A 121,896-nucleotide genomic window follows, 5' to 3' on the forward strand; every position below is an offset into this window, starting at 1 on the left:
AAACGCTGTTTTAACAAGCAACCAAGGCGCACTTAGCCCCTGTGTGATTCTTTAACAGAAACACACAGAGCCAGCACTATGTATGCGTCGAGACCCAAACACATCAATGGATAGTCTAGCAAGACACCAAACATTGTTCCTCCAAGTCGCCTGGGAGAACGACACGGAGCCGTCGTGCTTCATGTACCTTCCTCTTTTTATTCAAAAAAGAAAGAACACAGACTGACATGAATCCCACGTGACGCAGCTGAGGGTAAAATTGTTTTACATTTTTACATCCCACCATCCTCGCCATAGGGAGGAGACGGAAATCCCCAGAGAGACTTCCCATGCGAGCTGTATAGATTGAAAAGAATATATTGCAACATTGAGCTATGTAATATGTGGGTTAGGGCTCTCCGAGGAGGAGGCACTGAACCAATACACACTCAATAATCAAATTGAATCGAATACACACACAATAGAGCAGAACTCCTTTTTGAAGTTCTACTCACCTTGACAATCTGAGGAGGAGGCTCTGAACTCTGAGGAGGCTCCCTCACAGGGAAGGAGAGTCCTAACTCACAGAAGGCCCGAGGAGGAGCTTCGTGAGGAGGAGCTCTGACAACTCCCTGAAACAGATCCATAACATGGACCTGAACAACTCACGGAAGTCTTACCAACAGAGACACGCACAGTGACGTACTCTATGGTGGGGGAATTTCCGCGGTGCACACGCCCAATCTTCCAGGGTGTGGGACCAGAAAACTCCCCCCCCCCCCCCCTCTTACCCTGTAACGTGCCGAACAGCAACGTGACAGGAACCTTGAAGGACAGGAGGTTTTAACCCCTGACCAATCAAAAAGGGGAGGAAGGATTACCAGTTCACCCCTTTATGACCCCACACCCATGATATGATGTAATGACAAAAAAGAGCATGACACAGTCATAGTCAGCTACATGAAGTGTCTAACAGCTTCACACAGCTCATGTGCTAACCTGCTATCTGATTTTTACTAAGGAAAAAACACAGAATAGAGAGGGCCCCTTTAAGAACCCCGGTACCAGACTTACACATGTGCTTCTGTGGCCAAACCTAACCCAGTTGTAGATCACAAGACACACACAACCCTTTATCACAACAAAAAATGGCAAGTACACTCTTGCTACAGAGGAACGCCGTTTTTCATCCTCGATTATGTATTGGCCACAGGCCTTGCTAAGCACACACGATAAGTGACCAAACAATCTTTTCTTTAGGAAAATATAGTTTCTCAAGCGGTTAACACAACCCCAGCAATTAAGCCGAGGGTTACATCGTATCCCCACAAACACAGTGACACAATATATTGTAAACAACATGTCTGAGAGGAGGGTGGGGAAGCCCCAGGGAAACCGGGGGGATCACCCCTCCTTCCTTACCCTTGATACGGTCAAGTTGAACAGGTAACCCTGTTAATATGTGAACACTGTTCATTGTCATGACAGGTTGAGAAAATAATTCATTCCTCAATCACATGTCACTAAGCATAGCTTTATAGGTTAATTAACCCCCTTAGTTGTGAGTTCACGATACATGAACACACATGTTCTCATCACAACTAACCAGATCATTTTTACACATGTAAAACAACAACCCGATTTCTATGGAGAGAGAAGCTATACCAGTGACAAGACAATTCACACACAACACGCATCGTATCCTTAATGTATTGCAGCAACACACGTTTTGGAAAACATCGTTATTACAAAACATCTAGAAGGGAAGGAAAGAAGAAGTGTTTAAGGTCCGGTCGGGACCTTCCTACCCTGAACGCAGGCCAAGCGAACTGCAATCCGGCTAATGGGGCACCGCAGTTGAACACAGCATCCCTGTGTTGACGACGAGAGTAACGTCGTTGCGCCACCCAGCCGCTACGTTTCCATGTTCGCTGGCAGGGCTCCGGTGTAGGTTCGACTAACATCCTACTAACGTTACTAGCCTGGTACACAGCGGGCTAGCGCCGCAGCTAACAGCTGACTGGCTAACACAGTAGTCCACAACTAGCACGCAAGCTAAGCAGCCATCTGACTGATAGCAATGAGCCAACGTTACTAGCCTGGTAACACAGCGGGCTAGCGCCGCAGCTAACAGCTGACTGGCTAACACAGTAGTCCACAACTAGCACGCCAGCTAAGCAGCTATCACCTGAACTGTATACAATGACATAACAAGCCACACTTCAGACAGGCCGCTTGTCCAAGTCCCTCCCCTAAGAGGAAAAAGAAAAAGAACGTCAGAACACAGTTTTCAACGGTGATCCAGACATCAGCGGGGCCAGCACAGTTCCCATTCGGGCTGCAGCCGGCTTTGAGCATGGAACTCCCGATAAAGAAGATCCTATGCCCACATTTCCTCGTTAGGGTATACTTTCATTTGTATATGAAAGATGGGGCCTGCACGGGACAGAGAAGCATCCGCTCGAGAATCCTGGGATCACCAGGACCTAGTCGCGGCCCACTAGATTAACCATCATGGGCGTCAGACCAAGATCCTCCGACCGCCGTTTAAGCCGAGCAGAGGACCCTAGCCTGGAGTCTGCGTTTCGTAAATTGTTAGCTAACCCCCACAGCATCAACAACAACCAGAGCTCGCAAGCAAAACAGTACACTAACAGAGACACGCACAGTGACGTACTCTATGGTGGGGGAATTTCCGCGGTGCACACGCCCAATCTTCCAGGGTGTGGGACCAGAAAACTCCCCCCCCCCCCCCCCTCTTACCCTGTAACGTGCCGAACAGCAACGTGACAGGAACCTTGAAGGACAGGAGGTTTTAACCCCTGACCAATCAAAAAGGGGAGGAAGGATTACCAGTTCACCCCTTTACGACCCCACACCCATGATACGATGTAATGACAAAAAAGAGCATGACACAGTCATAGTCAGCTACATGAAGTGTCTAACAGCTTCACACAGCTCATGTGCTAACCTGCTATCTGATTTTTACTAAGGAAAAAACACAGAATAGAGAGGGCCCCTTTAAGAACCCCGGTACCAGACTTACACATGTGCTTCTGTGGCCAAACCTAACCCAGTTGTAGATCACAAGACACACACAACCCTTTATCACAACAAAAATGGCAAGTACACTCTTGCTACAGAGGAACGCCGTTTTTCATCCTCGATTATGTATTGGCCACAGGCCTTGCTAAGCACACACGATAAGTGACCAAACAATCTTTTCTTTAGGAAAATATAGTTTCTCAAGCGGTTAACACAACCCCAGCAATTAAGCCGAGGGTTACATCGTATCCCCACAAACACAGTGACACAATATATTGTAAACAACATGTCTGAGAGGAGGGTGGGGAAGCCCCAGGGAAACCGGGGGGATCACCCCTCCTTCCTTACCCTTGATACGGTCAAGTTGAACAGGTAACCCTGTTAATATGTGAACACTGTTCATTGTCATGACAGGTTGAGAAAAGAATTCATTCCTCAATCACATGTCACTAAGCATAGCTTTATAGGTTAATTAACCCCCTTAGTTGTGAGTTCACGATACATGAACACACATGTTCTCATCACAACTAACCAGATCATTTTTACACATGTAAAACAACAACCCGATTTCTATGGAGAAAGAAGCTATACCAGTGACAAGACAATTCACACACAACACGCATCGTATCCTTAATGTATTGCAGCAACACACGTTTTGGAAAACATCGTTATTACAAAACATCTAGAAGGGAAGGAAAGAAGAAGTGTTTAAGGTCCGGTCGGGACCTTCCTACCCTGAACGCAGGCCAAGCGAACTGCAATCCGGCTAATGGGGCACCGCAGTTGAACACAGCATCCCTGTGTTGACGACGAGAGTAACGTCGTTGCGCCACCCAGCCGCTACGTTTCCATGTTCGCTGGCAGGGCTCCGGTGTAGGTTCGACTAACATCCTACTAACGTTACTAGCCTGGTACACAGCGGGCTAGCGCCGCAGCTAACAGCTGACTGGCTAACACAGTAGTCCACAACTAGCACGCAAGCTAAGCAGCCATCTGACTGATAGCAACGAGCCAACGTTACTAGCCTGGTAACACAGCGGGCTAGCGCCGCAGCTAACAGCTGACTGGCTAACACAGTAGTCCACAACTAGCACGCCAGCTAAGCAGCTATCACCTGAACTGTATACAATGACATAACAAGCCACACTTCAGACAGGCCGCTTGTCCAAGTCCCTCCCCTAAGAGGAAAAAGAAAAAGAACGTCAGAACACAGTTTTCAATGGTGATCCAGACATCAGCGGGGCCAGCACAGTTCCCATTCGGGCTGCAGCCGGCTTTGAGCATGGAACTCCCGATAAAGAAGATCCTATGCCCACATTTCCTCGTTAGGGTATACTTTCATTTGTATATGAAAGATGGGGCCTGCACGGGACAGAGAAGCATCCGCTCGAGAATCCTGGGATCACCAGGACCTAGTCGCGGCCCACTAGATTAACCATCATGGGCGTCAGACCAAGATCCTCCGACCGCCGTTTAAGCCGAGCAGAGGACCCTAGCCTGGAGTCTGCATTTCGTAAATTGTTAGCTAACCCCCACAGCATCAACAACAACCAGAGCTCGCAAGCAAAACAGTACACTAACAGAGACACGCACAGTGACGTACTCTATGGTGGGGGAATTTCCGCGGTGCACACGCCCAATCTTCCAGGGTGTGGGACCAGAAAACCCCCCCCCCCCCCCCCCCCTCTTACCCTGTAACGTGCCGAACAGCAACGTGACAGGAACCTTGAAGGACAGGAGGTTTTAACCCCTGACCAATCAAAAAGGGGAGGAAGGATTACCAGTTCACCCCTTTACGACCCCACACCCATGATACGATGTAATGACAAAAAAGAGCATGACACAGTCATAGTCAGCTACATGAAGTGTCTAACAGCTTCACACAGCTCATGTGCTAACCTGCTATCTGATTTTTACTAAGGAAAAAACACAGAATAGAGAGGGCCCCTTTAAGAACCCCGGTACCAGACTTACACATGTGCTTCTGTGGCCAAACCTAACCCAGTTGTAGATCACAAGACACACACAACCCTTTATCACAACAAAAATGGCAAGTACACTCTTGCTACAGAGGAACGCCGTTTTTCATCCTCGATTATGTATTGGCCACAGGCCTTGCTAAGCACACACGATAAGTGACCAAACAATCTTTTCTTTAGGAAAATATAGTTTCTCAAGCGGTTAACACAACCCCAGCAATTAAGCCGAGGGTTACATCGTATCCCCACAAACACAGTGACACAATATATTGTAAACAACATGTCTGAGAGGAGGGTGGGGAAGCCCCAGGGAAACCGGGGGGATCACCCCTCCTTCCTTACCCTTGATACGGTCAAGTTGAACAGGTAACCCTGTTAATATGTGAACACTGTTCATTGTCATGACAGGTTGAGAAAAGAATTCATTCCTCAATCACATGTCACTAAGCATAGCTTTATAGGTTAATTAACCCCCTTAGTTGTGAGTTCACGATACATGAACACACATGTTCTCATCACAACTAACCAGATCATTTTTACACATGTAAAACAACAACCCGATTTCTATGGAGAAAGAAGCTATATCAGTGACAAGACAATTCACACACAACACGCATCGTATCCTTAATGTATTGCAGCAACACACGTTTTGGAAAACATCGTTATTACAAAACATCTAGAAGGGAAGGAAAGAAGAAGTGTTTAAGGTCCGGTCGGGACCTTCCTACCCTGAACGCAGGCCAAGCGAACTGCAATCCGGCTAATGGGGCACCGCAGTTGAACACAGCATCCCTGTGTTGACGACGAGAGTAACGTCGTTGCGCCACCCAGCCGCTACGTTTCCATGTTCGCTGGCAGGGCTCCGGTGTAGGTTCGACTAACATCCTACTAACGTTACTAGCCTGGTACACAGCGGGCTAGCGCCGCAGCTAACAGCTGACTGGCTAACACAGTAGTCCACAACTAGCACGCAAGCTAAGCAGCCATCTGACTGATAGCAACGAGCCAACGTTACTAGCCTGGTAACACAGCGGGCTAGCGCCGCAGCTAACAGCTGACTGGCTAACACAGTAGTCCACAACTAGCACGCCAGCTAAGCAGCTATCACCTGAACTGTATACAATGACATAACAAGCCACACTTCAGACAGGCCGCTTGTCCAAGTCCCTCCCCTAAGAGGAAAAAGAAAAAGAACGTCAGAACACAGTTTTCAACGGTGATCCAGACATCAGCGGGGCCAGCACAGTTCCCATTCGGGCTGCAGCCGGCTTTGAGCATGGAACTCCCGATAAAGAAGATCCTATGCCCACATTTCCTCGTTAGGGTATACTTTCATTTGTATATGAAAGATGGGGCCTGCACGGGACAGAGAAGCATCCGCTCGAGAATCCTGGGATCACCAGGACCTAGTCGCGGCCCACTAGATTAACCATCATGGGCGTCAGACCAAGATCCTCCGACCGCCGTTTAAGCCGAGCAGAGGACCCTAGCCTGGAGTCGGCGTTTCGTAAATTGTTAGCTAACCCCCACAGCATCAACAACAACCAGAGCTCGCAAGCAAAACAGTACGTACCCAACCTGGAAACCACCGCTTCTCACAACAGTTGGTGCTTCCTACAGTCCAGCCGTGTTGCCGGAGGGCAACCCCATCCAGCCGCAGCAAGGAGGACTGTAGCTGGGGAGCATGTCAGCGGCGTGAGCTCCTAATACGAAAAAGCCATTGAAGGTCGGAATGACCTCCAGTAATGAAGACAATATCGCCGTATTTTCTCGAAAATAGTGAGAGAGAAAATAAAGATATGATGTCAACGTATCTCTTTTGTTTTCCAACTTTCTTCTACTAACAACCTCGTCAAGTGGGGATCTACCGAAGGCACTTCCTTGTGGTGAAAGTGAAGAAGGAGGCGAGTAGGTGACCACACACCTGCTTATGAAGGTAAGCGGAAGGGGGTGTGGTCAGACGAATGTTGGGATGTAAAGGTACATGGTGGAATTTTTTATTCAGTGTTTATGCACGAAGTGAAGTACAGTGCAACTAGGTGCTGAGCAAGCCATAACGATACAGAACATTCTGTATCGTCACAGTGAAAGGGTTAACCATTTGGTAGTGTGGTAGTGAAAGGGTTAACGATGCAGCAGGTGAGGTACGTGTCCACATAATGGATAGCCTCTCCTTATAAGGAGCTGGCGGGCGTTTCTGTATGCAAATGAGGTGTATGAGAACGCGCTTCCAGTTTAAGAATGAGTGACGTTTTTAATTCATGGGAACCCAGCTGCGATGATTTTGGCCACTTACGAAGACGGAAGACCGTTTCACGTGTTCAGGAATCCGGAGGGGACTTTTGTTAATTTGTTAGTACAAACTTTTTACCAAGATAGTTACAAAGGTACTTACGAACATGTTCGAGAATGAGGACCAGTGTTTCTAGGCATTTTCTAGGTGAAATAAAATAAGTCAGAATTGGACATTTAAAAAGCATGAGAATGCAGTGGAGTGGAGTTTGTGTGTGTGTGTGTGTGTGTGTGTGTGTGTGTGTGTGTGTGTGTGTGTGTGTGTGTGTGTGTGTGTGTGTGTGTGTGTGTGTGTGTGTGTGTGTGTGTGTGTGTGTGTGTGATTGATTGATTGATTGATTGATTGATTGATTGATTTATTGATTGATTTTTATTGTGGAGTAAAAGACAGCATCCAAGGGATACAAACATGAGAAAGTGCAAGCACTTATTTCCATCATGGTCCCTGATTTTGGACATGGACAGACATCATAAAAACACAGAGCATCATAATAAAACAGAGCATCATAATAAAACATAGAGCATCATAATAAAACATATAGCAACCCCATAAAACACGCCCTACCCTCTCCTTCCTAGACGTGGCTATTTTGTATTTTATTTTTTTTATTATTTTTTAAACAAACACATAAACAAACATGACAACACACGATTAGATATACAAGCATTGTTAACAGTGCACATCAAATTAAATCACCGTTTAAATAAATGTCTTATACAAGATATGCCCCTAATACCTGCTATCTATTCCCCTACACACATATGCTCTTGCTCGCACCCCCCACCCTGGACCCCCCAATGGATAATCCATCCATTCTCATTTGCTCTTAACCAGACACTACCATTATATGCTAGCTTTTATTTCCTCCACCACTTCTAACCACATTGTCAATTTGGATTCATTGAGACCCAAAATTCTTGCTGTAGATATTTCTAGATAAATCACATCGAGATATGTAAGGATCCAGACCTTTCGGCACATTTTTTCCGGTTGAATCCATCGTGATGCTATCAGTTTTTTAGCCACTGTAATACCAGATAAAACCAATATCTTTAGCTGTGGATGTACTGCATACTCAAAAACATCATTCAGCAGTAATACAGAGGGGTGTACAGGTATATTCAGAGTTAAGAGATTTGATAATTGATGGGTCACTTCTTTCCAGAATATCTTAACTGGTGGGCAGTCCCAGTACATGTGCATAAATGTCCCCTCGTCCCCATTTGTACATAAGGAGCATTTGGAGTCTTGTTTAAGACCCATTCTGTTCAGTCTTATAGGAGTCAAGTATGTCCTATGGATATAGTTAAGATTGATTTGTTGATGGTCCGGGTTCCTTGATGCAAGTCGAACATTTGCCCAGGCTTCTTGCCACTCAAAATCTATTTCCAGGTCTGGTATATCCCTCCTCCAAATAGAGTCTATGTGGAGGGTTTCATACGAGGCCGTTAGTAATTGATGATAAAAATCTGATACAAAACCTCTCGATGTCTCTCTTTCATAGAAAAATTTGTGGTATCTGTGGTGTGCAATTGCATCCTTAATGGAACACAGTGAGACTTCAAACATAACAATAATTGTGCGTAAAAAAGATATGTGGAACCGGTGAGATTACATTTTTTTTCTATTTCATCATAGCTACAAATACCCTGTTTGTTGAAAACATCTCCTAATGTATGTATGCCTTGCTTTTCCCATCTAGGGAATCGTATAGGTCGTTTTCTAATCAGGAGTGCATTGTTATTGAATAAGGGAGTATGATTATGCCATTTATGTGGGTTAGAATATTTTTTTTGTGTTTCACGCCATATCCGGATCGCATGTGTAATTATGGGGCCAAATTTCAGTTTGCATTGCTTAATTGATATTTTGGTGTATACTATGTCCTGCAGTCTCTGTGGTGCTACTATATTTACTTCTAAATTTCTCCAGGATACTGATGCTTGGGGTTCAAACCAGGTTGTCAGTGGTCTTAAAGTGTACGCCTTAAAATAGTGGAAAAAATTTGGAAATGCCATCCCTCCGTCGGCTTTGTTTCTCTGTGCGGTGGATCTTTTTATACGTGGTGGTTTGTTATTCCAAATACATTTATATGCGGAAGAGTGTAATTTTTTCCAGTAACCATCTGGAGGGGGTAACGGAAGCATTGAGCTGATGAAGTTGATTCTAGGTAAGACATCCATCTTAACTATTGAAACTCGTGCCTGTACTGAGTTTTTAAGTTTTGACCACCTGTCATGGTCGTATTTTATTTTATTTTGGATTTCTATGTAATTGTGTTTCACCGTTTGGCTTATGGTAGGGAATACTTCAACTCCCAAGCATCTAAAGTGTTTAACCATTGGTATTTCTTCTGGAAGACTTGTATTCTTTGCAGGGGCGTTCAGTGGAAGGAAAGCTGACTTTGGCCAGTTTATTTTAAATCCCGATAGGTCGCCAAAGTCATTAATCAACTTGAGAAGATGAGGCATTGCGGTGTTAGGGTTTTGCATGAACAGTATTACGTCGTCCACATATAGACTAATTTTGTGTTGTGTGCCCTTGATTACGATTGGTTCTATGAGTTGGGATTGTCTTATATATTGTGCTAAAGGTTCTAGTGATAAATCGAATAGTCCGGGACTAAGAGGGCAACCCTGTCTAGAAGAGCGTGATACCGGAAATATTCCGGAGGTGATTATACCTGTTGTAATCATGGCCGATGGGTCTTTGTATAATACTTTAATCATATCAATGAATCCTTTTCCTAACCCCATCCTTTCTAATACTGCCCATAGATACGACCATTCCAGCCTATCAAAAGCTTTCATTGCATCCAGGGACAGCCTCGCCTTGGGTGTGGTGTCGTCCTTGCTGGCATCTAGTACGTATAGTAATCGTCTTATGTTGTCAGTGATCAAACGGTTTCTTATGAAGCCAGTTTGATCCAGATGAACTAAAGACGTCATATGCTTTTGAAGTCTGATGGCTAATACCTTAGAGAACAGTTTGATATCGGTTCCGAGGAGGCTTACGGGGTCTATAACTACCGCACTCTGTGGGGTCTTTGTCTTTTTTAAGGAGGACTGTTATGAGTGCAATATTGTCGTTCTTATGAAAGTTCCCCTCCTTGACTGTCTGAGTATAAAATCATATTAAGTAATGGGGGTCCAATTATGTCCCAACATGAGAGGTACATTTCTGGTGGGATACCGTCTCTTCCAGGAGCCTTACCACTTTGCATTTCGGATATGGCCTTCCTGAGTTCCTCTAGTGTGATTGGTGTTTCTAACTGTTTAGCATCATCCTCTGAAAGTTTGGGGAGGTTAATTTGATTAAGATATGTGTCCATTTTGTTTTGATCGAAGGTCGTTTCTGATTTATACAAGTTGGAGTAGAATTCTTTGAATGTCGCGTTTATTTCTTTGGTGTCTGTTACAAGTCCTTGTTGTGCTTTAATAGAGGTTATATCTGCAAATGTTGCGTTAACTCTTAATCGCGTAGCTAGTAGGTGACTTGGTTTGGAACCTTGAGAGTAATGCTGTTGTCTTGTGCTACGTATTTGTACTTCAGATTGTTGTCTGTAAATGGCATTCATCTCTATTTTTAGTAAATTAACTTGAGATTCCAGTCGAGCCGAGTCGTTATATCGTAAAGAAGTAAATAATGTAGAGTAGAGCGTTTCTAATTCCGCCAGTTTTGAGCATCGATTCTTCCGTATTTTGGATGAAAAGCTATCAGTGAAATCCTTGATCATTCCCTTTACCGACATCCATAATATTCTAGGGTCCGGCACCGATTTCACATTCTCTGGTAGGAATACTGAAAGAGCTTCTTTGAGTTGTGTAATGAATTCCTTGTTATTCAGCAGTGTCGTGTTAAAGCGCCATCTTGGGGCTCGGGATGATAGTACACCAAATTATCCTTTTAGGAGTAAATAACAGTGATCTGATAGTGCATTGGGTACCATCTCCACTTCATAGTTATCAAATAGTCTCTGTGTTGCGAAAACATAATCTATTCTGGAGAGTGTTTTATGTCTTGCTGATCGACAAGAGTACTTCCGGGTCGTGGGGTTGAGTGATCGCCATAGATCATTTACACCTGTATTCTTTGCCCAATCCTTTAACGCATTAGATGACTTTTTTTGTTCGTTGGAACAGTTGGGATAAGATTTATCCAACCCACGGTCCCAAATGGCATTAAAATCCGCACCAATTATAAATGAGTATTCTGGAAGGTTTAACATTTCCCTAGTGAGTGCAGTGTAGAAATTAGTTTCGTATAGATTTGGGGCATATACCGCTACCAACGCTATTTTCCTATTCTTGTGTATAATCTTAGCTATGGTTATCCGACCATCTGCATCTAGACGTGGCTATTTTATACTTCACTGGCTTGCCATTTCTTTGTGGCACGTCTAAAGCTTCCCCCCTCTTCGATGTTTTTCAGGGCCACTGGAAGCTTGTTCCACTCCAGTGCCGCAGAATATAAAAAAGTATTTGTGCCCATTAATGAGTTGAATTTTGGCAGAATAAAATCTGCTCCTTCTAGTGGAATATGAATGATTGTCACTGAATCGATTAAAGTAATTGGATAGATATTTCGGACCTGTATTTTGAACTATCTTGTGTGTGAGACCTAATTTGATGTGAATTACCCTTTTATTGACCGGAAGCCAATTGTGTGTTTATGGGTTCCATTCCCCTTTTTATTTGATAAATACCATTTACTTTGGAAAACGTTTTGGAGTTGCCTTTTCCTCCTGCCCGGGACTTGTGCTGCTACATGCACACACTGAACAACAACCCTTTCAGATATACATCTAAACATGTACGTGTGGACATTTGAAGTGTGTGCAGAGACTGACTGACTGCGGAGCGCGTATGGGGGTCTGGACGGTGGGGATCAGTGGGTTTTTTAGCGGCTCAGTGATGGAGAAAGACTGCCAGGTCGCCCCTGCTGATGAGAGGAGAGCTGTGATTGACAGGTGGGCTCCAGTCATGACCACCGCTCCTTCTCCCTTCACCTGCCCGCAGGGATGAAAGGACCTTTAAAACCCCAATACCCAATTCCCCCACTTTATTTTTTCCATAAAGGAGGGTGTGAAGTTGACCATTATTATTGTTGTATTTATAAATACCATGTTAAACAGCAGGTTAGTATAGATAAGTCATTTTGTATTTTTATATAGTATGGTGCTGTGTTCACTTGTTAGTAAACCCCTTTCTGTTTCCCCTCCTCAGGTGGCACCCGCTCCTTCCTGTGTAGAGTCTCCTGAATGCCCGGTGATGACTACAGCCATCACCAGAGGGCCATTACTCATTAAGGGGCGGGTGGATTGAGATTCCACAAACATTCAGGGCCTTATGCCACTATCCTAGGACTGTGTGAACTGTGGGTTCACACTCATATGCCTAGTAGCCTTATTTTGTTGTGCTGTTTCTTGCCACGTGAGTTTGATTGTGCCCTGTGACACTTGCGTTACCTGTATTTGATTCGTTTTCCCCTTGTATTTTCCCATTGAGTGGGGTTACTGCTTTAGTGTTTACCCCTTGCCTTGTGTTGATTGTCTTGTGGTATATTCCTCTTTTGTTCTCCCTTCCCTTATGCCTATTTGTGTGTTTATGGGTTCCATTCCCCTTTTTATTTGATAAATAATACCATTTACTTTGGAAAACGTTTTGGAGTTGCCTTTTCCTCCTGCCCCGGGACTTGTGCTGCTACATGCACACACTGAACAACAACCCTTTCAGATATACATCTAAACATGTACGTGTGTGATACATCGATATGATAAGTATCCACCTATGTGACAGAAGTCCACCACTTCGCTTGGTATTTTGACTTTATCTAGATAGCTCTGCAGCGAGGTGTGGTGGAATCAGATGTCAGCAATTATGTCCGTGGACAGATCTTCATGATCAATATAAATGTATTAGTAAACACACATGGATCAAGATACATGTAAGAGAGGTCAAATTAGCTTGGCTGGGAGGAGTGTGCTCTCATTGTAACCTCTGGAAACACACCGTGGTGGAGCTGGTTGTCTGGGCCTTTTGTGGCTCTTGAGGAGGGGTGGGGCCGTGGGGCCCCTGGCTCTGCCAAAGGTGTGAGATTTTAGGCTATTGTTTTGAACAGACAAAATAGGAAGTTGGATTCTTCCATAGAGGCTAGTAGAGTGAACAGTCAACGCGGTTTCATTGCTGGGTTAAGTACTTCTATTCTATTCACATAATATGCTTACTTCATATATCTACTCCATTCACATATACCACTTGTATCTATTGCTATGTCCGCCTACTACAATCACATGAGCTGTCTAACGCCTGTCCCGTCTCCCTGTCCCCCTATGACTTGCTGTCCTGGAGTGCTGACCGGAGTGTCAGACGTCCCGTGATGAAGGCCGGGAGGTTGCGACCCCCCCTGTGCGTGCCCCCCTGTCTCCGGAGGTCTCGTAGTGGTGACCGGAGTGCCGGACGTCCCCGCGATGATGTCGGGGAGTTCGCGACCCTCTCTGCGCCGCCCCCTATCTCCCTGTCTCCGGCTGTCCCTGAGCAATGACCGGAGTGTTGAATGTCCCGTGACTAAGACGGGGAGGACGTGACCCTCTTTGCGCCGCCCCTGTGCCTCAAATAGATCCGCTATCATCTCTATCTTTAATCTTTCAAAATGTTCAGTTGCTATCGCTATTAGCTCTATCTTTAATTTTTCAAAATGTTCAGTTGCTATTGCATGCACTCATCTGTGTTTCACTACACACTTGAGTGCATGCTTACCAACTGTCCGTCTGCAACACTACTATCACCAACATCTAAGAATGGAGATCCCCCCTTGAATGGCCCTTCTAAGGTTTCTCTCCTCCACACTGCCTGTGGAGCTTTTTTCCCTATTGTTAGGTTTTAGTGAGTTTTTCCTTACCTTCGCGTGGGGTATGTCTGGGAGTGCTTGCATTCTTTCATTTATTTGCATTCATCTAAACATTTTTGGACCTTATGGTGTTCTTGTTCTGTTCTTGACTTATTGTTATGTTTTCTTCTTGACTTGTTTAAAGAAGACCTGTACGACCCTTGGGGACATTAACGTGTGTTGTCGGGCCTTATAAATAAATTTGATTTGATTTGATTTGATTAGAGAGTCAGATGCAGAGGATGGACGCAGGAGAGAAGGTTCTGGTGGGATTCGATCCCAGGCCAGCGGGGGGGTATTTGCGTTTTCCACCATCTTGGGGAACAACACACACATTTTGTGAAATGGGTATGACCTTGTGGGTCGAAAAGAATCTCTTACTGTTACTCAACACAGAAGGTCCATGTTGTTCCAGTGTTGTGCATGCGATGTAAATGTAAACAAACCAGTTAAATCCCATGTTTTAGCACATCTTCACACACATACCACCACCACACGCTGTTGATCCTTCTCATCAATATACACATTTAAAGCTGATGTTTAGCTGTCGCATACTGTCGGCCCTGGTATCGATAGCTCAGTCAATCCAGCTGACGGTGGAAAGAAAATGTCTTCAAGCCAATAATCCTCACATGAAGCCAGCGGGGGATGGGGGTGTAGATGGGGGGGGGGGGGGGGGGGGGTTGACAGGTGGGTTGACAGGTGGGTTCCAGTCAGGCGGACCACCTCTCTTCACCTTCCCTCTGGGATGAAATTACCCCTTGAGAGCAGGAGACCCTGTGGCTAAAGGGTAAATCTTAATAAATTAATAAAAAAACATGTGTGTTTAATCTACGACAGCTTAATCAGCGCTTGAGTTTGTGAACAACTCTCTCACAAAGCTAGAAATGAATGGGTCTCGGTAGGTTTTATGGTAGAGAGAGCAAGTCACTAACACTGACAATGTGGTTATTTTGTCACCAATACTAAAACGGTATGCACTAGGGGGGGTGTGTAACGATGCATCGATTACTCAAAATGCATCGATTCTAATGTGACGATTCAACTGCATCGATTTGAATATGTTAGGATCGATTATAATCGAGAAAAAAATATAAAAATATTTTTTTTATGTTTTTTTGTGTGTGTATTGTTTTTATTGACCTATATAGTCCATTCATGCTGAGTGAATCAGTTTCCCCAGCCACATTTGTGTACCGTATTCAACATTTTTGGGGGAATTAACTGATGGAAAATTAATCGAATCGTGGTCAAATGAAGAGATTTCATGATGCATTGAATCGTTGCCTGAATAATCATAATCGAAATTAATCGTTGTGAGGTCGCATCGTTACACCCCCCTAGTATGCACTCAGTCACAGTACTGACTGACAGAAGAGCGGTACGTTTTGATTAGTAGTTCCTAATAGATATAAGGTCTTTGGACTACTTAAAATACACTCCCCCTTCCACCTGATGGACATATTATGTACCTGTACTACTATTATTTATTATTTATATACATACAGAACTGCTCCACATGGTTTTTAATATATCATGCTTTAAGTACTGTAGTTTTAATGTAGTTGGTGTTTTTTTTTATATAGTGGTCTTTTTATTGTAGTTTTAACTATTTTTTTTATATATAGTGGTGAGTGTCTATGTATTGTGACTGTATGTTTGTCTTTCAACCACTGCACAAATGAAGTTCCGAAAGGAAAATAAAGTATTTTTTTTAAGTTTGAAGTTGAAGTAGTAAGATATATCTGTATACTGCATATACCGGTATATTAGTATATTTTGACCACTTTATTTATTTAAAAATGTTTGAATCCTCTTTTTCTCCGCCTGATTTTCTGTGCTTTTCCTCCCATCCCAATTTAATCGTTATGCCAATTCCCCCCTCCCCTACCTCTACCTGGTCGTTGTGCACATGTGCCTCCTACTGGTCGGTAAAGGGAGGTCCACCACATGCTTCCTCCGACACGGAGACAGCCAGCGGCTCTCTTTTCACCTGACAGTGCAGACTCTCATTGGTGAAGTGTAACGCGTGGGAGGTCACGCTGCCTTCACCACTTCCTGTCTTTTGCTGTGCAGGCGCCCTGACCTGACCTGTAGGAGTCGCTGTCCACAACGCCAGATTACCACCCCATCGACTTCCCTCCCGCTAACTCAGCCAAACGAGTTAGTATGACGGCTGGCCCAAGCCGGAGGCAATGCTGACACCCGGATTCGAGACCGGAGTCTCTCGCATTGGTGACGAGCGCAATCTCCACTGCGCCACCCAGCCACCTTTGACCACTTTATTTGACCATGCTAATACCATTATTACGTTATGATGGTGTGCCTTTTTTATATTACAGTGCTACTATGATTTTCCTAGATTAGAGTAGCCCATATATTCCCATATTGAAGCCAAGGCTGCAGGACGTGCGTCTCAAATTGTGTTTATCATCCTTCTGTGTCTTTTGGCAATGATTCTCAAAATAGCTTCATTCTGTTACACACGGGGGAGGATTATGGTAATTGTGCCGGATGTTGTGTCGTTGGTGAATTCTTAAATCCTCCCTCCCCCTCCTCAGGAATCCGCTCATCAAATCATTCGCATCCTTCCTCGGGCATATGACATCATCTAAACCCAGAAGCACCACCCGCCACAAGTCACCAACGCCCCCCCCCATGATCCATGAGAGGGATCATGGGGAGGCGAAGTCATTAAGTGGGATGAAGATACAAAGGGATCAATGGTGGAATGGATGCTCCGCCATGCTTGATTCTCTCCAGTCCAGTGCACACGAGCGTCGGAGTGGCTGAAGCTTAGCTGCTTGTTGTTTCCAGGTGAGCTCGCCAGTCAGTCCAGAAGCAACTCCCCCTGGTTATTGAAGAAGGCGATCAATAAAGAGAGCAAATAGACTCCCTTTAGATTGCATGGAGACCGAGGAAGAGGCTGAAAGCTGGTTACCGCTTCAAGTACCGGTACATTCAGTAACACTATATTAAAGCCTTTATTTATCACTATTAACTATTTGACCACTATACTCTCACTATTTCCTTTTGCCATAGATAAGAGGTTTATTCACACATATTCTTGGATAGTCAAGTGTTCCTTTATTAATCCCCTTGTGGAAATTCAGGTGTCATAGCAGCATGGGGGGAGGGGTACAGGTAGTCAGGTAATAACAATAATAATAGAGCATAGAACAAAGAGCAATGTAATACTTGTGATGGGGATGGGGTGGTCATAGTGATAACAGTACAGTGAATGGCAGGATTCAATCAGACAGTAGTAATAGTGATGATAGTACTGTATACATGTTCCATAACAGTGACATGCTGTACCAGAGTCCGAGCAGTGTTTATAATTAACCCTTTCACTGCCACACGGCAGAAGGTTAACCCTGTGATAGAGTAAAGGGTTAACCGGCTGTCGTGTGGCAGTGAAAGGGTTAACCTTCTGTGTGTTGTCGGCAGTGAAAGGGTTAACCGTTTGGTAGTGCGGCAGTGAAAGGGTTAACAGTCAGATAGTCATAACAGTTAACTTTCCAGCAATTGGCAGCAGATTTATTTGTAGATGGGGAAAATAAACTTGAAATTAGTCATGTAAATCTTTTTAAAATGTTTATTCTTCACTAGGTACAATATGTGTAGGACGTTTTGAGTGCGTATATCCAGGAGGGATATAAATGGTAAATGGTGCATTTTATATAGCGCTTTTATCCAAAGCGCTTTACAATTTTGTTCCTCATTTGACCCATTCACTCACACATTCACACACGGACGGCGGAGGCGACCATGCAAGGTGCCGACCTGCTCATTGGGAGCAATTCAGTTTAATAGGTTTACAGTTTCCTTGTTGCAGGGTAATATCAAACATAGGAACAAGAGGACATGGGTCCGAGCTAGGGCTGCACGATTAATCGCTTTTTAATCGAAATCGCGATTTGGAATGATGCAATTATCAAATCGCCAAGCCTGCAATTAATTTTATTTTTATTTTTTTTAACCAGGAAGTCCCATTGAGATACAAGATCTCCTTTGCAAGGTAGACCTGGCCAAGATGACAGCAATAACATTTGCAATACATCACACAGCAATAAAATGTGCGATACATCACACAAGAACATAATAAATGTGCATGTATACAATACATCACATGTAAACACAAAGCAGAATAGTCTACATGATAGTAAAAGTGTATAATACAGGGTAATACAGTAATTTTGCAGTTGGGACCCGACTACAGAAAGCAGCAACATGCTTCTTGTTAAAAAAAAAAATGTTATAATCGCATCGCAAATCGCAATCGCAATATCTGTCAGAATAATCGCAATTAGATTATTTCCCAAAATCGTGCAGCCCTAGCTCCGAGCTCTTCCCTAGCAACATAGGTGGAGTGAAACTGTCTCTTAGCGACCACTGCAACGGGAAGTGAACGTGGGTCCGTTTAGAATGTTTATGTTGTCATGTTTGAAAAGGGCCATACTGTGACCCCCAGCCATTGTATGCATTTCAGTCAGGCTGATGGGTGGTGTACTCTCTCTGAATAGTGAACACATTTACATTTAGTCATTTAACTGATGCTTTTATCCAAAGCGACTTACAAATTGTCAGCAGAAGGGTTACACCTTCTTGGCTAAGGTACATGCCATGGCTCGTCTAGCAGTGCCGAGCTTGAGCGCTACACTTTGAGCGCTTACTGTAGTAGTATAAATATATTAGCATAGTAAATAGTAACATAGGTATAGTAGCATAGTACATAGTAGTAGTATAAACATAGTGGCATAGTACATAATAGTAGAAGTAAGAATGCATTTTTTTTTTCAGATATTGATTGAGGAAGTGTGTTTTTACTTTAGACAATGGTGGAAATTGAATATTGAAATTTGGAAAATTCATTAAACAGAATAAATTACATGTAAGCCTACACACTACAGCAGGGCTATTCAACTAAATTGTTCAGGGGGCCACATTGTCAGAAACCCAAGGGGCCAGGGGCCGGACTGCCACGGCGCCTCCCCGTGCTATGAATATATGTACACTTGACACAACACGCAACCACATTTTCACAACTTTTATTTAAAGGGGAACTATTTTACTATTTCTTTCACTATTTGGGCATTTTTACACAATTCCTGTGGGTTTATGGAACACCTCTGTAATTAATTCATTGTTTTGTATTTCTAATCAAGTACTCAAAAACAGCATTTTTCTACCTCAAGATCTTAAGCCGTTTTGAGCCTGGGCTCCAACCACAGTGGGAACTGTGTGGAAACTTAGCTGATTATCATGCAGCGGTGTCTCTCTGACATCACAAATCAGCACATTTTCAGATGACTCAGGCTACGTTTAGACGAGCGTTTTGGGATGGAAGTCTGAACAGAAACCGCAAAAGTCGTCTTGCGGTTTCACTTTTAATTTTGCGTTTAGACAAGCGTTTTGGGGTGGAATTCTCCGTGCAGACGAGGCTGTAACGACGGAGCCCCGCTGTCACACGATTGGCGCATATGTCACATGACGTGCTGTGAAGACCCGCCCTACTCTGCCTCTGATTCGCAGACTGTGGATGGGGAATGTGATTGGACCAAAGCAGAGTCACTCACAGACATTGGGTCCAGTCACGCCGCGGGACAGATTCTTGTGTATTTAACCCTTTCACTGCCACACGACAGCCGGTTGTGTGATAGTAAAGGGTTAACCTTCTGTCGTGTGGCAGTGAAAGGGTTAAAAGTACTGCCAGTGTAGCCTTCAGGTGATCGCCATGGATAGAATCAGACATGCTTTGTTTACGCTTCTAGGCTACTGGCGGCGCTGGCGCATGCCTGTGATGAAAGCAGTACGCGCGACCAGAGCCGTGACAACCCTTTCGTCATCGTTTTATGCGGTTTGACAGTTTAGATGAGAGCGCAAAGGTTTAGCGTTTCTAGGAATTCCACCCTGGAAGGTAGTCTCACTTTTTTGCGGTTTCACCCCGTAAAAACGCCGTTTCCGTATAAACGAAAGGCACATCCGAAAAAATATTTGTGCGGATTCACCTGCTAGCGTTTCCGTCTAAACGGGGCCTCAGTTCAGTGAGGGTGAATATTGTGAGAGGAGAATTGGAAGAATGCGCCAATATGAGAATTAGAGACATAGATCATATTAATATAAGTCCACATAGCTAGGAAACAATGCTAAACACTGAAAAAGGCAATTTATAAGATAGTTCCCCTTTAACTACATTGCAAAAGTAGTATACTTTTCAAAAAAAGTGCTTCATTTATGTGCCACATCTGCAACATCTCCTGCAAAAAGTGCTTCATTTATGACTGTGCAACAACTGCAACATCTCCTCTTCAACATTTCAATATAAAAATTAAATAAAAAACAAACAAGTGCATGATGTGCATCTGAACATTCTAACATCAACACTTGAACAAAAAAACACATTTATAGTGCAGCTGAGCTTATGAAAAAGTGCTTCATGTCTGTGCAACAACAGCAAATCACAGCATCTTATTAGCACTTATTGTCGACTCTTAACTCTCAAACATCAGGGGGGTGGGGGGCAGACAGGCCTAGCCTACATACACACATCTAATGAGAGCGATTGCACTTCTTTGACTGGGCAATGGCAGAGAAAGAGGGTTCATAGGAAGTGAGGGCTACCCGCAAACAGTGATGCAAATGCTCATTTGTCAAGGAGGCATGGTTGCTTGTTTTAATGGCATTCATGTGAGAGAAACTGGATTCACAGGTGTACGTTGAGCCAAACATTGTTAGCACAGATATTGCCAGGGTTTTTATTTTGGGGAATGGTCAATTATTTCAAGTTGCAGGAGACCTTCATCAATGTGAAGTGATGCAAGGAACTCTTGTCCTTTTGTGGAAATAGCAGCTACATTGGCAAATGGGTTGCTCACAAAATGCATCAATTCTCTGGACATGTCAAATTCATCAAATCGACTTGCAAAGTTTTCCCTCAATTTATCAATGAAATCTGTCATTAATTGAGTGACTTTTGGCTCAATTGTGCGTGTTAACGTTGACATAAAAAAAAAAAAAAAAAAAAATTGAATAGCCCTGCACTACAGTACCTACCTTCTCTTCTACTGTCTCACTATTGATTTTGTATGATCATACAAAAGCAGACGGCAAGGTGTATAGACCAGTGTGACCGAGGAGCAAATCCCATTAACTGAGAGACGGGAAACGTGTGCTCAAAGGCTGGTTTCATTACATTTTTAATAAAACTGATGTCATTTTGTTTGACTTTGATTTCCTTACATCACAGGAGGAAATATCACGCTAGCACTTCATCCACTCCGTCCCACGGTGCCGGGTGTGCCTCTTCCTCACCGCGGCGGCTAAGGAAGGAGGACCGCCGGGGGCTTTTGGGGGGCGGGGTCACCGCTTCAAGTAGTACATCCTGCCGAACATAACGGCGGCGGCAGGTTAAACGCATTTACTGAACACAGACGCACACAGAGGAGACAGCTGCATGAACGCCGCCACCAGCATTCTGAGAATTCATCAGAAACCCCCCACAAGTGACACCTACAGTATGGAATTCTAAAATTACAGGATGACCTTTTAATGGCCTTCATGTGTCTCAGGGTCGAGGAATTTCCTAAACCCCCATAGACTCTTATCAGTTCAGATCTCAAATTGAAAGTGTAAATGCCATAGTCTATATAGTGGTATATACTCTTAAATTCAAGGAAATAAAACCTTAAAAAAATATTTTTAAGAACACGTAGGGGAGAACGGGGGACGTTGTCACACGGGGTAGGTTGTCACATTCATTATATTTCATCACCAGAGGGTCCTGTCTCCCATACTTTGGTATTTAAATGTCGAGAATTGGGGTCAGAGTTCACCTACATTGTCATCGTTGGAGTGAAACAGCTGAACTTGAGGTGAGAGGACTTTTTGTGTTTTTCATGTCCATTTGTAAATATTCCGCTCCTCAGTATTTTTCTTCTATAGGCTTTTACACAATTGGTTTATAATAATACATAATACACTGCTTTGAGAGACAATTAACCACTTTAGAAAGTGGGAGACACTGTTTTCAAGAGTTATAAGATAGCACTATAAAGTTAACCCCCCCCCCCCCCCCCCAAATTCAAGGCAAAAGCCGCCAATCTTGGTTGCGTGTGGGCAGCTTTTTAAAGAGAGAGCCTTCGCCTGCCTTTAGCCTTTGCTTTTAATGGCTGTGGGGAAATGCTGGATGAATGAAATGGGCATCTCTTGTCAAAGGGATTACGCTGTTTTATTCTTTCCCTCAGAGAGGAGGATAAAATACATCTCTCTTCCCCCTTCGGTGACACAGAGATTGGAGTTTTCGCTCTTTTGATTCTGTGACCCACCTGTGGCCCCCAAGGTCTTTCCTCACGGTGACTAATAGTCAATTGAAGGTCCCAGACAAACCAATTGACCTATCTCAATCCCCTGCCCTCTTTTCTTGATCCTCCAATTGCAACTGTTGCTTCCGTCCAGGAAGATAGGTTTTTGAGATACGTCCATTGCAGCTGTCTGTGAAAAGTAAACGACGAAGGGTCAAGTGAATTTTAAAGGCATAAATAAAAGGCATTCCACGAAACATTCATATCCAGAGGTGTTATTTTCTGCCCAGTGGCACTGGGGACCATCACCTACTGTAGCCAGCACCAAGTTTGTATTGTTCCTAAACTTGGGTCGGCGACAATATGCAGCGAGCGTACACTCACTCACACCATCAGACTTGCCTATACTGTGTATTAAAACTAGTTTATCCCACTATTATTCTCAAATAATATGCTGACCAAAAAGACTAGAAAATAGCTTCTTTCTTGGAAAGATTATTTACACGGGATCATCCAGTACTTAGTGGCTAGAACATGACATCACAAGATGCCATTGCTGAGAAGCCAATAGTGAAAGCTCACGCCAAGAGGAAGCCATAGATTCTGTACCATGAGATCAAATGTGACATTTGTAATTTGGGCCATATCATTAATGGGGGGTGGGTGGTGGGTGGTGGTGGGGTTAGTAGATGATTTCCTCATCAGGCAGAGAGACAGCCCCGTCGCTCACAACAGAACATCTGTAAACGGGTCCGTAATCGAATGGATGCATATGCCCCCCCAGCATGTAGCATGTCATAGCATGTAATAGAACAGCGCCATGTGGTGTGTGTGACTGTGTACCAAGAGCAGTGTTGAGAAGTTAAATGTAAATGTAAAAAATGTAATCTCATTATGTGCTTAAACCTGAGAACACTGAGTTGACCCCCCCCCCCCCCCCCCCCCCCCCCTGACTAGGCACTAGCTTTTTTTTTTTTTTTTTTTTTTTTATACTGTTTGTAAACAACAAACAAACAAAACTCTGCCTCCGAAACCAAACATCTTGCGGGAGAGAGACTCCAGGGACAGTCTAAAGGCCTCTGCATGCTACAGCAAATTCAAAGCAACTTCAACACAACATCGGCGCGATTTCAGCGCGCTTGTTGCAGACAGTCTTGTAGACTGTGTTGCTTGGGCGTTGCGTACCTGTGTCCAAAATCTAATCTAAAGACCCGTTGCGTTGGTATTGCGTAGCAGTGATTGGTTGGTAGTGAATGGGGGCGGGGCTGTCATAGAATAATATTGGTCTGACTCCCGCAGCGAGGAATACCATCCGCCATTGTTGTAGGCAGCAAGCTATGCTATCAATATTAGCTAAATAATTAGCGTCATAACTGGCCTTTTTCTGAAAACCCAAGCACATATTGTTCCATAGCATACGCCTTCAGTTGATCATGACAAATCCTCTCTTACCTTGACGATTAAAAAGCCTCCATAATTTAGTAAATAAAGCTGTAGCCAGCCAGCTAGCATTGGTGATATTCAAAATGCTATCCACATTAGCTACATAGCTAACCAACTAAATACAATGGTATCCTGAGGTAATGTTAAATACAACGTTTGCTAGTCGAAATGACTGGACACACACAGGGACAAGTTAAACATCAATCAATTAATTTATTCCAACAGGTAGTTTGAGCTGCATGTGAGCCGCGGTCTTTCTCTCCTCTCCTTTGGAAACTAATGATGTTACGTTAGCTAGAAAAAGCACAGAACCGGCCGGCAAAAGTTAAGCTGCTAGCAACAGACACTATAATACTTCCGGTCGGGGGATTTCAAAATAAAAGAGCGAGTCTAAAAGCACCGTAAATACGTTTATTTTGTACATTATCTAACGTTAACACGAACCTAAACTAACTTTAGATTAGTTTAGGTTCGTGTAACGTTAGATATTGTAAGAAATAAACGTATTTACGGTGCTTTTAGACTCGCTCTTTTATTTTGAAACCCCCCGCCCGGAAGTAAAAATTATGCTTATTCTTCTGCCTGTTATCAATGGGTTGGTTGAGAAGGGAAGCGTCATCTATCTAGGGAACCTAGCTACGTACGGGGTACAATGTTACATAGGCTGCGCGTTGATTTTGCAGAAGCTTAAAGGTAGAGTGTCTGCAACACCGTTGCTTTGTGGATGTTGTGGTGCAGTTGCAAGTTTCTGTAGCATGCAGAGGCCTTAAGGCTACGTTTAGACAAGCGTTTTGTGAACAGAAACCGCAAAAGTCGTCTTGTGGTTTCACTTTTAATTTTACGTTTAGACGAGCGTTTTGGGGTGGAATTCTCCGTGCAGACGACGCTGTAACGACGGAGCCCCGCTGTCACACGATTGGCGCATATGTCACATGACGTGCTGTGAAGACCCGCCCTACTCTGCCTCTGATTCGCAGACTGTGGATGGGGAATGTGATTGGACCAAAGCAGAGTCACTCACAGACAGTGGGTCCACTCACGCCGCGGGACAGATTCTTGTGTATTTAACCCTTTCACTGCCACACGACAGCCGGTTGTGTGATAGTAAAGGGTTAACCTTCTGTCGTGTGGCAGTGAAAGGGTTAAAAGTACTGCGAATGTAGCCTTCAGGTGATCTCCGTTGATATTGTCAGACATACTTGCTTTGTTTACGTCTCGGCTACTGGCGCATACCTGCTACCTGTGACGTAAGCAGTACGCGCGACCAGAGCCGTGACAACCCTTTCGTCATCGTTTTACAGTTTTACAGTTTGACAGTTTCAGACGAGAGCGCAAAGCTTTTGCGTTTCTAGGAATTCCACCCTGGAAGGTAGTCTCACTTTTTTGCGGTTTCACCCCGTAAAAACGCAGTTTCCGTATAAACGAAAGGCACATCCGAAAAAATATTTTTGCGGATTCACCTGCTAGCGTTTCCGTCTAAACGGGGCTCATGTTGGACGACCTGTCACCCAGCCAGGTGACAGCCGCTTTCACCCAGCATCTCCCTGAAGTCTCTCCCTGAAAGAGGCACGGCTCGGTTTCAGAAGCAGAGTTCTGTATCGTTAGTGGCTTAGCTTGGCATCACTACTGCACTATCTCGCGTACGTGCACGCGCACTGAACAAACCACAAATGTACCTCTAATACCAGTATTAGTCTGACCACACCCCTCATCAGCCCACCCCCACAAGCAGGTGCGCGGTCACCCGCCCTCCTCCTTCTCGCTTTCACCACAAGGAAGAAGTGCCTCGGTAGATCCCCACACTTGACACCATGATGGAAGAAATTGGATTAGGAACAGCTTGGGAAACAAGGATACGTTGACATCATATCTTTATTTTCTCTCTCACTATTTTCGAGAAAATACGGCGATATTGTCTTCGTACTGGAGTGTCTAGAAGATGATGATCATTCTAAAAACCCTCCACCGGTTTTCGTATTGGGAGCACGCCGCTGCATGCTTCTCAACTGCAGTTCCTTGCTGTGTTTGTTGGGGTGAAACCTGTCAGGCCACAGCTGAACTGTCGGACATGCCGCTGTTGTGAGGAGCGGTGCGTTCCAGGTTGGGTGAGTAGTGTTTGCTGGCGGGCTCCACTTGTCTGTTAGTGCTATGGGGGCTACTTGACAAAGTTTATGGAAACCGGCCCCAGGCTAGGGTCCTTTGTTTAGCCGCCTAGGCGACAGAAGGCCTTGGTCTGGAGACCATTATAGTTTTAACTAGTGGGCCGCGACCATTGACACTGGTGATCCCTGTGTGTTCTGGACGAGTGGATTCTCTCTGTCACCGTGTTAAGACCCCATCTTTCATATCCAAATGAGAGTATTCCTTCACGAGGGGATATGTGCATGTAATGTGCGATAGCGGCAGATTCATGTTCGAAGTCAGCTACACAGGCCAGTTGGTACTGTGCTGATTCCGCCGGATGTTCACCGTTGTGAAGCGGTGTTGACGTCTTGTTTTCTCTTTTCTCTTAAAAAGTGAGGAGAGGTTCAGAACGGCGGCCTGTCTGGGTGAGTGTTATGTCATTGTTTACATGTTCATAGCTTACGGTTAGCCAGTCAGCTGTTAACTGCTGCGTTAGCCTGCTGGATCGCTGCATGGCCTGCTTAAGGCCTACTGTTAGCCAGTCAGCTGTTAGCTGCGGGGCTAGCATGTCGTGGTCGCTGGGTAAACGTTAGCTTGCTGCTAGGGCCATGGCTGGCGCGGGGTAGCTTAGCTTCTCGCGCGCCGCCGGAGCTCGCTTCTGATCGCCGTTGGCTTGATGCTGTTCTGTTGAACGTGCTTTGATTTTAACATGTTTTACACTCTTGACCGCGACGTCATCCTTGACAGGGGATGTTTCGTCGACCCTGCCCTGAGCCTGGACGGGGATTGCGTCAACAAAGAGGACTGTAGCGACTGGTTGGAGCGGCGACGCTGCCCGGATCGAACAACACAGGTCGGCTGTGTTCTACGGTGTCTTGTGACTGCACTTCGCTGATCTGCGTTCCGGGTAGGTACGGGGTTGGCCAGACCTCATAACACGTCTTCTGGTTTTACTTTGCTAAATGTATTGTGAATAACGGTGTTTTTTCCCAAAGCGTGTGTTGTCGCAATGCATTTAGGATACGTTGCGGGTTATGTGTGAGCTGTTTTTGTCACTGGCAGTTAGCTTCTCCGTGCAGATCGTGATGTATTGATCTGGTTGTTGTGTGAGAAACATCATGGTGTTTATGTGTACCGTGTACTCACTACTAAGGCAACTAACCTATGAAGCTATGCTTGGTGACAAGTGAGTAAAAGAATGTTCTTTCTCAGACTGTAATGACAATGAACAGTGTGTTCACACATTAACAGGTTTTCCTGTTTTAACTGGCCGTATTGAGGGTAAAATAGGAGGATTGTGTTTCCCCCCCCGGTTCCCTGGGGACTTTATCACCTCCTATCAGACATGTTGTGCATTAATTGTGTCTTTTGTGTGGTAGGGATACGATGTAACTCTTAGCTTGATTGCTGAGGTTGTGCTAAATCTGCTGGAGAAACTTATTTCCTAAAGGGAAATTGGTTTGGTTGCTGTCATGTGTGCTTAGCAAGGCCTGTGGTCGATACTAATCAAGAATGATGTATTCTCTCATTGTGAAAAAAACGGCGTTCCTCTGTTGAGTGTTTTTGCCATTTTTTGTAGGTGATGATGGGTTGTGTGTGTCATGTGACCTACAACTGGGTTGTACTGGCCACAGAAGCACATGTGTATGTTGGACCGGGGTTCTTAGAGCCCTCTCTATTCTGTGTTTTTCCTTAGTAAAAATCAGATAGCAGGTTAGCTCATGCGCTGTGTGGAGCTGTGAAACGCTTCATAGAGCTGACTATGACTGTGTCATATTCTCTTTTTGTCGTTACGTCGTATCATGGGTGTGGGGTCGTAAAGGGGTGAACTGGTAACCTTTCCTCTCCCCATTGTTCTGTCGGTCAGGGGTACACCCCCTGTCCTTCAAGGTTCCCGTCACGTGGCGGTTCGGAGTTCCTGGTCCCACGGCCTGGTATATTGGGCGTGTGCACCGCAGGAATTCCCCCGCCATAGAGTACGTCACCGTGCGCGTCTCTGTTGGTAGGACTTCCGTGTGCTGTTCAGGTCCATGTGATGGATCTGTTTTCAGGGGGGGTGGTCAGGGCTCCTCCTCACCAAGCGCCTATTCAGGCCTTCTGTGAGTTCGGACTCCTTCTTCCATGTGAGGAAGCCTCCATCAGAGTACAGAGCCTTCCTCCTCAGATTGTCAAAGTGAGTGGACCCTCTAGAAGGGTCCTTTTCTATTGTATGTATATTCGATTCAATTCGTTTGTTGAGTGTGTATGGGTTCAGTGCCTCTTCCCCGGAGGCCCTAAAACCAGTTTTTTACATGGCTCAAGGTGCAATATATTCTTTTCAATCTGTACAGCTCGCGTGGGAAGTCTCTCTGGGGATCCCCGTCTCTTTCCTATGGGAGGGTGGTGGGATGTAAAAATGTGAACATTTTTTACCCCGGCTGTGTAGACTGGGATACATACTGTTGATGCTTCCTTCTTTCTATTCCAGAAGTGTTGGAGTTAGGGAGTGTCACACCCCTCTTGTCGTTCCCCTGGGCGCCTTGGGGATTCAATGACAGGTCTAAATAGCCTGTTCATTGATGGGGGTGTGTCCCGACGCACGTATAGTGCTAGCTCGCTGTAAACAGGCGATTGACTGGCACGCCTTGGTTGCTTGTGGTTGAAACAGCGTTTTTATAAAGCAACTGAGATGGGGGTTTTTCCTCTTCCGACGACCACATCCCATGACCTGGGTGGGTTGTCGACGGATTCTCGTTCATGTCTGGGGGATGATGACGGGATGGATCTGAACATATGTAGTGGGGTCTCACGCCCTTGGGGTGGGCCACCAGGCGCGGTTCGTCCGAACGTCTGGGTGGCGCCTTCTTTTCATGTTAAGATCAACACGCATATCTGCCCTTCTCCTGGAGTAGGCATGTCGGCGTGGTTAGGGCACGGGACTGGTTCTGGTCACGCTGGTCCAGATCAGTTGAACCCGTTGTCCGCCGGGGCTGCAGATCTGCTGTTCTGGTACCCTGAGGGACTTGGGCTTTTTTCAGGGGGAAAAATGCCAGGTCGGTCTGGGTGTCACAGGGTTAAGCGCTATGGAGACCCTGGTTGGGTATGTTTTTACTCAGCACTGTCGTCATGGCTTACAGCCATGCCATTCTGTACGCGCTCGATCTCGTCGGATCTCGGCCGCTACACAGGTTGGTCCTGGTTAGTACTTGGTTGGGAGACCGCCGGGGAATACCAGGTACGGTGTGCTTAGGGGCTGGTTCTCCATTATTTTTCGCTCCTCTCTCACGCATGGCGAAGAGGGGCCTGTGGGGGTGGTTTTTTGACCTCCTCTGGTGACCCTGTGCTTCCCGTACCGCCAGGCCCGGTCCGAAGTGATGTTTGCGACCCGTAGGCCTGGGTTAACCCTTTTTGGAAACTGAAACACTTGTACTGCGGTATAGCCGGTGTATGCCCGCAGGTGTGTTTTGGAGTTTTTTCTTGGGGGGTTATAGGAACAACCACCGCATTGGGTAACACCGAGGTGGTTGATTCCCTGGTGTGTTGGAGCAGTGTCAACTCCCGGGTTCACCGTTTGAGGGTGCCCCTGCACGTTCATGACGTCTGCCAATCGTGTCAGCCTTCTCTGCCTCGACCCCTCTGGGTGGGGGTTTTTAAATGGAGGCTTGGTCATGCAACACCGCCAGCTTACGCTCCTTCCGCCGGGGCGGCTGTGTTCAGCTGTCCCCTCTGGCGCCTGTCTCGTCCGCAGTCTCCAGGCTAGGGTTAACAGCCTGTTGCCTGGTTTTTCCCCGGTGCGCTGCCTGCTTCCGTTGGTTAACCTTTTTGTGTGCTTACGGCCATGCTGACTGCCTGTTCTGCAGGGTCAGTGTGCCAGGCGGTGTACTATTGGGGGGACGGGGCCCGCTCGGCTTACGGCCATACCAACCTGGACACGCCCGATCTCGTCCGATCTCGGAAGCTAAGCAGGTTCTGGCCTGGTTAGTACTTGGATGGGATTCCGCCTGGGAATACCAGGTGCAGTAACTGAGGGGCCTTTGTCCGAATACGCTGGCGATGTGGGGGGCGGGGCACTGCGTGCCCACCTGGTGGGGTCTTGATGCTGGCGTCATGGACTTCTCCGGGCCCCCATTCCAGGGAGTCCAGTCCTTTTGGTGGGTCTGGGTCTTCCTTCGCGCTCCGCTGCTACGGCCTTGCCACGGGGTTGGGTTTGCCCTTGGCCCCGTGATTCTGGGGGCAGTAACGAGGTTGTTCCTCCGTTCGTTCCCGGGTGGCATGCGGGTTGTGCGTGTGTGTAGTCGTGGGGTCAAGCCACGGTCTGCTCACCCTGTGCGTTGAGTTGCTTGAGTGCCTCTTCGCACGGTCGGGTCCGTCGCCTTCCCGTGAAGCCTCTAATAGGGGGGATACCCTCCATTAGGGGGGGTCGGGGGGGCTCGGCCCTCCCTGTTCTGATGGTTTTGGGGGGCTGTCAGCGGGGTGTATTTGTCAGCCAAGTGGCTCCGCTTGGCCTCCCTTGTGCAGTAGTGATGCCAAGCTAAGCCACTAACGATACAGAACGTTAGGTTATGACTATAACCAAGTTCTGTTAGTTAGGGGCGATGCTTGGCATCAGACGGCCGCTGCAGCCCTTGTCCTCACCTTGTGGTGAAAGCTTGGGAAGGGGGAGGGCGGGTGACCGCGCACCTGCTTGTGGGGGTGGGCTGATGAGGGGTGTGGTCAGACTAATACTGGTATTAGAGGTACATTTGTGGTTTGTTCAGTGCGCGTGCACGTACGCGAGATAGTGCAGTAGTGATGCCAAGCATCGCCCCTAACTAACAGAACTTGGTTATAGTCATAACCTAACGTTTTGCCTACAAGATGGGCATTGAGGGTCTATACAACTAACCTAATCTGATATTACATGTATGGATTCCTTTGATTTCTATTATTTGTGATTTGTGCCGTTTGATACACTTGAATCTGATTGCTAAAGCTCATTGAGTTGTTTTGCATGAAATGTGCTATGTTAAAAATGATAATATGACTTATACTCAAATATATAATTCAACAACGAATCACCTTTTCTTTTTCAAAATCAACATTATAGGCTGTTTTCAGTGACTGCAACACATTACAGTTACCCGTTGTTTTTTTTGTTTTGTTTTGTTTTTTGATCATCAGATTACTGTAATCCACCGCCATGTAATCCCTTACTTCCCAACTCTGCCAGTCAATAACGTGCCACGTGTAGAACAGCACCCCCAGCACGCCAATGCATTCAGATATGGTTCACGAGAGTCATGTCCACAACCTAATGCCCTATGGTTGGCCTGGCCGTGAATGAAACGACTTTCTCACTGTCGCCGTTTTCTTCCAGACCACATGCCTGTGTGTCTCGGTGTGGAACCAGTGTCATCCGTGCCTATAGGGACAGCGAGGCTCCCGCAGCCCGCTGTCATGTCCACGGTCACTCACACTAACAATAAAAGGTTCTGCACACAACCAATGCAATGCCATGATTGAAGCTATCATGATGATGTTCAGTGATTGCAGCCCCCCCCCCCTCCCCTCCCTCGCCCACCCCCCACAGTCTGCATGTTATAGCACAACTATATGACCAGAGATATTCCTCTATGCCTCTCTGTCTGTGTTTGTGTCTGTCAGTCAGTCAGTCAGTCAGTCTGTCAGTCAGTCAGTCAGTCAGTCAGTCAGTCAGTCAGTCAGTCAGTCAGTCAGTCAGTCAGTCAGTCAGTCAGTCAGTCAGTCAGTCAGTCAGTCAGTCAGTCAGTCAGTCAGTCAGTCAGTCAGTCAGTCAGTCAGTCAGTCAGTCAGTCAGTCAGTCAGTCAGTCAGTCAGTCAGTCAGTCAGTCAGTCTGTCAGTCAGTCAGTCAGTCAGTCAGTCAGTCAGTCAGTCAGTCAGTCAGTCAGTCAGTCAGTCAGTCTGTCAGTCAGTCAGTCAGTCAGTCAGTCAGTCAGTCAGTCAGTCAGTCAGTCAGTCAGTCAGTCAGTCTGTCAGTCAGTCAGTCAGTCAGTCAGTCAGTCAGTCAGTCAGTCAGTCAGTCAGTCAGTCTGTCAGTCAGTCAGTCAGCTCTTCCCTGTCTCGCTCTGGGAGGCCAACCTTTCAGCATTTCCAATGATGTGCCTCTGAAATCTGTTTCCAGGGCAACCAGAGTACCAAATACATTCCCAGAGGCGTCTCTCGCTGGTGTGTCCTTTGTTTACACTATTCATATTTGAAGGAGGCTGTAGACCTTTTATTTATTTTTTTTAACAGACAAAAATATAGGTGAAGGAAAGGAAAAACGGCATAACAACGGAGAGAGAGAGGGGGGGGGGTAGAGATAGATAGATACAGTAGATAGGTTTGATTGATTGAAAACTTTATTAACAGATTGCAGAATGGGTACAATACAGTACAGCTCAATAATACACACAATTGTTAAGGGGATGCAGACCAGAGAAAGACTTTCATCTTGTTTACATCAGGGTAGATAGAGAGAAAGAGAGAGAACGACCCGGTGGATCTTAGGTCACATTAACAGTGTCATCTCTGCCGTCTTGCTTCAGTGGTCTTCAGAACAAAATGGAAATATTGCTATGTTTTTACCCTGTTGAATTGCACTCTTGAGTAAACCCCGTGATTGCACATTATTATTATGAATGCAAGTATACCGACTCATTTCATATTCACTAGAGCGTATAGACCTCCATTAGATGCTTGTAGTTTTCCTGCCAGTTCGTACACATCACACCATACTCTAGTCTAGAGATTCTATTGCTCCCCGACGTGAAAACGCATATTTCCAGCCCCTGGACAAGCCTAGAATTCATTCACCCGTTCTCGCTCATTCCACGATGCGCTGCCGGCGCGCACTGGGAGTTTCTGAAACAAGCAGGCTTCGAGAACATAAACCTCGCTATATTTAACACGCATATGCCAACTGATATGACAGAGATTGTTGGAACATATTTGACTGGCTTTGAGAGGATTGCCTTTCTCGTTTATTGGACTTATTAGAAAACCAACTCACGTACGTCGTCCCTCCAGTTTTTAAGGTTGCGCTTGCGCGTAAAGGAACCGGAGCTGTCCAAGTGCTGAATGGAAGGAGAGAGGGGAAGGGGGGGGGTGGTGGGGGGGGGGGGGGGGGCGGGGGCGTTCCACTCCCGTTCCTCAACAAACAGAGATGGTCCTCAACCTGAGACAGATTTCACTTCATGACTAATGAGACAGGTCCAAGATGTTTGCCTGATCGGAACGAGCGCGTTCCGGAGATTCTCTCCCTCTCGACGTTTTACCGTCACGACTGATGTTTATTCATATATTCTCCGCGAGACATTTGCAGCTGGGAATTTGAGTTTCCCGAAACTAAACTATGATCTTTGGCGACATACTGGAATGTCCGAGCTCGCGTTTTGTGTGCCACGAGAAAACCCAAACATCCACGACTTGGTCAGAAGGAAAGCCATTCCCGTTTGGATTATGTGTTTGACCGACGTAAACATATGGAAGAAATGAAAAAGTCAGCGTAAGAGAAAACCAAGAGGAATGAATCGCCCCTTTATAAAAGTCTTGACAGCTTTATTTGCATGTTTAATGGAGATCAGCGACTTCAGGTAGGCTTTGGTGTTTTTTTGTTTCTTTGGTTGTTGTTTTTTAATCCTCTGGTCAAAATAACTTCAATTGTTTAGACCTACTGTTGATTTGCCCAAAGTTTAAGAAATGCGCTTCTTTACCACCATAGAGATACCATGAATGAATGAACGAATGAAAACTTTATTTAACAGATTGCAGAATGGGTACAATACAGTACGGCTCAATACATACAATTGTTAAGGGGATGCAGACCTGAGAAAGACGTTTGTCTTGTTTCCATCAGGGTCCCCCATTTTCAATTCATATAGACATTTATGACATACACAACACACATGACATTTATGGCATAGGGACATACAGGTATTTAGTACTGATACATTTATGACATACACAACACACATGACATTTATGGCATAGGGACATATAGGTATTTGGTACTGATACATTTGTGACATAAGCGGTATTCAAATATACAGTACTGTTACCCCTAGATCCTGACAGAGTATATACATATGATGGGGAGGGGACTGTACATTAGGAGGGGGTGGGTGGGTGGGAGGGAAATATACATGCGGAATTAATATACATTAATTCAAATACGCACCTTTTTCAGCTTCAAAGTTGTTAAACTATTTCTCCAGTTATACACTTCAGATTAGGCCATATACATGAACTTGACCAATCGACCAAAAATCGCTTTTCATCAATGAATGTTGGCCTGCTTCTTTTATATGGATCATTTTCTTAGTGGGTGTCGTACTCGTATGAGAGAAGATCGCACCATACAGACATCGCAACCATGATACCAGTAGCCTACCTTTATCTCTAGCTCTAGGTGTTGGGTGCACTCAACGCTAAATCCAGAATTCCAAAGTGTGTCCATCACTCCACTCAGGCACTTGCACACATAGAGGCCAAGGGGTGCTTGAGCACCTGCCTTTTTTAGCCTCATCAAAAAAGTGCCCTTTTTGAAAGATTTTTTTTTTTTTTTTTTTTTTTACCGTTACACATATAGACTGCCCTTCCAACTGAAAAATTCAGGATAGAATCAAAATATTAGGTAAAGAGAGAGAGATGCCCCATATTCCATTGCAGTTTGCACGGCCTCCTCAGCGTGCCTCTTCGCGGACCTATATATTTTATGCATAGCGTGGGTGGTGATGATGATGATGATAGAAACCGCTGTGGCGCATACAGTTGAATGCTGGTATTACACTCATTGAGGGACACGAAGAAGTCAAGTCCGATGGGATTTGGGAATCTCAAATACAAATTGGGATTGGAATAAAAAATGCATTTATATTAAACAATACAGAATATACAGCACTTCTTGGGGTCTGTAGGGTAAGCACTTATTCCCTCCCCCCTGAACATTTATGGAGATGTATGGGCCTTTTAAGTCAGTGATAAAAGTGTCTTTCAAGGATAAGTGAGCTCCTGCACTGATTATTATAGTTCAATATTCAATATTTGATCACTAAAACCCCCCAAAAAGCATAAAAAGGGGGCCCCACGCCCGAAAAGGGCCCTTAAAAATCGCGCTTTCGCGCTATGCGCGCTCGGTTAATATATACACACAAGTGTAGTGCCTTTTTCAACCTTTGAGCACCTGCCCCTCTAAAGTCCTGTGCACGTCCCTGACTCCACTGGTGTATTTAATTGTCTCGTATATTTGCACACTACCAGGGCCAAACAAGTTTTTACTGTTTCATCTGTTAGAGATGCTATTTTTGATGGTGTCTGAACAGGTGATCTACAGTATATCTCTATCTCTCTCTCTCTCCCCCCTCTCTCTCTCTCGACGTGTCTGTTTCAGGGTTGTGGACGCCAAGGAGCAAGAGCCCATATCCTCCTCCATGTCTCCTTCAGACTTTCTGGACTCTCTAATGGGTCGGACATCTGGTTATGATGCACGAATAAGACCGAATTTTAAAGGTTTGTTTTTCTTTGATTCATCCCTCCCCATCCCTCCCCAGGGGGGGGGGGGGGGGGGCAGAACGTTACACCAGACATGCCTCAGGTAGATATTTGTTACACTATTGATCAATCAAGTGGTGATGTTCATCCATTCTCAACTCCATCACAGCACTTGTCAATAACATACGACTATGAGAAATGTATAGAACATTCACAAAAACAGCCACGGCTGCCATAAGCACGGTTATTATCAGTCATGGCTGTGGACAGTGATATGATCATCATCCGGAATCAATCAGATCAGGGACTAAGGCTAATCCTGAGAAAAATAGACCAGAAACACCCCCACCATCACAACCCCACACATCAAGTATTCCCCCGCTCTGTCGAATACAGTAAATTACCCCCCCACCACGATAACAATGTAACAAAAACAAAAACAAGAAAGAAAATACTTGGACATAATGACAACCAACTCTTAGTTTGCAGATTATAGCACTGGGAAAACAGACCAGGGTATCACCGTGACAGGCCGAATGATTGATGCCCCCCCCCCCCTAGCTAAGCTTCAGGCTGCCTCTGTTGTTGTGTTGTGATGCCGGGGAGAGAGACTCAGCATCTGTCACTGAGACGGAGCTGAGCGATGCACAGGAGAGCCACACTAGGGGGTCTTCTAGGCCCCCGGCTCCTTCCTGCTTCTGGGCTGAGGTCAGGTGGGTATAGGCTGGGACGCTGTGGGACTGGGGGCGTGCAGCAGGTATATACTGGGGATGGAGACACAAACATGCACACAGATTGATCAGCGTCTTCCATAGAACGGCAGGTCAGAGAGTGAATACCAGATAGAGAAGCATGACTAACCCTTTGAAGTGTGAGGCTTTCTATTTTTATATATTTCAAACATTTCCTTAGAATTCTATTCTAGGAATAACCCTAATTAAATTGTTACATCATCATTAGAATGTTGAATTCTCAAAATGATAAGCACACTGGTTTGATCGTACGTCTTTTTACTTCCGATTTTATTATTATTATTATTATTATTTTATTTTATTTGTATTTTCCTTTGTAGTTTACAGACCGGACATTCAACACAGATTCACAATACAATACAAACACATATACCAAACAAAGCAATACAAACACATAATAACAAACAATACAATACAAGCACATAATAACAAACAATACATTTACAAACACAAATGACATACAAAAGAACACAGAACAACAGATGTGCACAAAAGCAAACAGGAAGATGTATGGGGAAGGGGGTCAATAAATACTTAAAGTATGTTTTCGACAAGAGATCCAAAAAGAGCTTATTTGTTAGTTCATCATATTATACACAAGCAGGGCATAAAATTAACACCAGCCACCAGCTGAATGGTGGGAAAATATGCAAGTGGCTAGTAGGTTCGATCCACTCACTAGTCAATGACAATGTACAGAGTGACAAAATTGGAACATTCACCAGCGATTTGGTCGATGGACAAAAGGAGCTGGATCCTGTACACACGCATATTATACATTACACATAGTCTGGTAAGGAGTTCAAATAAGACCTTATTTTATCCCACAAGCCCTCTAGGCCTGGATCCAGGTGCCGTAGTGTGGCAGCAGCTCTTTCCATCACTATTAAGTCAATAAGCTCTTCCAACCAACTGCTCAGGCTAAAACAGGTTGGAGTTCTTATCTTCCAGTTCATACCAATTTTATGTCTAGCAGCAAGATGACCCAATGTTACAACAACTCTCATTTCCCTAGCTGATAACCCATCTAATGTATCTCCTAGTATACACAGAATAGGACATTTAGGGATATCAACCTGGGGGATCTGTCTGAGGGCCTCTGTAACCCCTGACCAGAGGGAGTTCACTGCAGGACATTTAGGAACATCAACCTGGAGGATCTCTGTGAGGGCCTCTGTCACCCCTGACCAGAGGGAGTTCACTGCAGGACATTTAGGAACATCAACCTGGAGGATCTCTGTGAGGGCCTCTGTCACCCCTGACCAGAGGGAGTTCACTGCAGGACATTTAGGAACATCAACCTGGAGGATCTCTGTGAGGGCCTCTGTCTGTCACCCCTGACCAGAGGGAGTTCACTGCAGGACATTTAGGAACATCAACCTGGAGGATCTCTGTGAGGGCCTCTGTCACCCCTGACTAGAGGGAGTTCACTGCAGGACATTTAGGAACATCAACCTGGAGGATCTCTGTGAGGGCCTCTGTCACCCCTGACCAGAGGGAGTTCACTGCAGGACATTTAGGAACATCAACCTGGAGGATCTCTGTGAGGGCCTCTGTCTGTCACCCCTGACCAGAGGGAGTTCACTGCAGGACATTTAGGAACATCAACCTGGAGGATCTCTGTGAGGGCCTCTGTCACCCCTGACTAGAGGGAGTTCACTGCAGGACATTTAGGAACATCAACCTGGAGGATCTCTGTGAGGGCCTCTGTCACCCCTGACCAGAGGGAGTTCACTGCAGGACGTTCCCACAGGCAATGCATCAGGGTGCCTCTTTTACCGCAGCCATGCTAACATTTGTCTGAGACATTATCATTAACATTTACCTTTAGTTATTTAGCTGACGCTTTTATCCAAAGCGACTTACAAATTGTGAACAACACTAGAACTACACCTTAAGTCTCTGCATTGAAATAATAATAGTATAATAATTAGTGCTGTCAGGCGATTAAAAAAAATTATCTAATTAATTACAGGATTTGTAATTAATTATTCTAATTAATCACATTTTAATCGCATAACCATTTTAGGCCTGATATTTTATATTCTATAATCATATTTCAAATTGCATGTGTCCGGATGGCAGAATTCAGTACTGTATCTACAAAACCTTCTGTTTAATCATCTTCCCTTTATTAATTTGCTTAGATTTTTCAGGTCTGGTCAATTTTAGCATTGTGTTTTTTTTTTTTAAGAATTGAATTGATATTCTCATTTGGTTCATTAGAATTGGCTCAAGCCTAGTAACAGACACAGTATTTCTGACACTGGGAATACATTCCCTGAGATCCATAGATGTCCCTAGAATCAGATACCAAGAACATGCAAATGGACCATTTAAAAAAAAATTATTCTAATTAATCTAATTAACGTGATAAACTGACAGCCCTAATAATAATACATTTTATTTGGAGGCGCCTTTCAAAGAACCCAAGGTCACCTTACAGGGCATAAAAACAAAACAAGACAGTCAAAGTAAAAAAAACAGTGAACTTGGCACGTCAGAGTTAAAAACAAAACAAACAACAGGAAGAATAAAAAACAGTGACGTTTTTAGTTGATATGGAGTTTAGTTGAATGTTGATAATATGGAGACAGACTGTTGGACATGTGGGGGCAGGGAGTTCCAGAGTCTGGGAACTGAGCAGCTGAAAGCTTGAGCACCCATGGTGCTGAGGCGTGAGCTGGGGATGGATAGAAGTTCAGTAGAGGATGAGCGGAGGGTGCGGGAGGGGGTGTACTCCTGGAGGAGGTCAGTGATGTAGATGGGGGGCTAGATTATGGAGGGCTTTGAAGGTGAGTAGAATGTTTTTTAATCAATCCGCTAGTGCACAGTGAGCCAGTGTAGTTGAATGAGAACGGGGGTGATGTGGTCGGATGAGTTGGTGCGGGTGATGATCCTGCCAGCAGAGTTCTGGATCATTTGGAGTCTGTTGAGGAATTTGATGTGAAGGCCAGTGAGGATAGCATTGCAGTAGACGATCCGGGATGTGACGAACGAGTGGACCAGGGTTTGAGTGCTAGATTGGGACAGAGATGGAGCGGAGTCTGGAGATGTTACAGAGGTGGAAAAAAAGCAGTCCGGGTGATGTTTTGTGTGGTACAAATGAGAGGGAACCGTCCAGAGTGACACCAAGGCTTTTAACTCTGGTAGAGGAGGGCACAGGGAAGCCGTCGATGGTGATGTTTGGAACTGGGTGAGGGTGGATTTGGAGCCGGTGAGCAGGGCCTCAGTTTTGCTGCCATTTAATTTCAGGACATTTCTGCTCATCCAGCTTCTGATGTCCTCAAGGCAGGTGGTGAGGGAGGCGGGGGGGAAGGGCAGTGGTGGGTTTGGAGGAGATGTAGACCTGTGTGTATCATCGGAATAGCAGTGGAAATGGACGCCATGGTGACGGAGGATTGTGCCCAGGGAAACTGTTGTCTGTCAGTGAGGTATGATGTGTGAACCAGGAGAATGTGACACCAGTGATCCCAATGCCAGCCAAGCGGTCCAGGAGTAGTGGATGGGAGATGGTGTAAAATGCAGTGGTGAGGTCAAGGAGGATGAGGCTGGTGAGAAGTCCAGAGTCAGCTGCACGTCAGTTGGTGATTTTAACCTGGGCTGTTTCAGTACTGTGCTATGGGCGGAAACCAGATTGAACGTTTTTTTTGAGAATGGGAGTGATTGCAGCCAGTTTGAGTGAGAGTGGGGGTACGGTTCCAGAGGTGAGGGAGGAATTACGTCTGTGATTATGGGTGAAATGGATGGCAGACGGGCTTTGACGAGGGTGGTGGGATGAGGATCAAGCTGGCAGGTGGTGGTTTTGGCTTTACGGATGAGCTCCGAGATGGTGTATTCCGATGCTGAAAGTTTCTTTAGGCTTATTTTAGGTTTCTTATTAGACCACAAAAATTATTTTAGCTCCTTAAACCAGCTTGATGGAAACTGTATGGGTATGGCTGAGGAATGATAATCATGGGAGAATATTTCAGCACCCCAGCCCTACTGCACATGTAACTGGTGTCGTATTGCTCTGCGTTGTGTTTTCGATTCAACCACTGTTAACACTAGCACAGCCATGGAGAAAATGCCACTGATTCCCGCCGGAGCGGGTCAGATGACCCGACAGCTTATATGAGAAATATGAGAAAAATAAACAGTGTAAACTATATAATTACCTCTGAATATAAGAATATGAGGTTTACCACCGGTTTGAGTGACAAAAAATATATATATGAAAAAAAAAATTATAATAAATAAAAATATTGTAATTTTTTATTTAAATTTTTTTGGATGGAAGAGCCACACATTGACGGGCAAAGAGCCACATGTGGCTCGCGAGCCATGGGTTGGCCACCCCTGCGCTATACGCTCGCAAAGTGATGTGACTTTCCACATATATTCCATATATATGTGGAATAACGTTCTAATAAAATTTTCCTGAAGTCATTTTGAAATTTCAGAAACCGTGCCAGATAAAATGGGTACTTTTAGGAAAAGTCATTGAGTGACAGAGCTGGAGCTCGACCGAGTGACGAGGATCCATTTATTGAAAATGCCTAGGGGTCATTTGACCCGTTGTCGGCTGTGCTAGTGTTAACACATTAACTGCCACGGAGTTTGCCCGTCTCATACCACTCTCTGCCACCACTCTAAGCCTATGGAGATGTTCACCTTCTTTGCAGGGCTATAACTTTTTAAATTGTATTGCTAAATTGACATTACTATGGCCCATTCAACATCGATTATCTATCGTTCAGGATGTAGGAACGTTATACTTTTCCATTCATAGATTCATACGAAAATACCGTCTAGAATATAAATATGTTTTTATCGTTTTCTGCAGTAATTCCTAGAACGTGAGTTATAGGCATAAACGCATATATAGATTATCAACTGCCGATTGTTGCCGATACACGCTATATTAAAAATGTCAACTGTACATGATCCTAAACGTTATGACTCATCATGCGCGGATGAACGGGGGGGGGGGGTCGTTTATAATTCCGTGATCGTCAGTAAATGCTTTATGTAGTATGGGTGATATATTGATCAGAGCAGTTTGCATTAATAATAATAAACAAACACGCTGAAAGTAACGTTACTGTCCTCTTACCGTTCGCCGATGAGACTGGAGGAAAAAGATCCCACTTATTTGACGGCGATCTACTAGATCCATTTCCGGTTTGTATAATAATAATAATAAACGCCCAAATCATATCGATTATTGAGTTATGGCAGCGATCCATATACACGGATGTGTGTCTAGAGTCCCGCAACAATATGTGAGTGCCGGACGCATTTCCTAGATGCACAGAGATCACCAGAGATCCATTTCCGGTGTGAGGGAATTATGAATACCATGGCGAAAAAATGAAATATGATCTCAATAACGTCGTACGCCGTGGTTTGGCAGAATTCGCATGACCTTGAAACACGTTGTACGACGTTTATGGCGCCTGATGTGTTAAGGGATCGCCCGGAGTGGGAGTTGAACTCCGGTCTCCCGCGCCGCGGACGGCATCACAGACCACTAGACCAAGAGGTGAATTCACTTCTTGGTAATGTGTCTGGACGCCTCTGGGGAGTGAGTTTACTTGCAGTACTGCTTAACGTCCACAGTCACTTCACTACACTGTCCATCGTGACTGTGGATAGACACGCGGTACCTCCGTTACACTCACCCCCCTAAACTCACTCCACCCAGGGCATCCGGGTCACGGCACCATGTGTAACCGGTGTCGTATTGCTCTGCGTTGTGTTTTCGATTCGACCCCTGTTAACACATCCTGCGCCAAAAACGAGTTTACTCGTATTGCCCGCCAATCTAATAACGCCAACAACGAGTTTACTCGTTTTTATGATCGTTATTGTGAGGTTTCTGTCCTTGCCTTCTCACTCGTTCTGTTCCTTTAACCACCCTCGCTTTGTTTTCATTCATTTTTTCTGTCTAGTATTTCAATTCCCTCGTTCACACGTTTCTCCCCGCTGACGTCATCTGAGACGTCGCTGATTGGTTCCCTCACTTCCCCACGCTTTTCAATCACATTCCCCAGCTGTCACTGCCTTTCAATCAATCGATCCCTCATTATTTATACCCCGTTTTCCCCACCCTAAGTTGTTGGTTCGTCTTGATTTGTCGCTGGATGTTTTTCCCCGTTGCTTCTGTTTCACTGTGCTAATCTCCAGGAAATTCCTAGAAGCCTTCGCTTGGTTACCTGCTCCGTGGCGCGCGCTCGCCTCCACTTTGTTCCTGTTCCTTTTACGCAGCTCGTCTGGGTGAGTTTTTCTAGATTGACTGTCTTGACCTATTTCCGATTTTCGTGTGTAACCTTTACACTGAAGTCTACCACCTTTTTGTCAGACAGTCACTCACCCAGCCTTTATCGTTTTGCCCTTTCCTTTATGGAATAATATTTTGGGATCTTCCACCTCCCACTGTGTATTTACACGAAGATATTATTTCACATTTGGACTGTGTTTGGATTTTTGCTCACTGTGTATTTACACGAAGATATTGTTTCACATTTGGACTGTGTTTGGATTTTTGCTCACTGTGTGTTTACACGAAGATAGTATTTCACATTTGGACGGTGTTTGGATTTTTGCTCACTGTGTGCTTACATGAAGATATTTCACTTGGGCTGTTTTTGGATGATTGCACATCACTGTGTTGTTTAACACGAAGAATATAACACCCTGTCCTCCAGCTCGTTTTCAAGTCTGCTCTGTCACTGACCCGTTCCCTCTCTCCCTCTCTCGGTCTTGCACAACATCTGAGAGGTCCGCCGTGAGAGTCTGCAGAGCGGTACAGAGGTCTGCTCCTGCTTCCCAAGACTACCCTTCCGGGAGAAGCTGCAGAGCAGCAGAACTTTGCCCCTTGTTCATTGTACCTGTTCTTGTTGACCTGCTTTCCCTGTTTCACTTATTCATATATCAAATAAACAAGCCCTCGTATTTGGCAACTCTGAATCCTACTCTCTTGTGTCGTTAGCGTTTGGGGTCGGTGTCAAACCATAACATTACGAACCAACCAATGACGACCCCAGCCGACACAGAGAGAGTAGTCACCTTGGGCATCGAGGGGGTGGTAAGGCGTGCCCTACGCTTCCATCGCGCTCCAGGCCATGTACCTGTTAACCGTCTCTTTGTCCCCAACTCAGTCCGGTCCCGGGTCCTCCAGTGGGGCCATACCAGCCGGTTCGCCTGCCACCCGGGCGTTCATCGCACGTTCTCCCTCCTGGCTCGTCGATTCTGGTGGCCCACCATGAGGAACGACGTCAAGGGGTTCGTACTGGCCTGCGCAGTCTGCGCCCGCAAGAGAGTCAGCACAGCAGCGGCAGTCCAGTTAGAGTCAGCCAAGGAACACGCCCTACAGCTGGATGCGGCTGCAGCTGCTGTACAGGGACTCCGAGAGCAGGTCCTGCTTGTTCAAGGTTCAATGGCCGCTTTGGCGGGACAACAGTCCGACATTCTCGCTCAGCTTCACTCGCTGGGCGACACCGTTAATGCCTTTCACCTCTCACACCCTTCAGGAACATTCCCCGCAGCCCCAGCAGATCTCGCATCTCGGGAACCCCTTCTCTCCGTCCCACGGCTGTTCGACGGTAATCCCGAGGAGTGTGCCACATTCATCATGCAATGTGAGTTGGTTTTCCGTCATCAACCAAGCCGTTTTTCTGCTCGTGGGTCCCAAGTGGCTTATATAACCAACCTACTTTCAGGCCATGCTGCCCAGTGGGTCACTTCCTCCTGGGCAATGGAGGCAGATTTTTTGTTCTCCTACCCAGACTTCGTGGCGGAGCTCCGCAGAGTGTTCCACCATCCAGCCCGAGGTCTGGACCCTGGAGCCCGGTTGGGGACCTTCCGACAGGGGAGCGGCAGGGTGACGGACTATGTCATGGAGTTTCGACTGGCGGCGGTGGAGAGTGGATGGAACGAACCTGCTCTTCGCCTAACCTTCATGAGGGGGCTCTGTGACGCAGTCAGGGACCAGCTCGCGACCCAGGAGGAACCTGGTTCCCTCGAGGACCTGTTCAGCCTCGCCATCCGCGTCGACGGACGCCTCCAGGAGAGAAGACGTGAGGGAACCCGACGGGGACCCCCAGACGCACCCCCCGAGGACCACGACCTCGAGGAGGATTTCGGTACCCCAGACGTACCCCCCGAGGACCACGACCTCGAGGAGGTTTTCTTTACCCCAGACGTACCCCCCGAGTACTACGACCCCGAGGGGGTGTTCAGGGAGTCCAGGGCTCAGGTCTTTCCGCCTCGCCGGCCTTACGACTGTGCCGTCGACCGCCGCTCAGGGGCTCCCTTTCCCAGCGGCCGCCTCTACAGTGCTGTCCGTCCTGCCCCCTCCGTGACTGATGGGTTTGTTCCCTCCCGAGCCGTGACCAAGGAGGAACCCATGCAGCTGGGACGCAACCGCCTTAGCCCGGCCGAGCGGGAGTCCAGGCTCTTCTCCGGCCGTTGCCTCTACTGTGGCCGGGATGGACACCGTGTCTCCAATTGCCGTGCCCGGCCAAGAGGACCAGGCTCGCCAAGACCCCGGGAGATCCTGGTGAGCCGTCTTTCCTGTCCCCCGCCCCGGAGGCCCGCTGGTGAGTCGCCTCCGGACCTCTCGTCCATACCCACCCGTGCACCACCCAACCGTCTGGCGGACGTCACCCTAGCCTGGGCGGACCAGCGGGCGACGGTGGGTGCACTCATGGACTCTGGTGCTGAGGGGAGTTTCATGGACGTTGGGTTTGCCACCCGGGCCGGCATTCCGCTTGAGGACCTCGAGAGGCCCTTGGAGGTCTTCGCAATGGATCATCGCCGCCTGGCTGACGTCACTCAACGCACCTGTCCAGTCCTTCTCACCGTTGCTGGTGACCACGTTGAGAGGCTCCAGTTTTTCGTCACCAGCTCTCCTCTTGTCCCTGTGGTCCTGGGCAGGCCCTGGCTCGCGCTGCACGAGCCCCACATCGCCTGGTCCTCCGGTGCCATCAAGGGGTGGAGCCCCTCCTGTCGTGCCCGGTGTCTTCGGGTGCCGTCCAGCCCCCTCACCGGGTCCCAGTCCTCGTCTCCGGCCTCCCTCGCCGGTTCTCTGTCCCTGTGCCCGGCCTCCGCTGTCGGGTCCCAGTCCCCGTCTCCGGCCTCCCTCGCCGGTCCTCTGTCCACGTCTCCGGTCCCCCTCTCCGGGCCTCTGTCTTTGTCCCCCTCTCCAGTGCCCCTGATCGCCGGCTTCCTTGGGTCCCGTCCGGGCAGGCCGGGGCCGTGTGGGTCGCCGGGTGCTGTAAGGTTTGGCTCTTTCCCCACCACGGGCTTCTTGAAGTACTGTGATGATTGGTCCGCTGCTCCAGACGTCTGAGCGCGCCTGTCGTGGTGCCGACCGGCGCCGGGTTCCTGCGCCGACTTACCGCCCTGGGCAGAGGGTGTGGCTCTCCGCAAGGGACCTCCCGCTACGGTCCTCGGCCAGGAGGCTCAAACCCCGTTTCGTCGGACCTTTCGAGGTCCTGAAGGTACTCAGTCCGGCGGCCCTGCGCCTGAAGCTTCCTGCATCCATGCACATCCGCCCCGTGTTCCATGTCTCCCGGGTTAAGCCCGTCTCCCTCAGTCCCCTTATGCCTCCGGCTCCTGATCCACCGCCTCCTGTGCTAGTGGATGGTCACCCCCAGTGGCAGGTCCGCCGGTTGATGGGCGTTCGTCGGCGGGGCCGGGGATTCCAATACCTGGTGGACTGGGAGGGTTACGGCCCTGAGGAGCGTAGCTGGGTCTCCCGGCAGCTCATCGTGGATCCCGGCTTAATCACCGACTTCCATCGGGCCCATCCTGACGAGCCGGGTCGGCCTGGTCGCCGGGCGGCTCCCGTTGAGGGGGGGGTACTGTGAGGTTTCTGTCCTTGCCTTCTCACTCGTTCTGTTCCTTTAACCACCCTCGCTTTGTTTTCATTCATTTTTTCTGTCTAGTATTTCAATTCCCTCGTTCACACGTTTCTCCCCGCTGACGTCATCTGAGACGTCGCTGATTGGTTCCCTCACTTCCCCACGCTTTTCAATCACATTCCCCAGCTGTCACTGCCTTTCAATCAATCGATCCCTCATTATTTATACCCCGTTTTCCCCACCCTAAGTTGTTGGTTCGTCTTGATTTGTCGCTGGATGTTTTTCCCCGTTGCTTCTGTTTCACTGTGCTAATCTCCAGGAAATTCCTAGAAGCCTTCGCTTGGTTACCTGCTCCGTGGCGCGCGCTCGCCTCCACTTTGTTCCTGTTCCTTTTACGCAGCTCGTCTGGGTGAGTTTTTCTAGATTGACTGTCTTGACCTATTTCCGATTTTCGTGTGTAACCTTTACACTGAAGTCTACCACCTTTTTGTCAGACAGTCACTCACCCAGCCTTTATCGTTTTGCCCTTTCCTTTATGGAATAATATTTTGGGATCTTCCACCTCCCACTGTGTATTTACACGAAGATATTATTTCACATTTGGACTGTGTTTGGATTTTTGCTCACTGTGTATTTACACAAAGATATTGTTTCACATTTGGACTGTGTTTGGATTTTTGCTCACTGTGTGTTTACACGAAGATAGTATTTCACATTTGGACGGTGTTTGGATTTTTGCTCACTGTGTGCTTACATGAAGATATTTCACTTGGGCTGTTTTTGGATGATTGCACATCACTGTGTTGTTTAACACGAAGAATATAACACCCTGTCCTCCAGCTCGTTTTCAAGTCTGCTCTGTCACTGACCCGTTCCCTCTCTCCCTCTCTCGGTCTTGCACAACATCTGAGAGGTCCGCCGTGAGAGTCTGCAGAGCGGTACAGAGGTCTGCTCCTGCTTCCCAAGACTACCCTTCCGGGAGAAGCTGCAGAGCAGCAGAACTTTGCCCCTTGTTCATTGTACCTGTTCTTGTTGACCTGCTTTCCCTGTTTCACTTATTCATATATCAAATAAACAAGCCCTCGTATTTGGCAACTCTGAATCCTACTCTCTTGTGTCGTTAGCGTTTGGGGTCGGTGTCAAACCATAACAGTTATTTCCTTTATTCGCTATTGGCATTCATAATTCATCCAGGAAGGCTCCGGGAGCCAGCTGGACCCTGTCTGATATTGCAACGCCTCAATACCGCCGCCTGGTGGATTTCGGATGAGTTGCACTCCACTCTAAATCGGATGTGGCGCTCTGTGCATCGGGGGAAATCCTCCGGCAGAGCTATCTTGTTATGTTGATCAAGACAAACACTCGAGTGCATGGGATCGCCTTCGAGATGCCAGAATCAATATGCTTTCGGCGTTTATTGCGTCATACAAACGGAAAATGGATCTAGCAGATCTAAATCAAATAATTGGAATTTTTTTTCTCCGGACTCATCGGCCACAGGTAAGAGTAATCTAATGTTAATTCCAGCTCGATTGTCCATTTATTTCATTGCAATCCATCTGATCAATGTATGATGTCGTACTAAGGAAAGCCGTTACTGACAATCAAGGAATCATAAACGACCCCCCCCCCCCTTTCCTTCACGCATGATGGAGCATAATGTATACCGAGCATGCATTTACATTTTTTAATATTGCGTGTATAGGAACGAAACGCCAATCGATTATGTGTAATATGCGTCTGGGCCTATAACTTGCGTTCTAGGAATTACTGCTATACACTCTAAAAACATACTTATATTCACGACGGTACTAACACGACAATGTATGAATGGAAAAATATAACGTTCCCACATCCAGAACGATAGATACCCGATGTTGAATGGGCCATAGTAATGTCGATATAGCTATAATATTTAAAAAGTTATAGCCCTGCAAAGAAGGTGAGCGACTCCATAGGCTTACAGCACTGGCAGAGAGTGGTATAAGATGGGCAAACTGCGTGGCACAGAATGTGTTAAGGGATCGCCCTGAGTGGGAGTTGAACCCCGGTCTCCCGCGCCGCGGGCGGCATCACAGACCACTAGACCAAGAGGTGAACTCACTTCCTGGTAATGTGTCTGGACGCCTCTGGGGAGTGAGTTTACTTGCAGGGCCGCTTAACGTCCACAGTCACTTCACTACACTGTCCATCGTGACTGTGGATAGACACGCGGTACCTCCGTTACACACAGAGACATTGGCAAAGAAGACCATCATCTCTTATTTTCCTTAATAGACCTGGGGCATTCAATTCATAGATTTTGGAAAAAGGAGCTTTGATTATAATACCCACGTATTTAATTCCATTAGGTTTCCACTTGAACGGTGCATTGCCCAAGTCAGTAGAAAAGGTATTGCAATCAAGAGGTATTGCCTCACATTTACTCCAGTTGACTTTATACTCAGAAATGTTACTGAATGTATTGATAAGCCTTAGCACTGATGGAATAGATTGCATAGGTTTAGTTAATGTTGTCATCTGCTTATAGACTAACTTTGAATTCATAACCTCCTATTTCGATGCCTTATATTTTTATATGTTGCTGCGTATAGCCTGAGGCTCCAGGGCTAAAACAAAGAGTATTTGTGAAACAGGACAACCCGGAGTAAGACAAAAGGATTCAGACAAAATACCATTCGTTTTTACAGAAGACATAGCACCATTATATGATTTGACCCCATTTAAAATATTGTGACAAAAGCCATATTTAGACAGTGTAAAGAAAAGAGCCATTCCATCCTGACAAAAGCTTTTCTCTGCATCCAGTGACACAGAGAGAGTTTGCTTTATAAACAATGTGATACAGTCGTGTTATGTTACTGGATGATAAACGCCCCTGAACAAATCCAGTCTGGTCTAGATTAATCAAAGAAGGAAGAACCTTGGATAACCTTAATAGCTAAACCTTATAATCAGTATTAAGGATGCTGATGGGACACCAACTATTAATTTATAAAATATCCTTCCCAGACTTTGGCAATAATTAAGGGAGAGACCACCCCCCTAGATAGGGAAAAAAATTATAAAGGATGAAATCATTGTGGGGCGGCGTGGCTCAGGGGTAGAGCGGGGCGTCCAATGATCGAAGGGTTGGTGGTTCGAATCCAGCTCAAGCCCATGTCCATCCCATTGCCGTTGTGTCCTTGGGCAAGACACTTAACCTACTTGCCTCGTATGAATGTGTATGCATGTGAATGAATGTTGGTGGTGGTCGGAGGGGCCGTAGGTGATGATTATTCGCCACGCTTCCGTGAGTCTGCCTCAGGGCAGCTCTGGCTGCAATTGTAGCTTACCACCACCGGTATGACTGTGTATGAACGAATAATGGACTCTGTGAAGCGCTCTGAGTCAGAGCAACAGTCAGTCAGAGAAGAGCGCTATATAAATCCAATCCATTATTATTATTATTATTTGCAAACATCTTAATTGTTTAGAATAGTCAAAAAAAGAAAAAAGATGTATAACGTTTTTTTTGGTTGCATCATTTTATTACCCAAAAAGGAGCGTGGTCTATTCAAAATGGGCCCTTTTTGCATGTTACCCCAAGCAAAATTGTGCAAAAATGGATGATATATAGATATTTTCTCATGGTTTTTCATGTTACTACATTAAAAAACAAACGTTTTGTTAGAGGATTTTTTGATATGCCACCCGAACAGGGATTTATGACCTTTTATGTCCCCCTAGTCATACATTTTCTTTTAATAAAATTAAAAAAAAATCTGGATGAGTGATATATCAAAAGAAATCCTCTAACAGAAAGTTGTGGTATATGGATAGGAGGAAACGTGGCCAGTTTGGTGTGTGGAGGTACTAGAGAAATTGAGATTTCTTGTTTTATGTGTAATACAAACTCATAAAATCTCCTTTTGAGACAAACGCCTTTAAAGTTTTGTATTGTCTGTAAATCAGGCTATACATGTAACATATCAACAAACCCTTTGGCACAAAGAAGCATGATATGAATAAAGGTGGAACGTTTGGTGTGTGTAGAAGCTAGGGAAATGGTACATGTCTACCCTTTGGGAAAACGCCTTCAAAGTTCTGTATTGTAAAATGCCATACTTTTTTTTTTTTTGTAAACCGCTATTTACAAACACAACACCCAATCAAACCATTAGTAATAGACAACCTAAACACATGCCTGATAACTGAATAACATAATAACATAATAATAATGATGTAGTAGTAGTAACAGTGTAGTAACAAACAACACAACCGAACTGTACCCCATAATAGGCTAAACAAATATTTGAATAGATATCACTATGAAACTTTCCCAGTTTGTTATGTACATATAAACTAAGACTAAATATATTGCAAGTTTTCTGAATTTTATGTTTATATATGCAAATGAGGCACTTCCCCATTCAATATGTGCACATTTATGGATGCAATCATGCAAAATGAAGCAAAATAAGAAACTAAATGTGTTTTTTTTACGTTTTCTTGTCACTAGTTTGAAAGAAGACATGCAAAGGGGCAACATTATACAAAAATCTCAAAATTGCCCCAAAATCAGGAAAATTTTATTTTAGGTGGGTGGTCTCCCCTTAAATATTTGCATTTCCTGGTGCTCTATAATGTCATTAAATAACTTACAGAGAAGAGGAGATAATGTACTTTGAAAGTGCTTGTAAAATTCAATACTAAAACCATCTGCACCAGGAGATTTCCCTGAAGATAGTTCCTTTAAGGCTTGCTGTATCTCCTTTTCTGAAATGGGAGCCTCTAAAACTGACATTTCATTCCCCTTGATAGTAGGAAGATTTAAATCAGTGAAGAACTCCTCCATTTTTTAAGTATTTGACTCACATTCTGAAGTATATAATTTCATATAGTATTCCTTGAATGCCTCATTTATACCATCTGTGTTACGATTAGAACGTTTAGATGGCATGGTGGTGTGTAGAACCCAATTGCAGCATAGACACAAGAAGAGGATAGACAGGAGGCGGAATGCGTTGGTTGCTCTTTCACAATAACGTGCACTTTATTGTGACACACGGAGCATAATACGAAAAGAAACACTTTGAAAAAGGGAAAAGAAAAGAGAGACTGTAGTCTCAAAAAATAGATAAGCACAACACTAAAGAGTACTAACGACAGTGAAACAGGAAACAGAAGTAATGACCCAGCAAGGAATGCTGGGCAGACAACACTTAAATACACAGACTAATTAGAGACATGAGGGTGATTGGTAAATTAGACACAGCTGGGTGGAACAACTAAACAGAAAACATAACAGGGTTAATATACTGAAACATGACAAGACCAAACAGCACATAGATACAGACACAAGGGAGACAAAACTAGATTAGACAATGGGGCACAGCACAGACAACAGATGAACAAACAACAGATTGGTGATGACAGACAGGAAATTAATAAATACAAGACAACCTGGTGGTTGAAAGACATAGTTCAGGAGTGGGAATTATCCATGGACAGATGGGAGTTGTGAAGCCGGACCAGGGGGAACGTTACAGTACCCCCCCCCCCCTCAATGGCCACCCGGGAACGGGCAGGGTGGGAGTGTGGGATGCAGCACCGGCGAAGAGGGGCTGGGGGAAGGGGGGTCGAGGAACAGGACCAGTGGGAATTGGGCCGGGGGGGGGGGGGGGGGGGGTCGATGAGAGATGAGAGGAGCGAGGGAGACTGGAGCAGGGGGGGGGGGGGGGGGTGGAGACGATAACCCAGGGGTAGGACCTGGTGTAGGACCCCCGACTGGGGTCCTTCCGGCAGTGGGGTCCGGCGCAGCTCTCCGGGCAGACAACACCCCGGTGATGTGGGATCGAAAGTAGTCCCAGAGCGTGGGAACGTTAGCCGAAACCTCCTCGGGAGTAGGAGACCCCGACCAGGGCGATGAAGTGGACTTGTGGCCTCGGGAACCCCGTCTCCCCCTGGGGCTGTGACGTCGGGAACCCCGTCCCTTGCCGGGAGTTCCCCTGCGGGCCAGGCAACTTCCCTCCCATGATTCCAGACCCCGAGCGGCAGCTTGGTCGGCACCCAAGACCGTGGCACCCAAAATGAAGAGTGCGTCGCTCACCCCATCTCCGCTCTTATCTGCTGGGTTCTTGGTTGGCTGGGTCATTCTGTTACGATTAGAACGTTTAGATGGCATGGTGGTGTGTAGAACCCAATTGCAGCATAGACACGAGGAGAGGATAGACAGGAAGCGGAATGTGTTGGTTGCTCTTTCAGGTACACTGAGTTTGGAGTGGGAAAGAAACTGTTTCATTTCCCCGCTACCACCGCTAAACGCAGCTGCCCGACAAACAAACCGAGGCAAATATTAATACCGAGTCCCATGCAATATTGATGAGGAAAGCACAGTTGAAGGGCAGTGACCGTGCTTACTACTTCACTTACTGTAACTACAGGAGAAAAGGATGTGATGTGGCTGTGATGGGTACAGCGGTCACTCACTAAAAGAGCGCCAACACTGCTGCCCATACAGCACGCCTGGTAGAGAACACTGCTGTTCTACTCATGACAACCCGGGGTGGAGATTATAAAGACCTGATATCATGTATCATTAATTTACCATATAATTCATCAACTAATTTATCTGTGTGTGTATGTGTGTGTACTGTATGTGTGTGTGTTTGTCTAAGATGTGTGTGTGTGTTTGTGTGTGAGAGAGATTCATTTATTCTGTGTGTGTGTGGGGGTGTGGGTGTGTTTGTCTAAGACATGTATGCTTGTGTGTGAGAGATTCATTCTGTGTGTGTGCGTGTGTACTGTATGCGTGTGCATCTGTATGTACTGTATCTGTGTGTGTGTGTGTGTGTATGTGTGTGTGTGCGTGCGTGCGTGTGTGCTCTCATGTTCATGCATGTGTGGTGTCTCTCTCTGTGTCTGTGTGACTCAGGGTGTGATTGAGGGGGGGGGGGGGGGCAGATAGCAAAATATGTGTGAGGACATATTGAAATGGAAGAAAGAATGATTTATCACAGTATATTGTGTCTGCAGGGTTTACCTGCCTTTTAACTACAGTCCTTCCAGCAAGATCACGTATCGTGTTTTTAGCAGCAGCCCCACCACAACTCAATTTACAAATTCTGAATATTATTGAAATTCCAAAAGAACAGTTAGGTCATATTATATGATATACTACATACATAATTGTATATCGTTGTATTGTGTATTATTACTGTATTAATTACCCCATTTGCATGTAACTTGCATCAATATGATAGGCCTAGTTGCTGTAATCTATGCTATGAATTTCAATCATGAAGATTTAAATGGTCTTTAAACTGTAGAGCATAGGTGTCAAACTCACGGCCCGCGGGCCAAATCCGGCCTGCCACGTCATTTGATGTGGCCCCCCAAGAGCTCAGGTAAAAAAAAAAAAAAAAGATTACATTAATATTGGGTTAAAAAATAGCAGTGTTAAAATAATTGTGGGTTAATGCGTTAATAAAGCTTTAACTTTGACAGCCTTAGTTATTACACATTCTTACACATACATGTATGTTGAACATCTGAGGTAACAAAGGAAAAAAGCCAAAAGCACTTACTCCTCAGACATTCTTTGACAATTTTACAGCCCAAAATACAAAAAAGATCCAGGCGGAATAGGTAACAAAGGGTTGAAGAAATATTGTCTGAACTGTCAGATGCAAACTGGCTGTGTGACATAACCGAGCATCTCGCTCAATTGAATAAAAAGCTGTAGGGACGCAAACAAGTCCCACCCAAAACTTGACCAATATAGTTGTGAACTGAGACAACCCTTATTTTGTTATTTTTGAGTACAGTTACAGTTGTGTGTTCATGCAGACACATAATAGCAATTTCATTACGAATTGAAAATGGGGGACCCTGATGTAAACAAGTCGAAAGTCTTTCTCTGGTCTGCATCCCCTTAACAATTGTGTGTATTGAGCTGTACTGTACTGTACCCATTCTGCAATCTGTTAATTAAAGTTAATTAAACTATCTTCCATTAGTTGGATGTATGGCCTCTGCAAGGTTGTGTGCAGCCATTTGTTTTTGTAAAATCTGCTACATCTGTCCCACGTGTTCTTTGCAGCTCACAGTTGTTAGTTCTGCCCCTCTTGACTGTGACAAAAAGGTTTTGAACAAACTTAATGTCATAGCTTGTATTTGATGATATTCTTCTTTGTTATTTACTTGAATGGTTTGATCATTGATTGGTGGAGTAATATGGGGTTCTGATAAACTAAAATTATTTGTTAAAATAACATAAGCTAACATATTTTTACATTTATGCAAATGAATATGCAATATGTATAACTTGAATAAGTAATAAATACAGAAACACCATGTTTAACAATATGTAAATGTGTAGCTACATTTATTTTACATTACATTAACATTTATACGGTCTTTGGCCCTTTGAGGGCAACCATAATGCTGATGTGGCCCTCTGTGAAAATGAGTTTGACACCCCTGCAGGATTGGAGAAATCCAGGTGGGGCCAGTCGCTCTGTGGGCCGGTTGAGCTGTCCATGATACACAAACAAGAGAGTGACTGAGAGTGACTGCGTCGTCAGCCCACACCCTCCTGGCTATAGGACTATGTTGCGGCTCTTTAAATTGTCTCCTATTTAGATTTGTAGAAAATCTTTTGAACAGGTATTTCAAAAGATTTTGAGTAGTAAACATTTTCCAGGAGTGATAATCCATAAAAAGTAAATTTCCCATTAGTTACTTAACCATTGACCATTGACCTAGGTGCAGTTACGCTCTGTACCTGTGCGCACACATCAGTGGAAAGCTAACATGAAGCAAAAATGGCTCAAATATATGATAAAAACGCAAGTACTATGAAGAAGAGTAAGCTACAGGACATTCAAAGATTTGAATTTGAATCAACTTGGTGAAAACACCCGACATCCAGTAACGACACCTACTGACTTTGCTGTAGCAGGAGAAATAACAAGAAAAAGTCATCCTTTACATCTGTATGCATCTTTCTCTATCCCCCCACCATTTTCTCCCTCTGTGTGTGTGTGTGTGTGTGTGTGTGTGTGTGTGTGTGTGTGTGTGTGTGTGTGTGTGTGTGTGTGTGTGTGTGTGTGTGTGTGTGTGTGTGTGTGTGTGTGTGTGTGTGTGTGTGTGTGTGTGTGTGTGTGTGTGTGCGTGCGTGCGTGCGTGTTTGTGTGTGTGTGTGTTTGTGCATGTGTGTGTCTCTCTCTATAGCCTCTCTCTCCCCCCATCACCCTCTGTATGTGTCTATCTTTAGCTCTACCACTCTCTCCCTCTGTGTGTGTGTGTGTGTGTGTGTGTGTGTGTGTGTGTGTGTGTGTGTGTGTGTGTGTGTGTGTGTGTGTGTGTGTGTGTGTGTGTGTGTGTGTGTGTGTGTGTGTGTGTGTGTGTGTGTGTGTGTGTGTGTGTGTGTGTGTGTGTGTGTGTGTGTGTGTGTGTGTGTGTGTGTGTGTGTGTTCTGTGCCTCCCCTTCTTTCTGTCTCCCTCCAGTTCTCCCACCTGGGGGAGAGATGATCTAAAGTTGCAGTTATGGACTTTGTGGTAATCAGGCTGCCTGTAGCCTCTACTACATTATTCTATTTCTATGGTTGTTTATTTGACTACAGTTGTTTTGGACTTTACTACATCAAAGGACTTTGTGCTGATGGGCTGTGTGTAGCCTAAGCTACTACAGGGACCCTTGAGACATTTGAATTGCCAGGGGAAGCCATTGATGACAATATTTATATAATGCTTTTTTTATTTCGCCATATGTATCAATCATCATCAACCTTTATTTATACCGGAAAAGACAATTGAGGTCACCCTCATTTTCAATGTCGTCAAGACTTTACAGACATTTCAATGCACACATTTCTACAATATAACAATAAACATGAATAACTATCTATATAGTATAAAATTAACATGGGCATAAATCAGCACACAGATTGACAGAATAAGAAAATGCATAAATTGCAGACATAAGAATAGGTATAAAAGACAATATAATTATCAATAGTTAAGGTTGCCATGGTACTGGTAAATACATTTCATTAAGTAAGTAAGTTGTACTTTATTATTTGCTCGGGGGAATTTGTTCTCTGCATTTGACCTATCTTAACATGCATATCGTGCATAATCTTTTGATGGTGTGGGAGGAACCCGGAATACCCTGAGGAAACACACGCGAACACAGGGAGAACATGCAAACTCCACACAGAAAGGCCCCCCCGCCAGGGTTCCAACCACTGCTCCACTGTACCCCACAGTAACCGTACGCTACAGCATGCAGTACATGATCCTGCTTTTTCAGAGCTTGTAAAATCGCCTATTAGTAGCCTTGGTTGAGGAACGGGGTGTTTTTGTAATGTGGCTCCTGAGTTGGCCAAGTCTGAGTACCACTGGCCTAGAGTATCCATCCATTATGCTTAGCCTATAAGTGGTGGAATTAAGGTTTGGTGTGTTTGTCTGTGTGTCGACGGGGGGGGGGGGGGGGGGGGGGGGGGCGCTGGAGTATCCCTGGGCTGGTTGTGGGGCCGGTCTGCGTCAAAAGACACAGGACAATTTTTTCCAACCTAATCTGTCCCTGGCTTCACAGGTGCGTAGACTCACAAAAAGGTGGGTAACCTTAGTTTTTAAGGTGAGTTTCCCCTCCACTACAGTAGCTATATCCCTGGTCTTGTCTTGTTACCTCATGTGAAAAGATGTACACAGCTACGAATGCCCACAAAAAGAAAAAAAAGGCATCTTTTGAATCTTTATCTCCGAATTACATTGTTCCCTATTCCTAGAAAGTGGCATAATTGTATCAGTCACCCATCCTGCGCCTTGGGGGCAGACATAAATAGTACACCTGATGAAATATGATCATCGATATGAAAATAAACCCGCTCCCACTTCTGACCATGTAAAACGTTCTTCCCATTCAACCTCACGATTAAGTGGAGGCTATAAAACTACTCGCACACTCCATTTCGCTCTTATCTTTGATAAGGTGCCAGGTGCCAAGTCCCACCAACCAACCTGTTTCATTCACAAATGCATCATATCACAGAAGCAAAATGTGTTTCTTAATGCCATTTCAGGAGCACTTACATTATTATTATTTTTTTATTATCTTTTTTCCCCCCTCCTTTTTCCGATTTTTCTCCCATCCCACTGTTAGTCGTTATGCCAATTCCCAACCCCATTCCTGGTTGTTGCGCACTGACTCCCCCCCTACTGTTGGTCCGGGAGGCCTGAGACTGTCACATGCTTTCCTCCGACACATGTGCAGCCAGCCGGCAGCCAGCCTGGCAGCGCAGACTCTCACTGGGAGAGTGTAACGTGTGGAAGGTCACACTACCTGCCTCCAGATCCTTCCCTCGCTGTGCAGGTGCCCCGACCGAACTGTAGGAGTCGCTGTTTACAACGACCAGGACCCACCCACCAGCTTTCCCACCCCTAACACTGCCAATTGTGTTAGTATGAGCGACCAGCCAAGCTGGTAGCAACGCAGAGAGCTGGGCTCGAACCCAGCGTCTCCAGCGTTGGTGGCGAGCGCCTTGCCCACTACACCACCTAGCCGCCCTCACTTACATTATTTTAATATTTTATATATAATTTATTTTATTTATATATATATATATATATTTTTATCTGTCAGTCCTCTTTGATAAGAAGAGAATGGGTCACAGCCCCAACGTTCTCGCAGGAGTTATTCAGCACTGGGAAACGATGATATTTAGTCTCCCAGTGGTAATGGGGGAAGCCATCCTCCATCATTATTATTCTAAGAACTAGGCAGATCACTCCACTTAGTGTTTAGATTAGATTAGATTAAATGTTATTGTCATTGCACAGCACAGGTAGAGTACAAACGAAATTAAGTTGGCATCTAACCAGAGTGCAAAGTGACAGTAATGTGCATTGTTGCATACAATGTAACATTGTTGCTTGTTTGATAATGTTGCTTGTCGCTGCTGTCGGGACAAAACCTCATAACTCCATTTTTTGAATTTTTTTTATTATTATATAAATCAACTCCATAGATCATCCTCCATATGTGTGTGTGGGTTTTACAAAGTTTAAACAATGGGAAAGCATTAAACCGATCATCTGTCTAAACCTCTTAACTCTATTCACCCTCAAATCTGTGTTAGTTTTTTTCATCTGCTGAAAAGTTGGGTTTTTGGAGTTATGAGGTTTTGTCCCGACAGCAGCGTTGTGTCACTTGTCTCAAGAACGACAACATAAAGTGTCAAAGAGGTGAAGCAAAGTGCCGTGCTCGTGAGCCACCACTAGGGGCAGAATGGCTAATCATGATGAGTGAGTGGGTGAGTATAGTCTCGCATAGCCAGACCTCTCTCTCAACACTACATGTACGTTAGTGCTGGAGAAAGGTCTGGCAGAACCCATTATCGTTCTGCACTAGTTTGCTTGTATTTCTTAAACCAATCAGAATCGCCAAGGGTGGGTGTAAATTCCGCCAAACTCACAGGGCCCTTGCATAATAGGGGGGGGGGGGGGGGGGGGGGGGGGTAGTCAGCAAACATGCAAGAACTTTCCTTGTAGATAGCAAACGGTCCAGATCCTCTCATTCAACTAGACTTGGCCCCATCTAAGAGGAGCTTCGTATCTAAAAATACAATTTTAAGATGCATCATAAAATGGCAAATATAGGAAATGGACTGCATTTATATGACTCTTTTATCCAACGCGCTTTCCAATGCCTCACATTCACCCATTCACTCACACATTCACACACAGATGGTGGAGGCGACCATGCAAGGTGCCGACCTGCTCATCGGGAGCAGTAAGTGTCTTCTTGCTCAAGGACACTTTGACACGCTGCCAGGAGGAGCGCCGGGAATCAAACTGGGAAAACCTTACAATTACCAGACAACCTCCTGAGAGCCACTGCCGCTCATCATAAGATGAAAATGAAAATGATGATTTATGTATTTATTCATGTTTTTATTTATTTGCATTGTATGCCATGAGGAATACCACACAGACTCATGTATGGAGTATATTCCTTGACTTGTGCTTGTTCACCTCATTCCATTTCACAGGTCCCCGCTGTAAATGTTAACATGCAATATTTTCTGCTTGGTCTCTGCCCTGTCCAATGTGTCCAATGTGTCCAATGTGTCCAATGTGTTTATCTGTCCACCTGCAGGGCCACCCGTTAATGTCACCTGCAACATATTTATCAACAGCTTTGGTTCAATAGCAGAAACTACCATGGTGAGTTGAGCGTTGTGGTTTGGCCCCCACAGTGTCTGTCCCACTGCCTCCCCACAGTGTCTGTCCCACTGCCTCCCCACAGTGTCTGTCCCACTGCCGCCTAGTTCTGGAGATAAGCCCGAATGAATCATCCGTTTTTTTTTTTTATGAATCCATCGACACAATCAAGTTTTATTTTTCTTGTAAAAGAAAATGTACACGCTCAAAAGAGATGCGTTTGGTATAAACACAGGAAGGTTGTTATTATGGGTGTGTGTGGAAAAACAACATGTTATCTCGACTCGTCTCTCTTGAGAGCGTACCTTTTCCACGGCGAGATTTACTTGTTCTTTTGTCTTCTTTTTACCATTCTGGAGTCTATTTTGATTTGATTTTATTTTATTAGGGATCCCCATTAGCTGGTGAGATAGCAACCAGCTAGTCTTCCTGGGGTCCACACACAAAAAAACACAAAAACAATCACCATTGCAAAAAAACTAAATTATTAAAAGTCAGTACACACAATGCATAATGAACCTACTGTAACAATTAATATAGCTAAAATTACATTAGTGTAAAACAAAAACAAAAAACCAATTTACAGTGTTAAAAACTATTTAAAAACTATTTAAGATTCTTTTTAAAAGTGAATCTACTGTAAATGCAGCAGAGGTTCCGAGGCAGGCCATTCCACAGAGTTAATGCTCTAAAAATAAAAGATCTCCCCAGAGCGCTGGTTCTAGGACCTGGCAATTCAAGCTGCCCACTACTGGAACCTCTAGTGTAATGCTCGTGCACAGTATTACTAAAAACAATCTGATTATGTATAAAAACAGGAGTCTTACTGCTCATGACCAACTATTGGCGGGTTCCATGGGGCGTGTGTTGGAGTCATGGGACTTTGTATCTAGTGGTGAGAAGGAAATCTCTCACAATACCCAACTCCCACAGCATCCCCCCCTTGAACATGTGTTAAATTAGTCCCGGTTTAATAATTCATACAATTGAACGGTGGCGAATAATTCACTTTAACTGCAGCCAATACCTGTGGGGGGCGGGAGGCTTTATACGGCTCCAGGCCTGAGAGGCAGAAGAGATTGATCAGTGTCTGAAGATCCCAGACCGCCCCAAGGGGTAAACTGGATTTAACCTGGGATTCTCTTTTGAAGCTCATTCACAGGGTACCATCAATGCATTTGCAATGAAGTAAAGTAATGACATTTTTTTTTATATACAATATATATTTATAAATGTTTGCAATATAAGGATGTTCATTTGCATCCAATTGCGTGAGATTGTCAAGGAATTTGCTTTTGGACACAACATGGATATTTGGAAACCGCCAATTATATACAGTGTAGCAAGGCATTTCAATGGCATTCCCATTATCATGTAATGTTAGTCAACCGAATTGTGTAGAAGCCTGCACGATTTGATACTAACTGCATCTTCTAAATATGTTTTCCTTTTGTCAACCATTCGCTTACAATAAACATCATCTATTTACCATCATGGCAACTATGGCAGCAATAGTGATCCATGAGAAAACCTAATTCCCCAAATAGATCATTTTTGGAATCTATGATGGTGTTGCTTGGTGAGTTAGAAATGTTTAGACATGCATTGAGTCTCATACGCCCTTCATCTTTCACGCTATCGTTTATCATTATGCAAACATTTCATACAGAACTGTTTCTGAAATACATATTCCTCTATGATTTGTTGCTGGATTATTATTGAATACTTGTGTTTTTGCTTTATTTAGTAAATGTGTGAATGAGATGGCATGACTGGAACAGGAAATGAAGGCTTACATTACAAAACTAAATAAATTGGGAGATATTGCATTCTCAAAATGTTTGCTATTTTGTAAGTACACTTTTTAAAATTGTACTTTGTAAGATCTTTGATTATTCAGAATGAGGGCCATGTAGACTGGACCATGTACTGTTTTCCTATTGTTGAGTTTACACGTTTATAATGGTCCTCATTCTATCATAATAGTAGTCATTCTTACGTGCTTATTCCACATAATTGTTGTACACAATTCAGTCTACATGGTCCTCATTCCAAAAGATTGGGATCTTACTGAGTGCACCTTTAAAGTGCACTCATACCACCAGCAATTTATTAGAATGGTTTTCACTTTAATTCCAGCAATCATCATGTTAGAGTGAATGTCACATTTACAGTATTCAAATGGTCGATATCTAATTTTGGAATGAAACTCTTCAAATGTAAACAGTTTATGTTTGACTGCATTATATTTGGTGGACCTAGTATACGTGATGTATTGTATTAGATTAAAGGGGCACTTCACCAACAATTTATAAATAAAACAATGCTGATTTATTTTACACACAGCCTCATAGATCCCCAAAACAGTCTTGCACAAAATAATTTAGTTTGCAAGATATTGATGAGTTGGAATTTGATCATGTGACGTCATACAAGGATGCTGAATCCTTGCGTTAACTACGACTCAATAACATGATATTGATGTAAAAGGAAAATTAGCATAGCCTAAAGATTTCTGGAGGGATAAGGTTAGTTAGTAAGTTGCTGTATACAGTGAATGGTTTACCAATTCAAATCCAAGCAAAGCATTACAACAACATGTCTAAATAACCGTCTAAAAGACCATAACCGTAATCTGGCAAATCATCTTGAGTTCAGATGTACAGTATTAAAGGTGAATGCCTCTTTAACAATACACGCCATTTTAACCCTTTCAGGTGCAAGTCTTAGTTCTAATCTGAGAAATTTAAGATTCTATAGCTTTAAACGGCTGGTACTGTAGCCATTGTGGCAGTTATAGTTAGAATGTTCAGTTTCCAAAATTCACACCTGAAAAGGTTAAATCTAAAAACCCATTTCAAAGACTGTATGTGAAGTTAATCGTCATCCCCACAGGACTACAGGGTGAACATCTTCCTGCGGCAGAAGTGGAGTGATCCTCGTCTGGCATACACTAAATACCCAGAATCCTCTCTGGACCTGGACCCCTCCATGCTCGACTCCATCTGGAAGCCTGACCTCTTCTTCGCCAACGAGAAGGGCGCCAACTTCCACGACGTCACCACAGACAACAAGCTGCTGAGGATCTTCAAGAATGGCAACGTACTTTACAGCATCAGGTCAGATGTGTGGTACATGTCAAGTTGTTATATATCCAGCAGTGTTGGTAGCAGTAGCAGCAGTAGTAGTAGTAGCAGCAGCAGTAGTGGCAATAGTAGTAGTAGTAGTAGCAGTAGCAGCAGTAGTAGTAGTAGTAGCAGCAGCAGTAGTGGCAATAGTAGTAGTAGTAGCAGTATAGTAGTAGTAGTAGTAGTAGTAGTAGTAGTAGTAGTAGTAGTAGTAGTAGTAGTAGTAGTAGTAGTAGTAGTAGTAGTAGTAGCAGTATAGTAGTAGTAGTAGTAGTAGTAGTAGTAGTAGTAGTAGTAGTAGTAGTAGTAGTAGTAGTAGTAGTAGTAGTAGTAGCAGTATAGTAGTAGTAGTAGTAGTAGTAGTAGTAGTAGTAGTAGTAGTAGTAGTAGTAGTAGTAGTAGTAGTAGTAGAGTAGTAGTAGTAGTAGTAGTAGCAGTATAGTAGTAGTAGTAGTAGTAGTAGTAGTAGTAGTAGTAGTAGTAGTAGTAGTAGTAGTAGTAGTAGTAGTAGTAGTATTAGTAGTAGTAGAGTAGTAGTAGTAGTAGTAAGTAAGTAAGTAAGTAAGTAAGTATTTATAAAGCACCTTTCATACATGTCATGTAGCTCAAAGTGCTGTACACAATTATAGGCATATATAACGATAAAAGCAATAAAGTCATAGTGATCAGTTAAGATCAATGTTAAAAAAAATAATAATAATAATAATAATAATAATAATAGTAACGTAAAAATGAAAATAACGTAAAAACAGTCATTTGCTTACCAGTTTGGGAGAACAGGTCCGCACAAACATTTCCGCTCAGTGGCAACCGGAAATGCACTAAACCAATGCACTTGTATGGTAGGTAGCAATGTTTAGGTCTTATAATGCTAGTGTAGTTACGTTTTTATCAGTGGTCATAGTTGGGTCCATAGTGCTTTACCAAGTCCCACGGATCCATCAGTGGCCGTGTATTGTGTGCGTATGTACCCGTTCGCTCATGTGGTCAGTGGCCAGAGTTGGGTCCACAGGACTTATCCAAGTCCCATGGACCCATCAGTGGCCGCGTCTTGTGGTAGAAAGAAAGAAAAAGAAAAACGCATAAAGAAAACAGTCTAAAGTTTGAAAGTTTGGGAGGTCCGCAGAAACACGCCTTCAGCTCAGAAGCTGAGGCGTGTCAAAAACTTTTGAAAAACTGGAGGCGTGTCTCCTATTGTACCCATTCCTTCATCTAAAAAGTTTGAAAGTTTGGGAGGTCCGCAAAAACACGCCTTCAGCTCAGAAGCTGAGGTGTGTCAAAAACGTTTGAAAAACTGGAGGCGTGTCTCCTATTGTACCCATTCCTTCATCTAAAAAGTTTGAAAGTTTGGGAGGTCCGCAAAAACACTCCTTCAGCTCAGAAGCTGAGGCGTGTCAAAAACTTTTGAAAAACTGGAGGCGTGTCTCCTATGTACCCGTTCCTTCATCTAAAAAGTTGGGTCCACAAGGCTTATCCTAGCCTCATGGATCCATCAGGTTTTTCCAAGCCATAACTATTTGTAAGCTAGACTGTATAGGTACGTTTTTAATTTTCCTTTAAAAATGTGTATAGAGCTGGCGTTTCTGATGTGTGTTGGTAGTGTGTTCCATAGTTTTGGGGCATAGTTGGCAAATGCCATACTTCCTATCCTTTTTTGGTTTCTGGGCGTGTCTAGTAAACCTGTAGTGGATGACCGTAGCGTTCTTGAGGGCAGATAACTAACTAGGGAATTTGCTATGTATTTTGGGCCTTGCTCATTAAGAGCTTTATATGTTAGGAAAAGGACCTTAAAATCAATTCTATGAGTTATTGGAAGCCAGTGCAGAGTGGCCAGGACTGGAGTGATATGTTCTCTTCTCCTTGTATGAGTTAGTAATCGAGCTGCAGAGTTTTGGATAAGCTGAAGCTTCCCAATGGTTGCTTTGGGAAGACCAGTGAACAGTGCATTACAATAGTCAAGCCGACTTGATACAAAAGCATGAATAAGTTTCTCTGCATCCTTTTTATTTACGAAAGGTCTTACTTTCGCTATGTTTCTTAGGTGGAAGAATGACGTTTTCATGGCCTTATTTATATGAGACTTAAAGGTCAGGTCTGAGTCCAAGATGACACCTAGGCTTGTAACCTCAGTCTTTACATAGGATGACAGACTCCCCAGGTTTTTACAAAGCACTTCCCTTTTCGCTTTTGGGCCGATCAATAGGATTTCGGTCTTGCTTTCGTTTAATTTTAGGAAGTTATTGTTCATCCACTTGTTTATTGCTAACAGACAATTTGTAATGGACTGTATGGCTGTAGTGTTATTTGGTTCTGCGGAGATATATAGTTGTGTATCATCAGCATAACTATGGAAGCATACATTGTGGTCTCGAATGATGTCCCCGAGGGGCAGCATATATAGTGAGAAGAGTAATGGACCAAGGCAGCTTCCTTGTGCGACTCCAAAATTGCTGTTATGTTCCTCGGATACATTGTCTCCAAGCTTAACATAGAACCTTCTTCCCTTAATGTATGTTATGAGCCAATTTAGTACATGATCGGAAAAGCCAACCAGTCTTTCTAGACGACTGATCAAGATATTATGGTCAATCGTATCGAACGCTGCACTAAGGTCCAATAGGACAAGAATTGAGACTTTGCCAGCATCGGAGTTTAGCCTGAGGTCGCTAACTATTTTGGTAAGGGCAGTTTCAGTGCTGTGATTTGTTCTGAAACCTGATTGTAGTTCATCCATGATGTTATTATCTTTGAGAAAGGAGTTTATTTGTACTGAGACTATCTTTTCTAATATCTTGCTGATAAATGGAAGGTTCGATATTGGCCTATAGCTTTTTAGTTCGTTTACATCTAAGTTTGTTTTCTTTAGTAGTGGTTTTACTACAGCTGTTTTAAATGCATCTGGAAAAGTGCCTGTTTGAAGAGACATATTTATGATTTCAAGGACATGATTTGAGACACTATCAAACACCCGCTTGAGAAATGCTGTTGGTATAGGATCGAGGCAGGAGGTGGCGGAATTACACTCAGAGACAATCTTACAGAGGTCAGGTAATGTAATACATGTGAATTCCCCCATAGTTATCTCAGGTGGGGTTTCACTCATAGCCAGATCCATATCAGCGGTAATGCTTGCTCTAATCAATGATATTTTTTCATTAAAGAAAACTGCGAACTCTTCACATTTTGTGGCTGATTGCTGCGGTATATGGGGGGGTGGTATGTTAATCAGCCGGTCAATGGTGGAAAAAAGTACCCTCGAGTTACCCATATTTTCTGAGATCATTTTGGAAAAATATTCCTTTCTCGCAAGTTGTATTGCCTTATTGTATGCGCCCATGGCGTCTTTGTATAAATTAAAGTGAGCTGTGAGTTTGAGTTTCCTCCATTTTCGCTCGGCTATCCTACATTTTCTCTTGTTATCTTTAACATTGGTTTTATTTAGCCATGGAGAGATTCTATCAGTTTTTACCTTTTTAACCTTTAGAGGGGCAACAGTATCTAACACGGTTGACAAGGTGTTGTGGAAGTTTTGCACTTGCTGATTTAAGGAGGATTTACTGCATTGGTCGTATGATTTCATCATACTAGAGAATTTTGCTTCAGCTCTAGCGTCCAGAAGCCTTCTGTGAACTAGGAATTCGCTTCTGGTCTTATGTAATATTAGGCTTGTACCATAGAACACACAATAATGGTCAGAAATTGGAATTTGTTTTACTGATATATTCTCAATGTTTAGCCCTGTTGTTATTAGTAGGTCCAGAGTGTTGCCATGTTGGTGGGTGGCCTCGTGAACATGTTGCATCAGTCCAAAACTGTCCAGTAGGTTCAGAAACTCACAACCCCTGGGGTCATCCTTTTTGTTGATATGAATATTTAGATCTCCATTAAGAATGATTCTATCATACCTGGTAATGCAGATCGATATGAGTTCTGAAAATTCCTGTATGAAGAGTGGCGAGTACCTTGGTGGTCGATACAATGTCACACATATTACTGGCATTTCTGTTTTCAATACAATAGCAAGGTATTCAAATGATAAAAATGTTCCCAGGTCAATATCATTGCACACAAATTGAGTGGAGATGATTGCTGCTATTCCTCCTCCCCTCCCACTCTGTCTGTTTGATTGATAGAATTTAAAATTGGAAGGGCAGGTCTCAATCAGTGTTGCTACACCAGTGATATTGTCTAACCATGTCTCTACTAAAAACATACAATGTACACCATGTTTTACTATGAGTTCATTTATCAGAAATGATTTTTGTTTCAGCGCTCTAACGTTGAACAGTGCTAGTTTTAGCTGTACGGGTTCTGTAGTGGGGTGTGAGATAGTCTGTGGTTGAACACTGATATTGATAAGGTTAGATTTACATATGGGACGTGATAATGAGTAATTGATTAGTCTTTTGGTGATCAGAATCGGGATGACACTCAACGTGTTTTTTTGTAGTTTAGGCTGCTTCTGTATATAGTCTACAGAGCTAGATATGGTTGGTTGTCAGGCCAGTGATGCTATACTTTGTATGACGTTATGTATTAGCACATTTACCCCTGATATGTTTGGATGGATGCCATCGGGTCTGTAATGGTCTTTCCTGGACCAGAGCAGATCAAAGTTATTTATATAGCAAAGTCCTATAGTAGTACAGTGGGTCTGTAGCCATTTGTGCAACCAGAACAGACGGCTAAATCGCTCAGATCCACGACCTATGGATGGAATGGGGCCAGACACAATGCATATTTTACCCAGGCTTTCAATAGTGAGTATTAGTGATTCAAAGTCAGATTGGAGTTTAACGGATTGTCTAGCCATTACGTCATTTGCTCCGATATGAATAATAACGGTGTGGGCGGACGGATATCTCTCGATGATTTCGGGAGTACACTCCAGTAAGTCAGTAACTTTTAAACCGGAAAAACAATACGTAATGCCGTGTGGTATTTGCAAAAACCTGGTGATGGAATCTCCGATGAGTAGGATCTCTGGCTGTTCCTGGATGCATTCCCCGTCGTAGATGGCCAGGTTTCTATGGTGAAAAGCCGCAGGAGTAGCGTCTGCATTGCTGGCGGAGTTAGACGGTTGGTCGGGCAGCAGCGCCGTGAGGAGGGGCTCATTCACAGCGGCATTTCCATCGATGACACTCGCCGTTTGAATGATCATCCTGGTATGTGCTGCAGAGCACCGCAGACGAGGGCGTTTAAACTTTGGGGAGTCGGACCCATCGCGTGAGTCTGGGGAGCTTGGCGATGCGAGAGCAAACAGGGCAGAGCGCTTTCTGCTCCGGGGCGCAGATATACTTCCATGGTTGAGTTGTGAGCTGGAGAGGGCCGTCGTCCTGGTAGCTTCGCTTGGAGCCTGGCTAGTAGCTAGGCTAGTAGCTATCCTCGGATAGTCTTTGAGCAAAGCTACACTACTAGCAGCAGGAGACGGAAACGAAGGAGAGCCAAGGATGCTGGAATCACTACAAAGAGGATTGAATCGGTTTGATAGTTGAGGTGAATCAACGGGATCATAGAGAGGAAGGGAGAGCTTCCGTCGGCCCCTCACCACTGTCGCCCAGGAGGGACTGCTGGTGCAGCCTGCGTCCGCTTGTTCCATGCTAGCCAGCTTGGACATTAGCTCCGTTTGACGCTTGAGAAGATCCACTACTAGTATCTCGATGTTCTTCAGTTCCGTTCGCATCTCTGCGACATCTGATGTTGGAGCCATTTCCTCGGGGGAGCTCAGCACTGTGAGTACTGTAGCGTGTAGCTGTAGCTATGGCAACAACAAGCGCCGATAGCTTTAGGTCACGTCCAGTAAGAAGTCACATAAAACCAATAAATCCAACAGTATAAACGATAAGAGCAAAAGTCACAGTGATCAGTTAAGATCACTGGTTAAAAGATGGTAAAAAGAAAGAAAACAGTCTAAAGTTTGAAAGTTTGGGAGGTCCGCAAAAACACGTCCGTTCAGTAGTAAGTAACCGGAGTGTAGTGGATCCAACCAACTAACACACAGGAATGCAGGAGGAGGTAGTAGTAGTAGTAGTAGTAGTAGTAGTAGTAGTAGTAGTAGTAGTAGTAGTAGTAGTAGCAGTAGTAGCTGGTACTACTACTACTACTACTACTACTACTGGTACTACTACTACTACTACTACTCTACTACTACTAATACTACTACTACTACTACTACTAGCCTGGATCTAATGCATCCAGTAGCGTCTGTGTGTGTGTGTGTGTGTGTGTGTGTGTGTGTGTGTGTGTGTGTGTGTGTGTGTGTGTGTGTGTGTGTGTGTGTGTGTGTGTGTGTGTGTGTGTGTGTGTGTGTGTGTGTGTGTGTGTGTGTGTCACTCCAGTCAGAATCCTTTATGGTTAATGTTGGGGTGAAGCAGGGCTGTGTCTTGGCTCCGGTGCTCTTTAATCTCCTCCTCGCTGCCGTCACCTGCCTCTTCCACCGAGCCCTGGGACATGAAGACGGTGTCCATGTGCAATACCGCCTTGATGGTAGTCTCTTCAACATCCGCCGGCTCCAGGCACACACAAAGACAAAATCCTGCCAAGTATGTGAGCTACAGTACGCTGATGACTGTGCCATCTTAGCTCACAGTCCAGAGTCTATGCAGCATGCTCTCGACACCATATCCAGCCTGTACCAATCCTTCGGTCTCCAGGTCAACATACAAAAAACCGAAGTTATGTCCCAACTCACTTCCCGAACCTCTACACCTCCCAGTTTTCACATAAACGGTGTTCCACTCAAAACAGTGGATCATTTCACCTACCTCGGCTCCACTCTGTCCTCATGCTGCTCCCTTGACGCGGAGATACACACACGTATCAATAAAGCGGCATCATCCTTTGGACGCCTACGCAGCAGGGTTTTTGAAAACCGAAACCTGAAGATCAGCACCAAGGTTGCCATTTACAACGCAGTATGTCTCTCCACTCTGCTCTATGGAGCAGAATCCTGGACCCCGTACTGCCGGCACATCACCAACCTGGAGGCCTTCCACATACGTTGCCTCCAAAGGATCCTCGGCCTGACCTGGGAAGATCGAGTCCCGCACACAGACATCCTCAACAACACCAACTCAATCTGTATGGCCGCAGCTGTGGCCAAAAAACATCTTTATTGGATAGGGCCTGACCACCCTATACGATACGTATGCCTGACCACCGCCTGCCCCGCCAAGTCCTCTATGGCCTACTGAGAGGAGCAAAGCGGGCTGCTGGAGGCCAAAAGAGACGCTTTAAGGACGACACCAGGGACCTCCTAAAGTGTGCAAACATCACGCAGCTTGAAACTCTGGCACTCGACAGATCAGCCTGGCAAGTCACTTGTGCCACTGCAGTTTCCCAAATACACCAAACGAACCAAGACCGAAGATCTGAGAGGCGCACGCAACGACACCAGCGGGCGGCTGGCATCCCCCAGGTATCTGGCTTCCCTTGCGCCATCTGTGGACGGGTGTGCGGCTCAAGGATCGGACTCAACGCCCACGAGAAGTGGCACCAGCGGCGGCGTCGCTAACCCCCCCCCCCTCTCCCCATCCCTGGAGCAAGCGTCATCATTGAACACGATGGACAGCTAAGAGTGTGTGTGTGTGCGTGTGTGTGTGTGTGTGTGTGTGTGTGTGTGCGTGCGTGTGTGTGTGTGTGTGTGTGTGAGAATCCGCTCAAATGCTGCCACCGAGACTACTGCAGGGGGTCAGCACAGAGACAGTACAATACTTACTCTATCCCAGCATGCTTTGCAGTTGCAAAATGTGTGGTTCTACAGAAGTTGTTTTATAAGATGTCAAATAGTTGTTGTATTTTTTATTTTATTTATTTTATGAGGACCCCAGGAAGAATAGTTTCTACTGTACCTTGGTAGCTGCTAATGGGGATCTGAATAAAGGAATAGACTGTAGCAGATAATCTAGAGTCTAATTCAGTGTGGTTTTACCCTGGGGCCGTGCTCACAGATTGCTCCTTACATCAAAGACTGGCCATCCACGGTATGCAGCTTTGAATGGGATTAATATCAACAGTGATCTCTTCTCCAGAACCACTTTGCTTCTCGTCTCTTGAGCTACAGCTCCCAGATCAAACGCAGCTGAGATAACACTGCAAAAAGAAACAATCCCCATTTCAACAAGTATTGCTCACATGCATATTGAAAGTTAAAAGCTTTATAGCCTAAATAAAACTAGTGAAACAAATCTGGTGAATTCCCAACGTAACTGAACTGAAAGAGATACTATCTTGAAATTAAGCAGGTCATTCCTGTTTCCAGATAATTTTGCTTTGCTTTTGGAACAAAGTTAACTTGCCTCACCTCCTTGGCAGATACATTTAAAAAAAATTATTTTGAGACTCAATATAAGCTTAAAAAACACTATAAAATGGAGAGATTTTTTTTGCAGTGTACAATCGGGATTCTACAAAGGCACGGGTAACTGCAACAAAATGGTGACGCTCGCTGTGGAGAAGCTAATCCCAAGAGTATTGTTTAGAATCTGCATAACAACTGAGTGGGGGAGAAACGCAAAGGCCTACATGAGTCCATTCTCCTAGCTGATGTCTGCATATCAGTGGATCTAATTGAATTTAATGTGATCAGTGAGAGAGATTCATTTAAAAAAACATCCCAAAGCCTTTGGGGGCATCCTGGCGGCGAAGCAGGCTAAAGGCACATGTCATGTGTACACAATCTTTCTCTCTCCTGTCAGTCTCCTGCTTGTCTGGCTGTATTCATACAGCATAGTGACATAGAGTATAGAGTATAACTGTATATTGTATAATAGTGTACGATAGGACTCATTACCTTTTGTATTTTATCTTAGTACTTTTATCCCGTCTATTTTATTTCTATTCTATTTTATTCTATTATTATTTATTTTGTATCCACTTTTTCTCCTCCTATTTTTCTTGTATTCTCCTCCCGTCCCAATTGAGTCGTTATGCCAATAACCCTTCCTCGTTGTTGCGCGCATTTGCCCCCTACTTGCCGGTCTAGGGAGCCCTGAAGACCATCATCACATGCTTCCTCCGATACATAGGAGATAGCCAGCAGCCTCTTTTCACCTGGCAGCGAGGACTCTCATTGGGCGAGTGTAATGCGTGGGAGGGCACACTACCTCACCCAGATCCCTTCCTCGCTGTGCAGGCTACCCTGACCGACCTGTAGGAGTCGCTGTTTACAACGACCAGATTACCACCCCACCGGCTCCCCTCCCGCTGACACTGCCAATTGTGTCAGTGTGACGACCGGCCAAGCCGGAGGCACCGCCGACAGCCGGATTCGATACCAGTGTCTCTGCGGTGGTAGACAGACGCTTAGTCCGCGGCATGGCCACCTTCATTTCACTATATGTCTTGTGTATGTATGTGAGGAATAAACCTCTTGCATCTTGTATCTTGAATCTATTCTCTGGCCATCTGCCTGCCTGATCTTGGAACCACAATAGAAACAAGTCGGGTGACTTTGTTGTGTAATACTGATCATTTTAATGCAATGTGCTTGTGGGTATATATTGTATTTTCATTTGTAAAATAAATACGTTAGTCAGTCAATCAATCAATCTGTTCATTACATACTATTCAATAAATCAATAAGTAATCTTATTAAACATTTAACATGTTCATGTTTAGTAGATGTAGCAGTGGGGCCCCTTTTGCCAAATCAGCTGCAAATCTCAACTACAAGAAATACATTTGATTTCATTTCAATGTAACTCTGGTCGTGCCAGGCAGGCATTTGGCTTTTCTCTCCAACGGCACGGTGATTATATCACATAAGATCAATTCAGAGTCCATTTGGTGGAGCGGCAAGTTTCCGAGGGACAGAGCGGAGCCCAGGTGCAGAGGGAGACGGGGGTCCGGCTGCAGGGAGATGAGAGGCGGTGAGCCACCATCCCTCCGTTCATGAGAGTGATGCAGGGAGCGGGCCGCAGACGGCAGTGCATCTCAGGGCCAATAAGGGCCAATAATGAAAGTGTGATGGGGACACGATGGACAGAATCCCACACGCTGTGTGTCAGAGGACTATCTCAGAGGAGGAGGGTGAAGAGAGAGAGAGAGAGAGAGAGAGAGAGAGAGAGAGAGAGAGAGAGAGAGAGAGAGAGAGAAGAGCATTCAGTCTAGGAGAGGAGAGGACAGCTGAGAGGTCCATGTTAAACACAGATCGTGGAACTACTGCAGGTGTGCTAATGTGGTGTTGGAGGTTGCTTTGGTCATGTAAGGGTTTTGACGTCAGCATTACAGCATTCGGTGTGAATGATTTTTGCGATTTGCTTAGGTGTAGGAGCTGAATGGTGCCGCCTCGGTTAAGGGTTCCATTCTCTGTGTAGAGCCAACACCTCCATGGTCAGGAGGTCTGTTATGTGTTTAGATCAACGGGTAGAGCATGGCACTAACCCCACAAGGGTCGAGGTTAAGTTTCCCCGGAGGGCCGCCCACATTGTACCGCATGTTCTCACAGTTCCTTGGAAAAAAGCATCCACCAATGGCATAAAACAAATATTATTATTATTATTATTATATTGATATGTACCGTGTACAAATACTGTGTATGAACATCCCCTGGCACAGTGTGTTGACAGTATCCTCTTTATCCATCTTATACTCTAGGCTGACTCTGATTCTGTCCTGTCCAATGGATCTCAAGAACTTTCCGATGGACTCCCAAACCTGCACGATGCAGCTGGAGAGTTGTGAGTATCGTTGCCCCGCTCTCCTGCCCCACAGGCCCTGTTTCAATTCGATTGGATTAGATACAAGTACAGTACAATGAAGGTTGGCATTAGTGCAAGATAACAGTAAAGTGCATTAACAATATACAGTGTAACAAGTGAAGCTACTGAACTAATCTGATGTATGTACATTGTACAGTATTATTGTGTACAGTGATACAACTAGTATAAATACACTATAGTAGTAAGCCATACTGGCCAGTGGTATAACTAATAAGAGTAGATATGGGATATATACAGATATATAGTATATACAGTGTGTACAGTGCACAGAGTGGGTATGTATACTGGTATGTATATGGACAGGAATATATGCAGATATAGATAAATATATGTATATACAGTATTATTGTACATGGATATCATACAGTGTTATATGGGTAGACAATAGGTTGAGGTATGTAGTAATTTAACCCTCCTGTTATCCTCAAATTGACTTTACACCATTTATCCTTGGGTCATTTTGACCCCAGCAGTTTAAACCTCCAGAAAATGATCATAATCAAAACTGTTACCCAAATGTATGTTTCAGGTGCTTTATGTTTCTTTGTTGACTACCTAAATAACCATTTCAATAAAACATTACCCCTCCCCCCCCACCCCATTATACATCCAGAATATATATTATTATGTATATATTATTATTATATTATGTGACTATCGAAAAAAAATATATAAATCACCATAAAATCTTACTGATTGACATAACATTTTAAAGAGAGATCTTTGCTGCGAGTTTGTCATGCTCTCGTCGGCCCGGTCTCATTTCTCTGTCATCAAAGCGTATGACACAAGATATAATATCGCTGCTGTCGGGACAAAACCTCATAACTCAATTTTTTTATTTATTTTTTTATTATATAAATCAACTCCGTAGATCATCCTACATATGTGTGTGTGGGTTTTACAAAGTTTAAACAATGGGAAAGCATTAAACCGATCATCTGTCTAAACCTCCTAACTCTATTCACCCTCAAATCTGTGTTCGTTTTTTTCATCTGCTGAAAAGTTGGGTTTTTGGAGTTATGAGGTTTTGTCCCGACAGCAGCGATATGGAATGTCTTGGAAATATTGCCCTTCCAGTGTCAGCATTCCAAAGGCTTGCTGTTGCTCCTCCTTTTAATTTGTACTATCCTGCTAAAATGAGAAACCCAATGTAGGCTTGCAAGTGGGTCCCATCATACACGCGCCTCCCCTCTAAATTCGTCAAGTATATCCTTCTCAACTAATGGTGTTATGAAGAGCTCAATTGCTGACTTTATGTCTTGGACATTGTTGACAGCATATCTGGTGGGGCCTGGAACCATTTTTATGATATTAGCAGCATTAAGCCTACCCTGTTATTCAAGTGGGGAGTGGGACCATGATAACTTCAGAACCGATAACCGTTTTGGGAAAGTAACGTGTCTGCTTGTGGTTGAGAGACAACAGGAGCATCTGCACTAAGGGTCTCATTCTCATCAGAGGAGGATGTCTCATAATCAGGGTCTCAGACACATTCTCTTCTATGTCACTTTCACCATCAAAGAACTGTGACAAAACTTCACTGGCAGAAAACCTTTTCTTCAAGGTAATTTTCTATTTAGAGACAACATGAAGAGAAACCACACAGACCACCAAGATAAATGGATTAGAAGGCTGCTATACAAGCATTTATGTTTGCTGCTCCCCTATGTTGCGTAAACTACCAATGTCCTTGCAGGAATCCTATGTCCCCATGTTGCTGGATATGTCAGAGTTCTCGCTATGTGGATATGATGCCCATATGGCCTCGCCCCCATGTTGCAGGAAATATCAGAGTTCTCGCAAAGTGGGTTCTATGTCGTAGAGCTTCCGCTCAGCGTCATATTGCACATATCTCACTCCAGTGCATGTGCACTGAATAAAAACTTCACAATGTACCTTTACATACCAACATCCGTCTGGCCACACCCCCATCTGCTACCTATATAAGCAGGGGTGTGGCCACACACTCATCTCCTTCTCAAATTTCACCACAAGAGAGTGCCTGTATACCAATCACTTGACGTGGGAAAGAAAGTATTTAGCTGAAGAAAGGAAAACAGAAGAACAAGGAAGGTAGGAGTCCTGCCGGACTTAACACTTCTTCTTTCCTTCCCTTCTAAATGTTTTGTAATAACGATGTTTTCCAAAACGTGTGTTGCTGCAATACATTGAGGATACGACGCGTGTTGTGTGTGAATTGTCTTGTCACTGGTATAGCTTCTCTCTACCTAGAAAATCGGCGTTGTTTTTTACGTGTGTAAAAATGAACTGGTTAGTTGTGATGAGAACATGTGTGTTCATGTAACGTTAGTAACGTGGTTGAACTCACAACTAAGTGGGTTAATTAACCTGTGAAGCTATGCTTAGTGACATGTGATTGAGGAATAAATTCTTCTCTCAGCCTGTGATGACAATGAACAGCGTGTTCACATATTAACAGGGGTACCTGTTCAACCTGGTCGTATCAAGGGTAAGGTAGGGAGGGGTGACCCCCCCCGGTTTTTCCCTGGGGCTTCCCCCCCCTCCTCTCCTTTTTCTGGACCCACGCCTTGAAAGATTGGGTGTGTGCACCGCGGAAATTCCCCCGCCATAGAGTACGTCACTGGGCGTGTTTCTATTGGTAAGACTTCCGTGAGTTGTTCAGGTTCCATGTTATGGTTCTGTTTCAGGGAGTTTTCAGAGCCTCCTCCTCACAGAGCTCTTCTTCAGGGAGAAGAGCCTTCTGTGAGTTCGGACCCTCCCTCCCAGTGAGGGAGCCTCCTCAGAGTTTCAGAGCCTCCTCCTCAGATTGTCAAGGTGAGTAGAACTTCGAAAAGGAGTTCTGCTCTGTTGTATGTGTATTCGATTCAATTCAATTCGATTATTGAGCTTGGTGGGTGATGCAACGCAGTAGAGACGTGGTTCTTCTGCGCTGCTCCCTACTGGTAGTGTGTGTATTGGGTCAGAGCCTCCTCCTCTAGTGTTCGGAGTCTTCTCCTCGGGGAGTTCAGAGCTCCTCCTCGGAGAGTCCTAACCCAATTGTTACATAGCTCAATGCTGGAATATGTCTTTTCAATCTATACAGCTCACGTGGGAAGTCTCTCTGGGGGTTCCCCGTCCTCTCCTTTTTGGAGTAGGTGGACGGGGTATTGTTTAGGGTTTCCCTGACTCCTCGCCTTACAGGTCTGTTGAGTCATGGGTTTCCCCCCGTCATAGGGGTACGTCGCTCACCGTCCCCTCTTATGAAGTGTGGTTGACGGGGTGGTGTTTTCCCTCAGCCGCGTCGCATGGGACCCATGTCCGTATTATTTTTTCTGAAAAAATGTAAAATTAAAAAAGCGGCTTCTTGTCGTTCCCCCAGGCGGCTTGGAGGAACGGTATCTGGTGTCTTGTTAGACTATCCATTGATGTGTTTTGGGTCTCGACGTGTACATAGTGCTGGCCCTGGGTGTTTCTGATAGGAATCACGCATGAGGCTTGTGCGCCTTGGTTGCTCATCATTAAAACAGCGTTTTTCTGGGGCAACTGGGATGGAGTTTGTCTCTTCCAAGCGCCAGTTTACTAGGTTTGTCTCGACGAATTCTCGTTCATATCTGGGGGATGTTAACGGAATAGACCAAAGCATAGGTAGAGGGGTCTCACACCCTTGGGGTGGGCCACTGAGCGCGGTACGAACAGGACCGTCTGGGTGGCGCCCTCTATAATGTTTTAGATCGACACGCATACCTACCCCCCTCCTAGAGTTGGGGATGTCGGCGTGATTAGGGCACAGGACTGGTTCTGGTCACGCTGGTCCAGGTCAGTTAACCCGTTGTCCGCCGGGGACGCAGATCTGCTGTTCTGGTACCCTGAGGGACTTGTGCTTTTTTCAAGGGGAAAAATGCCGGGTCGGCCCGGGTGTCACAGGGTTTGATATTATGGAGATGTTCGTTCTCCATTCTTTTCGCCCCTCGCTTCTCTCGCTTATGCATGGCTGAGAGGGGGCTGTTGAGGTGGTTTTTATAGTACTCCTCTGGCATCCCTGTGTACGTCCCAGTCCGCCGGGCCCGGTCCGAAGTTGTTTTCGTCGACCCGTAGGCCTGGGATAACCCCTTTTTGAAAACTGAAACACTTGTACTGCGGTATAGCCAGTGTATACCCGCAGGTGTGTTTTGGAGTTTTTTCCTGAGGGGTTATAGGAACAACCACCTCATGTTGAACTAAGAGGGTGGTTGATTCCCTGGTGTGTTGGAGCGGAGTCAACTCCCGGGTTACCCGTTTGAGTGTGCCCCTGCACGTTCATGACGTCTGCCAATCGTGTCAGCCTTCTCTGCCTCGGCCCCTCTAGAGCGTCAGGGATTTTTGGTGGAGGCTTTGACATGGTGCTCAACAATGCCAGCATACGCCCCTTCCGCCGGGGTGCTGTTTTCAGTTGACCCCTTTGGCGCCTGTCTCGTCCGCAGTGCTCCAGGCTCGGGTCAAGTGCCTGCTGCCTGGCTTGAGGGATCGGCCTCTTTTTGGGGGTCGTCTCCCCGGTGCGCTGCCTGCTCCCGCTGTAGTGTAGCCTCTTGAGTGCTTCGAGTTACAGCCATGCTGACTGCCTGAGTATGCCAGGGTCAGTGAGCCAGGCGGCGTGCTAGTGGGGGGAAGGGCCTGCTCTTGGTGGGCCCTGTCCGAATACGCTGGCGATGTGGGGGGCGGTGTCACTAGTGACCGCCTGGTGAGGTCTTGATGCTGTGGCGTCATTGGCTTCTCCGGGCCCCCTTTTTCCGGGGGGATCCAGTCCCTTCTGGGTCTGGGTCTTCCTTCGCGCTCCGCTGCTACGGCCTTGCCACAGGGTTGAGCTTTGCTCTTGACCCCGTGATTTTGGGGGCGGTAACAAGGTTTGTTCCTTCCGTTCGTTCCCTGGTGGCATGCGGGTTGTGCGTGTGCGTAGTCGTGGGGTCAAGCCACGGTCTGCTCACCCTGTGCGTTAAGTTGCTCGAGTTCCTCTTCGCACGGTCGGATCCGTCTCCCTCCCGTCCTCCAATAGGGAGGGTATCCCTCCATTAGGGAGGGTCGGGGGGCTCGGTCCTCCCCGGTTCTGATGGTTGTGGGGGGCCTCAGTGGGGTACATTTGTCGAGCGCCTGTTGTGCAATATGACGCTGAGCGGAAGCTCTACGACATAGAACAGTAGGTTATGAATATAACCGTGTTCTATGAGTATAGTGACGCTCAGCGTCAGGACGCCACTGCGGCCCTTGATCTTACCTTGTGGTGAAAGATTGAGAAGGAGATGAGTGTGTGGCCACACCCCTGCTTATATAGGTAGCAGATGGGGGTGTGGCCAGACGGATGTTGGTATGTAAAGGTACATTGTGAGTTTTTATTCAGTGCACATGCACTGGAGTAAGATATGTGCAATATGACGCTGAGCGTCACTATACTCATAGAACACGGTTATATTCATAACCTACTGTTATATGCACATCCCCCCTCCCTATTTCACAGGAAATATCAGAGTTCTCATGGGTAGTCTCCCCTCCCCCTTGTGAACTATGAGTGGTTCTCGCACTGCAGGTATGGTGTGTTAAATTAGGGCCCTAAAAGTATAAATGTGCATTGTAATAGTCACCTCAATATCACCCTAAACAATCCAAACAAAAATGTGTAAAATGTTTACATTTGTATATGTTTTATACAGTTAAAACAGCCTGGGGTCAAATTGACCCCAAGGAACACCGATTAATTTTATGTTTACCCATTTGTCCTCATTAAATTAGGAAAAGTCATGAAATAATAAGCAAAAAACATTTATTTAGATACGTTAAACATTGAATGTGGTCAAATTGACCCCAAGGATAACAGGAGGGTTAAGCTGAGATGGACATTAATTGTAAGCCTACTTGTCCACAGCTAGCATTTTATAAGGGATCTCCAGAAAGAACTATGAACTATGAACTAAGAACTGTGACAGTGAAGTACTGGTGCGGTAGTGGAGTAATGGTACAGTATAGTGGCATACTGGTACCATAGTAAAGTACTGGTATAGTATAGTGGAGTACTGGTACCATAGTGAGTGGAGAATTATCCGACGTTTTCCCAATATATTTATCATTATTATCCTTCATTATTATCATGAGTAACATTTATTGTATACATTTATTGCATGAGTTAATTATTATCTGGTGCCGCCTTGTGGACGCACTTTGGAGTACGTATTGCGACTCTCTGCGCCGGCGCATCGCGCTATTTAAGTGACACTCTCAGTCTAGACTGTAAGGTGAAAAGCCCCGTGGGCGAACTATTGACTGGCCAACGGTACGTAGCATTATATGCGCCGTTAATATCCGCATTTCTCTTTAATTCATATATCTAGTTATTAACTAATGCCGTTTGTTTTCCTTTCCTTTGTATAGGTAAATAATCTGACTAACGTCTGATTGTACGTTGCTGACTAACGTCTGATTGTACGTTGCTGACTAACGTCTGATTGTACGTTGCTGACTAACGTCTGATTGTACGTTGCTGACTAACGTCTGATTGTACGTTGCTGACTAACGTCTGATTGTACGTTGCTGACTAACGTCTGATTGTACGTTGCTGACTAACGTCTGATTGTACGTTGCTGACTAACGTCTGATTGTACGTTGCTGACTAACGTCTGATTGTACGTTGCTGACTAAACGCTGACTGAATGTACTAACTGACTTAATGGAAACGCTGACTACATGCTGACTACACGCTATTGACAATAGACTGGCTAAACGTCTGGCTGAATGTACATGCAGACCAACTAATGTCTGGCTACACTATCCAGAACCGGTTGCTAAATTGCAACCTAACTATTAACGAACTATCAACAGAGGCGACTTGGTTGAACATTACCGATACCATATCGACCTCTACTAACATTATCCACTAATGCTTGGATGTAAGCTACTACCAACTATCAGCTACAAGCTAAACCCCTTGTTAATTGACCACCTGGTGATTATTGTAACAGAGGATGAGTTGGATGCTGGGCTTCAAGGTCCAAATAAACGAACATTCTTATAAAGTCCGAATTGTTTCTATGGTTTAAGAAAAGTAATTTCGCCCACACCCTTCCAAGGGGGACATCTAGTTGACTCATTGACTGAGACTGCTAGATAATTGGACAGTGAGGTACTGGTACAGTATAGTATAGTGGAGTACTGGTGGGATAGTGGAGTACTGGTACAGTATAGTGGAGTACTGGTACAGTATATTGCTTGTAAGGTTGCCCTTGTTGCTTGAGTCCTTGTCCCCCAAACTGCTTGTAATATGTACACAGTCCCATCCCAGTTAATGGGTATTTTCTTTCATTTCTCCGCCGTCGCTTGTAGTCGGCTACACCATGAACGACCTGGTCTTTGAGTGGCTGGAGGACGGGGCTGTCCAGGTGTCCGAGGGGCTCACCCTGCCTCAGTTCATCATGAAAGACGAGAAGAAGCTGGGCTACTGTACCAAACATTACAATACAGGTAGGAGAACACAAGCCATTACAAGTGTGTAACTTAAATAATTAATTCAAAATGAATAAAAAAAAAATATATATATATATATAATAATAATAATATAATTATTAACACTTTAATCGCCATGGGTTAAATTCATAATTTACCATCCCTCGCCAGCTCTAGTTGTCTATGGAGAAGTTCCCCTTCTTTGCAGGGCTATAACTTTTTAAATTCTATTGCTAAATTGCCATTATTATGGCCCATTCAATGTCCTATATGTATTGTTCAGGGTGTAGCAACGTTAAACTTTTTCATTCACATATTCATACTAAAATATGGTCTAAAGTATAAGTATGTTTTTATCGTTTTCTGCAGCTTTCTCCAGAACTTGATTTATAGCTCCAAATGCATTATATTGATGATGAAATACAGTTTGATAACAATCGGCGCGAGATAAAACATTTCAGGTTCTAGAAGTTACTGCGTATCATCTGATGATGACCGGATGGGCGGGGGATCGTTTATAATTCCGTGGGCAGCGTTAGATGATTCATCCAGAGTGGGTCATATGTTCATCATAGCAGTTTATATGGAACACGTTAGAATATAACGCTGAATCTTACCATGGCTTCCTCGCGCCGCTGGCAGATGAGCGTGGAACAGAATTTTTTCTATTATGGGATGGAGAAATGCTCGATCCATTTCCAGGTTGTATAATAGTATATACGTCCAAATCATGTTGTTTTTTCGAGTTATTTGCACCGATCGATGTTCACTGTATCAAGACGGAGTCTCTCTAACGATAGCGAGTGCCCGGACCACATATGGATGAGCACTTCCGGTTCAAAGGCTCATTTCCGGTTGGCGATCTGCCGATCGGCCACCAGATGGCGCTCTTGAACCGCTAGAGAGTTGAGTGGAGCTTTGCAGTGTGTCTCAGGGCTCCGGAAAGGAAATATGAAATATTGACATCAAAGACGAGTTACGGCGTCTTCGGCAGAATGAGCATGGCTAGGAATGACGTCTTAACTCGTCCCCGGCGATCATAGTGTTAATAATAATAATAATAATAATAATAATAATAACCGTCTTACTGTCTTTTACTAGTATGTATGTACTAGTATGTACTATGTTACTATGCCTATACTACTAAATATACAGTGGAAGCAAGGCAGCCGCCATGCTGGCAGTGTGGTTCCGGGCCTAAGATAAATAACTTTTTTTTACAAAAATTCTTGAATTCTTTATACGGACAATCCCTTGAATAATGTTGACTATCTCTTTACTTCTGGGTTATTCCAGAATTTGGGGTACATTCCGCATCTTCAGGATTAACCAAAAAAATATATAAAAAATGATAATACACTAATTACAGTATCTACTATAGTAGGAAAGTTTTTACATTAATTATATGTAGAAGGGTGGATTAACTAGGGGTACTAGGGATTAACCCGCTTGTACTAGGGGAACCCAGGCATAACATGTAGACACATTGGGAAGTCAAGAACCAAATAATCAAATAAACAAATAACAAAAATAAAACCAAGTAAATGTGGGCCCACGTTACCAAAGAAAACCTAACCTAAGCCGGCTTAAATTGTTCGGGGTACCCCTTAGACACTGGTTGTTAGCGTTCACTTCAATGGACATTGCTGTTGATACACGTGGTACTGTTAGTACTTAGCCAAGATGGCGGACCCACTCTTGTCACCGCTCGATGGCGTCGGCGATCCGCAAGCACAGCCAGCAGGCTGGGCGAACAGCAGGCAGTGGTTAGCTGGAGGAGCGTGCTGTATGGCGTCCTCTGCTGGTGGGAAGAGGCGTCCTCTGTACCGTCTGGAAAACGTCTGCTGTTGCTGGCTTGCTTCTGTCGCGCGAGCTAATACTATGACTACCCTAAACACAGCTAAGCTTTGAATCTCGACGCACCCTCCTGCTATATCGGTTACACTGCTAACGCAACGTGGCTGGCTATACCACCGGTCTCTTCAGCGCCGCGCGCCCCGGTAGTCTACTCAAGTCAGACGGAGCCGTTAGCAGCATACTACTATACCGCACACAGTAACTACTATAACCCGATAACGTTAGACGTTAGTCTCGTTAACTCTAGACGTTAGTCCTTGGGTTCGGTTTCTCTTACTCACACACTATCGCTGATACTTCTAGGATAACCCGTCACTAGCAAGTATTTCTCATCACCCGCCGCTTGCTCCGACGGGGCTCTCCTTCATTAACTTCTTCAACGGGGCTATTCCAAAGCACACGCCCGTTGTGGCTGTGACTGTTCACGGCCAAGTCCAACGCCGAAGAGGGCTTCCTGCTCCCTTTGCCTCCAGGTAACTCCCTCTTCCTCGTTGCTTGCTTCTCTCCACTCCGCCCCCTGCTGGCAACCTCCACTGGTCCCACTCAAGGACCACTCCAGAAAGGGAAAAAGGGCTCAATGTTATTGCTAGTAATCCATACTGCAGCCGGAGAAGAGTAGCACCTCACCTCGTCGTTAGACTGGGCGAGCTATCCAAAGGAACACTGTTAGGCTATCCAAAGGAACACTGTAAATCACACGTTATACACACACAGGGAAAGTAACAGTTAGTTAGCACTACTGAATACTTTGTAGAATATTCAGGCTGCTACATATATGTTGTGGTTTGCATTATGTGACCTAATGTTTCTGTAACAGAATTGAGAGTTCATGGGTTGCAAATCCAACCGTTGAGCACCAAACCCGATTTAGATCCTTTTTTATTTTTTTTTTATTTTCCCATTCTAAACACTCGCGGACCTTTGTGACTCATCTGAGACCTTGAAATTGCAATGATGATTGAATCCCACCAGGTGGCAGTATCCCCTACCTTATGAACATGCATATGGGCCAGCTTAATGTGGGTGGCCCCAGCCCCCAAACAACTAGGGACTCACTCTACTAGTAGGTTGCGAGCAGCTGTGAGCAGGACAACAATGGCGATTGCCTAGAGCAGTGGTTCTCAAACTACGGGTTGCGACCCAAATTGGGGTTGCGGGTAGGTGACAGTGGAAAGTAAAAAAATATTATATAAAAATATATATATATATGTTTTAATGTTCTGGCAACATATTTTGGCTAAATATGCCTCATTTTATAAATGTGTATGATAACATAGTGCTGTAATTACATTTTCTAATAAATATGCATGATCAAGTTCAACAACGTGTGCTTTTATTTTGATATTCCTTAATTCCACGTTGAAATTGCGCAATACATTAAATGTGGGGTCCCCAAAGAAATTCTTAAATAAAATGGGGTCATGGTATGAAAAAGTTTGAAAACCCCTGAAATGGAGTACCTCTAAAACAAAGGTAACGTCTATTTTACGTCTACTTTACCGAAACTCCATCATAAAACATGCGTTTGTATGATCGCAGCATCGGAAAATGCCCCCCCCCCCCCGATGATTTTGTGAAGAAACATATGGTAGTGTACCTTTTGACAAAGGTGACGTCTATTTTACGTCTACTTTACCGAAACTCCATCATAAAACATGCATTTGTATGATCGCAGTGTCGGAAAACGACCCCCGATGATTTTGTGAAGAAACATATGGTAGTGTACCTTTTGACAAAGGTAACGTCTATTTTACCGAACCCCCATCCTAAAACATGCGTTTGTATGATCGCAGCATCGGAAAACGACCCCCCTGATGATTTTGTGAAGAAACATATGGTAGTGTACCTTTTGACAAAGGTAACGTCTATTTTACGTCTATTTTACCAAATCCCCATCCTAAAACATGCGTTTGTATGATCGCAGCATCGGAAAAGAATAGGTTTCAGTTACGCAGCCACGAGATTTGCGCATACGCTGCACAAACACACTATCTCACAATCTAGAAAACCAGCCTGGATTATTTTTAAAAGGGCCGTTTACCGTGGTATGGGGCACAAACAAAGGGATGTAGAAATTAACTGTTTTGTCCCTATTGTACTATAAATAGTGCCTGTCAAATGAACCATACTATTGTCTCCATAGCTATAATATAGAATATACGATGGGTCCGCAAACATTGTGAAAATGGTCAACGTTGGCGCCAGGGAGTAAAGATGGGAAAACAGTGTGGCAGTCAATGGGTTAAGCACAGCAGTTGAAAATGTTTAACATGTTTTATTTTCTGAGTAAAACAAATATTAAAAAAAAATAATGTATAGGCTTTATAGACTCAAAATGTGTCCCGGATCCTGGAATGACCCTCCAGGGTCCAACACAAATGACTGTATATCCACCACAATCCCATCAGTGCAGTAGCTCAGATAGCTTTGCTCCCTTTGTGCAGGTAAATTCACCTGCATCGAGGTGAAGTTCCACCTGGAGCGTCAGATGGGATATTACCTGATTCAGATGTACATCCCCTCTCTCCTCATCGTCATCCTATCCTGGGTCTCCTTCTGGATCAACATGGACGCTGCGCCCGCCAGGGTAGCGCTGGGCATCACCACCGTGCTCACCATGACAACGCAGAGCTCTGGCTCCAGAGCCTCCCTCCCAAAGGTAAACCCACCTCTCGTTCTTTGTGTCGTTTTCATGGCAAAATACTCAAGGAGGGGCGCTTTACTACTTAAAGTGTGACAACGGCCATTGTTTTAATTTAATTTAATTTGTAAATGCAATTTGTAAGAAAAAGCCCACACTGTACTCAGGCCTACGCATTCATCGAGAACGCGCGTGGACATCTTTTTGAGAGAGCGTTATCAAAGTAATCTCGCCAGGCAGCTCACCAAGGAAATGAATGGAGCGTGAAATTACAGTAAAATTCTAACTTAAAATACATATTCAATAATAGGCAGAGTACCATTTGAGTTTGTTGGTTTTCCAGTGTCCCATTGATTTAGTGAGTTTACCACCAGAGGGAAGCTATAGAGCATCAGTGCAGGCAGGGCTCGTTTTTACTGCACGGTCGTGGGCTTGATACATTTTGCAGTTACTCTCAATGTGTATTTCCTGACTCAAAATTACTAAATATTGCGACCAATATAACCATTGCTACTCTAACTGAACCCTACACAACACATCAAAATCAAATCTGCCAAATTGACAAGTGCACCGCTAGTCTGATGTAGCCTGCAGTGCTCCAACCACGCTGCCCTCTACCTGCACCGCTAGTCTGATGTAGCCTGCAGTGCTCCAACCACACTGCCCTCTGTCTGCACCGCTAGTCTGATGTAGCCTGTGTTCTCCAACCACGCTGCCCTCTGTCTGCACTGCTAGTCTGATGTAGCCTGTGTTCTCCAACCACGCTGCCCTCTGTCTGCACCGCTAGTCTGATGTAGCCTGTGTTCTCCAACCACGCTGCCCTCTCTACCTGCACCACTAGTCTGATGTAGCCTGTGTTCTCCAACCACACTGCCCTCTACCTGCACCGCTAGTCTGATGTAGCCTGTGTTCTCCAACCACGCTGCCCTCTGTCTGCACCGCTAGTCTGATGTAGCCTGTGTTCTCCAACCACGCTGCCCTCTGTCTGCACCGCTAGTCTGATGTAGCCTGTGTTCTCCAATCACGCTGCCCTCTACCTGCACCGCTAGTCTGATGTAGCCTGTGTTCTCCAACCACGCTGCCCTCTACCTGCACTGCTAGTCTGATGTAGCCTGTGTGCTCCAATCACACTGCCCTCTACCTGCACCGCTAGTCTGATGTAGCCTGTGTTCTCCAACCACGCTGCCCTCTACCTGCACCGCTAGTCTGATGTAGCCTGTGTGCTCCAATCACACTGCCCTCTACCTGCACCGCTAGTCTGATGTAGCCTGTGTTCTCCAACCACGCTGCCCTCTACCTGCACTGCTAGTCTGATGTAGCCTGTGTGCTCCAATCACGCTGCCCTCTACCTGCACCGTGCATCTGATGTAGCCTGTGTTCTCCAACCATGCTTCCCTCTACCTGCACTGCTAGTCTGATGTAGCCTGTGTTCTCCAACCACGCTGCCCTCTGTCTGCACCGCTAGTCTGATGTAGCCTGTGTTCTCCAACCACGCTGCCCTCTGTCTGCACCGCTTACGCTTTCCAGAGAGTAAGCTCACAAAATCAATGGCTACATGAAAACGACCAAACTCAGGAATGTAAGTTATACATGTCTTACAAATGGTACATACAGTATAGCCTCTTATTGAATTTATATTTAAAGCTTTCATACCGTGCTTCGCTAATTTCCAGTGGCGTCGCGTGGGTAAAATAACAGGATGCCAAAAAAAATGTTATAAAAAAAAAAGATTTATTTTTTAAATTAATATAAAAAAGAAATTATAATAATAATAATAATATTTAAGCCAAGCAGTCACCATGTACAGTATGGCTCGGCGGCCAGTCACACCAAGCAGTCACCATGTACAGTATGGCTCGGCGGCCAGTCACACCAAGCAGTCACCATGTACAGTATGGCTCGGCGGCCAGTCAAACAAAGCAGTCAACTGTCAGAATGCAGGTAGGTGAATTCCAATGGTTGAAGGCAATCACAGAGACAGAGAGTGTTTACTCTTGAACATGTTCGACTTTAATAGTAAGAACACAGAGTAAATTCTAAGAGAGAACAAGTGCTAAAAGCACAAGTGTAAGATAAGGTAAATGGGAGCTTATTGGAGGTCCACAGTAGAACCGTCCGCGTTATCCCCGAACGCAATTAGTGAAGACCTGACAATGGACAAGCAGAAGAGAGGTATGTTAAATAGAGACCAAATACCAACATTCCACACACACCCCCGTGACAGCCAATCAGGAACCACCCCTAAGTGACAGCACTAATTGACAGGGAAATGACAGGTGACAAGCCCAGTGACATATGCCATGAATGTGGGTGGTCACCGACCGAGGTCGGTGTCCAGAACGTAACAGTACCCTCCCCCGACGAACGGCACCAGACGTTCACCTAGGAGCCTTGGGATTCAGCCGCCGGAAATCAACGATCAGGCTGGGATCTAAAATATCCCTTTGAGGCACCCAAGAACGCTCTTCTATCCCGTACCCCTCCCAATCCACCAAGAACTGAAACCCCCTACCCCTCCGCCTACAACCCAGTATCCTCCGCACCGTGTAAATGGGTTGACCGCCAATAAACCGGGGCGGAGGAACCACAGGCAGTGGCGGGGCCAAGGGCGATGAGAGGAATGGCTTCAACAGGGACACATGAAACGTCGGATGAACCCTCATAGAGCTCGGAAGTCGTAGCTTGTAAGCCACTGGATTAACCCGATGAATCACTTTAAATGGTCCTATAAAGCGAGGAGCCAGCTTCTTGGATTCCACCCGGAGAGGGAGATCCCGGGTGGAAAGCCAAACCCGCTGCCCTGGACGGTAAACTGGAGCCGGACGACGCTTACGGTTAGCCTGCCGTTGGGTACTAACCGAAACCTTCTGTAGCGCCTTCCGAACCTGTTTCCACGTCCTGCGACAGCGAGCCACATGTGCCTGGGCCGAGGGCACCTCCGCCTCCTGCTCCTGCTCGGGAAACAGAGGAGGTTGAAAACCATACTGGCACTGAAAGGGAGACATACCGGTAGAAGAGGAGAGAAGGGTATTATGCGCGTACTCAGCCCAAGCCAACCTCCTACTCCACGTTGCCGGACTACCGGCAACGTAACACCTCAAGACCCCCTCCAAATCCTGGTTGACCCTCTCCGTCTGCCCGTTCGACTGTGGATGGAACCCAGACGACAGACTGACAGAGGCGCCGAGGCCGGCGGCAAACGCCTTCCAGAACCTGGAGGCGAACTGAGGACCCCGGTCCGACACGATATCTACTGGCAGCCCGTGGACCCGAAAGACATGCTGTATAATTAAATCAGCAGTCTCCCGGGCCGAAGGAAGCTTGGGGAGAGGGACAAAGTGAGCCGCCTTAGAGAACCGATCCACCACCACCAAAATGGTGGTGAATCCGTCCGAAAGGGGAAGACCAGAAATAAAGTCCAGAGATATGTGTGACCAGGGTCGTTTAGGAATAGGAAGTGGTCGGAGGAGACCCGCCGGTGCCCGTCGAGAGGTCTTACTACGTGCGCACACCGGACAGGCCGCCACAAAGGAACGCGTATCCCCCTCCACTGTCGGCCACCAGAACCTCCTACGGATAAATTCCAGGGTCCTGGTTGCCCCTGGGTGGCTGGTGAGGGATGACGCATGTGCCCACTGTAGCAAGCGTGAGCGCGCCACCTTGGGAACATACGACCGTCCCGGAGGACCCCCACCAGGATCGGGCTCCCGCGTTAGCGCCGACCTTACCACCTTCTCTATGCCCCAAGACACGGGTGCCAAAATCAAGGCCGGTGGAATAATGGGATGGGGCTGCTCCTCCCGCCCAGGAAGATCAAACTGGCGCGACAACGCGTCAGGTTTGATATTCTTGGAGCCGGGTCTATAGGAGATGGTATATCGAAATCGTGTGAAGAACAACGTCCACCTGGCCTGGCGAGCGTTAAGGCGTTTAGCCCCTTGGATGTAAGCCAAGTTCTTATGGTCAGTCCAAATAATGAAAGGATGTGCCGCCCCCTCCAACCAATGTCTCCACTCCTCCAGTGCCAATTTGATCGCCAATAACTCCCGATTACCCACGTCGTAATTACGCTCGGCTGGTGACAGACGGCGAGAAAAAAAAGCACACGGGTGCACTTTCCCATCCTTTAAGCATCTCTGAGAGAGCACCCCCCCCACCGCGACGTCAGAGGCATCCACCTCCACAATGAACGGAACCTCCGCGTCATGGCGGATCAATACAGGAGCGGATGTAAAACGACGTTTAAGATCGCAGAAGGCCGACTCAGCCCTAGGCGACCATTCAAAGCCAGGGAGAGAGGCCTTAGTGAGAGCTGTTAAGGGATTGGCTAAGGCGCTAAAATTGCGAATAAAGCGCCTGTAAAAATTTGCAAAGCCCAAAAACCGTTGTAACCCCTAAGTAACCCAAAACTGCACTCACCTTGGCTGGATCCATGCGCAGATCGCCCTTCGTCAACACAAAGCCCAGGAAGGACACGGTGTCCGTGTGAAACACACACTTCTCAGCCTTAACGAATAGTTGATGCTTGAGGAGACGGTCTAGCACCTCCCGAACGTGCATTTGGTGTTGCACCATATCGCGAGAAAAAATCAGGATATCATCTAAGTAGACAAACACCGACACCCCAATCAAGTCTCGCAGCACGTCGTTAACCAGGGCTTGGAAGACTGCCGGAGCATTAGCCAAACCAAAGGGCATGACCAAATACTCATAGTGCCCATTGGGTGTGTTAAATGCAGTCTTCCACTCGTCTCCCTCTCTAATCCTGACCAGGTTGTATGCATTACGTAAGTCAAGTTTAGAAAAGACCTGTGCCCCCTGTAAGCACTCAAAGGCCGTGTCCATGAGGGGTAAAGGATATCGGTTCTTGATGGAAACGTCATTCAATCCCCTATAATCAATGCATGGGCGCTGATCCCCATCCTTTTTATCAACAAAAAAGAAGCCAGCGCCGGCAGGGGAAGTGGAAGGGCGTATGTGCCCCGCAAGCAATGCCTCCTCTATGTAGGTGTTCATGGCCAAGGTTTCGGGGCGTGAGAGAGAGAACATTCGCCCGCGAGGCGGGGAGGTACCGGGTAGAAGATTAATGGGACAGTCGTATGATCTATGAGGCGGAAGTGCTTTAGCATGCGTCTTGCTAAAAACGTCCGCCAGGTCCCAATAGATCTCAGGCACCCCTATTAAATCGGGATTAGAGGGTAGATCAGAATCTGCCACGCTCCCCACCATCCTGGAGAAAGAGGGAGGAGACAAAAGAGAAGAGGGGGGGGGAGACAAGGGTTTGGGCAAACTCCCGCTGACGATCGACTTGACGTCGGCCGCCGTTGAGAGTTCGCCCGTGCTCCAATTAATGACACGAACACATGACGACAACCAGGGATGACCCAACACCATGACAGAATAGGGGGAAAAGATGACAAAAAAAGTAACCCATTCCCACTCCCCACCCTCCACCCGGATGTGTAAGGGAACTGTGCGCTGGGTGACGCTCCCACTGCCCAGGGGCCGACCGTCCAGGGCATAGACTGGTAAGGGAACCCCTAAGTCCTCCACCGGGGTTCCCCACTCCTTCACCAGTCCCACGTGAATAAAATTGCCCGCCGCCCCTGAGTCAATGAGAGCCTTAGTTCCCCTAATGTCACCCCCACAGTTGATCGCCACCTCAAAAAATTTGCGAGAATCCGTGGTCTTGGCAGGAATGAGCCCACCTGCTGGCGCCCTCTCGAGGCCCGACGGCGCACCTTCCATCCCCGATTGGCGCCGAGCCAATACAGCCTGGACCCGACAGCTGCCGAAGCGGTGACCGGTGCGGCCGCACCGGAAGCAGCGTCGCTCTTTGATGAAGCGCTGCTGCTCGTCGTCCGAGAGTGACAGCGCTCCAAGCTGCATGGATTCATCACCCAGTGGCCCACTCGTGTAATGCATGGAATTATCAACACCAGGAGAAGAAGGAAAACATACCTGGGGCTGGGTGTTGTTGACATGCTCCTTCTCCCTCTCCCGGTGCCGATTATCCATCTTGATGGTGGTGTTGATCAGCACTTCCAGCTGCTCGGGGATCTCACGCGCGGAGAGAGCATCTCGCATCCGCGCTGAGAGTCCCCTGACGAACAGAACCACGCAGACGTTCTCCGCCCAAGCTGTCTCCCGAGCCAAGATCCGAAACTTGATAGCATAAGCTGCGACTGTGTGGAGGCCCTGCCGGCAGTCGAGAAGACGACCACCAGCCTCGAAGATCGAGAGTACCCGGGAAGTATCGAATACTCTTCTCAATTCCCGGGTAAAGGCGTCCAGACTGTCGCAGATTATCGCCCCTGCCTCTAATTCCGCCGTAGCCCAGGAGAGAGCTTCGCCGGTGAGCAGTGTGATAATATACGCTACCTGCGCTGTCTCCGATGGAAATGATCGTGGTTGCAGCCGGAAAACGAGTAGACACTGGGTGATGAATTCCCGACAACCATCCGGTGATCCGTCATAGCGAGCGGGCGCCTGCAGATGTGGTTCGCGGGACCGCTCCTGGACCCCGAACCCCCCCCGACTTTCCTCTGCGTGGAGCGCTGCTTCCCCCGCCGCCGACTGCACACCAGCCACTCCTTCTTGGGCTTGTCGAGCTGTGGCCAACGCCGACTGCGCCACCGCTTGGGGTGATCCGACGACCCCATTGAGTCGGATTAACTCGGCGCTGACCAGCTGCTGATGTTCCTCCATCCGTGTCTGGGCTGCTCCCTGCGTCCGGAGCATCTCCATGATGGCCTCCATGGAATTCTGATGGTCAGGTCTTCTGTCAGAATGCAGGTAGGTGAATTCCAATGGTTGAAGGCAATCACAGAGACAGAGAGTGTTTACTCTTGAACAGGTTCGACTTTAATAGTAAGAACACAGAGTAAATTCTAAGAGAGAACAAGTGCTAAAAGCACAAGTGTAAGATAAGGTAAATGGGAGCTTATTGGAGGTCCACAGTAGAACCGTCCGCGTTATCCCCGAACGCAATTAGTGAAGACCTGACAATGGACAAGCAGAAGAGAGGTATGTTAAATAGAGACCAAATACCAACATTCCACACACACCCCTGTGACAGCCAATCAGGAACCACCCCTAAGTGACAGCACTAATTGACAGGGAAATGACAGGTGACAAGCCCAGTGACATATGCCATGAATGTGGGTGGTCACCGACCGAGGTCGGTGTCCAGAACGTAACAGTCAACATGTACAGTAGTAACAGCACGTTACTACTATGAACAAAACAAAGCCAAGACAACAGTTTTGACTCTTCAAATAAAGTGACTATATTTTAGCGATAGCTCAGTGATTCTTTTACTCGTTTATAAAAATGATTTAAAATGTTTATTAGCAACGCCGAGCTTTCAAACCCCGCCGCTTGTGTGTGTGAAACCCTATGGAACGCTGGGTACCCTTGAAATTTATATCTGATATACGTATTTTGGACCCACCGCTAGCTTTTAAGCAGTACTTGGTGGTGCAAATTAACCTGGCTACTATGGAGGAATAAGTGACTGCGTATTCGAGCCCCTGGCTTGCTGTCTCGTTATTTAACACAAACAGCTACAACCAAGCTAGCTTGGTTACGTTAGTTAGCATCCAAGCTAGCCTGATAACGTTAGTAGTTAGCATCCAAGCTAGCCTGATAACATTAGTTAGAAACTGCTTAGGCTGCTTACCTGGCCAATAATGTGGTCCTCCTCTTGGACAGATAGATTTGTTAAATCATAATATCCACAGTGGTGTGCTGTGCTGGTCCTCAGTAAATGTCCCACGAAAAATAAGTTGCTAATAAAGTGCTAATGTTTGATACTACTAGTACTACTAGAGGATTTGAACGTGCCCGCGAGGGGATGACGTTCAGACGTTGTTTGTCACGTTAGGTGGACGTCAGGTGGAAACGTTCTGGACTGGCCCGCCTCCAGAGCGGCAAATTTGAAGACGCTAGACTACTTTGCTGTCAGACAGCCCCGTGTTAAGGCGTGGGAACCCCTTTATTAAGCTCGAATATTATTGGCTAATAATTGGTTGTGGAGTCCACAACCATGAACCACAATGTGGACGCTAGAAAAAGACACCTCCCCCTCTGCAAATGTTCTCTATTCTGCCTGAACTGCAGTGAGCACAGAGTGACTGCCAGCCTGCCTCTGTGAGTCTGACAGTGTTAGAGAGAGTGAGAAGGAGAAGAGGGAGAAAATTATTATTATTGTAAACTATATAAAAAAATATATATGTATTATTTTAATTTTTAATTTTTAATTTTAATTTTTAATTTTTTACTGTTCATATTTTTCTGGGGAAGCCTGGCTTCCCTTGGCTTCCAGGAATATTCGCCACTGCTCATTTCCTCGCTGAGCTGCCTGGCGAGATTCCAGTGATGACTCTCCCCACAAGGCTTTGAAGCGTGTTCTCTGTGAATGCGCAGGCATGAGTATAGTGCAGGCTTTTTTTTAACATGTTGTAGTACATTAATAATGGCTATAGTTCCCCTTTAACTGAATGAGCGCCACGCTCTTTTCCCAACTTTACTCAATGGCGCCAGCGTTATTGACCATTTTAGCGATGTTTGCAGACCCATCGTGTGTTCTGTATTATAGCTATGGAGACAATAGTATGGCTCATTTGACATGCATTGTTCATAGTCCATCACTGACTAACCAGTTCATTTCTACACACACGCTAAACATTGCCCCTTTCCAAAAATAATCCACCCTATTTACATAGATAGCGAGATATGATGCGTTATATGCATTATGCCCAAATCGTTCTGGTTGATCACCTGAAACCCCAAAACTCGATTGTTACCGAAAGCAAGTTTTAGGTCCGGTAAAATACAACACTGTGATTGTTACAAAAACATGTTTCAGGTTCGGTAAAATAGACATAGAATATACCTTACCTTAGCCAGAAGGTACTCCAAAAAGAATAATCCCCAGTGATCCCATCGCCATCGCGATTACCCGTTTATATGTAATTACTCGTGTATACGGGAAACTATAGGTTTTGAGGCGAGAAGATCTCCTAGCGATTGCTCTGCAAGAGCTCCTCCCCCTCAGAGCGAGTCAGGACAGAAATGGATCAGGACAGACACTGTCTGAACTAGACTATCAGAGTTCAAAAGGTAGTCGATACTGCCACCTGGTGAGATTCGATCGTCATTGCAATTCCAACGTAGGCAGATGAGCCAGGGACACCTAAAGGGCTCTGGCTGACCGTATAGAACAGGGATTAAAGGAAAAATATCAAAGGATCAAAACCCGAGAAATCTCGGGTATGGCACTCAACGCATGGCGAGATAACCCGATTCACCTCGGGTATGGCCACCAAAGAATTAAAAAGGTGCGTGGGGTCGTCTTGTAATTTGGGTTGTTTTACCATTCGGGTCAATTATTAGCTAATGACAGCATAACGGTTTTCAACCTTATTTGTAAAAATGACAACATCCAACGAGTGTCGACAACAATCACAGGATCCGACGTGCATCATTGTTACCAGAGGCCCCTGTTGGAAATGTGTTTGGACAACACCCCAGCGGCCGGTACAACACAGCGGCAGCTAATTCCAATCAGGCTCCGATTGGCGTGCACATTCATGAGGTGCACGGGTGCTGTCAGTCAGCTCTTGAAGATCAATCACTCTCCCACTCGTCTGCCCGCACATGACCACACGAGGGCTCAGCCACGTCAAAACAGTCCCACATGAAAGACGCTGATACTGATAAATATTTAAAGAGATGCCTTTAAAGAGTCTCTGTACTCAGAGAAAACAAAAAGCTCAATATGCCTTGAGTGCACTCAGAACACTGCGCACTCACAACGCCGCGCACTCACAACGCCGCGCACTCACAACGCTGAGTTGTTTTCCTGCCATGCAAATCAGCCGTCACAGGGAGACAGAGAGAGACGAGGTCACTCCGCGATTTCTTTCTTCTCTCTCTCTCTCTCTCTCTCTCTCTCGCCCATTTCAGCTTTGTTGTTCTGGAGATGAAGAGCATTGATACAAAGGTTCAAAGTCGACTGCTACCATTCCCTTTGTATTACGTTATCAATTAAAAGGCTCAATCCGGATTTTTTTTTTATCATATATATGTGGGGGTATATTCAAATATATTATTGAAGAGTTTTATCTGTAGATGGTCAATAAGCTGTTTAGATCTTTCTTACCCCATTATAATTCTGAATATAGATCTATTTGACTTCAGTGTTACCAAGCATCACCAACGTGAACAAACATTTTACAGCCACAAAACACAACAAATACAGTTAAAGTGTTATTCCTTGTATCAAGAGCTCAGGCAATCAACAAGGGAATGACAACACGTCTCCGTTGCTCTTTCTTATTGTTGGGTGGTGGGGCTACCTCTGGATTACCGATTGGGCCTTTTAAGGCAGCAGTTATTTCTCACAGTGCCTTATAGGGCTGCAATCACTGATATTACTGTCAGCTCTGACACACTTGTTAGCAAACAGTAACACCACCCCTAATTACAGTAATTTAGAAAAAGCCTCGGCACGTTTATTAGCATAAAGAGTTCACCAATAATGGAGAGAACATTTCAATTGGAGATATATTAATCTAGGAGTTCTTTGTTTTAAGCTTGTTGTATGTATGTACTGTATTTATGTATGGATGTACTGTATTTATGTATGGATGTACTGTATGTAATAGGGATGCTCGATATTGGCTTTTTTACCGATACCGATATACCGATATTGTCCAACTCTTAATTTCCGATACCAACCGATATCAACCGATACCGATATATGCAGGGAATAATTTCAGGTAATTAACATTACATATCTCTTGTTGTGGAATTAACACAACATTATGCATACTTTTGACAATAAATAAAATCAGAATTTGTTCTTACTTGCTTGCCTGGGTAAATAAAGGTTATAAAAATGTAAAAAAAAAAAAAAAATTGAAAACCGATACCGATATTTTCCCATATCACATTTCAATGCCGATATCGGCCGATAATATCGGTAGGCCGATAATATCGGACATCCCAAGTATGTATGTATGTATGTATGTATGTACGGTATGTATGTATGTATGTATGTGTATGTATGAATGTATGTATGTGTGTATGTGTGAATGGAACTGTGAATGTGAAGCAGGGCGTTCCTGAAAAAGAGCATCCGTGCTCAGAGAACCTACCCTGGGTAAATAAAGGTTAATAATAATAAATAAATAAATAATGTATGTATGTATGTATAGATCAGGGGTCTCAAACTCAATTTACCTGGGGGCCGCTGGAGGTAGAGTCTGGGTGAGGCTGGGCCGCATCAAATATTCCACACAAAAACAATTGGCTTTTTTACCGATACCGATATACCGATATTGTCCAACTCTTAATTTCCGATACCGATATCAACCGATATCACATTTTAATGCCGATATCGGCCGATAATATCGGTAGGCCGATAATATCGGACATCCCTAGTTTCATGTATTTCTTTAAATTTTTATGGAAATGTATGGTTGAAACATGCAAACGTTCAAACGCACACACACTAATAAGCATTGGAGGCTTTTAACCAGGGCCGGACTGGGGAGATCATTCAGGTCAGGAAATATAGTGCAAAATATAGCCCCAGTCAGGCCACTTTTTAAGCGGGGGGTCCCCCACCAGGAGATTTTGTGTTACAAAGACTTCATTTCCTGCATTCTGGTGCAGGAATTGTTTTATTTGTACCCTTTAAATGCCAGTGTTTGTGATGACATGACTGCAAAAAAATATATATATATTATTTTGGTATTTTCTTTTTAATTAAATTTTTTAATTTTTTGGAAATCATCTGGCAAAATATCATCCAGTGGGCCGCAATAATTGGCCCGCGGGCCGCGAGTTTGAGACCCCTGGTATAGATGGATGGATGTAATGTATGTATGTATGGATCGTTCAGTTCAATGATTGATAGATTGCATCTGTTACATTATGTAGTAGATATGAAAAACAATCTTATGTTATGCTGCCGTCTGTGTTGTCTGTGTTGTCTGTCCCCTGCTGGTGTATAGTGATGTGACTCACGCTGTTACGGTGCTTGTCATTTTCAAAAGCTATACTGATTTGATTTGATTTGATATTTTTTATTTTCGTGTCTTACATACAGATGTATGCCCAGCCCATATGGGCTTACAAGACACATAACAATAAGTATATAATAATATACTTTACCAATTACTTAACAAATGACATAGACCAAGATGGCCATAAAAAAAGAAAAATACAAGAAAATACAAGAAAACGTAATATAACACAAGCTGTACTCAATGTAAATAAACAGAAAAACAAGGTGAATTCAAATACAATTATATAGGATACAGTGTGTTTTGTCTCAGGTGCCATGCCTTCTCCAAAAATCCTGCAAAACCGAAGATGTCCTCCACAAAAAAACAACTCAACATACAGCTCTCAGACTGCCAAAACAAATCTGGGTTTGCAATTTGAATTTTTTCAAATAAAGCCCTCCTCAAAGTGGTGTACAAAGGGCAATAAAAAACAAAATGATATTCATCCTCCACCACTCCCAGATCACACAGAACACACAACCGCTCCTCCTCAGGTTTACCCTGGAATCTACCCACTTCCACAGCCAATATACTACTCTATTCTATTCATAGTGTTCTCATGACGTTTGTTGCCATACTATATGACGCAGAGCCATGGCTCGTTGGCCACAGTTGTCACGATAATCAGCTGCAATTGGCCTGCTGTTCTGTGACCAAGATCTCATCGACCGAATACCATGTATTGAATTATATTCTATATTAATTAATTAATTAATTAATTAATGTTAATTAATTACGATTTAACATACCATATAGCTATAGCTTATCAACCCTGTCAATATGGAACATCTGACAATGGGAAACTGTTTTTTTTGCTCCAGGTTTCATATGTGAAAGCCATTGATATCTGGATGGCCGTCTGCCTCCTCTTTGTCTTCGCTGCGTTGCTCGAGTACGCCGGGGTGAACTTCGTCTCCAGGCAACAGAAGGAGTTCCTTCGCTTGAGGAGGAGACAGAGGAGGAGTCACAAGGTGAGACCCTGACGAGGCTGCTGCTGCTGGTGGCGTCTGTGTGTCCACCAGACCTTTTCAGATAGGCACTTGAATAGAATAGAATAGAATAGAATATTGAGGACAAAAAAACGTATTATTATTTTTTTTTTATATATTTTTATTTCATTTTTTGGAAGAAAAGGCAGGATATATAATGCACATACAATGCACATATAATGCACATAAAAACATACATTTAAATTATTTGCCAATTACATGCATTGGCTTGCCCCTTGCCTCATTTAAAATAAATAACTCCTACCCCCTAACCCCTGCACCAACCACCGTTGACAAAAAATAAATAAAATAAAATAATAATAATAATAATAATAATAATAATAATAATAATAATAATAATAATAATAATAATAATAATAATAATAATAATAATAATAATAATAATAATAATAATAATAATAATAATAATAATAATAATAATAATAATAATAATAATAGTAACCCCCCCCCCCAACCCACCCCGTCATAGGTCTGAGAAGAAAATTAATTGAACAAAAATTTCAACAAAGACCAAGAAAAAATTAGTTATGTCCTGCTAGCTATATATTGAAGGTCCTAAAAAAACGTATTCTTCATCACAAATATAATTGCTTTGTCACACTAGGTATAAAAAGAAATCAGACAGAGACCTAACTCTGATAGATCATAGGACATGGCGTATTGTCTAGTATTCAGCCAAAGGAGAGAGTTGTTCATATTTGCATATAAAACCTGTAAAGCTGTACAATATTGTGAAAATGATATTATGTGAATTATATTTTAGGGTGGATTTTCAAAAACCTGATATTGCGTGACTTGATTGCTGTTTGGCCAAATCATTATTTTAGGTCTGAGGCCCCGTTTAGACGAGCGTTTTGTGAACAGAAACCGCAAAAGTCATCTTGCGGTTTCACTTTTAATTTTACGTTTAGACGAGCGTTTTGGAGTGGAATTCTCCGTGCAGACGACGCTGTAACGACGGAGACCCGCTGTCACACGATTGGCGCATATGTCACATGACGTGCTGTGAAGACCCGCCCTACTCTGCCTCTGATTCGCAGACTGTGGATGGGGAATGTGATTGCACCAAAGCAGAGTCACTCACAGACAGTGGGTCCACTCACGCCGCGGCGGGACAGATTCTTGTGTATTTAACCCTTTCACTGCCACACGACAGCCGGTTGTGTGATAGTAAAGGGGTAACCTTCTGTCGTGTGGCAGTGAAAGGGTTAAAAGTACTGCCAATGTAGCCTTCAAGTGATCTCCGTTGATATAAGTCAGACATACTTGCTTTGTTTACGTCTCGGCTACTGGCGCATACCTGCTACCTGTGACGTAAGCAGTACGCGCGACCAGAGCCGTTCGTCATCGTTTTAACAGATTTATACGTTTTGATAGTTTAGACGAGATCGCAAAGCTTTTGCGTTTCTAGGAATTCCACCCTGGAAGGTAGTCTCACTTTTTTGCGGTTTCACCCCGTAAAAACGCCGTTTCCGTATAAACAAAAGGCACATCTGCAAAAATATTTTTGCGGATTCACCTGCTAGCGTTTCCGTCTAAACGGGGCCTGAGACTAGTTTCACAAAGTGGTTTTAAAAAGGGGCACTTCACAAAGAAAAAACAATGTTAGATTTATTTTGCACATAATCTCACAAAACTCTAAATAGTTTTCCACACATTTATTTAGTTTGACAGTTATATAGAATAATGTCATCAATGTCATCGCGGGGGATATTGAATCCTTTTGTTGTGTTAACAAAATGAAATTATATAGCAGTCGCAATAAGAAGGAATGTGGGTGGCCGGGTTAGTACGTTAGTGGGTGTGACAACACTGAACCCTGGGGGTATTCACGGGTACAATAAGAGTAGCTATAGCACCTGAGTCACAGTCTTGCAAAACCAACAAGAAAGCACCATATGTTCATGTGTCCATCTTTGTGCGTGCGTGCGTGCGTGTGTGTGTGTGTGTGTGTGTGTGTGTGTGTGTGTGCCCATTATGTGTATGTGTGTGCCTGCTTGTGTGTGTCTGTATGTGTGTGTCTTTCACTCCAGGACGACGAGAACCGGGAGGGGCGTTTCAACTTCTCTGGCTACAGTATGACTCAGTGCTTGCAGATGAAAGACGGCTCGTCTGTGAAAAATGCTGCTCCGGTCTCGACCAACCCGCCTCAACCGCCCCCCACCCCCAAAGACATAGACACCATGAAGAAGAAGTTTGTGGACAGAGCCAAGAGGATCGACACGATCTCCAGGGCGGCCTTCCCACTGGCCTTCCTCATCTTCAACATCTTCTACTGGATCACCTACAAGATCATCAGACACGAGGCTGTCCATAAGGAATAATACTAGTTCCTGTGTGGTGTTACCTCGTAGGAAAATACCTTTTCTTAGAGCAAAACATTTATGCCTGACACCCAAAGGGACTTGATGGGCTTGGGTAGGGTTGGGGCTGAATTCTTCACTTACTTGCTTATAGGTTTTGGTCAGCATGGAGTAAAAAAATATATATATATATATATATATTGTTGAAAAATACTATTACCAGTATTTCAACAATATCTTTAACAATAAGCTTTTCTTTCTGTCTCTCATTTCTCAGATTGAGAAATGCTCTGACGACAGCTCAGTGAGATGTTATTGTTGTTGTTGTTGTTGTTGTCAGAGATGGTACACAGTGAGCGGCGCTGTGGCGACGATGATGACAGTGGTGTTCTTTCAGGGATAAAAGTGAAATATTCATGCGTGACCAATAGACTAAAATGCACATGTTTTGATTATGAAGTGAACATTTGGTGGGACACAGATGTATGTGTTTGTTGTATTTCTGCGTAATGCACAGGTAAGGTCAATGTTACGTATTTTCTGAGAGGTTTCTGAAACATAAAAAGGTTTTAACTCAAGGCGTAGTAGTAGTAGTAGTAGTAGTAGTAGTAGTAGTAGTAGCACAATACTGGACATAATGGACCAATTGTATTTTTCAGAAAAACACCACTGCCTTGGCATTTGGAAAAACCACATTCCATGGATTTGTATATATAATGTTAGAGTTAGAGTCCGATTCTCAATTCAAAACTTTTTTGTGGTTGCCGATCAACAAGTACGAAACCGCCCGACCCACGATGCAACTAACGTTATGTGTTGGCACAGCCTGTTGTGGAATTTGAAAGTTGTTTGGTTAACGTATATACACTTACTTGCTATAATACTAGCAGCCCATATATCATCCTGGCCTTGCGCCATCACATATTTTGAAGGCCGTACCGGGATGAGTTTTTAAGCATTGATATCATATGAATCTTGAGATTGCAAGGAACCCATTTGTACCATACATTACATACATACATTAGCTTACCGGGAAATGGGCTAAATATCTCTCCAAGTTAGTTGCATCTTTACCGGGACACCTCCACTCCCTAGACAACCTCACCATAACCCCTTAAGCCTGATCGGCCCGGTACCTGGTTGAGATTTATTTCACATTATAAATAGATCAATACAGTCCGTATTAATTAATGTTGCGTTTCTTTTTCAAATGTAGCCAAGAGTAAAGACCCTAACCCTATCAAAACAGCAATCAAAGTGTATATTTTCAGCACTACGTTTGTTTACCAATTATTTTAAGTGTTATTAGCTAAATATGAGTTTATAAAAAATATCCGCGCATTGCATCGGAAACCGGATGATTTAGACGTGAGGAAATTATACAAAAGTAACTGTACTTACAGCAGATTTCATTCACGGTATTTGCTGCCCTGTAACGGGCGCCTGGTGGTACTAAATCCAGATTCAACTCTGCCATTGGAAAGAGGAGATTTGGTCCGATCCATAGATGTATGACTTGGCCATATTAATGTAATTTATAGGCCTGATATTCTATATTCATATTTCAAATTGCATGTGTCCGGATGGCAAAATTCAGTACTGTATCTACAAAACCCCCTGTAAATCATCTGCCCTTTATTCATTTGCTTTGTACACTTGCTCTCAAGAAGGTTCTGAATGGCAATTGTTCACGTCTGGTCAATGTTAGCATGGTGTTATTCACTGTCAAAGATAACAAAACAAAAAAAAGATAATAATAATTTATATTCTCCTTTGGTTCATTACAATTTACTCAAGCATAGTAACAATATTTCGGACACTGGGTTCCCTGAGGTCCATATATGTCCCTATACCAAGGACATGCAAATGGACCTTGTAGAAGTGGAGCAATCTTCCATTTACTTGGGTATGTACTTTTAGGCGAATTTTCAGAAGATATGGCTAGGGCTTAATAGGTTAATACAGGGGATATTCAGAGAACCCAGGTTGTTAATCTAAATGATCGTTCACTCACAATGGGGAGCATGTCTATGTTCCCCGGGTCCTATGTTCCCCGGGTTCTATGTTCCCCGCTTTGATTGATTGATAGATTGAAAATTTTAGACCACCAGCCCTGATTCCAAACTCTAACCTTAACCAGTTTGAACGAGAGCCTAAGCTTAACCGTTCGAAACAAGGCGGACATTAATAATTAATAAAATAATAAACATTTATAAAATTTTCAATCTATTAATCAATCAAAGCGGGGAACATAGAACCCGGGGAACATAGGACCCGGGGAACATAGGGATGACCCCTCACAATGTAGGCTAGCGCACCTCTGCTCATCAATTTGTTTTACAGTACAAACAAAAAACTGGGAAATACGCAAAGGTATGCATTTTAAACAAACGGGAAACAAACTTGCTCTACAGTTGAAGAAACACAAGTAGATTGATTCTCACCTTAATCACAGACGCACAAATGACGAAGGAAAAGTTGAAGAGGGTTAATTGTCCGCACTGAGTTGCCTCTGTCAAAGCGCAGATCCATGCATTTCCCGACGTGCGCAACCAGTGCTTTTTAGCAGCTTGGGGGCAACTTTTGTGTTGTTAATATCTTGCAACTGAAAGTGCGATAATGCCGTTTGAGGATGATTTAGAGAGAGATCAAGAGAAAGGCATCGCTTAGTCCGGCATTATAGCCAGACCTCTCTCCACAGTACGTTAGCGCCATACCAGCGCAGGAGAAAGCCGCTAGAAGCGATTCATGGAACGTCCATGATAGAGTGAGTGAGCGAGTGATCACAATTTGCCACGCGTTGCCCACATTGATAGGGGGGGGGGGGGGGGGGTATTTTGTATGAAGGCGAGTTTTATACTTGTATTATTTATGTCACTTCCTCACTGTTTCTACAATATAAAGCAGCAAGATTCCTTAATATATAGGCAGCAAGCACACATACTGTACAGTACTGTATGCAGCATGTATCCTACATGCATTAGGCAGCAGCTCATGTCCCAGGCATTTATTAAAACTGGAATTGGTATTTGAATACTGCATTTTTATGAACAACCCGAGGCCTTAGATTTCACGGATTTGGCGAGGTGAAGGTGAAGCGTTAAACTTCCCTGTTTTTTCCAAGCGTCCTCCTCTATCTTCTTTCAGCTGTCCGAAATGAACTGTTTATCTAAAGATTTTCTATCCAAGGCCCCGATGTCTGGAACGTGGTCTAATGTTTCTTATCTCTGTCAACGTATCGTTAAAAAAAGAAAAAAAAATCACATACGTAATATCAACTTGGTGGTTTATCCAGTAAATATTAGCTGGTACTCAGATGACCCGTTCAACATCCCTTTTTCATTCTGAAAGTCATTTCTGAAATAACTAAATATAAATAACGTATTTCTCATGTTTATAAATTCTAATAATGAAACAACCGTGAGCCAGTGTGTTTGATGAGCGAGCCTACATGCAAAACATGCACAATGAGGATACTGTAGGGGAGAACGGGGATAGTTGTCACACTTTTTACTCTAGTGTGAATTGCTCATCATCAAAACATCTTTCAATAGTCATTCCTACATAAAATTGAAGCTTAAGATGTTGGCTTGAAATGTGTATCCCTCTCATTTTCCAACGTATTGTAACAAAGAGTTAATCACCTATCAAAGACACTCTGACACATTGTGACAACCAACCCCATCATGGGGATGGTTGTCACACACTATGGGGTTGGTTGTCACCATGTGTTTTAATGGGAAGAATCTTAAAAAGAAGACAAGAAGGCAGAACAAAATTTGAAAGTTTAATTGCATTGACAAGTTGACAAATACATAACTTAATGCATCTTAACATGAACATAAACAGGAAACACATCTTTAGGCCATCCTATATAACAAAATAAGAACACAATAAATCGGCCTAACAATAATAGCCTACACAACATGTGACAACCAACCCCAAAGAAAATGTCTAACAGTCTATCAAGTCTAACAGCCATCTAACAACTAGTTAGCTAGCTAACAACAATCTAAACTATAGCTATCCCTTCACACTTTTTAAAGGTAATAATTGTTTCATTATAAACCCATTGTGTAAAAGCCTAGAAGAAAAATACTGAGGAGTGGAATATTTACAAATGGACATGAAAAACACAAAAAGTCCTCTCACCTTAAGTTCAGCTGTTTCACTCCAAAGATGACAAAGTAGGTGGACTCTGACCCCAATTCTGGACATTTAAATATCAAAATATGGGAGACAGGACCCTCTGGTGATGAAATATAATGAATGTGACAACCTACCAGTGTGACAACGTCCCCCGTTCTCCCCTATACCACTATTTACGGACTCCGTTCTGCTAATTAATTATTTGTTTATGTCACAGGTAAATACTCCAGGCATCCTGACCTAGACAATGGTTTTAGAGTCAGAGTGTATGGTTTTTGTAGATTTAGTGCTGCAACAACATATTTATCGTAAGGGCAGGTGATCTGTTTATAAAAATAAAAATAAAAAAATTGCTTTCTGCAATCTTCTTCAAAACTCTGCTGCGGACTGTTGAATGCATTCCCCTCAGCTGGAGACACCCACTAGCTGCAATGGTGACACATAATAGGCGTGTATGAAGGACATTCCTTTAACACTAATGGTAAAGAGCAGCTAATGGTCCTTGCACTCCTGATATACTGTGGCAAAGAGAACTATTTTCTTGAATGCTATTTCCGAGAGATTATTTACTCTTACTGTGCATCAATAAAGTTGAGTGTGCACCACATTTACTTTATCATGGTCTCGTGTCACTTAATGGGTAGAGAAAGACACTAACACAGCCAGGGTTAAGGGTTCCATTCCCTTTGTAGATCAATAGGTAGAGCATAGCACTAACACTGCCAGGGTTAAGGGTTCCATTCCCTGTGTGTCTCAACAGGTAGAACAGTGCACTAATGATTCCCACTGGGGCCGCCTGTACTAAAGTTGTATGTGTAACGGAGGTACCGCAGTATATCCACAGTCACGGGTACAAGTAGTGACGTGGCTGTGGATGGTAAGCGGTACTGCAAGTAAACTCACTCCCCAGAGGCATCCAGACCCGGAAGCAAGAAGTGAATTCACTTCTTGCTTAGTGGTCTGTGATGCCGCCCGTGACGCGGGCGTCCGGGGTTCAACTCCCACTCAGGGCGATCCCTTAACAGGGGTCGAATCGACTAAACACAACGCAGACAAGATCACACCGGCTACATATGCACTTCTGGTGCTTTTGTCAAAACACTTTGAATAAAAGCAAATATTCCTCCTCCTACTGTAATCTATAATGTAAGATTCCAGAGAAACTCGGTTGTTTGATTCCCAGCATTGTTTCTGATGTATGTGCATGATATTGTTGATGTGACTCATATACAGAGCTCTATATTTAGTTTAACCCTTTACCGGTCACTTCTTGAAATACCTGAAAATCCACTATTTCAACTCTAGAATGTTATTTTGGTGCTATTTCAAAAGTTATGTACAATTTTGAATAAAACAATTTTACCCTAAAATGTGGGGGCTATGGGGCATATTTTTCCTTAGGGGGCATATCTATGAAACTTGGCAGGCTGATTCATAACATAAAATAAATAAGAAAATGTATTAGAATAGAATAGAAATACTTTTATTATCCCGTGGGAAATTTGGCACTGCAAATCGCTAAACATTTAAACATTTAGACAGGACAGGTCACGAATTAGAATAATGACACAAATCAAATCAAGTTGCCTAGGATAAGAGTAGAGTAATATAGAATAAAAATGAAATAAAATACACAGTAAATAAATACAGTAAAAATATACTGAGCATGGGGGAAGGGGGGGGGGTACAGGTAGTAAAAAAACAACACAGCAGTGTAAACAAATTGGTCAATATAATTAACTATCTAACTAACTGAAATATATATTCACAGTATTCACAGTGTCACATAAGGTGCAGTATGCATCAGGTAGTGTTATTGTCCTCCTTGGGTTCCTATTAGTCCTAGGTCAATGTCAGGCAGCCGTCGCTGCCCCCTGTTGTGGAGCCTGGAGGCCGCTAGTCGCGGCCTCCTGCCACTATTGAGCTGCCACTCTGTGCTCAGTGATGCAGTGAGGCACAGTGATGCATTGTATAGTCTGATGGCTGTTGGAATGAAGGACTTCCTGTGCCGTTCAGTGCTGCATTTGGGTAGTGTGAGCCTAGCACTGAACATGCTCCTCCTGTCAGCCAAGTCTGTGTATAGTGGGTGGTATAGTGGGTGGGTGGGAGTTTTCTTGAATTTGGGTTGCCATGACAACAGTAGCCGATAAAGGTCCAAAGAAGAATAGTGGACAAAACATGGAACTACATGGTACTACATGGTACTACATGGTACTACATGGTACTACAGGGTAATACAGGGTACTACATGGTACTACATGGTACTACAGGGTACTACTACTACATGGCAATACAGGGTACTACAGGTACAGGGTACTACATGGCAATACAGGGTACTACATGGCACTACAGGGTACTACATGGCACTACAGGGTACTACATGGCACTACATGGTAGAAGTAATACCCTAAGTGTGACTGAGTAGATGCATCGGGCATATGTCTAAAAATGGACACTATGTCACTTCACCTGAAGGGGGATATGACCGTTTATGGCTTCACCACTTTTTAGCTAACAACAATTCCTGATTTCACTAATCCTATGCAAAAAACACCTATCCCATCCTTTACAATGATTGTTCAACTGCAAAAATGAGTAAATGTTATCAACTCACCATGACTTGTTGAGGGGGGGAGGTGTTGCTGTGGTGAAAAGAAGGAAGTTGCAGATCCACAGGGTCTATCCTGATTGGTCAGATGGGATGGTGACAATATCTGTGTCATAGCCTGACCTGTGCTGATTGGCTGGAAGAAGTTTTTTTTCATAGATTAAAGATCCCCCCCTCTCCCACCTGGCTAAATATATTGTATGGGGAAATGGCCAAAAATGGTTACTTGGCCGGTAAAGGGTTAACAGTGCATAATAATGACAGATGACAACTCTTTCCCTTTCATGGTGTTTCATCGTCATTCCAACTGAATTGAAAGTTGAATCTGGAGAGAGTAGGTTTATTAAATTGAAATGAAGCACGACCCAAAACAGATGAAAGAAAATCCTTTGGATGTGACTCCAATTGGATTGATGCCCATTAATGAGTAAGACGAGACATTTAACTAGCTGGGTGTTGCCACCCCACTAGGGACCCCTCTGAGCGACCAGTTGCCCTATCTCAAGCTCCGCCATATCTTAGCTTGACCGAGGAAAGCAATGCTTGTGATAGGAGGGTCGAGAAAAGAAAAATTGTTTGACTGAGGAAAGCAAGTGTTGTGATTGTGTTAAGAAAAGAAAGCAGGCTTCAGATAGATCAATGTAGCCTTGACACTGGTGCTTGTGCTGGTAGGGCGCAGAACAGACACAGCAACACAGAGATTAAAAAACTTAATTAATGAGCGAAGGTGTGTCAATGCTTAGGGTAAAGTGATTGGATAATTATGTGATGACAAAGACTAATGAGCTGAAATATTCTCCAAAGTTTAAACATGTATGATGAGCAGTGTCGCAAGGCAATGGGCCTCATTCACCAATACTCTCTTATTATTTTTCTTATATTATTTCTTAACCGTCTGTTAAGAGTACAAATAAGAAAAGCCACCGCCGCATTCATCAACCCGTTCTTAACGTCCAAATCTGTTCTTACCCAGGGGTATTGAATGATGGATCCCACTCATTCTAAACTGGAATGCGCGTTCTCGTGCAATTCATTTGCATACAGACACGCCCCACAGGCTCATTATAATACGAGAGCTGTGTGCAAACTTGGGTCTGCATTGCATGAGCGGATCCCCGTATTCAACAGACCAGAGTCTTGCGACGTATCAAAATTAGATCAGATTCAAATGTATTGTCATTATACAGCACCTATAGCTATATAGTGGAATAGACTGTATTAATATTCCATATTTATACCGTCTAGTTGCGCGCTTCTGGCCACCTCCCGCAGCGCGCGCACACGTGCACAAGTGTACTGTATACAGTACGTGCAAAATGTATCGTTCCAGCAAAGTAGGCTTTGTCAAGACTGAACGACTGTGCGCTTGTCAAGAGCCAATCGCGCAGTAGGTTGGTAAATACCGGTTAACGGTGCCAACCGTGCCACTCATCTGGCTCTGCAAATAGATCTAGTCTGAATATTTCTGCATAAAAACCTGGCTGGCAGTGCGCATAGTACAGTGCATGCTCTAAGTCAGACTGGATGGCCTCTCTCTCTCTCTCTCTCTCTCTCTCTCTCTCTCTCTCTCTCTCTCTCTCTCTCTCTCTCTCTCTCTCTCGCAGGGAGGAGGAGGGACGCAATAAGTTATAATTATTATTATTTGGGGGCAATTTTTTTTTTTATCTGGGTAAGAATTTCTTATCTGGGTAAGAGTGCTCTCGACCACTCTTAGAATTTGGTCTTGCCTAAGAGAAAAGCTAAAATAAGAAAACATTGCTGAATCCCAGGTAAGAACAAAATAAGAAGAAATCTGTTCTTAAATCGCTTCGTGAATGAGGCCCATTGATTGAAAACTATCGGCTTGAATTTTACAATTGATGTCTTATTTTGAAGGTATGAACTTGTAGTTTCATATTATGTAAAATAAAAAAGTGAAAATTCTGAGGGAGGAGGAGCATAACAGCCCAGACTCTAGAGGGTTTTAAGAGAAAAAATAAGAAAATCACCGCTGCATTCATCAACCCGTTCTTAACGTCCAAATATGTTCTTACCCATGTGCTGAATACACCATCCAACCAGAGTGGATAAATAAATATGAATAAATACATATATAAATAAATAAATAAATAAACGGCTTATCGAGGCAGTCTCAGCGCAGGACGAGCGCACACACACACACACGTACGTACTGTAAAATGCTTTGCTGGAACGATTAATTTCTCCATCACCGCAAATGCGCCCCTCAATTAATATCGCCGGGGGGGGGGGGCATAATCTCACAGGACAATGCATTGGGAACTTGTGTCCCACAACGAGATCTACGCCTGTGAATATTATTGCGCAGATCGGAATACGGGCGTGCGTAACTTTGCTCTCGTCTCACTGATGCACATCAGCAAGACTCACTCAGAGTTGCAGTGTCAGGTTACACACCAGATTACAATACACTGAAACGGTTAACCAGCCACTCCAATAGGGGATATCTGCAGAGCCACAGAGCCCAGGCGTGGACGGGTTTGAGGCGGGGCTTCGTGGCGTAGACAAGTATTAGTGGCCTGGACAAGTATTTGCACTACTGCGCATGCAGATGAGGGGGGGGGGGGGGGGGGGGGCTCTCTCGCTCGCTCCCTCTCTCGTTTACGGCACACATACATACACAACTTAACTTTCGTCTCGTTTACAAACATCAGGGTCCCCCATTTTCAACTTAACTTTCGTCTCGTTTACATAGACAGTAATGTTACATCTAGACATTTATGACATACCAGATCTACAAATATACAGCACTGTTTGTGATACAAAAATATAGTAATAATAGAGTATATACATTTGAGGGGGAATACATTTACATTTAGTCATTTAGCTGACGCTTTTATCCAAAGCGACTTACAAGTTCTGTATGACAAGTCATCAGGAAGGGCACAACTCTATCAGCTGAGCAACAATGTTCATAAAGTGTTGAGTGCTACAGTGTAGGTTAGTTTATTAGGACAAGTGCATGACAGTAAGGTTAGTTAGGGTTAGATTTTTTTTTTTTTTTATTCAGATAATGGTTGAAGAAGTGCGTCTTTAGTCGACGGCGAAAGATTGGACGGGTTTCGGCTGTCCTAACTGGGGTGGGTAGTTCATTCCACCATTGTCGGGCAAGGACTGAGAATAGGCGACTTCTCTTTGATGACCCTCCCGGAGCTCTGATAGGAGTAGGAATAAACTGTACATATACAGCACTGTTTGAACCTGGCACACAACATACTTCACATGTCATTTTTCTTTTTGTGGAGACGAAGATGATGAGTACCAGTCTTCTCCTCAGACATATAAAATCAGTTTTTCAATAAAAAATAGTAGAGTACATTAACCTGGCACACAACATACTTCACATGTCATTTTTCACATTGCGCACTCCAACACATACTTGTCCAGGCCAAATAGCTGGCTCTGCAAATAGATCCATTCTAGACGATCTCTAAATATGCGTTCTATGCGTACGGCCAGAGCATCTAACTGTTCTAACAGCAATATATAATCCATTTCAGAAGCAGAATGCACGCAATAATTTATAATAATAATTATTATTATTATTGAAAAGTTCAGCGTTTTTAAAAGTCGTATTTGGGGGCAATTGACCAATGGTAGGGTTTAAATATATATATTTTTTAATTATCTGGGTAAGAGTTTCTTATCTGGGTAAGAGTGCTCTTGACCACTCTTAGAATTTGGTCTTGCCTAAGAGAAAAGCAAAAATAAGAAAACATTGCTGAATCCCAGGTAAGAACAAAATAAGAAAAAATGCTATAGTTAAGAACAAAATAACAGGACATATGTTCTTCATATCGTATCGCCTCATGAATGAGGCCCATTGTCTTGTATTTATAAGTAACCTATATAACCAAGATCACAAGAGCACACAAGCATATGGGGCCTTAGCTATGTTTCACTGGTTTCAACTGAAATGGGCCCCACTCGCTATAGCAGTGCCCCAGATTGACAAAGCAAACACACCCTGGATCGATAAAGCAAATGCACACACACTGTGCCAATGTGGATAACTGATGTACCGGTGGAAATGCTTGAAAAGACACATCACCAACATAGATTTTTTTTTACTGACAACATCTTTTACCTTGTAGAAGAAACCTTGCTCCTGACATAAACCAAGTCATGTAAATCTCCAGGGTCTAGTGAGTTGCGTCTTGGTGAGTTTGGCACAGTGATTGATTGATTGATTGATTGAAAACTTTATTAACAGATTGCAGAATGGGTACAATACAGTACAGCTCAATACACACAATTGTTAAGGGGATGCAGACCAGAGAAAGCCTTTCGTCTTGTTTACATCAGGGTCCCCCATTTTCAATTCATCAGGACATATATGACATACAGATAGTCAGTACTGCTACATCTATACATTTATGACATACCAGATTTGCAAATACAGTACTGTTTGTGATACAGAAGGAGTCAAGAAAAGGGAGTATATACATTTGACGTAGAAACTGTACATTGGAGGAGGTTGGGTGGGGGCCCGGGGGGTTGGGTACATTGGGATATTGACAACCATACTGGGTAATTTACATTGGAGGTGGTTGGGGGGGGGGGGGGGGGGGGGGGGCTACAGTAACTTCCTGCCTAAAACATTATATTTTATCTAGGGCTGGGACTTTATCGCATTAATTTCAATTAATTAACTACAGAAAGAATTCAAAGTAAAAAATAATTTATGCATTTAATCGCATGATGATTTTTCTTTATTGTGTAAGAATGTTACCTTTCTTTTTTTTTTAAACTTTATTTTTTAGCGTTTATCGCTTTTCTGGTCAAGCATGACCGACAGTTGCAGGGTGAAACGGGAGAGAGAGCAGGGGGAGACATTCGGCAAATGACGGCGGGTCTGGGAATCGAACTCGGAGTCAACCAGATCCGTGACGCAGCACGGAGTCCCGCGCGAGCGCGGTAACATGGTGTGCTACTGGAGCACCCTAGAAGAATGTTACCTTTCAAAGGAGACCAGACTCATGCATGTGCTATAAGTATAAAGTATAATAAATCGCAAATAACTTTTTTTCTTAGTCTGGTTTGTTCATAAAAATAAAATAAAATAAGAGGAATTGAGATCAATCAAGAGTTTTCTTTTCCAATGGTCAACTGTTCTGGAATGTACTTGAAAGTACTGCGTTTTACTTTTACCTCGAAAGTGCTTGAGTTTACAAAAGGTCGTTTGCGCTATATATATATTATTCCTAAAATTGCTGCACTTTGTTAAAATTGCATTGATCTGTTGGTCTGTGTAGTAGCTAATACAGGATTTTGCTGCTTAATGTATATTCATTGATTCACTCGTATACCAAAATTCATTTGAATTGAACATTTTTGCTTTTCACATCAAATATTGATATGCGATTAAAATGTGATTAATTTAGATTAATTAACTATAAAGTCTCGAATTCATTCAAGTCCCACCACTAATTTGATCTTGAAACGGCCCCCTGAACCTTAAGCCCGCCTATTCATGCAAGAATCCATCTGGTGAGGCTTCAAGGTATGTGCTTGTGCCCAACCCACAGTGGTCTGGACCAATCAGCATCGTTTGAGAAACGACTGGCAGGTACGGGAATGGTTTAGATCCAATCCAATACTTAGATCCTGCCAAGTATTTAATTTTTTTTTAATTTTATGTAAAGGCCCTATTCCAAACAATGGTAGACCATCTGGCGGGTCAGTAAGCTATTATAGCTTAGTCTCACAGTTTCACTTACACATACACGGCAAATGGGCACATTTTTGCCGATTTGGGTGTAGGGAATGTGAGGGCTTGGGAGGATGATACAGGCTTTGGGTGTGCTTGTGCACATGCTCACATACACGTAACGGGTGGTACTTTATCACAAATGACAGATTAGTTTCAATACATAATGCTGTTTTCAAAGCATAATGTTCCATGCTCTATCTCTATCCATACTCGAGGTTGGGTGTTGTGCATATACCAGTATAGACCTTTTCTGGGGAATCTCCATCACTAGGGAAACAGCTCGGGCCCAAGTGCTCTCACCACTAGACTAAGCCACCCTGCCCCTAGCCCCTTTCGTGACTGTGATGCACAGAGTGAATCCACAGTAACTTCCTAGCCCATAGCCAACCAACCTTGATGTACCATGAAGGACCGTTCGTTATATAAAAGTATCACAGAGAAATTTCAAAGGTACTCACAGTTGCACAAGGGTTTCGGACAGAGATACGCGATGGTTTGAAAGCGCGGCGTTGCTAATAAACATTTTAAATAATTTGTATAAACGTGTAAACATCACCGAGGCAGCGGTGCATGCTGGGCGCACCAGGCATGTCGTCACAAATGCAGAATAAGAGAAGAAGCGAACGCTGCCTCTGTGATGTTTACACGTTTATAAAAAATATTTAAAATGTTTATTAGCAACGCCGAGCTTTCAAACCATCACGTATCTCTGTCCGAAACCCTCGTGCAACTGTACCTTTGAAATTTCTCTGTGATACTTGTATAACCAACGGTTCGGGCAGAACCAGTCCTTCATGGTAAATCTAGGTTGGTTGGCTATGGAGTTGCAAGTGACTGTGGATTCACTCGGTGCATCACAGTCACAAAAGGGGCTACCCTCCCCCTGATACAAACACAGCATTACTATGATTATGGTTTGTTTTACTGTTTAACAGTTATGGTTTAAAGTTATAAAGTAAGATATAAAGTTAGGGTTAGGGTTATGGTTAGTCTAAGGTAACAGTGTTATGGGGGTAGATTTCTATCAAAAATAAACAAACGCAAAAGTAGAATCCACAATCGTAAAGTAGAATCCACAATCGTAAAAACTATCCACACACACACCTCAGAATCCACAATCATAAAAACGATCCACACAAACACACCTCTCAATTTGTGTTTCATAAATCATAAAAACACGCTTGATTTGTTTATATTTACGTACGGAATTCTAAAAACAGCTTGATCTGCTTAGATTTACGTACGGAATTATAAGGACACACTTGATCAACTTGGAGTTACGTACGGAATTTTGAGACAAATATTTCGCTGTTTTCCCCGTGGGGATTCTTCTTAGAGGTCCATCAAAAATAAACAAACGCAGAAGTAGAATCCACAATCGTAAAAACGATCCACACAAACACACCTCTCAATTTGTGTTTCATAAATCATAAAAACACGCTTGATTTGTTTATATTTACGTACGGAATTCTAAAGTTACGGACAGAATTTTGAGACAAATATTCCACTGTTTTCCCCGGCGGGGATTCGTGTGTGAAGCTTCTTCTTCTTCGGCGCTACCGAACACGGCCCGAGGTGTCTCTGGCTCATGAGCGCTACCAGTGGCCAAAATCGCACATTATCTTATAGCCATCATTAGGCATCAACATTTCATTATGAAAATGAATGCTCAAAGTATATATAGTACCATTTTGAAGATAACAAATAGGGCTTTCAAATGATATAAAATATCTGTATGATTATCATGATTATTATTATTAATATCTTTCATATTTGATACAGAAATTATTACAAAAATCTTGTCCGGGGCCACCACATTTCAACAAACTGCATTTTCAACCACTTTACTGACAAGCTAGCAGGAAACTTAGATGGTAAGGGATATAGACAATTATGTGGGCAATATAGAACAGCTGACAGATTAGAAATATAATTTATTGTTCAAAAGTTATGATAATTATAGTGATAGTAATAAAACAATTCCGTCTGAAAATGAACTTGAATGGGTTTATGATGAATATCTGTTTGTGGGTATGCTCAAAGTAATATATGTCAGACTTAACAACTCAGAAATCAGAAAAGTTAGAGTATTTCATTTTTAATCTGACATTACAAGAAAAATTTAAATGGTTATGATCAGGACTGAAGTTGAATAAAAGATTTATGCGGGGAAAAAATGACAGGGGATGATGATGATGCATGGTAACATTAGCTATGTTAGCTAGCTAGCATGTTTATTTTTATCACTGACTAACCTGGTGGTCCCGTGGTGCAAGAAAACATTTGGTCAATGTTGCCACATTTAGCGGCAACATTTAGGGCGTCCCGTCTCTGCTCCATGCTTTCTCTTTTTTTCACTGTTGAAGTGTTGAAACATTTCATTTCCAGTAATTCCCATCTGACTGTTCTGTGAAATACAAGCAGTCAGCAGTATGTATTTTTCTCTCCCTCCCTCTCTGCCCCACCCTTCCTCTTTTTTCCACTGTTGAAACATTTCATTTCCAGTCATTTCCATCGGACTGTTCTGTGAAATACAAGCAGTAAGCAGTATGTATTTTTCTCTCTTTCCCTCTCTGCTCGACCCTTCCTCTTTTTCCACTGTCCATCTTCAAGCGCAGGTTATGCTTGACATTTTTTGTCTTTCGCTGTCTCTCCCTGTCATTTTGCAGAAGTGCCATCTGCCATTCCATTCGCCATCTGAAGACATGGCTCAAAAGGGACTATACCTAGACACTTAGCTTAAGGCACCCTTGCATGTTGTATGAGTCTGTATGTATATAAATGTTAAATGGTATATGTGATGTGTTGTGATGTCACGTTTTGTATGATGCATGTTTTAAGCATCACATTCCCCCACCCCCCTACAAGGACCACAATGGAAATAAGCTCTGAGCTTTTTTGTGTTTCATCCTTGGCAGTATATCCCGACTGTGCTCTTCTGTCACATGTTTATTTTTTATATTGTCAAATAAAGTCATTCATTCATTCATTCATTCATCTCAACTGTCAATCAGTTGTATGGCCTGGTACCGCCTCCACCAATCACATGCGGCTCCCTTTGTGTGTGTGTGACAGACAGACAGAGCTCCCGATGGCCAGTCCGGGCCTTCGCCATACATGGATGCCAACATGAATCTGAAGGAAATCCTAACATGCAAGGTGTCTAAATGATGCATTTCTTAATGGGGAATTTAAATATGAGTACATTTTTGGGATAGGATAACTCTAACCTACATAATTTTGTATTGCAAAATTTCGAAGATTTTAAAAGATATGGGAAATAATTTATAATGACAAAGCCATCATTAGCACTATCCATCATCACACATCGTCACACGTGCAGAGTTCAGGAAGAAATCCTGGACATTCTGTGTTACACCCTGTATGAATGTTGGCTTTTTCTGAGGATGCTCCCTTTCTCTCATTAACTTATAGGTTAACCCAAAGTCTTTCATTTGTTGAAGAAGACGATACTTTTTAAGAATCGTGCCTGATGAACTCAGTGCTGGTTTTTGGCGCCGTGGGCCAGGAGTTTGTTTGTTTGTCTTCAGCTCTCTTCTGAGGATGTGGTGAAATAGCAGGGCCTTTTGGATTTTCTGATTCCTTACTTTGCTTCCTGATAGCATATTCTTTGTTTCCGTGCCTGGAGAGTCCAGTGGTGGTACAGTATTTGTAGCCTTTTTTCAGCACATTATTGTTTTTCTCAGGTTGTTTTGTTGCTTTGTTACATTTGTAATCTTCTCTTTTAAAGTTTGTATTTATCTTGAATGCCTTTTTCGTGTTTTACTTTGTTTCTGTTCCTGTCTGAGAGACTCTCTGCGCTGTCTGGCATTGTTATCTAGAATATCCTGATCTGGGGGGGTGTCTGCCTCCAGCACCGCACCTTCACAGGACCTTTTCTATCTGCACCTTTTCTGGACCTCTCTCCAATATTTTCTCCGATACCTCTGTGCCCTGTTTCCCATCTTGTCTATTTCTATTACTTTTTTGTCTTGAACCCTCTTTTTCCACCTTTGTCTTTCCTGCTCTTGCATGACATGTTTGCTCTCTTCGTCACTGTGTAATTCTTCTCTTCTCTTTCATTGGTACTCTCTATTTCTTCTCCTTCGCTCCTCAACTGACAATTTCTGTCTAGCCATGCTTTCCTATAATACAAAAGTCATGAAAATGTATTAGAATAAGACTATAAAATCAGGTGTCTATTTACTAAACATGATTGATTGATTGACGTTAAAGCTGCAGTGCGTAGTTTCTACAACTAGATGTTGCAAACATCTTCACACTGGCTTGTGCAGACAAAATCCATGTTCAGTGGAAGCAGTGGGAGAAAATTCAAAGACATTCATTCCAATAATCCTAGGGTATATTACAACTAGTGCTGTCAATGGATTAAAATATATAATCGTGATTAATCGCATGATTGTCCATAGTTAACTCGCGATTAATCATGAATTAATCGCATTTTTTTTAACATATCTTTTTTTATCTACCTTAAACAGATATTTTTCAAGTTCCAAGTTTTAATAATCTTATCAACATGAGTCAACAAATGCTTGCTTTATGCAGCCATTTAACACAAAAGGATGACCCTCATGCATTGCAAATTTGCATCAAATTCAAAACAGAGTGATGCACAAAATAACTTAAAAGAAAATAATAATTTAAAACAATGAATAAAGTGTGCATGAAATAATAGGGGAAAGAAAACGTTAGGAACTTGTTACATTCACCCACACAAGGGCTGAGTAATCACACACCCCCCCTTTCTCTCTCTCACACTCACACTCTCCCGGCTCTCTTTCTCTCTTGCCCCTTCCTCATCTCTCTCACCCCCCTCTCTCTCTATATATATCTCACACACACACACACACACTTCAGAAACAAACATAGTATCAATGAGAGCATCAATAATACACCTGAGTGAAGTCTAGTAATACAAAAATAATAATAATCTTAAAAGTTAATCGTGAGTTAAAAAAAATAGTGGCGTTAATAGAATCGGGCGATAACGCGTTAATACCGTGTTAACTTTGACAGCCTTAATTACAACTGATAAGATTGTGACAACTGACTAGCAAAGAATTATCCTGTTGATCACTCCATACCATAATGTATTACACTGGAAAGTCAGAGAAAGGATGATGCAGCAATCTAGACACGCATGGACCAGTCCTATATTAAGAATTATTATAAAGATATTAAGATGAAATCAAATCAAATCAAATTGATTTGTAAGGCCCGACAACACACGTTAATGTCCCCATGGGCCGTACACGTCTTCTTTAAACAAGTCAAGAAGAAACATAACAATAAGTCAAGAACAGAACAAGAACACCATAAGGTCCAACAAATTTAAAAGAAATGCAAATAAATGAAAGAATGCAAGCACTCCCAGACATACCCCACGCGAAGGTAAGGAACAACTCACTAAAACCTAACAAATATCCACAGTTTACCACCGTGCCCCTCTGCTCTGATGATCTAAGTAAACAGTATAATAACAAGAATAACTGTTTTCTTCTGTCTTGTATCTCTTCTGGGATATGAAAGGGCAACATGGAACTCCTTCCCCGCTCTATAAGAGGCAAGAGTGTAGATGTTTGGTAGTGAAAACTACACACTGCACCATATTTTACATCAATCAATCAATCAACGTAGACAAGTGATATATTTATATTTATTTATTAACACATGTGCTGGGAAAGTAAGACAATTATTCAATAAGCAGACCACAGCCTGCCCATGCTCTGATGCATGCTATTATATGCACACTTCTGTGCAGATAAAACTCTGAAATAACATTTAAATCCTTTACCATGTTCAAAAATAGTATAATAATAGCATATTATGAGGTTATTGATGGATTTGTCAACTCCATCAGTTTACACGTCAACTCCGTCAGACACACAATCTGATGGAGTTGACGTCTGACGGAGTTGACAAAAGGGCACACATTTTCCCTCCAAGCCTGTATTGTAGCTAGTAGCTAGTAGCTAGTAGCTAGTAGCTAGTTTTTTTGGCAGTTGCTAGCTGTCTTAATAATCTCACTGAAACACTTGAATTCAATCCACTATTGTTTTTTTAAAAGTATAATAACGGAGAGACGGTGTTGACATGTTCCAGCTGTGACCATCGGAATATTGACATTGTTTGTCTAAAATATCAAAAAGTGTAAAACTTACCAGACCATGTGTGGTAGTGTTGCATTCACCACATTCAGGGGAAGGAAAAGGGGTCCTCAGGGATAGAGCTAGCCATGCTATTGCCTGATTTAATTAGGTTTATGAAACGGTCTGACAGAGTTGACATAAACTGAGGACACAACTTTGATAGGTAGATTTCTATGGGCAATATTATTTGAGTTTCATGGCATGCATTGTTTTATACATGTATAACCCTTGTCTTTGATTTGATATGTATGTTTTCACAAGTGGAGAGGTCTTTCAAGCTTTTTTGGGCTGGTCAATAATGTAACCCCTTGCTGAGGACAAGATAATTAACATGGGAGCTTCTAACCACAGATTATACATTTAAACAAATATCCCCCAAAAAACAAATATATGTGCTAAAACATAACATCAGTATACACAATACCTTTAGATGTAACTTTGTGAGTATATCACTCATTATGAATTTCTTTATTTTTTATATAAATTAGACTTTTCTATGTAGGACATGTTTTGTCCCAACTCTCAAGAATCAGTGAGTTATATTTGTATTGATTAAACATAAGTCAGTTACTGTACATGTCAAATATGCTAAGGTGATTAGCTTTAACTTATTGCTTATGGAGCAGTGTCCCCATTTATCCCAGATGAGTTGATGAACACTCACTGCAGCTTTATTATCTAAGAAATACATACAGTATATAATAATTGTAAAGTGTTTTTTGATGTTTTGGTGTAAATCTAATATAATATATAATCTATAAATGCTAAATGATCTGATAAAGTATACAGTATTCACATGAGGTGCTATAGGTTCCTAGTTGGAGGTCTGGCAGCAGTCCCTGCCCACTGTTGTGGAGTCTGATGGCCGCTGGTATGAAGGACTGGCCGAGGCGGTGAGTGTGGGGGGGGGGGGCTTCTCATCTTGACTAGCTCGTCATAGAGGGGGTGGGAGGGATTCTCCAGGATAGCAGCCAGCTTCCTTCTCATCCTCCTCTCTGCCTTTAGATTGGCAAGAGTATAGGGTTTTAGGATGAGGTGGTCATATAAGTTCCTTGGGGTACACCTGAACAATAAACTGGACTGGTCGGACAACACAGAGGCCCTCTACAGGGAGGGACAGAGCAGACTGTTCTTCCTGAGGAGACTCCGGTCCTTCAATGTTTGCAATAGACTGCTGCAGTCATTCTACCAGTCTGTAGTGGCCAGCGTCCTCTTCTATGCTGTGGGGGCTACATCAAATCAAGGGAATTTGAATATGATTACAGAAGATTATCACTAAAGTGCTATCTGTTGCAGCTGCAGTTTTCCCTAAAAATACCATATTTGGATAAGTTTGACAATTTCTCAAAACTGAAAATCATTCTTTTTAAAATAGTCTTTAATATGTCTTTGGTAGCTTTTTCATTTGCAGAGAGGAAGGATGGGAGAGAGATATGGGGGAAGAAATTCAGCAAAGGTCAGGACGGCCACGTTGCACTGCAGCAGTTACATGGTGCACCACCCTGGCGCCCTGAAAATCATTATTTAATAAAACACAGAAAAGTTCAAGTTCAAGTTTGTTTATTATTTGTCATACAGACAGAATACCTTGCATGAAATGTTTCTTTCTGTTCTGCTCCTGAGAGTGTGCTAGACAATAACAGATAAATAGAAAGTCAAGAGTCAAGTAAAACAAGTGTAAACAACAATTGTTCAGTATACCTCTATTTACAGTATGTACATCTGGTACAAAAATGGTGAGGTAGGATGCATGTTTTTATGATTTATGAAATACAGATTGAGTGGTGTGTGTGTGGATTGTTTTTACGATTGTGGATTCTAAAAGGATCACCAAGTTACTCTGGATAAAGAACCCCTTTACAGACAACATTGAGACAAAGCTTCCTGACACATCTCCATCCAAACTCTTGGAAGAACTCATTTAAATTTAAATCTCATCTGATACCACCTGGAGAGCTCGTTTCAGTGAAGTGCCCCTGGAAACATTTTGGTCTGAGTGTGGTGCTGAGTACCAAGTATCTCATGATGCAGCAGTTAAAAGGGGACATGCATTGCTATTCCTTGCACTATTTGGGCAACTTTACACAATTCCTGTCAGTCTATGGAAGACATCTGTAAGGTTTATTTAAAAAATAAAATCAGTTTTATAGGCCAAGTCATATTCTTATTTTAACCTCCACTGTATTTTTTTTTAATAGCGTTAGCGTTTTAAGGGAGCCTACTTGTAGAGCCTACTGTCCTGACTTATTTTTTTTCTTTTTAAGTTTTAAAGTTAAATGCATCAATCTGGTGCACTTTGAGAGCAAAATTAAACGGCTAGATCTATGATGAACGTTGTGCTCGAAACACAAAATCGACTAGAGACTACATTTGAGCCATCAAAGAAATTAAGCAAAAGTGGTTACCTGTGTTGAACTAGTTTATTTTTTAGAAAATTAAAATAGACTGGATTACTATTACGACTACTACCAATACTACTGATACATCCCTATTGGGAAACTTTATATATTAAAAAAAAATATCAAAATATTATATAAATATATATATAAAACTTACAGAAATCAGTCTCAAGACGGAACGCTTTAATGCCTGTATATATAATATACGAAAAGAAAACGTTAAACTCTGGTTACCTGATCAGCTTGTGATTTGTGTCTATGTGCACAAGGTACTTTGGACAGGGCACAGAGTATGTACGCCTGATAACACATCCCAACTGAGTCATTCTGGACAAAACC

At 44.1% G+C, this 121,896-nt stretch overlaps 1 protein-coding gene across 1 annotated transcript; it reads left to right on the plus strand.

Annotated features, from left to right (window-relative positions):
* Positions 1-33,558: 33,558 nt before the first annotated feature.
* Positions 33,559-100,521, plus strand: glra2 (glycine receptor, alpha 2; the record flags this gene model as incomplete). Its single annotated transcript, XM_084310927.1, has 9 exons — positions 33,559-33,626; positions 35,423-35,541; positions 59,271-59,338; positions 62,231-62,454; positions 73,060-73,142; positions 80,493-80,630; positions 84,914-85,128; positions 98,009-98,158; positions 100,231-100,521. The coding sequence occupies 9 exons, from the start codon at positions 33,559-33,561 to the stop codon at positions 100,519-100,521; spliced, it is 1,356 nt and encodes a 451-aa protein (XP_084167053.1).
* Between the last annotated feature and the right edge of the window lie 21,375 nt (positions 100,522-121,896).

The sequence above is a fragment of the Notolepis coatsorum genome (assembly GCF_963971535.1).
Source record: "Notolepis coatsorum genome assembly, chromosome: 3".
Classification (NCBI taxonomy): domain Eukaryota; kingdom Metazoa; phylum Chordata; class Actinopteri; order Aulopiformes; family Paralepididae; genus Notolepis; species Notolepis coatsorum.